This window comes from Hyperoodon ampullatus, assembly GCF_949752795.1.
Source record: "Hyperoodon ampullatus genome assembly, chromosome: 18".
NCBI lineage: Eukaryota > Metazoa > Chordata > Mammalia > Artiodactyla > Ziphiidae > Hyperoodon > Hyperoodon ampullatus.
Genome location: NC_136931.1, coordinates 56,273,422 through 56,395,317, shown reverse-complemented (window position 1 = coordinate 56,395,317; position 121,896 = coordinate 56,273,422). Strand labels below are relative to the sequence as shown.

The following is a 121,896-nucleotide window of genomic DNA, read 5'->3' as shown; positions in this document are numbered from 1 at the left end:
GGGCTCTGGGGGCAGACAGAAGAGCAGGGTCGTGTGAAGACGGCAAGGGTCCACTTTGGGGGTCCAGACACCCCCCTTCATCGGCGGCTCTCACCCTGTGACTGTGGCGGGGGCAAGTACCTGCTTCAGTTTCCCTGATGGTAAAAATGGGGATCCGCACCCCTAACTGGAAAGTCTGGGAGGGCTCCTGGGTCATGTGAGCTCCTGGGTCATGTGCCGGTGACTAGTCCCCAGAAAAGGAGTGTGGGCTGGGGAGTTACCCACTCTGAAGCCAGACTGGGTTCAATTTCTTCGTAGCTGTGTGTCCTTGGGCAAGTCTCTCAACTTCTCTGGGCTTGTTTCCACCACTCTAAAAGGGCGAGCGGGGGGTGATCTATTGATTCAGCAAACATACTGAGGCCAACTACGTGCCAGGCACTGTCCTAGACGCTGGACGGCAATGAAATCCCTGCCTCTAAGGGTTGTGCTGAGGGTTGAGATTCATGTCCCAAGTTGAGCTCCGCTAAACAAAGAGTACTCAGCAAACAGCTCAACAGTCACTACTAACACTGCTTTGCAAAGACTTGAGGGTCAACTAGAGTGCAGCACCCCTTCTGCCACTCGCTGACGGAGAGGCTTGGAGCAAGGGACCCTGGAGCACTAAGCCTCAGTTTCCCATCGGTATACTGCAGGGGATACTTCGGAGGAAGGCTGGGTGAGGGGAAAATGCTGGGTACACGTGAGGTCCCCCAACACCGGCCAGCTGGACTAGAACCAGCAGGCTGCCCCCCTCCACTCGCTGCCCGTTGCCCATCCTGTCCCCCTACCCCTGCAGGAACACATACAGCCCCCGAGGGGTCCAGTCGGGGTTGGAGTTTATTTCTGCCAGAGTCTGGAGTCTGGGAGGGTATGGGGGCCTCCTCCGACTCCCATGGGAAACTCCACATGAACTGTGACCACACAAGGGCAACCAGAAGGGAGCGTGGGGGGAGGGGAGTGAGTGAGGTCCCCTTGTCTTGCCCCTCTGCAAGGGTCAAAGGCTGGTGGTGGCCTGGGGCTCAGGGTGCTATTGCTCAGAAGTTCTGGGGTCAGTGGCTAAGTGGAGAAAGACACGGAGAGAGGGGGAAAGAGGGAGCCGGAGGGGGAAGGGGGAGACTTAAGGGGGAGGGGGAGGGGGCGTGGGACACCCTGGCTGAGGAGGGCAGGGGAGCCATGCCCCCTTCCTAATACAGATCATTCATAACTGAAGGAAGGATCTGGAGCTGGATGGGACCCCAGCTTGCCAACCACACCCGGATTTCTCCCAAGCGAGAGCACCCCAGTCCTTTTCTCCCTGCTTGCCCACTCCTCTGTGTTTAGGGGTTCACGGGAAGTCTCAGGTGACCCCCTGCCCCCCACCCCGTGGGGTTGATAAGTGCTGTCATGCCAGAGGGTGGCACCATTTCCAAAGTGCAAGAAGCCAGAGGGTTGTTCGTGGGACAGGCACCAAGGGGGCCAGGGAGGGAGGGCCCAGTGGCTGCAGGCAGGGTAGGGTCACTGTGGTGGGGCCACAGGGGACCCTTCGGGCTCCGCGGGCAGTGGCCCAGACCCCGGCTCCGCCTCCTCCGCCGCTGCCTCCTCGTCGGACACCACGCCCTCCTCCAGTCGGAAGACCTGGCGCACTGAGCGAGTGGTGAAGGTGAGGGGGCCGCGTCTGCGGGGAGGAGAGACCAGGGGGCAGAGAGAAAAGTGAGAGATAGGGAGATATCGAGAGACAGAATAAAATGGGGAGGGGGGCACAGAGAGATGAGGGGACAGCGAGATCCTGGGGTTTATGGAGCGAGGGTGCGCATGTGCGGGGTGGTGGCCTTACCGAAGCCGGTTCCTCAGCGTGTTCAACTCCCGGTTCATGGACTCGGAGGCCTCTGTGACATCCTCCAGCTCGTGTTGCAGCCTCCGGCGGACCGTCTGAGCCCGGGACGCCTCCTCCTCGGCCTCCTCCAGCTGCCGCTTCAGCTGCTTCACTCGAAGGTTCCCCTTCTCCAGCTTGGTGTGAGCAGGGGGGCCGGGTCATTTCTCTGGGTGCTACCCTCACCCAGAGCTCCCCACAGCTCATCCCTCCTACATCCTGACTCTGTCCTGTGCCCTGCCATCTATTCATGCTTTGTTCTTTTCTCCTAGATCCTCTCACCAGCCTCCACCTCAGATTCAAATGTGAGGTCATCCCCCACTCGGCCTCAGAGGGATCTTTCTATGCTCAGGGCTGACCCTGCCCCTTCCCTGCTCAAAGTCCTCCGTGATTCCCCAGTACCCCTGGGACAAGGTCTCAGCCCCTCAGCCTGGCATTCCAGGCCCTGCAGGGTCTTCTTCCCATAAACACACTGATCAGACCATCTTCACTGAGACCCTCCCTAGACCCTGCCATCTCTCTCTCCATGGAGGGGACATACATAATCTGCCTCCTGCCAACTCCTCTGACCACATTTCTTATCATTCAACCCCCCAACCCCATTCTTCTCTCAAGCAATACTGGTCTGCTTTTTTGCTTGGAACTCACCAAGGTCATTTCCATACCCCAGGGTCTTTGCACCTGCTGTTCCCTCTTCCTGGCTCTTTCTCACCCTTCAGTATCAATTCAAATGTCACTTCTTTAGAGAGGGCTTGCTGACACCCCACCCCCAATCTAGGGGGGATTCCCCAGTCCTCTGTATCTCCCTCTCTCTTCATTCTCTTTTTTCTTCATAGCCCCTGTCACAATCTGTAATTATCTTTACCTGTTTATAGGTTTATGGTATCTTTCTTTTCCTATGTTGAAAATGTGAGCTCTTTGAGAGCACAGTCCTTCTCTGTGTCATTCACAGTCACATCTCCAATGCCCTGCACAGTGCCTGGCACATAGAGGGTGCTCAACAATTGTTTTGTGAGATGAATGCTGAATAAAACACAGCTGAGCTTTTAAGGACACAGCAACTAGACTCAGTCACATTTGAGCCTGGGGTGGAAGCTGGCAAGAGGATCTGATCCAGGCTCTCTCTGTTGACTGTGTGACTCTGGGGAAAATTATATCCCCTTTTAAAGTTTCCATTTTCTTGCCTGTGAAATGGAGCTGATGAGAGAACATAAGCATGTATTTTTTAAAAAGCAGGTAGCATAGTACTTGGGACACAGTAACTACTCAATAAATAATGAAGAAAACAGACTCTGCAGCCAGAGTGCTGGAGTGTGAACTCTGGCTCTATTTCTTACTAAATAAATAATTGTGAGCAAGTTAATTCACCTTTCTGTCTCAGTTTTCTCACCAAAATTAGAGGGAAAATAATAGTTTAACCTACCTCATAGAGTTTGGATAAGAATCAAGTGTATTATATGTTATGTCTTTAGCATAGTGCCTGGCTCGTAGAAAGCAGTCAGTAAACAGCAGGTGTTGTTATTTTAGCTGTGGCCTAGCCTCTGGGTAGGGTTTAACTTCTTCCCTCTCCCTGGCTGTCTAAGGTCCCCACCAGGGCCTTTCCTGGATTCCAGAATTTATGGATCACAAAGTCACTGATTCCAGCTCTCTGCTGATGCACCAAGCCCCAGGATGGTGTCTGCACTCAGTTCCAGTCCAGCACCCACACGTTCTCTTGTGATGGGAACTCACTGCCTCCAGAGATGGCATGTGCTACTTCTCTGTCAGTGGTCCCCCCACCACTCCCACTGCACCTCAATGACATCAGCTGCTCACCTGGTCCCGGAGCTGGTCAGCCACCCTCCGCTCCTCCTCCACCTGGAGCACCACCTCTTTAAGCCTCTTCTCAGCCCTGCGCACCAGCTTGCCAGAGAGGATGCGCTCCCTATGGAGAGGTATGAATGGGAGAATCAGGAGAGCTGCTCACCTGGGGCTCAGTCCCCCAAGCCTCATCCAGTGGCTACCTGTTCTCAGAGTGGCCTCTGCCCTCTTTTCCACCCACAACTGGCTCCCACAGTCTACTCAGGCCAGACACTGGCACCCAGGCTCCCACCAGGGAATCTAGGAACTTAGCTTCTAGTAAGATGCCTGAAGGTCCTAAAAGTGTCTCCGTGTCTATACCAGTTTTCCATATCCCACTCAGTCTCTCATATTCAACTGTATTCCCCCACCACCCCGCCCCCAGTCTTCCTCCTCTCAGGGGACTGACCCACTGACCACCAGTCCCTAAGTCAGACCACCAGGCATTGTCCTCACCCCTTCTCTCTCCTTTGCCCCACCCCCAGCCTGTTAGTAACCAAACCCTGTCCCATTGCCCCCTGGACTCTCTGTCTTGTCCCCTCCTCAGCCTCACAGCCCTAGCCCTCAGTTCAGGACTCATCATCTCCCACCTGGCCTTCCCTCTACCTGGCCTGGAATTCTCTCTCAATTTCTTTCTCTAGCTTTCTGTGTTTGTGGAACAGTCTGGAAGCCCAAAGCTCCATCTCCAACCATCTGTTATCTTCTCCCCTTCTCACTCACACACTTTCCCTGGACAAGCTCAGCTGTGCCCCAGGTTTCTACAACCATCAACAGCCTGGTGTCTGCTAAATCTGTCTCCTGAGCTCCAGCCTGGTTCAGCCCCCAGCATCAGCTATCCCCAGACCCTGCACACCCTGCATTGGGCTCAATGCCTTCTCCCAAACCTGCTCCTCCTCCTAATCCCCCATGATCCACCTAGATATGCAGGTCAGACACCTGAGGCCATCCTTACCTCCTCTCTCCCCTCCAATCCTTTCCCTCCCGTCTCCTTAATTTCCCCCATCCCCACGGTCCCTGCTCATCCACACCTGGGTGAAGTCCATGTGATGGGGCCCCTAGCAATGGGCAGTGCTTGGCAGCCATGACTGGACATTCCCTTAAATCTGAGCCAGCCACATGACTTGCTTTTTTTTTTTTTGGCCGTGCCATGTGTGGCATGCAGGATCTTAGTTCCCAGAACAGGGATCAAACCCATGCCCCCTGCAGTGGAGGTGCGGAGGAGCCCTAACCACTGGACCACCGGGGGATTCCCTACATGACTTGCTTTAGTAACAGGATGTGACAGAAGTGACATTGTACCAGTTCCAAATCTAGACCCCAAGAAGCCCTCACTCTTGGAACCTTCACTTTGTCATGTGAACAATCCTGGGCCAGCCTGGAGCAGAGACAAGTTAGCCTTGTTGTCCCAGGCCAGGATGGAGACGTACGAGAGCCCAGCCAAGATCAGCAAATCCATCTAGCTGACTTTCAGCTGAGCAAAGATGCATGAGTGAGTCCCACCAAGCTCAGATCAGCAGAACCTACCAGCCATCCCAAAGACTCATGAGCAATAATAAAAAATTTTTGTTTTAAGCCACTTAAATTGTAAGGTGGTTTGTTATGCAGCTATAGCTAACTGCTACATTACTGTTTAAATTATAAAGTGGGAATGCAGTTACTTGCAGCACAAAGCATCCTAAATGACATAGGAAATCATCAACCATTAATATTATGATGCCTTTTGGATGTTTCTAAACCATGTGCTTGTAACACAGCTCCCCTTCATCTCATTGGCCAGAATGTGAGGACTGCCCTCCCGCTGTGCCCTCCTCTCCCACCTACCTGCTCTCCTGTTCCAGCTGCTCCTCAGCCTGGGCCAGCTTAGACTCGAGAGCAGCGATGATCATCTTCTGGCGGGCCCTGGCCCCAGCGTCTTCCTCACCCAGCCGTCCCCGGAGCTCCTGGACCTGCCGCTCCAACTGCTGCCGCCCACTCTCTGCCTTGGCTGAGAAGCTGCGCTCAGCTGACAACTCTGTGGCCAGTGATTCCACCTGCAGCAGTAGGAAAGGCAGGACTGTCATGGTGGAGTCTCAGAGGGAAGGTGGGAGGTAAATGCAGGCACCTCCCACAACTAAGTGAGTTGATGATTGTTAAATAAATAGCACAGAACCTGGTATATACTAAATACTCAACAAATGGTAGCATGTATTTTTCTCCAATTGGCTCATCAGCCAACAGCAGTGCCAGCCCTGGGTTTTAACCTTTTAGATAGGTTTTTGCTATTTTGATAAGGCCACAAGACTATCACAAACTTGTTTAAACGCTATAACTTCTACCTTTGACTGTGATTGAGTCTATTCCAAGGGTTATCACACTTTTGTTTGTACCAGGCTCATCTGGGGAGCTTGTTAAAAAATTGTGGACTGCAGGGTCCCCCCACTCCAGAGATTCTGATTCAGCAGGTCTGGAATGGGGTCCACGAATCCGCATTTTCAACAAGCATCTCAGGTGGTTTTGAAACAAATGATATGCAGGACGGTTTTGAGAAATGCTGGCTCAGGAGCTACTACACTGGGAATGTGTAAACATACCTCTAATAATAGTGCCTGTTTATTTATTCAGCTCGTACTCTGAGTGAGGTCCTATGCCGGGGACACCGAAATTAGTCAGATCCAGTCTGATTCATACTTTACTTCATTTCACCCTCAAAGGAAGACATCGATGTGGTGATTAGCATATGCTTTTTTTTTTTAAACCTTTTTTGGAAAATAAAACCGTGATATAGAAAAAGTAAAAAGCAGATCAAATATATGGCTTAATGGGTTTATAAAAGGCAGACACCATTGTCGCCCCTGCCCAGGTCAAGAAACAGAACTTTATGCACCTATCCTAATAACAACCTCTTCCTTTTCCCCCAAATAGTATGTCATCCTGACTTTGGGGGTGATCACTTCCTTGCTCTTTTTTCGAGGTTTATTACTCAAAGATGCATCCCTAGATCCTATAGTTGAATCCTGCCCATTAAAAAAAAAAAAAGAAACTTGTATGGACTTCCCTAGTGGTCAAGTGGTTAAGACTTCACCTTCCAATGCAGGGTGTGTGGGTTCGCTCCCTGGTCAGGGAGCTAAGACCCCACATGCCTCACAGCCAAAAAACCAAAATATAAAACATAAAGCAGAAGCAATATTGTAACAAATTCAATAAAGACTTTAAAAATGGTCCACATCAAAAAACTATTGAAGGGACTTCCCTGGTGGTCCAGTGGTAAAGAATCCGCCTTCCAATGCAGGGGACATGGGTTCGATCCCTCGTTGGGGAACTAAGATCTCACATGCCGCAGGGCAATTAAGCCCATGCACCACAACTACTGAGCTCGAGTGCCTCAACTAGAGAGCCTGCGTACCACAAACTACAGAGCCCACGCACCCTGGAGCCTGTGCACCACAACTAGAGAAGAGAAAACCCACATGCCGCAACTAGAGAGAAGCCCACACGCCACAACGGAAGATCCCACATGCCTCAACTAAGACCTGACGCAGCCAAATAAAAATAAAAATAAATAAAAATTTAAAAAATAAAAATAAAAAAATCTTAAAAAATATTTGTATATGACTTTTAAGTCTCTTTTAATCTACAGTTCCCTACTCCATCCCTTTTATTTCCTTACAATTTATCTGCTGAAGAATCTGGGCTGTCTGACCTACAAAGTTTCTCTGCATCTGTATTTTCCTGATTACACATTCACGGTCTAATTCAGCATGCTTCTCTGTTCGGTTTCCTTCAAATAGGCAGCTTGGTCCAGGGAATTAATTCTTTTTCTCTCTGAGTTTTCAAGGTAATGAAATGGTTCCATATCATTTTGTGAAGGTGGCTCTACCGTGTTGAACAGTCGTCCACCAAGAACTCATGCCCATCTAGAACCTCAGAATGTGACCTTATTTGGAAAGACAGCCTTTGGAGGTGTAATTTGTTAAATGAAGATGAGGTCATACTGGATTGGGGTGGGCCCAAAATCCAATATGACTGGTGTCTTTACAAGAAGAGAAGGAGGCACAGACACATAAAGTAGACACAGGGAAGGCCGTGTGAAGATAGAGGCAGAGATTAGGCTGATGCATCTACAAGCCAAGGATTGCTGGCAACCACCAGCAGCTGGAAGAGAGGCCTGGAACAGATGCTCCCTCAGAAGGAATCAATCTGATGACACCTTGATTTTGGACTTCTAGCCTCCAAACTGTGAGAGAATAAGTTACTGTTGCTTTAAGCCACCCAGTTTGTGGCAATTTGTTACAGTAGCCTCAGGAAATTAATACAGTGACTAATTAGTATTTTTAGAAATATCATTGTGAACTCGTGTATTTAAACAGATTTGATGGATTTAAAGCAGTGCGATTCTGACCCTTGTTGAAGCTCAAGTTGCTCCATTTGGGGCCAGTGGGAGCCTTTCCAGGTTGACTTCTAAGTGCTTTTGAGATAACCAGGGTGTGTTATGGACTGAATGTTTGTGTCCCCTCCAGATTCATACATTGAAGCCCTAATCCCCATGTGATGGTACCTGGAGATGATGCCTTTGGTAGGTAATTAGGATTAGATGAGAAATGTGAGGGTGGGGCACCTACGACGGCATTAGTGCCCTTGTAAGGAGATACCAGAGAGCTTGCTCTCTCTCTACCCCCACATGCACAAAAAGTCTAGGCCAGTGAGTGCACAATGAGATGATAGCTGCATACAAGCCAAGAGAAGAGGCCTCAGAATGAAACCTATCTTACTGGCACCATGATCTTGGACTTCACAGTCTCTAGAACTGTGAGAAATAAATTTCTCTTATTGAAGCTGCCCAGTTTATAGTATTTTGTTATAGCAGCCTGAGCAGACTAAGGCATGGTATGACAAGATGGTCCAGGCTACTCTGATTCATTTCCTGATTCAGATCTGGAATGAGCCATTTCTTTTGAAAAACAAAAAAAGCCCCATTTTCTTTTAGTGGGGGAAATGGTATTTCTAGAACACGATTTATATACTAGGGATGTTCATTGCTATTGGATTAGTTATTGTTTAGAGGCCTTTTCGGTGGACAGAGATAGGATGGATCTATATAAATCACCCCATAAGTTCATATGAATACATCCAAGTCAAATTTGGGACTACAGGGTTTTTGTGTGGTATTTTTTTGTTTTGTTTTGGCCATGCCACACAGCTGTGGGATCTTAATTCCTCAACCAGGGACTGAACTCGGGCCACAGCAGTGAAAGCCCGGAATCCTAACTACTAGGCCACCAGGGAACTCCCTATTTGTTTGTTTTTAACTTAGACTGTTCTCCATGACATCTATATCTTGGTTCTCATGTGCTGATGATCCTCAGATTATGAACACAGGTAGAGATGATAGAATTAGAATATTCCATCCTTAATCATTTACTTTATCCCACATTATACACATAATATTACTATTACCAATATAATTACTGAATACAGTAATAAATTTTTTTTTGCATATTTGCCCATTCTCTCCATTTAAAAAATAGTTGTGTTATAAATAACTGAGCATTTAGCCAATTATCCTTCATACTCCTTTTCAGCCTTCACTTAGTTGTAGAGCTACGGGCAAACTGTATGCTCGTTACTCTCTTGAGCTGATGTCTCTCTAGTGACCCTGATCATCTGAACCTGGATCTCCAGGGCAGTGGTTCTGACTCCTCATGCCTCAGAACCACTTGGAGAGCTTGTTAAAACACAGATTCCTGGGTTTCCCCACCTCCAGCATTCCTCATTCATTCGTTCCTCATTCGCTTGGTTGGGGCCCCAGAACTTGCATTTCCAACAAGTTTCCAGGTGAGGCTGATACTGCTGGTCTCGGGGCCACACTTTCAGGACTGCTGCTCTGCTAGATTCTTCAGGAAGGGCTCCTGGGAATAACAGTCCCTGAGTTCTTGCACGCTCACAACTTGTTTATGTCCTTTATACATGAAGGTAAGTCTTATATCTTATAGATAACCAACAAGGACCTACGGTATTGCACATGGAACTATACTCAATATCCTGTAGTGGAAAATAATCTTAAAAAGAATATATATGCATATATATAACTGAATCACTTTGCTGTACACCTGAAACTAACACATTGTAAATCAACTATATTAAAAAAAAAACACCAAATATCTGCACATAAAAAAAAAAGAAAAGAAAGTAAGTCTTGCTTGATACAAAATCCTTGGCTCACATTTTCTTTCTTTGAGTATCGTAACTATATCCCTCCATTTTCTCTCAGCATAAAGTCTAGCTGTTAAAAATCTGATGACAATCTAATTTTCTTTTTCTTATATATCACTTGTTCATTTTTTCCTGGATGGCTAAAGAATTTTTCCCCCTCTTAGTCCAAGAGTTTTTATTAGAATCTGTCATGGTATGAGTTAGTATGGGTCAAAATCTTCAGGTACACAGTGGCTACAAACTTTTCTGCTTCAGGAGTTTTCTTGCATTATGGTTTTTGGTTATTTGCTCTGACCCCTTGCTTTGATTTTCTTCTTTGGGGGCTCCTATCATCCATATGTTGGATCTTCTCTGCCTGTCTTCAATATTTGCCATTTTCTTATGAATTCCTTTTGTGTCTTTTAAAAGTTTTATTTTGGGGACTTTGCTGCTGCCGCAGTGGTTAAGAATCTGCCTGCTGGGCTTCCCTGGTGGCACAGTGGTTGAGAGTCCACCTGCCGATGCAGGGGATACGGGTTCGTGCCCCGGTCTGGGAAGATCCCACATGCCACGGAGCGGTTGGGCCCGTGAGCCATGGCCACTGAGCCTGCGCGTCCGGAGCCTGTGCTCCACAATGGGAGAGGCCACAACAGTGAGAGGCCCACGTACTGGAAAAAAAAAAAAAAAAAGTATCCGCCTGCCAATGCAGGGGACACAGGTTCGATCCCTGGTCCAGGAAGATCCCACATGCCGCAGAGCAACTAAGCCCGTGTGCCACAACTACTGAGCCCGCGCGCCACAGCTACTGAAGCCTGCGCACCTAGAGCCCGTGCTCCACAACAAGAGAAGCCACTGCAATGAGAAGCCCGCACACCACGACAAAGAGTAGCCCCCACTCGATGCAACTAGAGAAAGCCCGTGTGCAGCAGCGAAGACCCAATGCAGCCAAAAGTAAATAAATAAAATAAATAAACAGGAAATAGGTTTTAAAAAAAAGTTTTATTTTGATTTTTTTAAAAGGTTCTCCTTTTCACCAACAGCCAAAGATGTGGGCTGGGCTAAGTCACATCATTCTTTATATGACTGTAGTATCCTACGGGCTCTCCACTAGGCATGTACTGGCTTATTTATTTCATTTATAATGAGCACTCAGTACTGTTTTAGGTAAAAACTAAGAACTAAAACTAAGACAGAGGCCCTATGCTCAAGGTGCTTACACTCTGTTGGGAAGAGGGATCACAGACAAGTAAGTAAATATATAATAGAATGCCAGGCAGTGGTAAGTGATACGAAGAGATTAAAGCAGAGAGAATGGAGAGAAATTATGGGAGGGAGGGTGGCTGTTTCACACAGGGTGGTCAGGGAAGGCTGTTTTGAGGGAGTGAGATGTGTGATGGTTTGGGAGAAGGGCTTTCCAAGAGGAGGAAACAGCAAGTGCAAAGGCCCTGAGGTAGTAATAAACTAGGCATAGTCAAGGAATAGTGAGGAGGCTGGTGTGGCTGAAGCAGAGTGAACTAGGGGAAAAAGGGTTAGAGATAACTAAGGTCTGAATTAGCCAGGGTCTAGAGTGTGGGGCCTTGTTGGTGACTGAGATTTTACTCTGAGTGAGATGGGAGTGCATCATCATGGTGTATGACTGCTTCTCCTACTGGTCTAGGGGCTCCCCAAGGGCTGAGCTGGGTTCTTACTCTTCTCTGAGTCCCCAGCATGAGAGGTCTCAAAATGTATCTTTTAGGGGCTTCCCTGGTGGCGCAGTGGTTGAGAGTCTGCCTGCTAATGCAGGGGATGCAGGTTCGGGCCCTGCTCTGGGAGGATCCCACATGCCGCGGAGTGACTAGGCCCGTGAGCCACAACTACTGAGCCTGCGCGTCTGGAGCCTGTGCTCCGCAATAGGAGAGGCCACGATAGTGAGAGGCCCGCGCACCGCGATGAAGAGTGGCTCCGGCTTGCCACAACTAGAGAAAGCCCTCGCACAGAAACAAAGACCCAACACAGCAAAAATAAATAAATAAATAAATAAAACTCCTACCCCCCCCCCAAAAAAGAATAAAAAAAAAAAAAATGTATCTTTTAAAATGTATGAAATAATATAGATGTAGTTCGCTCTTTGGAAATCTCACCCCTCTATTGTCTGCTTGGCAAACTCTTAACTTCCTACAAGACCTCTTAAGGAATCACCTCTATCAGGAAGTCTTCCCTGATAACCCCCAGCCTCCAGGCTGGATAATGATCCAGTCTCCTCTACATTCTCACAGTGTCCTGTGCTTCCTCCATTTTCATTTGAATTTCTGTATTGGGATAGGCAGTTTCCTCCATCAGACTAGGATGTCCTTAAGGGCGGAGACCTGGAATGATCCATCTCTAGGTCCCTAGCACCACCCAGAATAGGATATGGACCTCCAGAAGCCTCATAAAATATTTATAAATAAATAAACAAATGAAATATGCTTTTGTCCGTCTGCCTAGCTCCTATGTATGCTTTAAAACCCAGCCAAATGCCCCTTCTTGCAAATCCCTCTCTCTTGCAGAGAGTTCTCTCCCTCTCACTCCTGGGCCCTGGATACTTATATTATCACACATGTCACTCTGTCATGTCATGGAGTAACTCCCTGTCTGTTTCCCCAGGGAACTCTGCAGGATAGAGACCCCACATAATTTATCCCTGAATCCAGCCTTTGAGAAGCTTCAGAAATACAAGTGAATGAATGCATCAATGTCTCCCCCCACCTTGAGAACTCCTATTCAACCTTCAAAACCCAACTCAAATATTCCCTTTTCCTATGTCTGTTGAATAAGAGAACTGAAGGTGTTCTGGTCCCAGGTCAGCAGGGACTCAGGCTGGCAGTGGGTGGCCCAGCTGTGCTCACCTGCAGAAGCAGCTTGCGGTAGCGGTCATTGAGCAGCTCTGCATTGCTCAGCTCCTCCTCCAGCTCCTCTTCCATTTGCCCCAGGCGCCCCTCCAGCTGACGCTTCTCATCCAGAATGGCAGCCCTAGGGAGAACGGGCACGGGGGCGGTGAGAGGGCAGGATGGCCAGAGGCGGGCGCCCTGCCCCACATTACCAGGGACCACTCACTTGCTAAGGCTGCCGTTGGCCACCTCGTCTGCCATTTCGTCCCGCTCCTGCTGGGCCTGCCGCCGGGCACGGTCTGAGGCGGCCAGTTCCTGTGATGGGCGAGAGAGGGGGTGGTCCGCTGTGGTGAGGGGAGGCTGTCTGGGCACTGGTCTCCCTGCCCCTCACACCTCAAGTCTCTTGGCCTTTTTTTCACTGCACTTGAACATGCTGCCCCTGGATAACCTTGGAATGAACTTCAGTCCACAGGCAGGTGTCTCCTAAATCCGTCTCCGGAGCCCCTGGTCCGTGTCCACCTCTTGCTGCCCCTCAAGGCCCCTCACCCTCGTGGCCTCCTCACTGAGCACACTATCTCCTTTCAAGCCAGTTCCTCCTCCAGTTTACCCCTGTCATCGGGCCCCCTGACCACCCGTAGCCCTGTCTGTCCTGCCCTTTTACTCTGCCCTGGTCCCTCCTCTGCGTCCCACAGCCCTGGCTCAGGCTTCATCCTCCCTCCCCAGCCTCCCTGCCTCCTTTCTCCCCCTAGTCCATGCCCCACACCGCCCCAGAGAGGACCTTGCGGCTGCGCCTCAGGACCCTCTCTGGGCTCCCAAGCTTCCCCCAGGCCCCGCCCACCCTCCCTTCCCCCACCGCCCCGCTCATCCTGGCATCACCTCCTGCAGCCGCAGCACTTCCGCCTCCAGCCCCTTGAGGCGCTTCTCACTCTCCCGGTTCTGGGCAAAGATCTCCTCCCGGGAGCTGCGCGACTCCTCCACCTCCCGCCACAGCTCCTTCATCTGGGCCTGGGAGGAACTGAGTGAGTGAGCGGACCCAGCCTGATCGTGACTCACGGGGACGCCCCCTACCCTCGCATCAGCCCTGTGGGGACTCCCCGTGAGCAAGCGGAGCCCTGCGGACCCGGGCTTCTGCACCCCGCCCCCAGCCGCTGGCTGTGTGACCTTGGGCCAGCCCCTTCCCATATCGGGGCCTCACCTCTTTAAAAAAGAAGCACATCAAAATTAAAGTAAGCCTAAAATGGGGATAATATTTGGGCTCTGCAGTAATAACAGGGATGGGGAACACCGATCACTTACCTTGGGCCAGGCTCTATTCTACAGACACACTGACTCCTTTAATCCTCACAACTCCAGCTGGTGGGGACTATTTTCCTCCCCAGTTTTACAGATGGAGAAACTGAAGCACAGCGAGATCAGCAACGTGCTCAGGGTGGTAAGTGGCAGAGCCAGGACCTGAACCCAGGCTGTCTGGCCCTGGAGTTCACCCTTTTAGCCACTTTGATACCTGGCCACGTTATTGATGATTGATTGGCCGCTCCAGGTGGCATGCGGAATCTTAGTTCGAAGACAAGGGATCGAACCCGCGCCCCCTGACGTGGAAGCGCAGAGTCGAAACCACTGGACAGCTAGGAAAGTCCCAAGCTACCTGGTCACATTATTAAGAGTGTGTAGGGATGCCGGTAAAAGGGTTTTTCTCCTCAACGGTGCTTAAAGTAAAGAAAAATAGGGCTTCCCTGGTGGCGCAGTGGTTGGGAGTCCGCCTGCCGATGCAGGGGACACAGGTTCGTGCCCCGGTCTGGGAGGATCCCACATGCCGCAGAGCGGCTGGGCCCGTGAGCCATGGCCGCTGAGGCTGCGCGTCCGGAGCCTGTGCTCCGCAACGGGAGAGGCCACAACAGTGAGAGGCCCGCATACCGCAAAAAAAAAAAAAAAAAAAAAAAAAGTTAAAAAGTAAATAAAGAAAAATAAAACACAAACGAAATGTCCATCGCCGTTAAAAAAAAATCCCCACTCTGTATCTTTACAATGGTGTAGCGAGTGACTGCGGATATAGTGAGGACAGCGGGCAGGCTTGGTAGTAGAAGGACAACTACCATCACTGTTACTAATATTATTATTATCTGCTTGATAATAATAGGTTTTCAGTGTAGGGGGTTTTGCTCAGTGATGACATGGTTTATAATTTTTACTTTTGGGGAGGAATCTTCATATACCAGTGCTGCCCAACAGAAATACATGGCAAGGGCATATGTTCTTTAATATTTTCTAGTAACTACATTAAAAAGGTAAAAGGAAATAGGTAAAACTAGTTTGAATACTATATTTTATGTAGCCTAATATATCCAAAATATTATTATTTTCATTTATAATCAATGTAAAAATTATTGAGATATTTTACTTTATGAAGTCTTCTGCATGTAGCATGTAACTTGGATTTTGGACCCACCCACCTTTTTTTTTGGCCTCACCAGGTAGCTTGTGGGATCTTAGTTCTCCAACCAGAGATGGAACCTGGGCCCGCAGCAGTGAGAGCAGAGTCCTAACTGCTGGACTGCCAGGGAATTCCCTTTTCTTTTTCCCCCTGCCACATTTTAGATGCCCAGTAGCCACATGGGGCTGGTACCCTCTGTATTGGACAGGCCAGGTCTATACTTAAAAAAAACAAAAATAGAGACTTCCCTGGTGGTGCAGTGATAAGAATCTGCCTGCCAATGCAGGGGACACGGGTTCGAGCCCTGGTCCGGGAAGATCCCACACGCTGAGGAGCAACTAAGCCCATGAGCCACAGCTACTGAGCCTGTGCTCTAGAGCCCGTGCTCCCCAACGAGAGAAGCCACCGCAATAAGAAGCCCACGTACCACAATGAAGAGCAGCCCCCACTTGCGGCAACTAGAGAAAGCCCGGGCGCAGCAACTAAGACCCAATGCAGCCAAATAAATAAATAAATTTGTATTTAAAAAATAGACTTTACTTTTTAGAGCAGTTTTAGGTTCCTAGCAGTTTTGGGCAGAAGGTACAGAGATTTCCCACACAGCCCCTACCCTCACACATGCACAGTCTCCCCATTAACATTCCCCACCAGAGTGGGACCTACCTTGATGGTAGGTATCAATGATGAACCTACCTTGACACATCATCATCCAAAAAAAATTCTTTTTAAACAACCATGTATAAGTTTCATAATGGGGTTGGGGGGGAACCCTAAGGTATTTCCACTTCAAAAATGAAATACAATGAGGAAATTGCACTTAAACATTATGCATTTTAAATAAAGGAAGTAAAAAACAGAAAAAGAACCCAATGAGCCTTTGGGGCATGGATGTTTATAAAGCTGTTGCCTACACTGGGTGCAGCTCCTGGGATCGAGAGGGCGGGGCCCCAGCTGGTTTTGGAGCCGGAGGGAGGTGGGGCCCTCCCTGGTCCGAAGCTTAAGCTCCACCCCTTACCTGCATCTTGCGAAGCTGCTTCACCGCCTCCTCCTTGCCCTGTCCGCTGGCCACGGTCTGGGCCTTCAGCTCCTCCAGCTCGGCCTCCAGCTTCTTGCGGGCGGCCATGGCCAGAGCACGCTGCTTGCGTTCCTCATCGCGTTCCACCTCTGCATCCCTCAGCTGGGACGGGGGAGGCCGGGAGGGGCGGGCTCAGGGGACGGGAGGCCCAGGCTCCCTCTACATGCTAGTGACGTAGATGTCTACCTTCCAGCCCTGGCCCAGGCCTCCAGCTCCGCTCCTCCTGCCCCTTGCCTCTCTCCACCACCGAACCCCAACATCCTCTCCAACCCCAGAGCCCCAGCTCAGGCCTCATCCTCCCGCCTTGACCCAGCTTCCTCTCTGCTCCCATCTTTCCTCGCCAGCCCATTCCCGATGGCTCCAGAAGGGTCCTTCTACAATCAGAGCTGACGCTGCCCCTCCCCTGCTCATGGCCTTCCTGCGGCTCCCCAGTGCCCCCAGGACAAAGTTTTGGATGAGCCCATGGCTGGATCAGTGGAGCCAGGCAAGATCACAAAAACACCCAGAGACGCCCCCGCCTCCCAGCCTTGGATCACGTCTTCATCTCTCTCTCGGGGCCTCCCAGCTCCAGTCTCCCCCGCTTCAGTCTGCTGCCCACATGGCCCCAGAGGGGTCTTTCTGACACTCAGAGCTGACCCGCCCCTCCCAGGCTCAGGACACATCACCTAGTGGAGAGCCTTGCCCACTGCAGACCATAGGAAATTCCTCCACTGAATGAATACTGAATGAATGGTGCAGAGAGGGAGAGAGAGAGAGCTGGAATGAATGAGGAAGCAGGTGAAGGAGTAAATGAATAGGGAGGAAGGTCGTGGATGAAGCGGGGTGCAGACTAGCTGGTCAGTGAATGAGCAGATGAGTGCCTGGGTAGGCTGTGGGTGTGGAGGGCTCGAGAGTGGGGTGACTGCGCTGGGGACAGGAGGTTGACTGGAAGTGGGTATTGGGTGCATGGAGGGGAAGTCAGATGCAGAAGTGCTGGTTGCTGGGGAGGCTGTGTATGGGTGGCTGGGTGGCTCAGTAGATGGGGTGGTAGCTGGGTGGAGGGTTTTGGCGGATAGAGGGTGTCTGAATGGGTCAACAGGATGTGCGTGTGGGTTCGTGGGTCATGATAGGTGAGTGGGTTGGGGAACAGGAGGCTGGCTGGCTAGCAGGAGGGACTTGGGTAGAAACACCGAGTAGCAGGTGGGTGGGTGGGTGAGACTTCCGGCCTCTCTTGCTGCCTGCAAGCACCAGGGCATCCCCCGCTGGACGGGCACCCTGCTTGTACCTGCTTGGCCAGCTGCCGCCGCCTCTCCTCACCAGCCTCGTCTCGGCCCTGTAGGTCCCGCTCGTGCTGCGCCTTGAGGGCCTGCACGGTCACTTCCAGGCGCAGCTTGGCATCCTCAGCCGCGGTCAGCTCATCCTCCAGCTCCGTCACTTGTGTTCGCAGGTCATTGGCTGCCTGTTCGGCCACCCGGCGGGCTCGCTCCAGCTCGTGCACCTGTAGGGGAGGGAGAGTGAGCACTGGGGCACCTGGGGCACCGAGGAGTGGGGAGGCCAGGACCCGAGATCTATCCTAGGCTAGAGGGGAGGGAAGCTTTGACAGACGAGAGGGAGGCAGCAAGCTGACGTGCCCATCCTAGTTCATTCATTCATTCACACGTTCAACATTTCCTGAGCACCTACTTACTATGTGTCTCATTCTGGATCATCCTAGAACATATTTTATTAATAACCTATGCACCGTAATTTTATTATCTGAAGCTCCTGATAATCCAATTCCAGGGTTTGTTAGGTCGGCTGACTCTCACTCATGGTGGATTATTTCCTCATAGGTTTTGTGATCTTTTTTTTTTTTTTCTGGGCCGGGACCTGCGCAGCTTACATGATCTTAGTTCCCCGACCGGGTATTGAACCGGGGCCCTGACAGTGAAAGCTCAGAGTCCTAACCACTGGACCCCCAGGGAATTCCTGGTCTTGTGATTGGTTTGTGAGCTCACTTCGTTGTGGTTTCATCTTCAGGAATCCCGTGGGGAAATGGGTTGAAGGCACGTAGCTCCAGAGTTAGCAGTGTTGGTTTCTGCCAGACTCCCCAGGATATTACGAACCCACTAGCGACTACTATTTTTTTTCTCAGCGTGGGGCTTTCCAGACCTTTCAGGGAGGTGTAAATGAAAACCCCAAATATCCTGTGAAAGCAGACCTGGGCTTATGAATTCTCAAAGACACGTTCTGCGTGTGTGCATGAACACGTACATCTGGTACGTGAATGTGGGGCTTTGACGCTGGCTCCCTTCACCCCCCGTGTGGGAGAGCACACACGTGTGTACGTGCGCCCCAGCGTCACGGGTGCGTGCTGTTGCCACCTGCGTGTCCCCAGACGGGTTGCTCACGCTCTTGCCGACGTCATCCTTGCTGCTGAGCAGCGCCTCCAGCTCGGCCCGCAGCGCCCGGTTCTGCCGCTCCAGCTCCTCCCGCGCCTCCTGCTCCTCCTCCAGCGCCCGCGTCAGGGACAGCGCCCGGGCCTCGCGCTCCCGGCCCTCCGCCTCGACCCGCTCGCGCTCCTCCACCGCCCGAAGGACGGCTGCCTTCTCCTCCGCCAGGAGCTTCCGGGGTGAGGGAGATGGGGTGGGGGAGACAGGTTAGCTGAAAGGAATGTACAGGGGGATGGGGAAGACAGAGCAGCCAAGGGCAGAGACAGACAGACAGACAGACAGAGGCAGAGACACAAGAGGGAGGTAGAGGGATTAAAGTCGCAACCATGTCCCAAAGCAGCCCAACTCTTCAATGGATCACACTGTTGGAGGGAATGTAAACTGGTGCGGCCACTATGGAGAACAGTATGGAGGGTCCTTAAAAAACTACAGAGTCACCATATGATCCTGCAATCCCACTCCTGGGCACGTATCCAGAGAAAACTACTATATGAAAAGATACATGCACCCCTATGTTCATAGCAGCACTGTTCACCACAGCCAAGACATGGAAGCAACCTAAATGTCCATCGACAGATGAAAGGATAAAGAAGAGGTGGTACATAGATACAATGGAATATTACTCAGCCATAAAAAAGAATGAAATAATGCCATCGGCAGCAACACGGATGGACCTAGAGATGATCGCACTAAGTGAAACAAGTCAGACAACGACAAATATCATATGATATTGTTTATATGCGGAATCTAAAAAAATGATACAAATGAACTTATTTACAAAACAGAAACAGGTCCACAGACACAGAAAACAAACTTACAGTTACTAAAGGTGAAAAGGGGGGAGGGATAAATTTGGAATTTGGGATTAACAGATACATATGCTGTTATGTATAAGATAGGTAACCAACAAGGACCTACTGTACAGCACAGGGAACTATACTCAATACCTTGTGATAACCTAAATGGAAAATTATCTGAAAAAGAATGTGTATATGTGCGTATATATATATATATATATATACACACACACACACATATACACACACACATACATATATATATACACACACACACATATACACACACACATACATATATATATACACACACACACATATACACACACACATACATATATATATACACACATATATCTAAATCACTTTGCTGTACACCTGAAACTAACACAACATTGTAAGTCAGCTATACCTCAATTTTTAAAAATTAAATGAAAGGAAATTTTGAGTTGAAAAAAAAAATCTCTTAAATGGATCAACTGATCAGCCCCTCATTCTAGATAAACGACTGAGGAAATGATGTCCCTTTCTTCCTCTTGGGGTAATGACAGGAAAACAATACATAAATTTTTAAAATGTACTTCAACCTTCACTGTTTTTTAAGACACAGCAATTGACAAACAATGAAACTTACAAGACATGCAAAAAAGGAAGAGAATGGGACTCTCAGTCAAGAGAAAAATCAGTCCATGGAAACAGACCCACAGATGACCTAGATACTGGGATTGTCACACAAGCACTTTGACTGTGTTAAGTAAGTTTCAGGACAAGATGGATACGATGGGTGAAGAGGCAGGGTTATTGCAGGAGGGATTTGAAACTGTAAAACAGAACCAAAGAAAAATGCCAGAACTTCAAAATACAATATCTGAAATAAAAAAGTCACTGGATGAAACTGAGAGCAGAATGGACACATATCAGAAGAATCAGTAAACTTGAAAACAGGTCAATAGAGATGATCTAAACAAAGAAAAAATATTGTATTACAACCTGTGAGACAGTATCAAGCAATCAAACATACATGTATTTGGAGTCCCAGAGGAAAGGTTAAAAAAAAAAAGGAGAGGAAGAAGTAAAATTGTCTTTAATCACAGAAAACATAATCGTAGAAAATCCAATGGAATCTATAAAACACCTACTAGCACCAAAATGTGAGTTTAGCTAGATCGTAGGATACAAGATCAATATACAAAATTGATTACACTTCCATATTCTAGCAATCAGAAATTAAATAAAAATAATATTTAAAATAGCATCAAAAATGAAATACGTGGAAATAAATCTGACAAAGATGTGAAAGATGGGCACTGAAAAGTATAAAACATTTCTGAGATTAAATTAAAGAAGATCTAAATAAATGGATATACATATCATGTTCCTGGGCCAGAAAACTCAACATCATGAAGATGTCAATTTTTCCCAAACTGATCTATAGATTCAAAACAATCTCAAACCAAGGAGATTTTTTTTGCTATAGAAATTGACAAATTGATTGTAAAATATTGAATACACATGGGAATGCAAAGGACCAAGAAGAGGTAAAATAACTTCGAAAAAGAAGAAAAAATTGGAGAACTAATGCTATCTGATTTTCAATATCTATGCAAAGCAAGTCAGTGGAGAGAGTCTTTTCAACAAATAGTGTTTGAACAACTGGATATCCAGATACATATAAAATTAACTTGGAGCTATGATAGCACCATATATAAAAATTAGCTCAAGGGCTTCCCTGGTGGCACAGTGGTTGAGTCCGCCTGCCGATGCAGGGGACGCGGGTTCGTGCCCCGGTCCGGGAAGATCCCACATGCCATGCAGCGGCTGGGCCCGTGAGCCATGGCTGCTGAGCCTGCGCGTCCGGAGCCTGTGCTCCGCAACGGGACAGGCCACAACAGTGAGAGGCCCGCGTACCGCAAAAACAAAAACAAACAAACAAAAAACTCAAAATGGATCATAGAAAATTAAAAGAAAAATGGATCATAGACCTAAAGGTAAAACCTATAACTAGACAACTTTTAGAAAAAAACTCATAGAAGGAAACCATTGTGAACCTAAGTTAGACAAAGATTTCTCAGACACAACACCAAAAGCACAATCCACAGAATAAAAAATTAAAACATTGGACTTCATCAAAACAAAAACTTCTGCTCTTTGAAAGTCTCTACTAAGAGAATGAAAAGACAAGCCACAGACTGGATGAAAATATTTGCCAAGCATTATATCTGATAAAGAACTCATATTCAGAATATATAAAGAACTTTTGAAATTCAATGATAAGAAAAGAAACAATCCTTTTTTTTTTTTTTTAAAAGGCAAAAGATTTGAACAGGGACTTCACCAAAGAAGATGTATGGATGGTAAATAAGCACATAAAAAGATGCTCAACATCATTGTTTATTAGGGAAATGTGAATTAAAACCACTACATCTATTGGAAAGGTTAAAGTTTTATTCATGACAGTCAAAAACTAGAAACAGCAACTCAAATTTCATCAACAGTATAGTACTTTTCAAAATGTGGTCTATAAAGGAATAATAATCAGCAGTTCAAAAAAAAAGGAATGAATTATTGATGCATGCAAAAACATGGATGAGGGACTTCCCTGGTGGCACAGTGGTTAAGAACCCGCCTGCCAATGCAGGGGACATGGATTCGAGCCCTGGTCCAGGAAGATCCCACATGACGTGGAGCAATTAAGCCCGTGTGCCACAACTACTGAGCCTGCGCTCTAGAGCCTGCGAGCCACAGCTACTGAGCCCACGTGCCACAACTACTGAAGCCCATGCGCCTAGAGCCCGTGCTCTGCAACAAGAAAAGCCACTGCACCGCAACAAAGAGTAGCCCCCGCTCGCCGCACTAGAGAAAGCCCAACGCGCAGCAATGAACAAACACAGCCAAAAATAATAAATAAATAAAATAAATAAATTTATTTAAAAAATGGATGAATCTCAAAGTAATTTTTCCAAGTGAAAGAAGCCAGTCAAAAATGAGATTTATATAAAAATAATTTATATAGAACTCTAGGAGATACACAAAAATTAATTCTTTAAAAAATTTTTCATGACCTATGGAATGGTATTAAGCAGTCAAACACACATGTATTTGGAGTCTGAGAAGAAGAGGAAACAGAGAGAATGGGGCAGAAAAATATTTGAAGAAATAATGGCTGAAGATTTCCACATCTGATCAAAAACACCACCCCAAAGCTGTAGGAAGCTTGGCAAGGATAAATACAAAAACCCACAGCTGGATATCATAGTCAAACTGCTAAAAACCAAAGAGAAAGAGAAAAAATTTAAACCAGCTAGAAAACCACATCACACTACCTGCAGGGAAACAATGCTTTGAATGACCACTAACTTTTCATCTGAAACAATGGAGGCCACAGATCATGGAATGATCTCTTTGAAGTGTGGAAAGAATAAAACTGTTTACCTGGAATTCAACAGTCAGTGAAAATACCTTTCAAAAATGAAGGCAAAATAAGGACTCTCACATTTTGCAGATGAAGAAATTGAGGCACAGAGAGGTCGGGCAATTTGCCCAAGCCACACAGCCAGAAAGGGCCTCAGCTGAGATTTGAACCTCAGGGTTGCCTGATCTTAATGCTCTGGGGTTTTGAGAATTTTATTCCATCCTCAGATTGCCAGCTGCTTAATATTATCCCCATCTCCTAGATGGGCAAACTGAGGCTGAAATGGGACAAGCAGTTTGCCTGAGGTCCACAGGGAGTCAGCAGAAGCAAGATGTGTTATTTCACTTCATCTTCTTAGTACCTTCTGGTGTACCTTCAGGACTCTTTTGGGAGTAAAAGTGGGTACCACCAATAATTATTTTGGGGCAAGAGACATAAGCCAGGATGGATGGTTGTCCTATTTTACAGAGGCTCAGAGGGAAGAGGCATCTGGCCCTAAGGTCCTCCCAAGTTCATAGCTGAGCTGTGACATCACATGTTACTGATTGCTCACAATGACCATGGGCAGCATGGATCAGCATCCCGATTTCCCAGGTGGGTAACCCGAGGTGCCTCACCTGGTCGAACTTGCGCTGCTTCTTCTCCAGCGTGCTCACGAGCTGCCGCTGCTGCTCCAGGTCCACCGTGGCATCGTCCAGCTCTTGCTGCAGCCGCCGGCGGCCCCGCTCCAGCCTCTCCACCACTTCCGTCTTTTCTGCCAGGCGCTGGGTCAGGGCCTCAACCTCTCGGGTGGCCCGGCGCCGTGCCTCCTCCCCTGCCTCCAGTGCCCCTGCCTCCTCTTCCTGGCGCCGCCGCCACTCTGAGAGCTGGGGTGGGGGAGGAGAGAGAGGGAGGGTGTCACTCATGACTGCGATCCAGGTGTGAGTTGGTGGGGCCCCATTTCCCAGATGAGGAGACTGAGGCCTGAAGGGGGAAATAATTCACTCCATTGGGCACTTCTGCCTCATGAGTAGGGATGAGGTTGTGAGTTCTATGAGCCCCAGCTCCTCCAGGAGATTAAAATGGTTCCCACCAGGGCCCAGAAGATGGATCAGACCTGGGCTCTGTCCTGGGGAACCCCCAGTCTGGTGGGGGAGACTGAACATCACAGCCATGGTGATGGAGGCTAAGGTAAAAGAAGTATGAGACCCATGGGAGTCCACAGGAGGGGTTCAAAAATCTATTTTAGAACATTCAAGAGAGAATTCCTGGAGGAGGGGGCATTTGTGATGGATCCTGAAGTATGCATAGGAGTTTTCCAGTTAAAGAGGATATTTGCAAGCATACATTCATCACTCATTCATTCAACAGGCATTTCTCAAGGTCTCCTATATGTCAGGCTCTATGTGGGCCTATGCTGGGGATCCAGATCTAACTCTGATGGGGTCCCACTTTCAAGGTGCTCCCAGTCTGATGGGGGGACCCATGGGCAAAGACAGTTCCAGCCAGGGTGATTGGAGTGGGGACAAAGGAGAAAGAAGGGTTGTGGGAGCCCAGAGCCAAATGGTCAGGGTTTTCCCAGAACAGGAGAGGCTGATGCTAAGTCCTGAAAAATGAAAAGGGTGTTCCCAAGAGAAGTGAAAAAAGAGATGAGAGATGAATACAGCTAAACATGAAGGAAGGACCAGAGAGTGCAGGGCCTCTGACACCCAGCTGAGAGGCATGGGTTTTGTCCGGGGGGAGCTGGGGAGCCATGGGAGGTCTGTGAGCTAGGGAAGGGCAGGGTCAACTCAGGGTGTAGAAAGACCATGTGAAGTATGAGCTGGAAGGGGAGAGACTAGGGGCAGGGAGGTTTGAAGGGAGGCTGAGCTGAGGATCCGGGTGGCTGGGGCTGTGGGACAGAGAGTCGGGAATGAAACAGAGAGCTGGGGACAGGAGGGATGGGGGTCTGCACCTACAGGCTCTGGGGCTGAGGGAGAGACAGAGGCAAGTATGGCTTGCAGGGGTCTGGCCTATGACATGCTGGACAATGGGGCCACCCCGGAGCGGGGGAACCCAGGAGGAACAGGTTGGGAGACTGGGCATCCCTTTGAGATCTCCCTGTGGGGCTGTTCACCTGGGTCTGCGCAGCCTGCAGCTCGCGGCCCGCCCGCTCCCTGGCGGCTGCCTCCTCATCCAGCTGCTCCCGCAGCCCTGCCGCCTCCGCCTCCAGGGCTCGTGCCCGGGACCCCAGGGTCAGCTTCGCTCTGGTCTCCTCCTGCAGCAGCTCCTGAAGATGGATGGGAGAATGGATGTTACATGTGGGCGGGAGCGTGGGGAGGCCTGGGGGGGCCCGGTGGTGAGGGGTGGGCTGGGGTCACCTGGGCATCGTGGAGCTGGGCCTCCATGCTGGTCAGCTCCTTGCTCAGCCTGATGGCTCTGGACTCGGCCTCGCTCAGTGACCCAGACACAATCTCGAGTTCAGCCTGCAGGGAAGGGACACCTTCTAATGGCGGCTTCCAACCAGCCAACCCCTCTGCTCCTCGGCCTCCAATCCCCACCATTGCTGGTGAGGATGTAAAAAGGTGCAGCTGGGCTTCCCTGGTGGCGCAGTGGTTGAGAGTCCGCCTGCCGATGCAGGGGACATGGGTTCGTGCCCTGGTCCGGGAGGATCCCACGTGCCGCGGAGCGGCTGGGCCCGTGAGCCATGGCCGCTGAGCCTGTGCCTCCGGAGCCTGTGCTCCACAACGGGAGAGGCCACAAGAGTGAGAGGCCCGCGTACCGCAAAAAAAAAAAAAAAAAAAAGTGCAGCTGCCATGGAAACCAGTCTAGCAGCTCCTTAAAATGGTTCAATGCAGAGTTTCCATACAGCCCAGCAATTCCACTCCTAGGTGTGTACCCAGGAGAAATGAAAAGAAGTCTAGGCAAAAACTTGTACAGGGGTGTTCACGACAGCATTATTCACAATTGCTGAAAGGCAGAAACAACCCAAATGTCCATCCACGGATGACTGGATAAACAAAATGTGGTCTATCCAGACAATGGAATATTATTTGGCCATAAAAAGGAATGAAGTACTGACACCTGCTACAACATGGATGAACCTTGAAAACATTATGCCAGACACAAAAGGACAGATATTGTATGATTCCATTTCTATGAAATGTCCAGAATAGGAAGTCTAGAGAGACAAAAGAGGATTAGTGGTTGCCGGGGCATGGGATGGGACTGGGGGATGATGGCTGGACAGTACAGGATTTCTTTCTGGGCTGAAGAAAATGTCCTAACATTAGGTTACGGTGATGACTGTACAACTCTATGAATATACTAAAAACCACTGAATTGTACATTTTATTTTATTATTTTTTAAAATATTCATTTATTTATTTTGGCTGTGCTGGGTCTTAGTTGTGGCATGTGGGCTCTTACTTGTGGCATGTGGGATCTAGTTCCCTGACCAGGGATCAAACCCAGGCCCCCTGCATTGGGAGCACGGAGTCTTACCCACTGGACCACCAGGGAAATCTCGAATTGTACATTTTAAATGGGTAAATTATATGGTATGTGAGTTATATTACAATAAAGCTGTTCCCCCGGCATGCAAATCACCACCACAATGATCCTGGGTGCAGCTCCTGGTCTCACGTTCCTTCACTGTAGGAATCGGGCAGCAGTTTACCACTTTCTCCCCCCTGGACTGTTGCCTCCATAGGGTAGGACCTCATCTGCTTTGTTCCCTGCTGTGTCCTCAGGGCTCAAAACAGGGCCTGGCACACAGTAGGTGCTCAGGAAATGTTTGTTGGGTGAGTGCCTCCAGCACATGTGTGTTATTACCCTGAACTTTCTTCTCTCCCTTCTTGAGGTTCACTTAACCAACAAGGTTGGGTTCAAATTCTGGCTGCTAAGAAAATTTATCTGAAAACTTGGAAATAAGAAAAGGCAGTGGTCAGGCATCCTTTAGAAAAGACAGGACTGGAACTTCCCTGGTGGCGCAGTGGTTAAGAATCCACCTGCCAATGCAGGGGACACGGGTTCGAGCCCTGGTCCGGGAAGATCCCACATGCCGCAGTGCAACTAAGCCCGTGCACTACAACTACTGAGCCTGTGCTCTAGAGCCCGCGAGCCACAACTACTGCCCGTACGCCACAACTACTGAAGCCTGTGTGCCCAGAGCCCGTGCTCCGCAACAAGAGAAGCCACCGCAGTGAGAAGCCCACGCACCACAACGAAGAGTAGCCCCCGCTCGCCGCAACTAGAGAAAGCCTGTGTGCAGCAACGAAGACCCAACACAGCCAAAAATAAATAAATAAATCACTTTGTTGTACACTTGAAACTAACACATTGTAAATCAACTACACTTCTATAAAGCTTACATTTGATTGCCTTTTGGGACATTAACCGGTTTTGTCTCTGCGCTATTTCGTTCTGGCATTCTCTCTTTTGCTGACTACACACACACCAATTTGTTGTTGTTTCTCTCCTTGAACATCTTGGACATTCTGCTGGATCCCTCATTAATGCATTTTTTTAATACTTATGTTTTTATTGAAGTATAATTGATTTACAATGTTGTGTTAGTTTCAGGTGTACAGCTAAGTGATTCAGTTATACATACATTATACACATATTCTTTTTCAGATTCTTTTCCCATATAGGTTATTACAAAATATTGAGTACAGTTCCCTGTATTATACAGTAGGTCCTTGGAGTTCATCTATTTTATATATATTAGTGTGTATATGTTACCCCCAAACTCCTAATTCACCCCTCCCCTGCAACTTTCCCCTTTGGTAACCATAAGTTTGTTTTCTATGCCTGTGAGTCTGTTTCTGTTTTGTAAATAAGTTCACTTGTATCATTTTTTTAGATTCCATATATAAACGATATCATATGATATTTGTCTTTGTCTGACTTACTTCACTTAGTATGATCATCTCTAGGTCCATCCATGTTGCTGGAAATGGCATTATTTCATTCTTTTTTATGGTTCATTAATGCTTTAAATAAATCTTTGACATGGGCTTACTATGTCTTTGTATGACAGTCATGCTTTGAACTTGTGAAAGTGATATTTTGAGCTGACCTTGGTAGCTCCTGGCTGTGTGACCTGGGCAAGTGATTCCTATCTTTTTTTTTTTTTTTGGCTGCGCCAGGTCTTAGTTGTGGCACGCAGGATCTTCGTTGTGGCATGAGGGATCTTTTAGTTGAGGAATGCATGCGGGATCTAGTTCCCTGACCAGGGATGGAACCCGGGCCCCCTGCATTGGGAGCGCCGAGTCTTAACCACTGGACCACCAGGGAAGTGCCTGATTCCTATCTTTTCGGTCCTCAGTTTTTCTCATCTGTGAAATGGGGATGTAGCAGGACCTACCTCCCAGGGCTGCTTTGAAGAGTCAATGAAATAATGAACGTAAAGTGACTAGCTCAGTGCCTGGCATATACCTGTGCTCAATATATAGGTACATCTGACAATTTTTGAGAGCCTACTGAGAGGTCAGGAACTAGTCTAAAAGCTTTCCAAGTTTAGGCTCGCTTGGTTCACACACTGACCCTATGAGGTAGGTACTATTATTAGTCCAAGTTTACATAAAGGGAAGCCGAGGCACAGAGAGGTTAGGCAATTTGCCTAAGATCCCACAGCTACAAGTGGTGGAACTGAGACTTTAGTCCAGGCAGAATGGCTCTAGAGCCACCCTGTCCAATATGGTAGCCACTAGCCTTAGGTGGCTATTTAACTTTAAAGTCATTAAAATTAAATAAAATGAAAATCCAGCTCCTCAGTTGTACTCCTCACATGCCAGGTGGATAGAGCAATTACAGAACATTTCCATCACTGAAGAAAGTTCTACTGACCAGTGCAACCTAGAACTCCTGCTATCGGCCACCAGACTCTACTCTTGGTGTCACTTTTATTTCTGTAGTATGTAAAGTGCTTAGGACAATGAGCACTACATAGCATAATCCCATGGGGGCAGACCCTAGCTGTCCCCCCAGATCCCTTCTTCCCCGGTCCCACTGTGACAGGCTGTTAGGTAGGCCCATGGCTTCCAGCCAGAAACTATATTTCCCAGTCTCCTTTGCAGCTAGCTGTGGTCGTGTGATTATGTTATGGCCAATGGAATGCAAGCAAAGTGATATATGCAAATTCCATCCCATCCTCTTTTCCCCTTCCTAAGCTGGAGCACACAGGTGCCCACAATCCAGATTTCACTCTGAAGATGAGGTCAATGCCCTCAGGGATAATGGAGTGACCTCATGGAGCATAAGTGTCCTGCCAGCCTCCACTGTTTACTCTGAGCCTATTTCCTGAGACAGAAGACACATGTCTTTTATTCAAGCTGATGAATTCTGGAGTCTCTTGGTTATATCGACTTAACTTTCACCTTAACTATACACTCTTTTAATCTTGAAATTAAAAACGGTAACAGTGTTTTCCCCCCCTTGGGGTTGGGGAATTAAAAGTCATTCTTACCCTCTTTCTGCTTGTTTGTATTCTCAGTAATAAACAGGTATTGGTCGTTTAGTTAAAAAACATAATAAAATTAAAATTAAAAAAACCTACATTTCTTCTAACAGTCATAGTATGATATTGTCCTCACACAGGTCCAAGTATTCACGCTGGGTTTTTCTAATCAGACCATGGATTATTTAAGACCAGAAGATAAGAGGGTGGAGGGTGGGCGCTGTGGCAGGGTTAAGAGCTACAGGATCAGTCATGCCTGGGTTCACGCTTTGGCTCTGAGGGACCTAAGACAATCACTTCACCTCCCTGGGCCTTAGTTTCCTTGTGTGTAAAATGGGAACAATATTAGCACTTCCCTCAAAGTAGCATTAGGAGGAGCCTTTGGCAAAATACACAGGATGTTTGCTGCATAGTAATCACTCACCAAATACTAGCTATTAATGTGTGATTATATTGGAAAAGTTGGAAAGGACAGTAGGGTTGATGTGGACCAAACTGAAGTCCAGAGAGGGCAGGCATCTCACCCAAAGTCACACAGCAGAGACCACCCCTGAACTAGCCGCCCCACTCACCTGGGCTCGCTGCAGCTTCTCAGTAGCCTCTGCTCGTGCCCGCTCCCCATCGCCAGCCCGGCCCTGCACCTCCTGCAACTGTGACTCCAGGCGACGCCTCCGTTGCTCACCCTCCTGACGCGTGGTCTGCAGGTTGCTTAGCTCCGTCCGTAGCTCAGACACTTCGGCCTCCAGAGTCAACCGGGTCTTCTCCCATGTACCTTTGCTCTGGTGGGGGACAGAGACAGCAATGATTTATGATTCCCTTTCTCTACCAGACCAGGCACATGAATGCCCCAAGTCCTTTGTACTGTCTATTCCCTCTGGAACTCCTCACTGTTCCTTAAAGACCCAGGCACATTCCTGCCTCAGGGCCTTTGCACTGGCTATTCCCTCTGCCTGGAACATGTTTCCCTGTGATGCCAGGATGGCTCACCCATCACCTCCCTCAGTTTTTTACTCAGATGTCATCTTTTCACTGAATCTCTCCAAGGCCTATTTCAACTCACAACACGTCCCCACCTGGCCATTAGCACTGTGAAACCCCTTTCCTGTTCATCATCTTCCCATAGCACTTATGACCCCGCTATGTATTATGAAAGTGTTTAGATTGTTTACTCTCTGCCTTGCCTGCTAAAACGTGAGCTCCATGACGGAAGTGGGTGTTGGTTGCTTGGCTCACAGCTGGGGCCCCCCGTACCAACCCGGGAATATACTACATATTAATTAACACCTGCTGAATGCAAGATGGATCAGGGACATGAATATGTGAGGAGAAAAATGGGCTGGCCTAGAACCAGCCAGAGGTACCTCCTCCAACCCAGCATCCTGTTTCCCCTCCCCATGGCTCCCCAGACACCCCTCCCCCATCTCAACCCACCCTCCGGGCCTGCTCCAGCTGCTCTGCCAGCTCTCCCAGTGCCTGGCCATGGCGCTGCCGCAGCTCCTGCACCGCCACCTCATGAACGCGCGTCTCTTCCTCCAGAGCCTTCTTCAACTCTGTCACCTCCTGTTCTCTCTTGGACCTTTTATTGGGGAAGGGGAAGGGAACAGAATTTCAGAATAGAGGAAGGCTGGAACTTTGAGGGAGCCCCTGACTGCTGGTTGTGCCTCCTTTTATTCTTTCCCTCCAAGGACGGGGACCTCACTCTACATTCCCCAAGGGATCTGGGCAGTGATGCTGTAGAAGAAGGGTGGCTTTAAGGGTGAGCTCCTATGCATCTTTCGAAACCCTATTCAAAAGTCCCCTTCTCAAAGAAGTCTTTTTGGACTCCCTCCCATAGAGTGATACAAGGGCCTTCTCTGATCATCCACGATGCCCTGTCGTACTCCATTAAAGCTCACTTTGTTCTGGACTGTGTCTGTCTTTGCCCGAATCTGCCTACCCCTGGACTGGGAGTTCCTGAGGGCAATGCCTGAGTCTTGACTCATCTCTGTCCGCAGCGTGGCCCACGCTGGGCACAGAGCCAGTGTCCAATAAACAACTGTTGAACGACTAAACAACTGTGTAGGTAGAGAGCTTGGACCCACATCCTTTTCCCTGCCCCGCCCTCAGACCCCCACGTGCCCAGCCTGTGCCAGCTGCAGGCCACCCAGCCTCACCGGAGCTCCTGCTGCGCGTTGGTGGAGTCCAGCGTGTCCTCCAGCTCGCTCCGCAGCGCCTCCAGCTCCTCACCCAGGTCCCGGCGCTGCTTCTCTGCCTTGGCCCTGGCTGCGCGCTCAGCCTCCAGGTCCTCCTGGGCCTCGGCCAGCCCCGCTTGTGCTTCCCGCAGGGATTTGAGCAGCTGGGCCCGGGCCCCGCCCTCCTCCTCTGCCCTGGGGGTGGATGAGGACCAGGGGGTTGGTATAGGGGCAGGCGGGGGGTGGGGATGATTTCTAGGGGTTGGAGGGGTCAGACACGGCCAGTCCCGGGTTAAAAGCCCAGCTCTGCCCTTGGGCATGTGTCTCCAGTACTCAGAGCCTCAGCCTTCTTAACTGTAAAGTGGGGATGACACCACCAGTAATCACAGGGACACTTATTAAGTTCCTGCCACTTGAGAGCACTTCATCATTTTGTGTAACGTTCACGAGGAAACTGGGGCCCAGAGCGGGAAAGTGCTTGCCCTGGTCACATGGTCAGTGGGTGGCTGACCCCAGAGTTCCTCCTCCTGACCCCTATGGGATCGACCTCTTGCAAAGAGAAGCTGAATGGAGCGGCAGCGTGGACTCTGGGTTAAATGGCTCAGGGAGGTGGTCCAGTGGTTAGGACTCTCCACTTCCACTGCAGGGGGCGTGGGTTCGATCCCTGGTCTGGGAACTAAGATTTCACAAGCCGTGCAGTGGCGGCCAAAAAAAAAAAAAGAAAGGAAAAGAAAAGAAAAAACAAACAAACAAAAAAACCCTGTAAGAATGGTTCAGGGAGATGCACTGACCATGGTCTGTATCCCCTGCTCGGCCACCTGCCCTGGCAAGTGACAGCTTCTCTGAACTGCAGGCTCCTGGTCTGTGAGAAAGCGTGACGGCCCCCCTTCACAGGGCTGCCGTGAGGATGGCAATGTAGCGCCAAAGGCTACACGTTATATGATTCCACTGACGTGAAAGAGTAAGAATCGGCAAATCCCATGTGAACAGAGAGCAAATTGGTGGTTGCCAGGGGTTGAGGGGAGGGGAAGTGATTGCTTAATAGGATTTTTCTTTTGAGGTGATGAAAATGTTCTGGATAGAGGTAGTGGCTGCACAACATCGCAAACGTACCAAATGCCCCTGAACTGTATGCTTTAAAATGGTTAATTTGTTTTTCCTTTTGGCTGTGCCACGCATCTTGCAGGATCTCAGTGAAAGCACGGAGTCCTAATCGCTAGACCACCAGGGAACTCCCTAAAATGGTTAATTTTGTTATGTGAATTTCACCTCAATACAAAAGAAAACGGAAAAAAATAACAACGGCAATAACGGAAGGTAGGAACAGACACACGCAGCATCTAATGAGGGCTTAGGGTGTGCCAAGCATGTCCTCAGCCCTTTCTCATTTAATCCCTACACTAATCCTAGGAGAGTTTCTATAATCATGCCCTTTTTCCAGATAGAGAAACTGAGGCTCGAGAGGTGATGTCACCCAGGTGAGGTCACATGGCCAAAAAGGGGAGGAGCCAGGATTTGAACCCAGAAGTCAGGCTGGAGGGTGCATGTTCTTAACCCCCCTCCACCAACCCCGTGTCCCATCGATTCTCAGATGCACGTTTTCCCCACATTGTAACCTCTCTGAAATCAAGCTGCACCCATACACAAGGGCACCTCAGGTCGCATGGAGCGCCGTGGGTGAAAAGCATTTGAAACACTGCGCATCATATCTGGCACACAATAAGTGCTCAATAATTGTGAATGACTGTAATTATGATGATTATGATTCCTAAGATGGCCAGACCACCTATCCAATCACAGCGGATTCTGGGCTGTTTGGTTTTGAGAGGCTGGGGTTGTGGGAGAAGAAGAAATAGCATTTCCTTGCCTCTGTGCAAGAAACTGTGTAAGTTACCAGACACGTAGGGCCCGGTTTCAATTTTCCCTTAACCAGGTGGGCTTGGAACTCTGTGTCCATCTTACAGAAGGGGACACTGAGGCTCAGAGTGGGTGTGCACGGCTGGTGAGCGGCTCGGCCGAGCTCTGTATCTGCGGGAGGGTCTCGCCGGGCGCCCCCAACGCTGGCGGGTGGCGCCCCCGTGCTGTGCACCCCACCCGGCCCACACCGCACCTGGCCAAGGCGACCTGCAGCTCCTCCTCCTTACGGCCCAGCTGGGCCCGCAGCTCCTCCCCCCGCTGCTGCTGTTCCACCATCTGCTCCTGCAGCTCTGAGCCCTCCACGTCCAGCCGCCGCTTCAGCTTCTCCAGCTCCTGGCGGCTCTTCTCCTCCTTCCGGAGGCGATCTGGAGGCGGGAGGTGGGGGGGTGGGGCATGCACAAGGGAGCCAGACCCACACACCCAGGGAGACCCACGGCCCCGCAGTCAGGCTGAGCTCAGCATCTCTTTCCACCCCTCCCGCTCTTTCCCAGCTTCCCCATCCCTGGGATCGCCCACTGGTCCCCAGACCCCCAGATGCCTTCTCCCCTCCGCCCCCCAGGGACAGCCCCTGCTCCTGCTCGCTGGCTCTCTCTGCCCTGTCCTCTCCTCCCTGCCTCCCCGGCCTCCTCCTGTGCTCTCTCCCTTCTGTTTCTGCTTCTGAGTCCACAGCAAGGGACAGAGATAAAAAAGTGTCTGAAACAGCTAGTGGGACCGTCAGATTGAGAGAGTGACCCAGGACACTTAGGAGAGAGTAAGAGAATTGGATGGAGAGAGACAGAAACAACTTAAGAGCTGGGAGGACACCTAACCTGTCCCGAGTCTTCTTTCCTGCCCCCATTTAACAGATATGACCACTGAGGCCCCACAGCACATGAGGGTCACCCAAGGTACCCCCTGACCCCGCTGGAGTGTGCACTGGCCCCCATTGAGGGGCAGGTGCTCACCCTCCATGTCTGCAATCGTGGCCTCGTATTTGAGTCGAAGCTTATTGAGGCTCTTGACTTTCTCCTCCTCCTCAGCCGCCTGGGATGAGAACTCAGCCAGACGCTCCTCCAGCAGCTTCCGCTCCTGAGGGTGGTAGGAGGTGGGGGTGGGGTGTCAGGGGCCCGACCCTCATCTTTGATATCGTTCTCATCTGCATTTCTGCTCATCTCCATCCTTCCCTGACCTTTCCTGCTCCCACCCCCTTCCCTCCTTTTGCATTCTTTAGGGTCTAGGGACCCGTCCTACCCCCACCGGGTTCACGCCTGTTAACTGTGGAGACTCCCACTATTTGAAGGACACTCCCATTCATTAAGCCATTGGTCCACAGCTGGATACTGAGGTTGATTCAAATCAATTGCTATTATAAACAACACTGCAGTGAACATCTTTGCACATGTGCTGCACTTATGGGTGAGTTCTGGAGCCTTGTGACTACTACAGGTCCAACTCATGGACCAGCAGCATCAGCACCAAATGGCAGCTTGCTAGGAATGGAATCTCGGGTTCCACCCCAGATGCACTGAATCAGAATCTGCATTTTAACAAGTTCTCCATATAATTCCTGGGCACACTGGAGTCTGAGAAGCACTGGCCTGGAGCAGCTCTTTTCTTTTTTCTTTCTGTTTATTATTTTTATTTATTATTTTATTTTTTAATTTATTTTTGAGCAGCACTTTTCAAACTGTGAGTGGTTTTGGAAATCAAGGCAGTGGGGCGGCACTACCTCAAAAAGGAACAAATAGAACAGAGTAGAAGAGAAGAGCCACTGCATCCAAGGAATGTTGCAGAAAACTGTGCATCCTTGAGCTCTCAACTCAGGCACCATTGCCTCCAGGAAGCCTGCCCTGGCTACCCCTAGCACAAGTCAGGCCACCCCACTTCCATGGTTTCCTGTTCTTTTCTGACAGTTTATAATTAGTTCATGATGCGTGGTTCTGTTGATTTCCTGGGGTGACTCATCTAGCTTCCCTCTCCCCCCATGCCCTTGTGAGGACAGAAATGGTTTTCTAGTTAGTTAAATGCCATATCCCCTGTGCCTAGTCCAGTCCTGGCTGTCCCAGGTTAAAGATGGTGGCAGACTCTTCACCATGTCCCCAGCCAGAGGCAGAGTCTAACTCCCCAACCCTTGAATCTAGACTGAGTCTGCTTTAAGCTCAGTGGTCTGCAGACCACAGCCTGCAGGCCAAATATGGCCCACTGCTTGTGTTTATAAATAAAGTTTTATTGGGACACAGCCACACCCATTTGATCACAGACCATCTTTCATGCTACAATGGCAGAATGGCTGCTTTCATGCTACAATGGCAGAGTTGAGTGGTTGTCACAGAAACAGAGTGGCCTGCCAAGGCCCGAATATTTACTATCTGGCCTTCTAGAGAAAACGTTTGCCAACACCTATCTATAGAATTCAAGGGAAGTGATGCTGTGTCAGTTCCAGCCTTAAGCCTTTCAGAGACCTGCCCACTTCCACTTCTTTTTCTGGGAGCCCTGAGCTGCCAGGTGAGAAACCCAGGCTCTCCCGTGGGCAGAGAGGTCACGCAAAATAGCACCCAGACACCAGCCCTCCAGCGCCCGCCACTACGTCACCGCGACTGCCTAAGGGGACCACAGCCCAGCCCACCCACACAACGATGGGATGTAATGAAACGGGGGTTGTTTTTAGCGATGCGGCTTTGGGGTGTCGGATGATCCAGAGATAGATAATGACACATAAATAGCTGCTCAATAAATACCAGCTTGAGTGAAGCTGTGACAGAGACGCAAGGAGATGGAAAGGGTTCAAAGGAGACACAGCCAAGACCGAGAGTTCGAAGACCCCTAGAGGTGGGGCCAGCTGGGGGGGGATGCAGAGAAGGACCCGTGCTCACCAGTGAGCCCGCTCCCCCTGCCCTTGGGGCTCACAGCCCACCCACCTTGCTCAGCTTGGCATTCTGATCTTCCAAGAGTAACAGATCCTCCCCCAACTTTTTCAGCTTTGCCTCCGTCGTCACTTTCTCCAGCTGCAGCTTCTGCCGGGCCCCTTCCTCAGCCTCGAGGTGGGTCTCCAGCTCCTGTAGTGGGGAGAAGGCAGGGTTGACGACTCAGCGGCTGGGGACTGGCGTGTGATGGGAAGGATGGGTGGAGGGGATGGTTCACGGGGGTTCGTGGCTCAGACAGGTCCACAATATGGGTGGGGCTGGGAAGGATCCAACGTTTGTTTACTTTTCATTCATTGGGTCAATAAACACTGATTGAGTACCTGGTGGGGGTCAGGCACTGTTTGAGGTATTAGGATAGATAAAAATCTTTGTCTATCACATTGAAATCACATTCTGATGTGTGTGTGTGAAGATTATAAACAATAAACATCATAAATAAACATATCACAGAGATGGGCATTGTCCACTACGGCAGTCACCAGGCAAGTGTGGCAATCTGTGGTGTGAGACTGGAAATTAAGATTCAGTATTTGCAATGACATGGACGGACCTCAAGGTTATTATGTTAAGGGAAATAAGTCAGACAGAGAAAGACAAATACCCGACAATCTCACTTATGAGTGGAATCAAGAAACAAAACTAAAACAAGAAAAAAACACAAGCTCAGGGCTTTCCTGGTGGCGCAGTGGTTGGGAATCTGCCTGCCAATGCAGGGGACACGGGTTCGATCCCTGGTCCGGGAAGATCCCACATGCCGCGGAACAGCTAAGCCCGTGTGCCACAACTACTGTGCCCAACTGCTGCAACTACTGAAGCCTGCGTGCCTAGAGCCCGTGCTCCACAGCAGGGGGGAGCCACCTCAATGAGAAGCCCACGCACTGCAAGGAAGAGTAGCCCCCGCTCGCCACAACTAGAGAAAGTCCACACGCAGCAACGAAGACCCACCACAGCCAAAAATAAATAAATAATTTTAAAAAATCAAAAAAACAAAAAAACGCAAGCTCGGGGAATTCCCTGGTGGTCCAATGGTTAGGACTTGGCACTCTCACTGCCGAGGGCCTGGGTTCAATCCCTGATGGGGAAACTAAGATCCCGCAAGCTGAGTGGCACAACAAAACAAAACAAAACCCACAGGCTCATAGATGCAGAGAACAGATCGGTGGTTGCCAGAGGTGTGCGGGTAGGGAGGTGGGAGAAATGGGTGAAGGGGCTCACACTTCCAGTTCTGAAATAAGTCATGGGGATGTAATGTACAGCATGGCGGCTGTAGCTAATAATACTGTATTGTGTATTTGAAAATTGCTAAGGGAGTAGATCTTAAAAATTCTCATCACAAGAAAAATTTTTTTCTAACTACTTAAGGTGCTGGATGTAAATTAGACTTTTTTTTTTTTTTTTTTTTTTTTTTTTGCGGTACGCGGGCCTCTCACTGTTGTGGCCCCTCACGCCGCAGAGCACAGGCTCCGGACGCGCAGGCTCAGCGGCCATGGCCCACGCGCCCAGCCGCTCCGCGGCATGTGGGATCTTCCCGGACCGGAGCACGAACCCGCGTCCCCTGCATCGGCAGGCGGACTCCCAACCACTGCGCCACCAGGGAAGCCCCAAATTAGACTTATTGCGGTGATCACTTTGCAATGTATATAGATATCGAATCATTATGTGTACACCTGAAACTAATATAATGTTATATGTCAATTACACTTCAATTTTAAAAAATTCAGTACTACATGTGGCCTTGATGGCTGGTAACATGGGGAGTCCCTATAATGGCCTAATCACAAGTCCTTCTACCTGCCCTGCTACCAAAGATAAGGTCCCCTAACCAATAACCCTCTGTATCCTGGGGACCAGACAGGGTACCTGCTTATCCCTATCTAGTAGGCTTCAGTTACCGCTAGTCCTTGGAATTATTTAAAACAAACCAATCGGGAATTCCCTGGTGGTCCAGTGGTTAGGACTCTGTGCTTCCACTGTAGGGGGCATGGGTTCGATCCCTGGTCGGGGAACTAAGATCCCGCATGCCGTGTGGCACAGCCAAAAAATAAATAAATAAATAAAATAAACAAACCAATCACATCTTCCTGTAGGAACCAGGGGTCACCTCATCCTCGTGTTACTACTAAGCTTGCCTCTCACAGCTGCAGCTTGTTCATGCCATTCCTGAATGCAACCCCACTGTGACTCTCTGTGCCATGGTGTCTGCCTCCCTCAGCCTGTGAATATTTGTGACTAATAACGTGCTTTCTATCTCATCTGTCCAGGATCAGGTGTGGTGTGTTAGGCCATCTCCATAACCACAGGGCAGGATCCCCACCCCCCTCACCAATGGGGTCAAGAGGAGGTGATTAAAACACTACCGAGTTCTTAAAATGTGACCCGTCTGAGGAGCTGAATTTTCAATTTAATTCGATTTCTTTTAAATTTAAAACCAGTCACTCAAATTAATTATTGAGGAACTTTTAAGTATGTTTGGATCAACGTGGGGATGTTAATCAACTTTTTTTCACTGAAGAAGTTATGAAACACAAATGCAGATGAAGTCCTGCCAATGAAAATTTAGCAGCTGAATTGAGACGTGCCTTAAGGGTAAACTACACAATGGATTTTGAAGGGGAACCATGGCAGGGCAGCCTGCCTTGGAATGCAGCAGCACAGAGGCAAATGGAGGCAGGAGATGGAGAGAGGCGGAGTACTGAAGCTACTGCTTGAGCACCCAGATCCAGCCATGCCTGAAGCTTACATATTCTAGAGTCTCCCATTAATTTGAAAGCAAAAAAGAAAGTATTCTTTTTGCTTAAGACACTTTGAGCTGAGTTTTGTTTTGTTTCAGTTTTTCAAATTCATGGCCAAAAGAAGCCGGGTTTGCTGAAGCAAAGGTGTGGGGGGTAAACAGAAGGGGTGGGGGGAGGTGGCCTCGGGCACACGGGGGCCAGACCTGTATATGTTGCTGCAGCCTCCTCTTCTCGGTTTGCAGCTGGCGGCTGCACTCCTCCTCCTCGCCCACACGGGCCTCTAGCTCCGACACCACCAGTTCGAGCTCCTGCTTTCGGGCTGCCAGCCGCCCCCGGGTCTCCTCAGTCTCAGCACACAATTCTGCCTCTGCTCGCAGTTGCTCTGCCAGGCGGGTACGCTCCTCTTCCAGCTGGGGATAGGGTGGGAGGTCAGCATCCGTTAGGTAGTGCTCCCAGGATGGCCCTCAGTGGAGCACCAGGTCCCTCCTGCCCCCTGAGTTACTTTGCCCTTTGAGGCCTGGGGGGCAGGAGGGAGAGATGGAAGACAGTCCCCCACCCTGCTCCTCATCTCAGGATGACCACTAGTCACCAAGTCAGACCCCTGGGTGCCTCCCTCTCCCTCACCCCCCTACAGCCCATCAGTCCCCAGCTCCATCCCTCCTGCCCCCCTCCTCTCTCCCATAACCCTAACAGGCTTGAGCCTCATCCTCTCCCAATGGACTCTCTTCCTGGTCTCCCAGCCTCCAGTCTCTCCATCTCCAATCCATCCTCCAAATAGCCCCAGGGAGGACTTTCTATCAGCTCACAGTGCATTTAATACTCCTACGCCTAGAAATTTAACCAAAGGAAATAATTCTGAAAGAGCAAACAGAAAAATGCTCAAGAAGGGGTTTGCTTCAGCGTTATTTTAAGATTCCAGAAATACTGGCAACAGTTAAAAGTCCGCCGCCTGTGTAGGACAGCCCAGCCCCTGCCCTGCCCCGATGCTGGACCAGCCTCCTGATCATCTTGGCTCTGCAGCAACCAGCCCCACCCCCACTCAATACCCTGGCTACATCCCCAGGGCCCCCGCTCCCAGCATCTCGCCGCTCAGCCACACCAGTTTCCGCCCCCTTTCGGCCCCAGTAAACCTCGGTTCTCCGCCAGCCCGCAACCTACCCCTGCCCCCGACCCAGCTCAGCTTGAAGCCCCGCCCACCATCGGCTCCTCCCACCGCCACGCCCTCACCCGGGGACCTCGCCCCTTACCTGCGCCAACCGGCCCTGGAGCTCGCCCAGCTCGCGGGCACTCTGCTGCTGCAGCTCCTGCACTTTCTGTAGTTCCTGCGCCCGTGCCTGCAGCACCTCGTCCTGCCGCGTTACCTGCAGCAGTGGCTTCACCTAGGGGGACAGGAGGGATGGTGGGTGACTGGCTCCCACCGTGGGAGGCCGCTGGGCTCAGGAGCTAAGAACTCACGCTCTGAGCAGGACCGCGTTCCTGGGTTCGCATGCCAGCTCCTCCACTACTGGCCTTGTGACCTCATCAGTCGGAATGAGTGAATGACTTCACATGTGCCAACAGCCTAGAACAGTCTGGGGTACATTACAAGCAGCACTAAATGTGTCCCTTTTTTGCTACAGGGTCCCTTTGCCTACAGGAGACACTGTGCCTCAAAGTTCTTAGTCCAAGGTCCATAGTGAGAGATGCACTTTACACTGTGTGATTCCAGGCTGGAGTGACAGGCCAGCCCCTCACACACATGAATAACCGAAATGAAAGTTTCACCAAACCACCCTCCGCTTTGCTAAGCGGGGATATACTCTGCTCATGTCTGTTCTATTGCTTTTTCTTTGGTCCTCCTCAACTCCGATTCTTCTCAACTTCTCTACTGTATTTGATTCTTTTTCTATTTTATTATCTTCCTTTCTGAGCTAATTCCTAGCATTTATCACAGATATAACTTTCTGTTTATTTGTGGGATTCATTCACTGATGCCTGTGTGGACAAAGAATGTTGCGGGACATCGCCTGACATATCAGTAAACAGAGGACGTTGAGGCCATCAAGCCGTGAGCCACTGCAGCTGCCCCCAACGGTGCACCCTCAGGGGGTTCAGGATGGAGGAAAACAGGATACTGGCCCCACGTCATTAAGGTGCACATCAAAGGAATAAGTTCATTCAGCCCAGACTCTAGCATCTTCCCAGTCAGAGAAAAGCGCTAAATTCATTAACTCAAGATGGCTGGTTTTTCTTTAATTAGCAGTAATCTTGATGTTTGACTACCTGGTTTTGTTTGTTTGTTTGTTTGTTTCAAAACTCCTATATATCCTGGCTCTTCCCTTACCTCTTTGGAAGTCCCTCAGAGCTATCTGAGGGCCGTATCTGGGCTAAAGTCCTCAGTAAAGCCCCAAACAAAACATAATTCTCAACTTGTAGGTTGTGTATTTTTTTTCAGTCGACACCTGGCAAAACACACCTCCTGTCCCCAGACCTAGGATAGGCAAACTTTTTCTTAAAGGGCCAGCTAGGAAATATTTGAGGCTTTGCAGGCTATCCTGTCTCTGTTTTAACTACTCCATTCAGCTGCTGTAACTCAAACACAGGCACAGACAATACAGTAACCAAACCAATGGGCATTTACAAAATCACGTGTCTGGCCCATGAGCCATAGCTTACCAACCCCTGCCCTAAACTGTGGGCTCCACGGGGCAGGGCACTGTATTTTTTTTTTTAATTGAAGTATATAGTTGATTTACAATGTTGTGTTAGTTTAAGGTGCACAGCATAGTGATTCAGTTATATATAACTATATATATTCTTATATATTCTAATATATATATATATATATATTCTTTTTTAGATTCTTTTCCATTATAGGTTATTACAAGATATTGGGTATAGTTCCCTGTGCTATACAGTAGGTCCTTGTTGGTGGGGCATTGTCTGTTTTTATTTACCATTTTATTATTGTACCCTCAAAAGTTACTGGCACATAGTAGGTGCTCAGTTAACATGGGCTGACAGTTCAGACGTCCTATTCAGAATTACACGGAACAGCTGTGTTTTTGCCTCCAGATCTCCATCCTCCTTCCTGCTCTCCCACTTCCCACTGGGAGAGCACCCTGCCTCGAAGCTCACACACTTGGCTCTGCGCCTCTGCACTGGGCAGGCATGTGATGCCAGCCTGGCTCATCTGATGTGTACTGACTGGTTCTGGGATGGTCATATGACTCCAGCCAGGCCAGTGAGAGTGAAACCTGGGACTCTGGCTGGAGCTCTGTGATAAGGAAAGACCACACTGGCCTAGTTGGTGGCCGCCATGTGGGAAAAGTCTGCAGGGATCATCATGGAGGAAAGTCACATGGGAGGCACAGAATGTCAGATAACTAACATTGTTTAGGCCCTTGTGCAATAAAGGGTTAACTCAGCAGGTCTGGGGTGTTCAAACCCTTCACGTTTCAAGGAAAGGACTGGCCCTTGGCTGGTTCCTGGAAGATTATCTCTAAACCTCTGGATTATCCTGCCTGGTAAGAGTCCTTTGTTTACCTTGACCTCTGGAGGGGCTGGAGTAACTAAGGTCAACCATGTGGACAGTCAAGGGGGTCAATCACATGCCTATGAAAACCCTAGACACTAAGGCTTGGGTAAGCTTCCTGGGTTGGCAATATTCCATATGTGCTGTCATACAGCATTTCTACAAGAATTAAGCCCTATCTGTACAATTCTACTGGGGGTGGACAATTGGAAGCTCGTGTCTGGTCTCTCCTGGACTCTGCCCTGTGTGCCTTTTACCTTTTCTGATTTTAATGTCTATCCTTTCACTGTAATAAACCGTAACCACGAGCGTAACAGCTTTTCTAAGTTCTGTGAGTCCTTCCAGGGAATCACTGAATCCTAGGGGGTCTGAGGGACCTCAACTCAACCCTAGATCCAGCTGTACCTAAAGCTGTCCCATATCTTTTATCCATGTTGGTCTGAGTCAGATTTTTTGTCGCTTGTTACCTCAAGAATCCTGATGAACAAAAGGTGGGCTGATTAGTCCCATTTTACAGGTGCACAAAACTGAGGTCCAAACCAAGAAAGTCACTTGCCCAAGCAGACCTGGCCCCAAGGATCTGTCTCCTTGCCACTTGGGCCACCTCTCCAGGTGCCCTCACCTTGATGAAGAGCCGCCACCACTGCCAGTGTCTCAGCTTGAGGTAAGCTGCACAGTTCCGCTGCATCACCCTCAGAGCACTCTGCTGCTGCTGGCGCTTCTGGAAGGCCCTGGGTGGGGAGATGGGCGGGTGGGACAATGGAGACTCAGCCCCTTCAGGCCCTGTCCCCTTAGCAAGGGAGCAAAGCTCTCTTCAATTAGTCAACCATTATTAAATGCCTACTGTGTGCAAGCACTGCTCTATTATCAGTAAATCTTGTTGGGCTCCGTCTATCAGTCTCTCTGCCCTTGACTCTCTCTGCCCTGTTCCCTCCTCTCTGTTCCCACAGCCCCAGCCCCAGTTCAGCCCCAGCCTCATCTTCCACCCACTGGACCCTCACCCCAGCCTCCTCCCCAGCTTCCCAGCCCCCAGAGAGGGCTTTCTATGTCCACAGCTGACCCACCCCTCCCCTGCTCCTCAGTGCCCCTGGATACGGTTCCTGCCCCTCTGCCTGGCGTTTGAGGAGTCCTTTATTCTCTGATCCTTCCTCTGGGCCAGTTCCAAGGGAGAAGGAGATTCTCCTGAAAACTCCCTGCATTCCTGAAAGGTACCAGGCTCTCACGTCACTGGGCCTTGGCACAAGCTGTCACTCCCGCCTGGAACACCTTTCCCATCCTCCTTCATCTACCTGGTCTGAAGGGCTTCTTGCTGTACCTGTATGACCCCCATCAAAGCACATCTTGCCCTGGACTGTGACACTTTGTGCCCGTGTATGTCTCCCCCCCAAGATTGGAGTCCCTTGAGGGACTGGCCACTAAGGTGATCACACGGACCTGGTTTGCCTGGGACTTTTTCTGTTTTAGCACAGAAGATCATGCATCCTGGGAAACCTCCAGTCCCAGGCAAACCGGGATGGTTGGTCACCCTATGGATGAGTCTAGCTCTTCTCTGTGTCCCCAGCATTGCTCAGGAGCTTCAGGGACTGTAGAACCAAGAAGCCTGGGCATCATACAGTGGCTCCATCCTTTTGTTCTCAGCCCTTCTACCATCCTGGAGGCCCTGACATCTGGAGCCAACTGATCTTCTACCATCCTGGAGCCTCCCCGACCCAGCCTCTGGGGCCATCTGGTCAACCTCCTTCCTGACCCAGCCCCTGGGGCCATCTGGTCAACCCCTCCCTGAACCAGCCTTGGCGAACGTGACCCCAAGAGATAGTGTGGAGCCGCACCTGCGAGCCAGGTATCCCCGGGCAGCTGCCTGGAAGGACACAATGATGTCTGTGACCTTCAGGTCCCGCTCTTCTTCTAGCTGGGCCAGAACCCCTGCCCGGAAGAAGATCTTGCTTTGTCCCACGCGGTAGAGGTTGGGGTCCAATTCCAGGGCCTGGATCTGTGAGAGTCGGGGAGGGGTCATGAGGAGGAAGGGTGATGAAACGGGAGGCTCCAGTTCAACCTCCTCCACCACCTGAGACTGTGCACACACGTTCACACTCATGCACACACCCTCAGCCTCCACCCCACACTCACCATCTTCTCACAGGCCTGCTTCCCATCCATAAAGCCCTTGGGGATGGCATTGGGTGTCAGGATCTCATACCTGAAGTGGGTGGGGAGGGGTGGGGGAAGGGTGAAGAGTAACAGCAAACTGTCACCATGGCCAGGCACTGGTTCAAAGTGACAAATAGCAGTAATAACAATAACAATAGGAACAGTAAGAAAAACAAATATTTAAGTATTACCTAGGGCCACACACAAGGCTGAGAGCATTAATACCACCACCAATGGCAACATCATCAATATGTCCTAGGTGTGTCCACTCCTAGGACACACCACAGTGCTAATTACGAGTGTTTAATTACACCAACACCATAGGTCATTGAGACGTAAAAGAAAGGTGTGTCTCGGAAGTGTGAGAATAACAACAAATAGGGGCTGATGTTCTTGAACTTATTACGTGTCAGGTCCTGAGCTAAGTGCTTTACAGCTGTTTCTTTCACATTTCTCAGTGCAACTCCAAAGTTTAAAAGTACGTTTCATAAGCACACATGCGTCTGTCCTCAGAGCCTTTCTCCTGCTGTGCCCTCTCCCTGGATCCTGACATTTCATTAAAAATAATGCATATTAGATATACAACATATGTACACACATATATACACAAACACATATATCATATACATAATATTATATATTAATGTCATATATTAATATGTGATATTTTTTGACTGGTGATTGAGAAACGTGTGTGTGTGTGTATATCAGAGTTTCTCAGTCACCAGGGATCTTGTTAAAATGCAGATACTAGGGCTTCCCTGGTGGCGCAGTGGTTGAGAGTTGCCTGCCGATGCAGGGGACAGGGGTTCATGCCCCAGTCCGGGAAGATCCCACATGCCACAGGGCGCCTGGGCCCGTGAGCCATGGCCGCTGAGCCTACGCATCCGGAGCCTGTGCTCCGCAACGGGAGAGGCCACAACAGTGAGAGGCCTGCGTACCGCAAAAAAAAAAAAAAAAAAAATGCAGATACTAATTCAGTAAGTCTGGGGTGGGGCCTGAAAATGTGCATACCTAACAAGCTGTCAGGTGATACTTATGCTGCTGGTCTGGGGACCACACTTTGAGTATGAAACTTCAGAACTGCACTGTCCAGTGCAGCAGCTACTGGCCACAACGCAACTACTGAGCCCCTGAAACATGGCTGGGGCAATTGGGCAACTGGATTTTTAACTGCGTTTCATTTTAACTAAGTGAAATTTAAATTTAAAAACTGAAGCAGGGGGGACTTCCCTTCCCTGGTGGGCCAGTGGTTAATACTCTGCGCTCCCAATGCAGGGGGCCCAGGTTCGATCCCTGGTCAGGGAACTAGATCCTGCATGCTGCAACTAAGACCCAGCACAGCCAAATAAATAAATAAGTATTAAAAAAAAAAAAAACTGAAGCAGTGTAAAATATTTTTCTGTTCAACACAATTTCTTTTCTTTTTTTTTTGGCCGTTCGTCTTGTGGGGATGTTAGTTCCCCAACCAGGGACTGAACATGTGCCCTCAGCAGTAAAAGCAGGGAGTCCTCACCACTGGACCGCCAGGGAATTCCCACAATTTCATTGTTTAGATAGGACTACATTTCACTTTGACCACTGGAAATTTAGTGTCTGAATTGAGATGTGCTACAGGTGTAAGACATACACCAAATTTCGAAGTCTCAGTAGGAACAGAAGAATGCACAATGTCTCACTACTGATTTTTTATACTGATTACATGTTAAAATGATATAATATCTTGGGTGTACTGGGTTAAATAAACTCTTGTTATCATTAATTTCACCTGTTTCTTTCTACTTTTAAAAATATGGCTACTAGAAAATTTTAAATTGTATATGGGGCTCACATTCTCTTTCTATTGCATGGTGCTGCTATATACAGCTTGCATGAAGCATAATTTTTGTTATAATATTCACCATATTACTGACTTATTATATGTTGATATTTTTTTCTTTTCTCCTATTCGACTTTTTTTAAAAATAAACTTTTAATTAATTAATTAATTTATTTATTTATTTATTTATGGCTGCATTGGGTCTTTGTTGCTGCGTGCAGGCTTCTACTCTTTGTTGCGGTGTGCAGGCTTCACATTGCAGTGGCTTTTGTTGTGGAGCACGGGCTCTAGGTGCACGAGCTTCAGTAGTTGTGGCACGTGGACTCAGTAGTTGTGGCTCACAGGCTCTAGAGCACAGGCTCAGTAGTTGTGGTGCACGGGCTTAGTTGCTCCGTGGCATGTGGAAATTTCCCAGACCAGGGCTCGAACCTGTGTCCCCTGCTTTGGCAGGTAGATTCTTAACCACTGCGCCACCAGGGAAGTCCTCGACTGCATTTTTATAAGAAATGCCGACTGCAATACCCAGATCGCAACATAGTACGCTATGCCCTTTCTCTTGGGGAATCCAGTGAATGGGGCATTGCTCTCCCATTTCACAGAAGAGAAGGCTGAGACTCAGTAACCAAAGGAACTTGCCCGGAGGCCCCGCCCCTCCACTCACGCTGAGGTCCCACCCCTGACCCCTCCCAGAAGTAGCAGTTGGGGTGCTTTGGATGCAGGCGTGGTGGCTTCCAAACCCGAGCCCTACCCCATCCCATGCCGCTCACCTCTGCCGGAATTCCTGGAAGAGGATGCGGTTGGGAAAGCCCTGGCGACAGATGCGGATGCCCTCCAGGACGCCGTTACAGCGCAGCTGGTCCAGCACCAGCCGAGGCTCCAGCTTCCCAGCCTGCAAAGAGCAGTCACAGACATGCGAGGTCAGTGGCTGCCACACGGAGGCGCCACTCATTGGATGGCAGCCGTCAGGGGAACTCGGGTGGATGGCAGTTTGGGCAGGTCAAAAATGGTTGGCAATTTCATCTGGTTCAACCTATAATTTACTGAGCACCTACTACGTGCCAGGCAGAAATGCCTGCCCCAGGGAGCTCACTGTCCACTGGGAGAGGTCGACAATAAATGAGGTCAAGACATCACAAACGTCAGACGTAAATGAGTACTAAGTGCTAAGGGGCAAAGAGCAGAGGGGAGGGAGGACGGAGAGTGCTGAATTTCATAGGATAGTCTGGGAAGGTGACGTGTGAACAAAGCACGTACATCATTATTTTTGGTAGTTAACTTTCATTGCCTTTTCTTTCTTTTACCTGCTTTTTTTTCCCCAAAGTAATACACAAATGGTAAAAATCTAAACGCTACAAAAAAATTCAAATTATACATTCTGAAAAACAACTCTTGCCTTGCCCAGGGCCCCAGAGTGGTCAACACAATACCCAGGTTTTTATGGAGCCTTCTAGATCAGTTGTTCTCAACCCAGACTACACACTGGAGTCCCCTCACATGCTTAAAAAAAGCAAAAACAAACAACAAACAAAACCAAAACCAAAAAAAGCCCTGGCCCCGGGCTAGGGCAGAATATAAATATCTGGTGGGGAGGAGGGTTAAAAAATGAGAACCACCATTCTGTATCTTCTTCAAGGGCTATCTAAGCATATATGTATTTATTCATCCATCAAATGTTTATTGAATATTCACTGTATGCCACACAATGTGTTCTAGGCAATGGGGACTCAGCAGTAAAAAGGGAGATAAAAGCCCCTGCCCTCAGAATGTTTATGTCCCAGCAAAAAGGGAGTTTCTGTTTATTTATTATTATATATGTCCCCTATTCCTTGGTAATAACGCTTCCATTCTGTGGGAGGGAGGGCGCTATTCCTCCCCCTATGCTCTCAGTCCATGAGTGGCTAGGACTGACCTCATCCTGGCTCCAGGCATGGTCATGTGACTCAGGCCAGGCCAATCAGGCTGGTTCAAGGGTGGGCACAAGAGCCATCCTAGGCCAGTGAAAGCCAGCCCTGAGACTTCTGCTACATCCATGCTGCCAGAGGCTCTCTCTTTCCTTTAGGGTTGCTGAACTGAAAGAATGAAAGTCTGGAGCCACTGGTGGCTGCCGTGCCACCCTGAGAATGGAGACAGAGGTTCATCAGAGAGGAGGCAACACACAGAAAAGCAGAGCCAAGCAAAGGAAAAAGACTCCTGACATCACCGTTTGAGCACCTGGATCCAACTGTGCCTGAACCTGATCATGGAATCTTCAATTACGTGAATCTATACATTCTCACTTTTTTTGGGGGGGGCGTGCCCTGTGGCTTGTGGTATCTTAGTTCCTCAACCAGGGATGGAACCCGGGCCCTCGGCAGTGAAAGCGTGGAGTCCTAACCACTGGACCACCGGGGAATTCCTGACACATTCTCACATTTGCTTAAGCCACCTTAGTGGCTCTCTCAAAAGAGCCCCAAGGAAATGGCTGAAAATAGCTGGAAATTGGAAATAATATATAGGATGGTCTCACAGTAACATTTTGGTTTTTTCCCTCCCTCCCTCCCTCCATTCCTTCCTTCCTTCTATCCTTCCTTTCCTCCTTCCTTCCTCCATTCCACCCTGCAACAAGACATGTGGCAGGCTTGAGTGGGGAGGTGCCCAGCAAGGTCAGGAGACTGATTACATAAAAGGGGACTGAGAGAACTAGTAAATGTGTGCTATACTACAGGATCTCACTGTTGCTAAAAAGAGATGTTGGACTGGAACTTGACAAACTGGTGGGAACTCACGGTTTTCAATATATAAAGATAGTTATAGAAATAAACATAGATGTAAGTGTGTGTACACATATATGTGTGTACATGTATATTCATATGTGTATGCATGCATGTACATTAGTGTGTACGTACATAGCTCTATTTACTGAGAGGTCCTGGGAGTGACACCTTGATACCATGGAGCACACCTAGCACCCAGATCATAGACTGTAAGCACCATTCTCCACTTAAAAGGACCAAGGCTCCTTGGAGAAGTGGCTGAGTCCATGTATGCCACATTTCATCAAATAAAAGCCACTATCAATTGTAAAACACACTGTTATCTTATATACCACCAAGAAAGAAAAACTCTTGTCAATTAAACTCTGACAGGCCTTTGATTGTAAGCCACATCCCAACTTCAGAGATGCTAAAATGTCACAATAAATGTGTCTTAGATTTGATAAAATATGGTATTTACAGCTATGAGAAACACACAGATCTACCTACTCAATAACCACAGCTCCTACTTTCTGAGGACAGTATAAGCCCCAGGCACCTTTCACCTTCTACTATGCTGACCCTTCTCTACAGGGCCTATTCTCTGATTTTCCCAACAAGAAAACTTATTGGTGGCCTGGAAGAGCAGGATTGGTCTCCCCACACTTACATGACACTCCCGGCTCCAATGGTCTTTTTTCCATCCCTTGTACCTTTCATGCTCCAACCAACCACTGGGCTTTTGCACAAGCTGTTCTCTGCTTAGAATACCACTTATCCTTCCAAGCTCAGACCTCACCTTCTCCAGGGAGCCCTCCCTGACTTCACTGTATTCCCACTACCTGGCACTTAGTAGGTGCTCAGTAAAACTTAAGTCCCATGAATGAATGAATTTTCCTAACAGGGCATTGAGCCTGGGAGGGAAAACAACTTGCTCGAGGTCACACAGCCAGTCAGAAGTAAGCCTGGGGCCAGACATGGTTCCAGCCACATCCAGCGACTGGGACTTTACCCACTGCCAGAGCTGCCTTCCCTCCCCGGGCTGGGTCACTCACCCTCTTCTCGTGGTTGGGGATGATACAGCGGACGAAGCTGGGGTTGGTGTTGCTGAGTGTGGCCATGAGGCGGCTCAGGGACTCCTTGTAGAGCTGTCCCACCGTCCGGAACATGCCCCGGCGTGGGCGGCCACCAGGCGGGCCATCCCCAAGGCTGTTCACCTGCTCCAGCCCCACGATGCCCTCCACTGTGGGAGGAGGAAACAGATGTAGAGAGAGAGTAAAGTCAAAGGTCAGTTTTAGGGAGCTGGGTTGGCCAAAGGTCAAGAATCTTATTATTTATAGGACCTGGCACTTTACATATGAAACACCTCTCACAGCCTAGTAAGGTAGGTGTTATCAGCCCATTGGACTGACCAGCAAACTGAGGCTCAGAAAGATGGAAGACTGTGCCCAAGGCCACAAAGCTTAGGATCTGAAGACACAGGATCTGAACCCAGGCAGTATGAATCTTCTCGAACCCTGGTCTCTGACCCTTCTTTTCCATTTTCCTTATCAGCAAATGATGATGATGAAGATAGCAAATGCTTCCTTAGCACTTATTCTCTGCCAGGCACTGCTCAAAGCACTTGACATACATCGGCTTATTTATAAGCCTATAAATTTTATAGATTTTTATAGATGAGGAAACTGAGGCACAGAGAGGGAAAAGGGTAATAACCACAGCTGCATTTTCAGGAACTTGAAACAGTGTCACATTAAAAATGTACTGAAGTCTGGCTTTATTACGATATTTGAAATAAGGCAATATTTGAAATAAGGCAAAAAATTAAAAATACAAAAATAAAAAGAAATGAAAAACAAAATAAAATAAGGCAAACTGCCTCCATAGTCACCATTTTCCCAGAAAGGCCTGATTTCATGATAATTTTTTTTCCCTATTATCATTTGATGCAGTCACTTCAACTAGTGAGAAATATGCACTCCTTTGTCTCAAATTCTATGTACTGAATCATTCCCAGTTTCTCAAGAACCTGCAGCTGGGGCAGAATCTGATGGCCTGCAATCCCCAATCATGAGGGTTATCAGGGTCAACTAGATAACTCGCTCTGACGGCAGTGCTTGGCACACAGTGGGGGCTCAGATATGGCATTTTTCCTCCCCAGGTTCAAGTCTCCCTCCTACCGCCATGCTCCTAGTTATTGTCAAAAGGATAATTATCATTTATTAAGTTCTTATAGCACAGGTAAGAGCAGAGGCTCTGGGTTCAAATCCCAGCTCCGTCCCTTACTGGCTGTGTGACCACAGGCAGGTGACTTAACCTCTCTGTGCTTCCATGTCCTCATCTGTATAACAGGGGTAAGAGTACTAACAGCTGCCTGATTAGGTTGTTTGGAGGATTCCATGTGTTAATAATGGTAAAAGGGCTTTGCACAGTGCACAGCACACAGTATGGGTTCAATTAATGCCAGTGGATACTATCACAGTTGTTTGCACTTTTACATGCGGTTTAGTTAGAAGAAGGCCTTGTGCTGCTACAAAGAGTCTGGAAACTGCTAAGGGAGCCAACAAGGGGTGGGGACGGGAAAGAAGAGGGAAAGATCTCTGTATGGTAAGGAAAGGGGATAGACGTTCAGAACCAGGTTCCCGGTCCAAAGGGCCCACCCTCCTTGTCTGGCAAATCTCACCCGTTGATGCACAGCAACACCCACCCCCTGACGGAGAAATGGCAGAGCCGTGCCTCCCTGAAGATCCTGGGGGCGACGGTGGGAAGGAGTCAAGGAAAGAGAACTGCTGCAAGCCCCCGTGTTCTGGGTGGGGGTGAGGACAGATGGGGGGAGAGGCAGGGAGATGGGATGGGAGATGCAAAGGGAGCAGCATGAGAAAAGGCAGGAAGAAAAAAGAAGAAAGGGTTATTAGTCAACAGCACAGAGCAAAGCAGGAGGAGAAACCTGATCCTGGACATGAACTTTTAAAGCCAGGGAGACTGTCCTGTTCAGCTTTATGTTGACTAGTGAGGGCATCGATGTTTGTTGAAAGGGCGAATGTCCTCTGCGAATTTAATACCCGGGGGGAAAAACCTCTCTCCCTAGAGGATGAGTCTGTATCTGTTTTATTAGGTATCCCCTTTTGCCCTGGCCGCCAGGAAGCTCAAGGACTAACTCAAGGCTCCCACCCAGCTTATTGTGTTTGCCTCTCTGAAGAGAGCTTGTCTCATTTGCCTTTTCCCCTGGGCTGCCAGGATGTTGGGTACCCAACCCTGGGCTGTCAGGATGCCCGAAAGCAAAGCCAACTCTGGGCTCAGGGCAGCTGTAGTAGAGATTGATGCAGAAATGGCCCCAATCCCCCACCCCTCTCTGTGACTTGCAGCTCCTTGAATCTGAGCTGGCCTTGTGACTTGCTTTGTTCAGAAGAACTGTGGAGGAAATAATACTGTGCGGGGTTCCAGTCTAGGACTCAAGAGGCTTTGCCACTTCTACTTTCTCTCTTGGAACACTTTGAGAGCCGAGCATATATAGGGTGGAGCATGTGAAGGATTAGGGGGAACATCATGTGCCCATGAACGTGGCACAAATTTTGAAGAAGTTGATGGGGGAGATTTTCAGTCTGAAGGAGATGATTCTTGGCAGAATCTGGTTCTGTTAGTGAACATCAAACAATGCTTTTCAATCCCTCTTGTATAAACTATATGAGATGCTAACATCAAATTTCTCTAAAATCAGCTCACCATATCAAGGTGTGCTATGCCCTTTCACTCTGTGAGTTTGTTTTGGGAATGACTCATCTTGCTTATTTTGTTCTCTTATCCAATTGCATGGGCTGGCGCTTCTACCACTATGCTTTTCACTTCAATAAAAGATTAAGGCAAACTGACAGATTCTGGAAACCCAGAATCAGGAAACCAAGATGCTGGTTCTGTCCATTTTATAAAATCATCTCTCAAACCTCCTCTAAGGATGGATGGCAAGGATGGACAGGGCTTGCTGGTCTGAAAGTGTCAGTCTGAAAAGACTGATGGCCAAACTCACATGGGCCTTGTTGGAGCAGGAAAACTCCAAAACTATACCTCGGTTTTTGCTCCTTTTTTCTTCCCTGAATCCCTGAAGGGAACTTAGGGACAGATCAATGAAAGCAAAGCCTAAACATTGACTAACCTGTAAATACTGCCCTTCCAAGTTCTCTTGTTGTTATTAATTCTTCTTCAGTCGAATCTCTTGATTTTTTTTTTTTTAGGGATCATCTGCCATCTACAATTAATAACTTAATTGCTTCCTTTTGAATATTCATATACTTATTTCTTTTTCTGGCCTGACTGCATAAATTATTATCGCCAAAACAATGTTTCACAGCAGTGTTGACAGTGGGCATCCTTGTCTTGTTTCTGATTAAGGAGGCATGTTTAATCATTGAGTGTGATGCTGGTTTGAGAGATCAATCAATCACTAATTGCAATCACTACTGTAAGGCTGTCTGGCCTACTGGCACCAGTTCTGCCTCCGAGCAGACAACTCAGGCTCAGAACTCAGACTCTGGAACAAAAGTGTTCACACTGTGAGTTGGGAAAAGGGATGCACCGAGCTCCAGGGACAGGGCCTGGGGAAGCTGGTCCTTACCGTCTTTCCAGATCTCTGCCGTTAGCCGGTCTGTGCTCTGGTGAAGCAAGGCTGCGACATTGTCATTCAGAGGGTCCATGTTTTTCATCAGCCACTCATTGGCCTTGTAGTCAACCTGAATGAAATTGGGCACAGGAGGCTGGTGGGATGGTGGGTTCACCAGCACTGATGATTTCCCAAGGAGCATCCCAGAAGCTCTGAGATTCCCAGCTCTGGGGCTCACCACTCAGGAGAGAGCACTGGTGGGCACCTTGTGCCCATATCCTGAACTGCACCCACCCGCTGCATGGTCCCTCTCCCTTTCTGTATTTCCCTTAAGAGGACTTTGTCCCTCTGGGACCTCATCCACCAACACTTCTTTCCTTATTCATTTAGCCACTCTGGTCCTCAAACGTGCAAGCTCATTTCCACCTCAGGATTTTGACCCCTGCCGTTTCCGCCACCTGTGATTCCCTCTCTGTGGATTTTCACATGGCCAGCTCCCTTCCACGGAGTCACAGTCTTGACCACCACGATTCCCTGCACGCGTTCCCCCCCACCAGATGGTGGCTTCCAGAGGCCAGGGTCTGAGTCTGACTCACAGCCAGCAGAGGACTGGGCACACAGGAAATCTCAGCAGATGTCTGGAAAACAACTGAGTTCTAGAACAGAACACATGGGTCTCCTACCCCTCAGCCTTTCTGTATGCTGTTCCCTCCACCCATTCTTTTCTGGCTATGGGTTACTCATCATTTATTTTATTATTTTTTTTAAAAATATTATTTATTTATTTGGCTGCACCAGATCTTAGTAGTGGCATGCAGGATCTAGTTCCCTGAGCGGGGATCGAACCCGGGCCCCCTGCATTACCCACTGGACCACCAGGGAAGTCCCTGCTCATCATTTAGACCAGGGATTGGCAAACAATGGCCTCCTGGCCAAATCCACCTCCTTTTATAAATAAAGTTTTAGGGACCTCCCTGGTGGTCCAGTGATTAAGAATCCGCCTTCCAATGCAGGGGACGCAGGCTCAATCCCTGGTTGGGGAACTAGGATCCCACGTGTTGCGGGACAAGTAAGCCTGCCCGCCACAACAAACAGGCCGCACAGGGTGCGGCAACTGAGACCCGATGCAGCCAAAAATAAATAAATAGGACTCCCCTGGTGGCGCAGTGGTTAAGACTTCACCTGCCAATGCAGGGGGACACGGGTTTGAGTCCTGGTCCGGGAAGATCCCACATGCCGTGGAGCAACTAAGCCCGTGTGCCACAACTACTGAGCCTGCAAGCCACAACTACTGAGCCCGCACACCATGACGCCTGTGTGCTTAGAGCCCGTGCTCTGCAACAAGAGAGGCCATTGCAATGAGAAGCCCACGCACGACAACGAAAAGCAGACCCCACTTGCCGCAACTAGAGAAAGCCCGCACGCAACAAAGACCCAACGCAGCCAAAAATAAATAAATTTCAATAAATAAATAAATAAATATTTTAAAAAATAATAAAATAAATAAAGTTTTATTGGAATACGGCCTTCATTTATGTGTGAACTTGTGGCTTCTTTCATGCTCTCATGGCAGAATTGAGTAGTTGTGCCAGAGACTGGCCCACAGAACTGAAACTATTCACAGAAAATGTTTGCTGACCCTTGATTTAGAGTTCAGATCAAGCATCACTCTCCTCTGTGTAGACCTTCCCTGGGATTCCTCTTCTGGACTTTGACACTATCCATAGCTGGCCCCATTAAAGCACTTATCGGCCTTATATCCCGATGGTCTGTTTTTGTCTCCCTCCCAGATAAGGAACTTTGTGAGGACAGAATCTTATCTGACGTGGGTCCCCAGCTTTGCTCAGCACAGGGCTGAGCCCACAAAAGGCATATGTTGGCCAAGTGAGTGAATAAAATGCACCTAATTCTCCACCTGGTGAACTCCTATCCATCTCTCGAAACCCACTGCAGATATCCCCTCCCTGAGGAAGCCTTTGCTGACTTCATCAGACAGAGTCCTCGCTCCTCCCTGGGCTTTCCTGCCCCTGGCCTGGCTGTGACTTGTCCCGTGGACGCCAGGCGGCCCCTGCTTTCCCTCTGCACCCTCCCTTCATCCTCACTCCCACCCACAGCCCCCAAGGCTGGCCCCTGCTCCCTACCTTGCCCGCATAATGCAGGACGCTGAAGTCGGCCTGATCCCGCAGAGTCCTTGGCCGCTGGAATTTGGGGTGACCACCCTGCTCTTGGGCCACCTTCTCCACAAAGGACTTGTCTGTGGCCTTTGGGAACCAGCACTCCTCATCCAGCAGAGCCAGGAGCCCAGGGGGGTTGGCCTGACCATTAACAGAAGAGGGCAGAAGAGTTAAGTCAGATCCCCAAATACTGGACACTTAGGTTGCTGCTAATTTTTAGTTCTTGTGCCACTTGGGACCTACGAGCAAACACGAGAACAACCGTTAGAGCCATCGATTAGCCCTTTGCTTTGAGCCACGCCCTGTGGCAGGCATGTTCTGGGTTCTAACCATCCAGCAGCCACACAGATCTATGCCGTTTTCCCCATTTAACCAATGGAGAGGCCTGAGGCCGGGTGGGGTGAGGAGGTGGACCAAGGTCACACGGAGGGTGGAGCAGCCGTGGGCTCACCGGCCGCTCGATGAGGTCGATGCAGGGCTGCAGGTCGAGGCCGAAGTCGAGGAAGGTCCAGGGGATGCCCTCGCGCTGGTATTCCTCCTGCTCCAGGACAAACATGGTGTGGTTGAAGAGCTGCTGCAGCTTCTCGTTGGTGTAGTTGATGCAGAGCTGCTCGAAGGAGTTCAGCTGCGGAGGGGAGGGACACATGAAAGAGGGGAACAGGGATCCGGAGGGGGCAGGGACCCGGAGGGGGCAGGGACCCACAGAGAGGGGGGCAGAGACCCAGGGAGGGGCGGACAGGGCCAGCGTGATGGAGCCCTCTCAGCCCCCAGCCAGGCACAAAGCGCAGACCTGGAAGATCTCAAAGCCGGCGATGTCCAGGATGCCCAGGAAGGAGGCGCCTTGGCGGGGGCTACGGTCCAGGGCTCGGTTGAGGCGCAGGACCAGCCAGCGGAAGAGGCGCTCGTAGGTGGCCTTGGCCAGGGCCTCCAGTGCAAAGTCAGCCTGCAGGTCAGGGCACACAGTGAGGACCCAGCCTGCACATCAGTGCCCCCCGACCCCGCCCTGCCGGCACTGGGTGTGGACGGAGCCCCATCATGTTTCATCAAGAGCAGTGACATTAAAAAAAAAAAAAAAAGAGCAGTGACATTAACAAGAGCAGATCATTAGTGATGCCCTACTGTGCGTGGGGCACTGTGTGAAGTGCTTGGGGAAACATTAGTTCATGAATATTCCACCCAACCCTTGAACCAATTTCCACGGCAGAACAGGTAAGAGGGTGGAATCTGGAGACCAACATCTAGATTGGGATCCTAGCTCTGCTACTTAGAGGCTGTGTGACCTCAGGCATGTGAATAAACCTCTCTGTGCCTCAGTGTCTTCATCTGTAAAATGGATCCTATCAATAGTACCTTGACTGAGAGCAGAACCCAGGTCAGTGTGATCCCCAATCTCATATCCCTCACTGTGCCTTCTCTGTCCTAGCACCTCGAGAGCCCAGCCTGGGGTCAGGCAGAGGCCTCTGCCCCAAAACTGGAATTCTGAAAACATCTAGTCTGTGTTCACCTCTCCCCACCCCCACTGCCACCACCCTTATCTGTGCTGCTGTCATCGCTTGCCTGGACTATGACAGTGGCCTCCTTGTGTCTCATTGCTTCCACTGGGGCCCCCTGGACCCAATTCTCCACACACTAGACAAGGGAATCTTTATAAAGACAAACTGAACCAAGTTATTCCCTGGCTTAAATCCTCACTGGCCTCCTGCTGCACTCTGCATAAAACTCACCTCCTTATCGTGGCTCCTAAGACCTCGTGTGATCTGTCCCCTTCCAACCTCTCTGACTGCAGCTTCTACCACCCTCTCCCCCACTGTCTAGTCTCACTGATCTCCTTAATGTTCCCAACTTGCCAAGCTTGTTCCAGCCCCAGGGCCTTTACACATGCTATATTCCCTTTGTCTTGAACCATCCAAATCTCAACTCAAATGTCACCTCTTCCGAGAAGACTTTCCCGGGCACCTCAATCCTCTCCTTTGAAGAAAGCACCCATTTCTTCCTTTATTATCTGATTCCCTACTACAGCCTGAGCTCCCTGAAGGCGTGGTCTTTGTTTCCATGGCTGTCTTTATTCTAGCACCTAGACCAGAGTGGGTAACTGAACAGACACTCAGCAAAAGTTTGTTGAGTGAGCGAGAAAAAACTGGCATAAGATGCTTAAAAATCCAGGGCCCTCCCTGCGCCCACCTGCCGCCAGCCTTGCCCACCTGTTCCTTGGTCTGTGCTTTCTGCACGTAGTCCCGGCCAACTTTGATGCGGGGGGTGAGCAGGGCGCGGGAGAAATCTGTCACCCCCAGGCCCAGGAGGCGGCAGAGCTTCTGAGCAGCTGAGGGCGAGAGACACCAAGATGCGATCAGCACTGGGAGGTGGGGACAGTGCAGAGTGGGGAAGGGGGGAGAGGGTGCCACCCCCCACTGCTGGTGGAACACCAGCCTTTCCCGCTAGAGGCATTACGGGTCCTAAAGGTGTGTGCATTCTCCAGCCCAGTAATTCTCCTCCTGGAACCCTAAGTTGGCAAAAATAATTCTGGATGTGGGCAAAAGCTGGACTAGGAGGATGTTCACCACAGCACTGTTTACAATGGAGAAAACCAGGAAGCAACCTGAATGTCCAACAGCTAGGGATTGGTTAGAGAGTCAGGGTGTATCCATTTGAACAAACGTTCTGCAGTCACTAAATATTATTATTATAAATAATTATTATTTATAACATTAGTATTACTAATTAATAATATAAGCATTATAAATAATTATTTAATAAATAAATTGTTATTATTATAAATTATTACACGGTACACTTAAGATGTGTACATTTCATGATTTGTATGTTTCACTTCAAGTCCATGAAAGAACTGTAAACAAATATTGGATGCCAGTAAATGATATACAGGCTGAAGGGTCTATACCAATATCTGCGATTTTGAAATGCGCCAGGAAAGCAGATGCATGAACAGAGGATGGAAAGATACTCGATAAAGCAAGTGTGGTAAGATGTCAGTGGTAGAATCTTGGTGGTGGATCTGGGTGTTCGGTATAAAATTTTTTGAACTTTTCTGTATGTTGGAAAATGTCTCAATAAAATGCTGGGGGAAAACTCTTGGAATAAGAGTTCAGTGAGGTGGCCACAACTAAAAAAAATACTTAAAAATTCATTGCTCTTCCCTATTTTTGCAGGAAAAAAAATTGCCAAAATGTTAATAGCTGTTTTGGCAGAAGATGGAGGAAGGACTGTGTGGGCAGGTGTATTTCTTCTTTCGCCTGTGAATTAAAATGATCATTAAGAAGTGTTTTTGAGCCTCTATCACTTGTGTCACAGGAAGATAGTTACTACAAATACTCAGCTCCAGCAAAAGAGAAAAACACTGAGGAGGAGACACATTAAAATGTCAACAGTGGTTACTTCTGAGAGGTGATGAGGATTTAAATCAATCTCTCTCTCTCTCTCCCTCCCTCTGATGCAACTGCAATTTCTAATTCTTCTACAGTGATTTTGCATTATATGGGAATATTTAAAAACTGAAAAAACAGCATGGAGTACTATGCTGCCAGTAATAGGGTGACTTAACAGGGTTCTAAGCCCTTGGTGTGTACTTTGCCAGCCGGTGGAGCCTGGGGGCTGCTTCTCCAATTAATGTCTGCAAATGCAGAAAATGAAATACAAGGGATTCCAAAGGAGATTAATTATACTGACATACAGTTCTCCTCACAGAACCCAGGTGAAGAAACCAGTAGAGTTCTAGTTAATAACCTTGAAAAGTTACCCCCATTGCATTAAGTGGGGGGAAAAGCAGGTTTCAAAACAGTTTATAAGGTCTGACCCCAATTTTGTAAATCAAATGAATGAGTATGTATGGCACACCTGCTGGGTGTGTGAACCTGGCCCCCAGATGTCACAGGGATAGTTCAGATCAGTGACATCGTGAGAGATGCCCCTTCCTTCATATGTTCTGTGTTGTACAGCTTTTGAAAATAGCCCATGGGGTTTCATAGTCAGGACAGAAAGCTCTTCCCGTCTCGAGGGGAAGGCGGTGTAAAGCAAGATTCCATTTCTGTGGTAATTATTTCCACATTGATACAGACGTAGAACAAAGCCCAGAGAGAAATGCCCCCCAAAATGTTAGCAGTAATTATGGGTAATTTCCCTGCCTTTGTACTTCCCTGTCTTGCCATATTTTCTTCTCCATTCAGATTGTATTATTTTATAATAATAAAGAAGCAGAGCTATTTCCATTTCGACAAAAAAAGGAGTATCAACTATACTTCTACTGGAAGGAAAACTTTAAAAATATATATATATGCAGAGCACAGAGGCCAGGAGGAGATACGCCCAGTGCTAATGGTGGTTTTCCGGGAGGGGCTGGGATGATGGAGGACCCTGCTGTCTGCACGCCCTTCCACCTTGGCACACTGCTGTTGTTCAAATTTTCAGCAGAGCTTACACTTTTTATAATCAAGGAAAGAGTGGACGGTGTTACTTTGGTAAAGATTCAGCAAAGGGCAGGAAATCAGGGTGGTCCTGGGTGGGAGGCGGGTCTGGCTGGGGAGGGAGGATGCTCTGTACGTGGGTGGGTAGCAGGCCATGTGGTGGTACCTGTGTTGTCAGGCATGGAGGCTTGATCGGTGTTCCGCTCTCTCTTCAGGACAATGTTGCCAAACTGGAGAACGGCCGAGACCATCCGCAGCATGGCTAAGGGGCAGCAGAGACACAGATCAGCGAGGCTCAGGGTCCTGACATGTGGTCTGAACTAGCCCCTTAGCAATCTAGCTTAAACAAGGACCTACTGTATAGCACAGGGAACTATACTCAATATCTTGTAATAACCTATAATGGAAAAGAATCAGAAAAAGAATAGATATATGTATATATATGTATAACTGAATCACTTTGCTGTACACCTGAAACTAACACAACATTGCACATTAACTATACTTAAATTAAAAACTAAAATAATAAAAAAAAGAAATCTAGCTTAAAAACCTTATGTCAAATTATACCACCTCCTGACACCAAGCAGGTCTTAAATACATGAATGGATAAGTGAATTCTGTATTTTATTTTATTTTTTGGCCACACTGTGTGGCATGAGAGATCTCAGTTCCCAGACCAGGGATTGAACCCGCACCCCCTGCAGTGGAAGAGTGGAGTTGTAACCACTGGACCTCCAGGGAAGTCCCTGAATTCTGTATTTTATATTCAAAGTTTGCTTTATCGCCATTTGGTATCTGCTCATGTCCATTTTATAGAGCAATGCATAGAATATTTAAAAGGACTTAGAGAAATGAATGAAGATCTTTAGCAATATGGAAAGATTTCTAAAATATCGAGTAAAAAATTCGAGGTGCAGAATGGTATATATGGCAACCACTATCTGTGCAAAAAAAAAAGGCAGAAAATGTCAAGGTCAGTCAATTTGCCTTATTCTTGGTAATTATGTTCTACAGGGTCATCTGAAACACTGAATTATCAAATGTGAACAAATGCTCCTATGGGGGAATACAGGTTTGGTTCCTGGGAGGCTCTGGTCACATTTTCATCAACTGATCAATGCATCACCTTGGTTTATGTGTGTTTCTGTTTAAAGATACCTTATCTGATGGGAATGTAAACTGGTGCTTCACTACCTAAAACAATATGGAGGTTCCTCAAAAAACTAAAAATAGAATTGCAGCAATCCCACTCCTGGGCATATACCCAGACAAAATTCTAATTTGAAAAGATACAAGCACCCCTATGTTCACAGCAGCACTATTTACAACAGCCAAGACATGGAAGCAACCTAAATGTCCACTGACAGATGACTGGATAAAGAAAATGTGGTACATATATACAATGGAATACTACTCAGCCATAAAAAAGAATGAAATAATGCCATTTGCAGCAACATGGATGGACCTAGAGGTTATCATACTAAGCGAAGTAGGTCAGAAAGAGAAAGACCAATATCATATGATATCACTTATATGTGGAATCTAAACTACGACACAAATGAGCATATCAATGAAATTGAAACAGACTCACAGACACGGAGAACAGACTTGTGGTTGCCAAGGGGTAGGGGGGTAGGCGAGGGAAGGAGTGGGAGTTTGGGATTAGCAGATGCAAACTAGTGTATATAGGATGGATAAACAACAAGGTCCTACTGTAGAGCACAGGGAACACTCTTCAATATCCTGTGATAAACCATAATGGAAAGGAATATGAAGAAGAATACACACACACACACACACACACACACACACACACATATATAACCGAGTCACTTTGGTATACAGCAGAAATTAACACAACATTGTAAATCAACTATACTTCAATAAAAAATTTTTAAAAGACATCTTATCTGATATATAGCATTGATTCACATTGAACTCACAACCAACATTCACTATAACTGGAGTCTGAAGGAAGCTCTTCTCACACACGTATTTTCTCTGTAAAGCACATCACAGCCTTCCTGCTCTTAGGGACACCGGACAGCATTAAGTACTACATTTAGGGGACATTTCAGACAGTGAAATCACCAACCAAAAAGCACCCCAAACGTGAAAAGCGTGGCACTCAACAGACTGTAGAAAGGACAGTGGTTTACAGTATGGGCTGGAACAAGAAGGCAGAATGTCACCCCGTGAGACTTCAGTTGGGTGCACACTTTCACTCCTCTATGAATGACCGCAATGACCACGAAAGCACCAGGATTGCTGGTTTGGGGGTTACGAATAAATGTCGTGTGTAGGTGAATTCTCCAACTCAGACACCGTAAAAGAAGATCGATTGTATTAATATCTGCACGTCTGCGCAAAGCGGCTAGAAATCTCGCCGTGAGTGGGCAATGCTGCCCCCTAGAGGACGTCTCGGGAACGTGCAGGGGTTGGTTAGCATAGGGATGGGGGCCACCCTGGCAACGTTTCTGGATGCCACAGAGACTGGGCAGGTGGGGACCAGAGGAGATGCCCTTCTGTATCACAAAGAGTTGCCCACATTCCGTTTGACTGCGAAACTTCCCAGTGGACATTCACGTCTGTGAAATCATGGTTTGGAATGCACTGAGACTAATCCCAGCTGTTTTATGCATACACACAAAAGTGTTTTGTGCTTGGTTTTAATACACAGTGCATTTTCCAGGTGGGTAGTCACTGAGGAATCCGAGGGAAGGCTGGTCTTGGTTTTGTTCAGAACTTTATCAAGATTTGGTCATCGTGTCAAAGCCTCCTTGTCTCCACCTGCAAAGCTGCCCTCGGCTTGGAGTGGACCCTATAACACGCCTACATCAGGCTGGGCTTGTGTCTGCTGCTTTCGTGGTGATGCTTCAGACCAGCGCCAACACCCAGCTACCTCATCCACGTTCCTCCTAGAATAGTCTTCACGATTTACGGATTGAAAAGGACACTGACCTATTTTCACTTACTCCGTGCCAGGTCCTGTTCCAAACGCTCACAAATGACCTCATGTCACCTTTGGAACAACTCACTGAGCCAAATCCTGCAATAGCATCTTGCGATGGGAAACAGTAAAACCCCCATTTGACAGACAGGGAAACCGAGGCACATCCGGGTAATCAACTTACCCAAGATCATCCAGCTCCTAAGCGGCATGGCTGAGACACCCCCGGCGGTCTGACCCTGGGGTCCGTATTCTTAACAGCCGTGCAGCCCTTTTCGTCCAACTTTTAGCATAAAATTCGCATGTTCGTACGAACGTAGAGCACACACACAGAAGAGCACACAGGTCACCTCCATCCAGCTCGGTGAGATTTTACAAAATGAACACACCAGTGGGCCAGCCCCTCAGAAGCCCCCTTCCGGCCACTCACTGAACTCGGACAGATTTCACACTCACAGGATTGCAAGGAAGAAGCCTGGTTCAAAAGTGCATGGACTGTATGGGTCTGCTTGTTCCAAATTCAAGAGCGGGCGAAACAACTCCATGTTGTTAGATGCCAACATAATGGTGATGGGGGTTGCGGTGAGGGGAAGGGGCTTCGAGGTGCTGGTGATATGGGGTGTCACTTGCAGAAATTCCCCTGAGCTGGGTGCTTTGGCGCCACACTCATTTTCTGGTGTCTATGCTACTACGCATAAGCTTCTGCACAAAGTTTACTTAGGAAAAGGGAGTGGCGGAAGGTGGAGGGGGAGCCCTTCTGGGAGACCCATGCCAAAAATGCGTAACCCGAATCTAATCACGAGGAAACACACGCACGTTGACAAAACAACTGGTCTGTAATCTCCCCAAGTGTCAAGGTCACGAACGATAAAGACTCAGGACCGGTTCCAGATGGATGGAGAGTAAAGTGTGATGACTAGATGCAATCCTGGACTGGGGAAGTGTGTGTGTGTGTGTGTGTGTGTGTGTGTTTAACTTAAAAAAAATTTTTTTTTTGCTATAAAGGACATTATTGGGACAGTTGGCATAAGGTCTGTGGATTAGATAATAGTACTAATAGTGCCAATGTTAATTTCCTAATGATGATACTGTACTGTGTTTGTGTCATAGAATGTTCTTAGGAAATAAGCACAGGCAGATTCGGGGGGGTGGGCGGTAAGATGAGTAATGCCCCCTCTCCGCAAAATGTCCACGGCCTGAATCCTGTGAATGTTACCTTACAGGGAAAAATAGACTTTACCTATGTGATGAAATTAAGGATCTTAAAACGGGAGATTAATCTTGCATTATCCAGGTGGGTCCAAAACGTAATCATAAGCGTCCTTATAAGAGGGAGGCAGAGGGGGAAGGCCACATGAGCAGAGGTTAGAGTGATGCATTTTGGGGTTTTTTTCAATTTTTTTGGCCGCGTCCCATACCTTTCGGGATCTTAGTTCCCCAATCAGGGATCGAACCCAGGCCCTGGCAGTGAAAGCGCAGAGTCCTAACCACTGGACCTCCAGGGGAGTCCCTAGAGTGATGCATTTTGAAGATGGAGAAAAGGGCCATGAGCTAAGGCATACGGTGGCCTCTGGAAGCTGAAAAAGGCAAGGAAACGAATTCTTCCCGGAGCCTCCAGAAGGGACCAGCTCTGCTGACACCCTGACTTTAACCAGACTGATTTTTGACTTCTGACCTCCAGAACTGTGAAGGAATAAATGTGTGTTGTCATAAGCCACTACATTTGTGGTCATTTGTGACAGTGGTCATCGGAAATACAAAGGGTGAACACCCTGGGCTACACCCCTACTCTCGAACAGCTCAGAACAAGTAATTAGAAAGACAGACAAGGATAAAGCAGATGTGGCAAGATGGTAACGCTTGAGGAATCTGGGAGAAGGTATGCAGCGATTTTGTGTACTCTACAACTTTTCTGTAGATCTGAAATTATTCAAAATAAAGGGGTTAGGGACTTCCCTGGTGGTCCAGTGGTTGAGACTCGGGCTCCTAATGCAGGGGGCCCAGGTTCAACCCCTGGTCAGGGAACTGGATCCCACATGCTGCAACTAAGAGTTTGCATGCCGCAACTAAAGATTCCCCATGCCACAACTAAAAGATCCTGCATGCCACAACTAAAAAATCTCACATGCTGCAACGAAGATCCCGCGTGCCACAACTAAGACCCAGCACAGCCAAATAAATATTTTTTTTTAAAAAAAAGAGGTTAAAAAAATCCCTGAAAACAGGAGGGGGAGGGTGTTGGTCACTGGCCTGACAGCTTCAAGAAGCCTTACTCTGAAGGACACATAAGAAACAGCTAACAGGGCTTCCCTGGTGGTGCAGTGGTTGGGAGTCTGCCTGCCGATGCATGGGGCGCGGGTTCGTGCCCCGGTCCGGGGGGATCCCGCATGCCGCGGAGCGGCTGGGCCTGTGAGCCATGGCCGCTGGGCCTGCGCGTCCGGAGCCTGTGCTCCGCGATGGGGGAGGCCACAGCAGTGAGAGGCCCGCGTACCGCAAAAAAAAAAAAAAAAAGAAACAGCTAACAGAGGTGGCCTCCTGGGAGCCCGGGACACTGGAATGATCGTAGACTTTTAGTTCTTTTTGAATTTCATACCCTTTGAAATGTAGTCAAAAAAAAAGACCACTGCTGAAAAAGACTCAGTTTCTGGAATTAGACAGTGAAACTGCAGTGATGATTCATACCACCTTGTGACTATATTACAAATACTGAACTGTATACTTGACAATGGCGAATTTTACAGTCCATGAATTCTAGTCCCCCAGAGAAAAAAGGTTTTGGTCTAGTTTTCGGGGCACGCCGGGGTGTGCAACAAATCTGAATTTTTCTTCTCCATCTCCATCAGGATCGTAACTCCTTGTGGAAGGTATCTGTTCCTTATTCACCTTCTAACTGTATCCTCTGCATACAGTAAGCACTCCATAAATGTGTTCATGAATGAACTTCAGCTTGCCTCTTTGGGGGGAAGAATTCCTTCCACAGTCCCCACTACTTTTGGGATTCAATCTTATCCCTTATCAAGGTCTTTGGCACCCTGTCCCCAATCCTCCCACCTGCTCCAGCCCCGGGGCCCCTCAGTTACTCCAACCAGCCAGGCCAACCTCTTTCATCCCCGCCAACACCTGACACTCTCTCTTGCCCCCAGGCTTTTGCCCTGGGAATTCCCTCCCCATAGAGGCGGTCCAGGACCACCTACACCTGCTTAATTCCTGCCTGACCTTCAGGGCTCAGCCAAGCGCCGCCTCCTCCAGGGGCTGCCCCGCCCCTTCCGAGACCCCACCCCCCACCCCCGTGACCCACAGTCACTGCTCCATGCACCTTCCAGCCATCACTCTTCCAGGGGATCAACTTTAATCCACTTGTGTGATTTGATGCTTCCTGGGTCTCAGCGCTCCAGGGGGCAGGGGCTTGTTCTGTCTTGGTCACGGTTCATTTCTCCCAGCGTCTGCAGGGGTGTGGCCCGCAGACTCCATCATGTGTTGAATGAACCCATATACGAATGAACAAATGGCCAAGAGTTAACTAGTGGGGGGTGCATTACTGAGGCGTGACCTGGGGCAAGCCAGTGGCCTCCTGGGCCTGGGTTTCCCCTGCTGGGCAGTGGGAGGGGCTGGGCGGGAGGTCAGGGGGCTGGGGTGTCGGGAACAGCCCTGAGTCCCAGAAACGCTGGGAGGTTTTGCGGCAGGGCAGCGAGGCACCTCCCAAAAGATAAATAAATGAGCACATTTCCTGATAGACTCACAAGGGCATCATCACCCCTAACAAACTGGATGATTATTCATCCTTAACATCAGCTCAGACCTGACCCAGACTCGAGTTCCCCCGGTGGCCTTTAAAATGGCCTATTATGGTTGGCTTCGGAACCTGCGTGGGTTCCAAGCACCCGGTGAACCTGACGCCTGAGGGGCTGGCAGTCAGCTCTGGCTGGTGACTTCGACTAGCAAGCCCCGACCTGCATGGGTGGAGGCGTGGGGCTGGAGAGGCTACGACGGCCTCACGTGAGCAGGAGCTCACCTCCCTGCGTGCTAGGCTGCCTGTTCCACCTCCCTGGTGGCATTTACGGCGCCAACGTGGATGGAAAGCGAGGAGGGGGGTGGAGGTCCTGCTTCCACGGGCCCCGAACGCTCTCTGCCCTGGGCTTCCCATGGGCGACCCAGAGGCGCCCACCTGCCTCTCTGGAAATGGATCACAGGCTGACTTTGGAGTCAGACCCTGGTTCCACCACCACCTCATCAAAGGCAGTGAGTCCTATAGGGCAGACACCCCACCTCCCTGGACCTCTGTGTCCTTTTTCTTTTTGGCCGCGCCATGAGGCTTGTGGGAGCTTAGTTTCCCAACCAGGGATCAAACCCAGGGCCATCCCTAACCTACGAGTCCTAACCACTGGACCTCCAGGGAACTCCCCATCTCTGTCTCCTCTTTCTTCCAAAGGAGAGTCTAGAAAAAAGGTGACCGGCTGGCTCCACTCCTTAGAAGTGAGACACAAAATCACACTGTTATGAGACCCCATCCACCTGCCACACCAGCAAAAGCAAAAAAGCTGACAACAGTGGGTGCTGGCAACCACGTCGTCGGGGGAACAGGTGCTCCAGAGACAGGGTGGAAGAAACTGGAAACTAGCGCCACCTTCTGGACAGCGGTGAGGTCGATTCAGTACAATTTAAAAAAACAGAGTGGGGTTGGGGCAAGGGAAAGGGGCTGGGGGTTAAGAGCTGAAAGCCAAGAAGTCATGAGCCCGTAACTGCTGGATCTGGTGCCAGGTTCCTGGGGGAGGGGTGGGGGTTCACGACCCTCTGCTCTCTACTTGCATACCTGTTTGAAAGGTTCCGTAAGAAAAAGGTAAAAAGCAAAATTATTCAGTAGTAAAAAGGAAGGAAGCACGGATACATACAACCACATGGATGAAACTTCAAACCATCATGCCGAGGGAAGGAAGCCAGCCACAAAGGATATATTGTATGAGTCCATCTATATGAAAGGTCCCGGATAAGAAAATCCATAGACACAGGAAGCAGATCTGTGGTTGCCAGGGGCTGGCATTGGAAAACCGGCAGACGACCGCAAAGGGGCGCAAGTTATTTTCTTGGGTCACTGAAAATGTTCTAAAATTGATTGTGGGGATGGCTGCACAGCTCTGAAGGTACTAAAAGCCACTGGCTTGTATTTGGCCACGCCACACGGCCTGCGGGATCTTAGTTCCCCGACCAGGGATCGAACCTGGGCCCTTGGCAGTGAAAGTGCGGAGTCCTAACCACTGGACCGCCAGGGAATTCCCTGACATATACTTTAAATAGGTAAATGTTTTGGTATGTGAATGATATCTCAATAAAGCTGTTAAATTTCCGTTAAAGCTGGATAAAACCAAAAATTGCACCTCTCCTTGGACTCAGCATTTTGTGGCTTAAGAACTGATCCTGCAGTTCTGTTCACCCATGAGCACAAAGATCTACTTATAAGGATATTCTTGGCACTTTTTGATTCCAACAGCAATAGGATGCAGTCACCCGAAGGGTGTGTCTGCAAGGGACTGACAGGTTACAAGAATCACAGTTCATCTAAACAGTGAAACCTTCTGCAACCACAAAAAACCCTGAAATTCACCTATACCTACAAAACCAGAATAACTGTCAAAACATGCTGTTCGGTGGGAAAAGCAGGGGACAAAGCACATGCTAGCACGGGGGCGATGAGCTGAGTGCTTTACCCCAGTGCCGCCCAGGACCCAGGCCAGGGTGTGGGGCCTGATATGCCAGGTGTTTTCATTGTTATTTGGTGCCTCTGAGCCGGTCCTGGGAGGAAGGTCAGGGAGGTGAGGCCCATCTGGATCAACCACTACGCAGGAACTTTTAAATCAGGAGAGAAATACAGTAACATTTTTTGGGGGGGGGGGGGGGGCGGCATGCAGGATCTCAGTTCTCCCACCAGGGATTGAACCCATGCCCCCTGCAGTGGAAGCGCAGAGTCTTAACCACTGGACCGCCAGGGAAGTCCCAGAAATACGGTAACATTTTGATCAACATTACAGTTGAACATCAGCCCTGGGGCTGGAGAATAATGTGTGTCTTTTCTTACATGTCTGAAATATTTCTGGCAGGAGATGCAGGAAGCTTAACAGTGGAAAACTGGGCTCAGAGGGGCCTGGGGCGACTCAGTTTTCACATGATGACCTTTGATCATATTCAGATTATGTCACTACATGCCAACGGTGCTGCAAAATTTTTGTTTCGGGACTGGAAAAACCGGAGCTGCTACCCTCGCCCACCATGCGGCAGGAGGGTTACTTGAGGTGACCTGTGTCAGGAGGGCAGGTGGTACCTGAGGGGCTCAGGCCCCCACTGTGGCCTCCATCTGAATTTGTTTGTCAGCTGCCCAGGGAGGAACAGGGCAGTTACGCAACCCGTGGTTGGGAAATCTAGCAGGGAGGCCTGGGTCCCTGTGTCAATATGCCTGAGGACGCTGGCCTGTTCGCTGCCTGGGTGGACAGCCAACCTGGCACTGGGTCTCCAGCCCTCCCCATTGGCCCTGGAGCCCACAGTGGCTCCCGAGGCCTTCCACAGCCCTGGAGACCAGAGGAGAATGAGACCCAGCCCCGGCCCCGCTCAGAACTGGAAATCAGGGTCTCCACGGGACTGGTGAAAGGAATCACAATTCATCCAGACAATGAAATGCCAGGTAGCCAGAAAAAAGACTGAGGTTTCCCCTCTATGTGCGTGTAAAGGGGTTGAATCGTGTCCCCCTCCTCCCTCCAAAAATACATTAAAATCATAATGCCTGGGACCTCTCAGAATGTGACCTGATTTGGGTATTGGGTTGTTGCAGCTGTAATTATTTAACTTAAGGTGAGATCACACAGGAGTGCGGTGGCCCCTAATCCGAAATGACGGGTGTCCCATAAAAGGGGAGATTTGCATACAGATGCTTGGGCAGGGAGGCGGGCACACCCCATGAAGCTGAAGGCAGAGATCAGGTGATGTTTCTAACAAGGAAACCACCAGAAGTTATGGGAGGGGAAGGGAACAGATTCTCCCAGGACCAACCAACCCCACCAACACCTTGATCTCAGACTTCTGGCCTCCAGACCTGGGAGATGATCAATTCACTTGTTTAAGGCACTCGGTTTATGGTGCTTTGTGATGGCAGCCCTGGCAAACGAATACAGTACTGCAACGGAACTACTGTCAAAATGTACTGTTTGGTGAGAAAGGTGGGGGGCAAAGCAGCAGAACACGGATAATGAGCTGAGTATTTCATCCCAGTGACCCCAAGCCCAGACCAACCAAGGAAGACCCTGGGCCAGGGGCAGGGTCTTCCCTGCACCCTTGCTTCAGCCTCCTCCTGCCCTCCAGTCCATCCTCCACACAGCCCAGAGCTGCTCCTCCACGGCTCCCAGCCCTCCCATGGCTCCCCAGTGCCCTCAGGACAAATCCCAGCCCCTCAGGCTGGCATTTGAGACCCCACCTGCCTCTGTGGCTCCATCTCCCCACTCCCCTGGGTCACCCACTAATTGAATCCATTTGAGAAGTTTTAATTCCTCAAACATGCCACGCCTTTCCTGCCTCAGGGCTTTTGCACACGCTGTTTCCCCCTGCCTAGACCGCTCTTCCCAGATAGCACCAAGGCTCACACCTTTGGCTCTCCAGGCCTTTCCGCAAACATCACCATCTCAGTGTGTCCTTCCCGATCCCCTATTTAAAGCTTCCTCCTTCCTCCATTCCCTGTTTTAGTTTTCAAACCAAGCAATGAATGGCCAGGTGTCCACCCCCATCCTTCATGGGGGGCTCTGGGCTCATGGCTCACTCACAGGTGATTTCCTCATGGGTGAATCCCAGGACCCGCAGGGACTCCAGTGTCTCCTGGAAGAGCTCGCGCTCCTGGCCCGGAGAGGATGATGGCCCGTTGGTCAGGAAGCGGTAGTGGGAGAATGGCTCCAGGAGGAGGTCGGCTGTAGGAATAACGGGCGGAGGCCAAGGTCAAGAATGAGCTGTAGAGTCAGACTCAAGTCCCAGCTTCCTCAGTAGCCACCCCAGGAAGAGCATCACTTCCCCACTAGGAACCTCGGTCTCCTTCTCTGTCAAACGAGTGGGGATCCATTCTTCAAGGGTTTGGTGGGAAGGGCCGGGCGTGAAGTGGGTACTTAGCACATACTAGACCTTTCCTCTTCCCTCCTTCCATAATGATTCTCAAGTCGCAGAGTTGCCCAGAGAAGGCAGGAGCCGCCCACTGGCAGAAGCAACAGGGCTGCAGGTGCCTGAGTTAGCAGAAGCCATGGGACAGGAGGGGTCGGTGGCAGAGGGTTCGGAAGCCACCGTGAGCAGGAGGCTGGGTGCGGAGGGGCCAGGAGGCGGCCCAAGCTACGGGGTGGAAGAAGCCAGAATGACAGGGAGCCACAGGGCAGTGGGGCCACTGTAGAGGAGACAGCCTTGGGGGCGTTTCCACAGCCAGAGGGCTGGAGGAGTGCAGAGCAGGAGACAGAAGGAGTCTCAGGCAGGAGCCATGAAGCAGTAGGAACCTACAAGCCACGCAAACCACAATCTTCAGGAACCACGAGATGGCAAAGCTGGAGTTGTTACAGCACCCGCTGGAGTAAGCAGAGCCCCGGAGTTTCAGGAGAGAAGTGAGTGTGGGCAGGAGACACGTGGCCACGTAGCTGGCATGAGCAAGACCCGGGAGACAGCGGGAACCAGAAGGCAGCAGAGTCTGGGGGTGGCAGGAGTCGAGAGGCGGCAGAAACCAGGGGCGGTGGGATCCGGGAGGTGAGAGAATCCACCACCCAGCAGGAGCCTGACACAAAGCAGGTGCTTGACAAAGGTTAGTGCCTCCCATGTCCTCTGCCCCAGGGGGTCCACACACGGCTACCACCCAGACCCCGGGGAGGGGTTGGGAGCCATTGGACACTAACCCTTGAGCTGCTCCCCGGCGCCTCCCAGCAGCTGGTAGAAGATGTGGAAGCTGCATTCGTCCTTGGCCTGGCGGATGGCCCTCGACTTCTCCAGCAGGTCTGGGTGGGGGGGTGAGTCAAGGTGCTACATGGAGAGGACGCCCCTGCTATCCCGTGGAGCAGTGGAGTCACTCATAGCCCCGGCCGGCGACCTGGTCGCTAACTGGACCAATGGCTTTGGACATGTGTCACTTAAGCCTCAAGCCTTAGTTTCCTCATCTGTGCAAGGGGCCAGATACTAACACCCGTCCATGAGTCTATGAGGTGCTGTCGGGGTAAATGAGTTATTATGTGTCAAACACTGGAGCTGTGCCTGGTTTTTCATTACCAAGGATAAGAATACCTCCTGCTGTCATGACCCTCTCAGCCTCAGTTTCCCCGTATGACTACTGGGGCTCTCAGCTTCTCCCTCTGGGAAAGCCACATGGCACGTTTACATACTGAAAATTGGTGAGACGCCTTAAAGGAAAATAAAACACCTGATAATTGGTGTAGCCGTCTGTGTCCTACACTCATGGACCACCGAGCACATATTTTGCACAACTGCCATAATGCAGGACCTGCCTTGGGGAGCCTCGTCCAAGATGGACTGCAAACCATTGACCCAAAACCCTGGGGCGCTAACCTGCTTGGGTGAGACAGGGAGGACCCATGGGAAGAGGTCCCACAGGGCAAGGTGGGGTGAAGGGAGCATGCACGACCTGTGAGACTCTGGGTGATGACAGCCCCGAGCCTCATTTTCCTCTTCTGTGAAATGGGATGATAACAGCATCTGCCTCACAGGGTTACAGAGACGAGGAACTGAGTTAACATATGGAGAGTTCTCAAGACACTGCCAGGCACGCAGTAAACCCTCAGGAAATGTTGGACATGCTGATGCTGGTGTGAGGGGTCAGACCAAGCCCGGGATCCATCTGTTTGACCCCGGGGGTGGCACCTGCCCCGCGAGCACCAATGACTACAGGCTGGTCATTGGCCCCAAGGCAGAGACAGCCAGGCAGGAGAGCCGTGCCTGGTGGGGGCAGCCCCAACTGGATGGGAAGTGTGGATGGGAGAAAGTTAGCGTTTGGAAGCAGGCAAAGAAGATGCCGGGGCACGTGGAGGCCTGGGATGGCAGGATGGATGGGGCAGGGAGAGCCGTGAGCTCTAAGAAGTTGTGTGAGCAGGAACGGTGATGCAGAGGGGTGATGGGCCGCAGGAACTGTGAGGACCAGAAGCTGGTGGCAGAAGGGGACATGAGGCCTTGAGCCCAAGGAAGAAGTTACCAGGTGGCAGCAGAGTCCATGGGGCCCAGCCGCTTGACAGCAAGATCCCCGTTTCCTTGCTCCCTAAGCCCTCTTAGGAAAAACCTTCACCAACACACTGCTTCTTTCAACCCTCCCCCAGATTACCGGGGGTGGGGTGGGGCGTGGACTGAGCTTAGATACCGCGGGGATGGGGATATAATTTGTTATGAATATCAACCACATTGCAATGAATAATTATTAAAAATATTAACATTATAAGGACACTGCTAATTTAATCATTTCTAATGATAGCTCATTCTTTTTTTTTTTTTTTTTTGACCGTGCCACACGGCTTGTGGGATCTCAGTTCCCCGACCAGGCAGGGATTGAACCCGGGCCCTCGGCAGTGAAAGCCCTGAGTCCTAACCACTGGACTGCCAGGGAATTCCCAGACAGCTCATGCTTGAGTGCTTACGATGTGGCAGGGGTCATGCTAAGAACCTGCCTCACTTCAGACCCTTCCAGGGTAGGTTCAATGATCCGTCTCCTTCCATAGAGGGGGAAAATGAAGCCCGGAGAGGTCAAATCACGTGCTCAAGAGCCTCAAAGTGTCAGAGCTGGGATTCGAACGCGGGTGGGTGTGATTTCTTCGCTCTGTTCTCTTAAGCTCTGCACTCCTGGAGCTTCTGGGTTTTATCTTTTAAATTCCTACCGAAAGGTTTACACGGGAAAGGTTTGACACAGCTGGCCTGAGTCAGCCGGCTTGCAAGGCCCGCCTCTGGCTGGTGTCTGGGAATCTGGATTTAGGGAGGGTTCCCAGCCTTCCTTGGCTGATAGGAGGGGCTCCCTGCACCTAAACTGTTTGTGCAAAACGACATGGTTTCTTCTGAACACCCGCTTTCCTTCGGGGACTCTGGAATTTGGGTATGTGCGAGGGAGAGGGTGCCTATGTGATCAGCCCCCAGTAAAAACCCTGGGTGCGGAGTCTCTGATGAGTGTGCCTGGTAGGAAACATTTCACACGTGTTGGCATACCTGGGAATTAAGCACGGCCCGTGTGCCTCCACGGGGCAAGGCTCTGGAAGCTGGCGCTGCCCGCTCCCCCCACTCAGCCCCACACGCCTTCCCCTGTTGCTGCCTGCGCTCGCGACGTTTCTCTATGGTTAAGTCATAGCCGACCCCCGCCCCATAGCGAGGCTGGGCTGGCCTCCTCCTAAACGCTCCGGGAGGCCCCGCCCTCCCCCCTTGGTGTGGAGATGCCGCCTCTGCCCCTTCCTGAGGTTCTAGGATCCTTCCCCTTCTGCAGAGGGGGAAACTGAGGCACAGTTTCTGAGCTGCAGGGAGCCAGGTTTCCCAGCGAGTGTGGACGCCTGTTTTCCATACGCGGTGAGATCCCAAGAGCCACCCTCCTTGGCTGCCACCCCTCGTCCCCCCACCAGGTACCCCTCCGGGCGGTGAGAGGATACAAGTCTCGATGTTGGCGCCCACGATGTACCCGGCAACGTCGAAGTTGATGCGGATGAATTTGCCCTGCGAGGGAAGCGGGTGGAGGGACTTAGCCAAGGATCCCGTGGGCCTAGAGAGCACCGCCAACCCACACTCACCCCTCCCAGAGCCAGGGCTGCCTCTTGCTTTCTCCCTCCACTGAACCCCACTCCAATCGTGAGGTTCCAGTTCGGGGGACGGTTCCCAGGGGAATTCAAGGTCCAGGCCCCTTTGACTTCTTTCCTCGGGACCCAGGTCCCCAGCTCCTTCATCCCTCAGCCCTAGGAGCCACGGGCCCCAGGCCCCTCCTCCTTCAACAGACCCACACATCCTGCCTCCCCTCCACCATCCTCCTAAACTCCCAGCTCCTGTTTCACTGACTCAGGCCCAGGCACCGCCCTCCCCCAGCACTCACAAATCGGGAGGAGTTGTCATTCTTTACTGTCTTGGCGTTGCCAAAGGCCTCCAGGATGGGGTTCGCCTGAAGAAGCTGCCGCTCCAGCTCACCCTGCAGGGGCGCGGGGGATGACCCGTCAGTGGGGGGACGGGGGTTGGCCCAGCTGTAAGGGGGGTGGGTCTGTGTCACAGCTGGCTGAGTGTCTGTGTGTGAGGGGCCTTTGTGTGTCCGGGTGTGTGCCCTCTTTCCCGCATCTGGGTCTTGCCCTTCAGTCTACTGTGAAGGGAACAAGGAAACATCTCCAGGATACATTGTTAGTGGAAACAAAACAAAACAAAAAGCAAGTTGCAGGAAAATACCTACAGTGTGATCCCATTAATAAAAAATAAATTGAGGGAAAAGCACACCACAAAACAGGACTCCTATTTCTATAAGGATAGACACATGTCTGTAAACATTTAGAGAAAGGTCTGCAAGGATACACACCAAACTGTCAACAGCATAAGACACTCCAAGGAAGGAGGACTGAGAGAAGGAAAGGGGAATTTCACTTTATCTGATTTTTGTTGCTGTTGTTGTTGTTACAGTGAATATGTACTCATGTATCACTTGTAGAATTAAAGAAAAATCTATACCATCTATGTAAAGTGCTTCAAACTGTTTGGCAGTTTGGTAGTTTCCTCCCCCAGTCAGGCTGATCCATGAGTAGGGATTTTTTATTTTTTATTTTTTTTAAGACAGGAACCTTTTTTTAAAATTGGAGTATAGTTGATTTATAATATTGTGTTAGTTTCAGGTATACAGCAAAATGATATGGTTTACATATATATGTATATACCTATATTCTTTTTCCGATTCTTATCCATTATAGTTCATTACAAGATATTCAATATAGTTCCCTGTTCTATACAGTAAATCCTTGTTGTTTATCTTTTTCTTTTTTTTTTTTTTGCTGTACGCGGGCCTGTCACTGTTGTGGCCTCTCCCGTTGCGGAGCACAGGCTCCGGATGCGCAGGCTCAATGGCCATGGCTCACGGGCCCAACCGCTCCGTGGCATGTGGGATCTTCCCAGACCGCGGCACGAACCCGCGTCCCCTGCATCGGCAGGCGGACTCTCAACCACTGCGCCACCAGGGAAGCCCTGTTTCTCTATTTTATATATGGTAATGTGCATCTATTCATCCCCTACTCCCAATTTATCCCTACCCCCACCCCCATGGGTAGGGATCTTATTCTGAACTTCCCTACAGCCACCTCAGTGTCAGAGCCAGGAACATAGTAGGTGCTCAGTCAACAGCAATCCCCTTCCCCTCTTTCCTAGCCAGGCTCTCAAAGACACCAACTATTTCTTTAAATGCCCTGTGAGCCCTCAGACACTAGCCTGAGCTGGGTGTACACATTAAGCCTACCATAACTGTCAGTGTGGGTCTGTGGGTTGTGTGAACTCGTGGTGTCTGTGGGCTCTGTCTGCATATATTTAGCAGATCAACAATAAATGGTAGTTTTGGCCTCTGGGTTGTTTCACATTGGGATCTGTGGCCAGTCTGCCCAGACACAGTAGGGCTAACAGAAACGGCTGTGTGGTTGGGGTCTGCACATGTGCGGTAGGACCACACTAAATGGCAGCATGGGCCCTAGGTGTGTGCATGCAGTAGGGCTGCCATAAGCAACAGCGGGGTGGGGAGGGCCTGTGTGCACACAGTAGGGTTGTGTGAAATGACAGTGTGGGGCTGGGCATGCACACAGCAGGACTGTCATAAGTGGTAACGTGGTTTCCTGGCAGGGGTGACCATCAGTGCCTGAGGGGGCCCTGTCTGCCAGGAAGACTGTGGTTTGGGGTGACCCAGGTGGTATTAGGGGTGACAGGACTCGAGGTAATTCCCCACTACTCACATAAGACACGGTGCTGGTGGAGGCCTGAGGAAGTCACAGGACACGAGACACGGACCAGGACACGGACCAGGACACAGCACATGGAACGTGGACAGACACACAGGTGAACTGGTGGTCTCAGGTGGTGGGTGGGGTGAGGCGGAGAGACGAGGGGCTGGGGAAACTGGCCATGTGGAGTGGGGTGGCATCGGGGGGGTACCCACAGCACCTGGGGTTTGAATCCAGGCTGGCCCTTCCTGGGTGTGCGGCCTCGGACAACCAATTCACCCCAGCTGTGACTTTGGTTTCCTGTCTTTAACGCAGGAAGACCACACCCACCTCACTGGAGTGTTACAGTAATAGCAGCAAAGGGACCAGCACTATATAAATGCTTACTTATAGAGCAAACCTGGGCATTGCCGGAACCTAAACAGGCCTGACACATAGTGGATGCTCTGGAATGTTAGCACCTACTGTGGGCCAGGTGCTGTTCCAAGGGCCAATGAGGCCAAGGACTGGCCTTCACATTTTTGTGTCTACCCTGCCTCTGCTCCCAGCACTATATCAGGCACACAGTAGGGACACAGGGGGCATGGGCAGCCAGAAGAAGACCCACAACTGTGTCCCTCCATGAGGGAGGCAGGGAGTTAGTTATGGGGGGAAGCAGAACCTGAGATGGAGGGGGCCTTGCTGGTGGCAGGGTCCAGAGTATGTCCCAAGGCAGGTCACTTACCGGGACACCCGGCTCCTTCCTGCCCTTTGGTGATGATGCCACGTGGGCGAGGTACTGGATGACTTTCTTCGTGTTTTCTGTCTTCCCAGCCCCAGACTCCCCGCTAAGGGGGGGCACAAAGGGAAACAAAAAGGGTCAGCAATGTTCCGAGGTAAGCCCCGCCCATTCCAAGCAGAGCCACGCCCAGCCGGGACCCCACTTCCTCCAGAAAGTCCTTCAGGATTACTCACGTGCAGAGAATGGATTGATCCTCGCGATCTGTAGGGGACAGAGGGGGATGTGTCACCTGGGAGGATTTCTCCAGCGAGACACTGGCCACCCTCTTTTCAAAATCCTTCCCAAGGGCTAAGGAAAAGCTTGGATTTTGACATGTGACCCTCCTGGATTCTAATACCTAACCCTAACTCAACCTCTTATTTGCTGTGTGACCCTGGGAAAGCAGCTACCCCTCTCTGAGCCTGTGTCCTCACCTGTAAAATGGAGACAACAAACTCCAACTAACAGAATGTGATTCATTCAACAAACTTCAATTTGAGTCCCTACCATGTGCTGCCTTGTGCTGAGTGTGTGAAATTCAAAGACATGAGAGTGAGATCCTGGACCCCAGGCTCAGCCTCTAATAGAAAGCAGGCCACAGAATCGTAGTTATGGTGACTGGTGGCCCATTGGTGGGTCATCTGCCCAACTTGAGGGCAGAGAGCACAGCTCAGTCCCCACCATCTCCTCCTGCGCTCACCCTGGGCTTGATACAACCCTTCAACAAATGCACACTCACCACCTACTAAGTGTCAGACACTGAGGGCAGTGGGAATTTGCAAGGTCCCTGCCCTCATGGAGCATCTGCTTGAGTGGGGGATAAAAGCACATAAACTAGGGGAGCTCCCTGGTGGCCTAGTGATTAGGACTCTGGGCTTTCACTGCCGTGGCCTGGGTTCACTCCCTGGTCTGGGAACTGAGATCCCCGCAAACTGCACCACGTGGCCAGAAAAGAAAAGAATCTCGGAGATGAAAAATGGGCCTCAAAACAGCCCCTACCTCACAGGGCCATAGTCAGAACTCAGAGAGAATCTTCAAAAACAATTTTTTTTTAATATACCAGCTAGTATATAATACAGTTTTGTGGCCTGTTTTGTATCCAGGGCTGAACCTGGGATCCAGAATCTTGCTCTCACGTCTTTGAATTTCACATGCTCAGCAAAAGGAGGAACATGGTAGGGGTTCAAATTGAAGTTTCTTGAATCACATTCTGTTCAGTTGGAGTTTATTGTCTCCATTTTACAGGTCAAGGAAACTGAAGCTTTGGGGGAATTCCTTGGTGGTCCAGTGGTTAGGACTCGGCACTTTCACTGCTGGGGCCCACGTTCAATCCCTGGTCGGGGAACTAAGATCCTGCAAAGCCTCATGGTGTGGCCAAAAAAAAAGAAAAAAAAGACACTGAGGCTCAGAGAGGGATAGCCACTTTCCCAGGGTTACACAGCAAGCAAGAGGCTGAGTCGGGGTCAGGTATTAGAATCCAGGAGGGTCACATGTCAAAACTCAACAGTGCCCAGCCCAGGACGAGGACATGATACACAGTACAACCTACATGCAAGCAGCAGCTGGGGGCCTTGGGTTTGAATCCTACCTCAGCCACTGACCCACCAGTGGGATGGTGGGCAGTGACTGTGCTGCTCTATGCCTCAGTTTCCCCATCTAGCAACCAGGGATAACGAGCACACCTCCTTCATAGGGTGGCTGTGACGTTAAATGTGTTCATCCCTGAAAAGTGCTTGACCCAGAGTAGGCGCTCACTCTTATTTTCTTGAACATTTATTCCTAAGTTATATTAACTAGTATAAAAAATATGTAACAAATTAGATTATATAACCAAATAAAATGTTACCTCTGACTAAATACAAATTTATAATGTGACTATAAAAACATTATATATAAATATTTTTGAGTGCATAATGCAGGTATTTGCAGGTATTTTATATATATATATATGTATGTATGTATACATAATAAATACCTAATGAGTATAGTATGAATACTACACGGGAATTATGGAATTTTGCCAGAACTGATCGACATTGTCATGGGGTGAATGGCAGCCCCTCTGACGAACATCTTTGCGCAGTGCTCAGCCTGCCCAGCTGTACACAGCGACCCCACGCTGCCCATCGTCTAAGGGGCAGCCATTCACCCATGACAATGTAGATCGTGTCAACAATATAAATGCTGAATGAATCAACAGTCTTAAGAATCACTGTTTCAAGAGGAATTCTGCAAGAGCTGGCAACAGTGAGGTCCCAAATGAGACTTGTTGAGGGAAGGGGCGAACAGAGAGACAGATAAAAAGGGGCCTGTCCAGTAGGACCCAGAGCCTTGCCCACTCAGCCTTCCACTTGTGTTACCTCCTGCCCCAAAAAGTAGCCTCACAGTGTCTGAAATCCTTGACCTGTCATCCGATCCTGACCCCCCAGCCCAGTCCCCACTGAAGAGGCACCTCCAGCAGCCCAAGCCCCACACTCACCCTGGAGCATGCTTCGGTAGGCCCCCTCAGTCACTGCGTACACGTGGGGCGGCACTTCGTGGCGCTTTTTGCCCCGGTACATCTCCACAATTGCCTCCGTATAGATGGGAAGCTGCTTGTACGGGTTGATGACCACACAGAAAAGGCCGGAGTAGGTCTGCAGTGGGCAAGAAGGAGAGGGCCTCAGCTAGCTGCCTGCCTGTGGCCCAGAGGGCAGCATGGGGCTGCCGTGTACAGCTGGGCAGGTTGTGCACTGCACAAGGACATCTGACAAAGGGGCTGCCATTCACACCATGACAATGTAGATTTGAACATTTGTTACAGTTTCAGGCTGATGGTTGAAAAGAAGCTTTCCAAATTGCACAAAGGTGCTGTACAGATGAGGATTCACACACAGAGAGAGAATGTAGGCTCTGTAGCCCTGTCACTGCTTGGACTCGCACATGCGTGAAAGGACCATGTGCAAGTTCATCTGTAGCATCATTTTTAAAACAGCGAAAGACTGGAGACAAGCTGGATGCACAGTCATACCATGGATTCCTATGATGTTTCTGGTGTACCGTATACAGGTGGAGAACAATCTCCAAAACATTATCACGGAAAGGAGACAAGGTAAGAACTGTTTGCATTGAAAGGGGTGCAAGAAGAATATTTTTATGAATTTGCTTGAATACACACAGAATATTTCTGGAAGGGTGCTCCCAGTATCTGTAGCAGCTGAAACACAAGAGCTTGTCTGCAGTTTCTGTTCATAACAGACTCACAGGACCTGCTTCCACAACCGTCTTGGTGGTTCCTTCTTATTGGAGGAAATGCTAAACAGGTTCTCAAGGTGAGTGAAAATAAAGATGTAATTTTTTTTTTTTGCATCCAAGTTCATGGACACCCTGAATTTGTCCACACAGCTGTTGGGCCTGAGTGCAGGACCCTGTAACGGTTTAAGAACTGTTCCAGCTCGGACAGAGCCTCGGGTAGACAAGATGCACTTAGGATGGATAGAGGCACTTAGACAGCTAGAGAGCTAACTGATCACCTAGCTAAACCAACCCAGAGAGCTAACGAGCTAAGTTAGCTGAACTAAGCTAGCTAACCCAGCAGAGAGTTAGCTGCTTAGGGGCTTAGCTAGTTAACTATGAAACCAGTTAGCTACTTAGCCAGCTAGTTAGCTACTTAGCTAGTTAAATGGCTAGCCGGTTACTTGTTGGTTGGTAGCAGAACTGCTTTAAGCTCCCAGATGGCTAGAGTTTCTCAAGCAGAGCGAGGGTGTGGCCACCACAGGCTGCCTGGTTCCCAGGTGCCAAGCTTTTAAGGATGGGAGGGTGGGTGGCCAGTCCGGAGCAGAACAACCGGTTTGCTGGGTGTCTGCCCTCCCTGCCAGCAGCTCCCAGGAGCTCTCGAGGGCAGGGCGGCCGGACCACATTCCCAGGGAGGGTATCTCATGGCTGCTGGCGCCCAGGCCCCCACTCCTGGCTGACAGAGGAGCCTCCCCGACCCGTGCCACTTCCCATCTCAGCCCCCTCCTGCCAACCACACTTTGTGGCCAGGGCGACACCCCAGATGGAACCTGAGCTGGCTGCCAAGGCCAGGGGGCAAAGGGCAGAGGCTGGTGTGCCTAGAGAGGGTCGGGGACACCTGAGTGGCCAGGGCACAGCTGCGGAAAACCTGGCTGGAAGGGTCTGGGGTGGCTGCTCCAGCTCTCGGGGCTCTGAAGGCAGACCCACCGGGTGCAACTCCCTGCCTCCCCATCTCCTCAGCCCCGTGACTCTCCCCACAGTCTCGGTTTTCTCCCTGAGAAACCCTCCCCATCTCATTACAGAGGCTGTGGGGATTAAGGATGATAATGAATAAAAGCCAGCCAGCCCAAGGCGGGGCCCCATAAAAGGCACTCCAGTCATGGGTCCCAAGACGCTCACGTTCCCATCCCACCTGAAAGCTAAGAGTTCAATCAGACTCGGACGCCACGTCATCCTGGGTTTCGAGCCCTGTGTGACTTATAGCACGAGGGGCCCGCCCTCTCTGAGCCTCAGTTGCCAGTCCTGGTAAAACGGAGCTGTAACCCCCCCACAGTCTAGAAGGATTCTGAGAGTGACATGCCACCATGCATCTTCCAGTGCCTCACGGAGCAGAGAACATGGCCAGTGTCCGGCAGATGGGTTCCCTTCCTGCCCTGAGCATCCCAGTGAAGGGACCGAGACCTTGAGCCACTCAAGGCCAAATAGCCTATTAGCGACAGAAACTGGGTTTCTAGAACCCTGGATGCCCCCCACTCCTTTCACTGGGAAGCGCTGTCTTCCCCATCACCAGTTGGCCAGTTAGTATTTATTAAGCAGGGCCCGAGGATGAACAAGGTGGAGCTTGAATCTTCTAGCTGCGTGGCCTGAGCAAGCACCTTAACTTTTCTGGGTCCCATTTTCTCATCACACAGGGACAGGAACAGCGCTTCCACAGAGGGCTGCTGGGAGCCATCTACAAGTTCCCGTTGCAAGTACAGGGCTCAGCGTGGGCCCTGGAGCCCTGTGCATGCTATCTATCTATTTATTTATTTACGCGCAGCATGCGAGGATCTTACTTCTCCGACCAGGGATCAAACCTGCGCTGCCACTGCAGTCTTAACCACTGGACCTCCAGGGAGCTCCCTGTGTGTGTTTGATATGTTAGCTGTTAGCTACTCCTGGGCTAATGGCTTCTCCTCTCCAAGCCGTGGACAAAGGAGGTGATAACCCCTACCTCACAGCCTTATGTGGAGAGGGAGTCAACAGATCATATTGGAAAGAAGTTTAGAACAGCTCCTGATGGAGAAAGCAGGCCCTCACTAATTGCTAATGATTATTGTTAAGGCCCTATTTGCTTCCTGTCTGGGCTTCTGGAATCTTCCATCTCGCTTTCATTTGTCAGGTCCCAATTCTCTGGCTCTCGGGCCATAGCCTTAGCTCAGGCCTTACCATTTCTTCCCCTGAACTTTCCCAATAATCTTCCTAATGCAGTGGATAGGATGTAGGGTCTGGAGTCAGATGGCCTGGGTTCAAATCCCAGTTAGGCTGTTTGTAGCTGGTGGGGCTTTGTCCAAATCCTGGTCCTTCTCTGAGGCTCAGTGTCCCCAGCTGCACAATGGGGATGACAGGAAATACCTTACAAAGTTGCCGTGAGGGTTCAGAGTGTTTATTAACAGGAAAAGGGTGGCTCAGTGTTTTGGGTGCCCCTCTGATCCCCTGTCTTTGGTGAGGTCCAGGGGAGTGGCCTGGATAGAGGTCTCTTTCCCAGGACTTGCAAAGGTTAGTGAGGAATCATAAGGGCCCAGTACAGCCTGGAGAAGCTGCCACCTCCATCCAGGGCCAGACAGTCCTCAGTTCAAATCCCACCCCTGCCACCAAAAGCTAAGGGTCCCTGAGCCAGCCACTGGCCCTCTCACAACCTCAGTCTCCTCCCCAAACAGGAATCAGATTTCATAAAAAATATTCTAATCTTGTGCTTGTGACCCTTAATGGGGTGGATATTGGGGCCAGTTTATTTATCTTTATTTTTTGATACATCTCATCATTTATTGAAATATTCTTTTATTACTCTCATTAAAGTTTTGTGGTTTTTAAAAATATATAAAACCAGCACTTTTCCTTTTAGGGTTTTAGCGAGGTATTTTGTAGTTTTTCTTGTGGGGTCAGTTGAAATGAGTAAGGTAGTGAGACCCCAGCACTCTAAGCTGGTGTTCGGAGCGTGACTCTGGGGTCAGCTGCCTGGGTTCAAATCCTCATGTCCATGTGACCTGGGACCCAAGTCACTTAACATTCCTGAAACATCAGGTGATAAGAACAAGCTCCGCCCCAGAAGTGAGCTGATAACCCACACTTAGAACAGTATTTGGCACATCACAAGTGCTTGAAAAATATTTGCTAGCCACCCATGATCATTATTTCTCATGATTATTGTCCATATTCCTTGTCACTCTCTCTAATCTTGTATGCTCTGAAATAAGCTTTGGCTGTTCCTTAGAACCACCCTGGAAGCTTATTAAAAAGACCAGTCACACCCTCAGAGAGCCTGATTTAAATGAGGTGAGGCGGGGCTTGAGTGTTGGTATTCTTTTTAAATTCCTAACATGATTCTAACCTGAAGGCAGAGTTAAGACCTGCTACCCTACTCCACCTGTTTGCTTTTAATGTGAGACAGTGAATGCTTAACAGAGACTAGACCATAGTCGACCTCACTATCGTCAATCCCGTCTTAATCCCAAGAGGCATCATAGCAAAGTGGTGGGGCCTGGAGCCAGACTACCCACGTCTGCCAAGTCCAACTGGGTGAACTTGGTCAAGGAACTTGACCTTTCTGTGCCTCAGTTTCTTTATCTGTAAAATGGGGACAAAATGCTTTATAATTGTGCAAATGTATTGAAACAATATATTTTAGAGTGCCTAGTATATGCTTAATAAATGTTAGTTTTTATTGTTATTAAATCTCTCTGGGCCTCAGTTTCCTTTTAGGTATAAAACACTCTACTATTTGTAAGATGAAAGGAAACAAATGCACAGAGCCAGGCATGAAGTTTTCCATACTCAGTGGCTCCCATTAATTATCACTACAGATCCATATCCCTTTCTCAAAACCTTAGGATGTGTTATATTTGAGGATTCAGAATTTTTTTAACTTAAGGAAAATAATAAGGAGCATCTACCCTATAATATTACAGGACGCCCCCAATGGGGTCTGCGGCACTCTTGATATGCAACAGTTTATCATTTGGCAAGTAAGCGTAGGCAGAGTCATACGACATGGGATAAAGATTATAAATAGCCTCAGGTTGGTTCAAGTTGTGGTGCTGACACCCAGACCCGCACCCCAGGCAATGCCCTCCCAGGGAAGGAGGCCACTCACATAGATGAGGCCGGAGTAGTATCGCTCGCGGAGGTTGTGCAGCACGGAGGCCTCATTGAGGCAGGTCAGCTCAGCCATGTCCTCGGCCTTGCTGAACTTGGGTGGGTTCATGCGCTGGATCTGGTCCCGCGGCAGCCGCAGCCGCCGCCCGCTCTCCGCCAGCTCCACCTCGGCTTCCTCCTCGCCCTCGTCCCGCAGGGCTGCCGCCTCGAAGCCGTGCAACTCCGAAGGCACCCACACCAGGCGCCGTGCTGTCCACTCCACCTGCGGGGACATGGCCGAGCCCCCGGGCACACTCCCCACGCCCGGCCCACGGGGCGCGAACAGGAACGGCTGGGCCGCCTCGGGCACTGGGCCCGGCCTGGGGGGTGCCTTCCGCCCGGGCACCGACACGGTCACTGCTGCCATGGTCTGCAGGGAAAGAGCAGAGGGCGAGGGTCAGGGAGGGGGGGCTCCATCCCCACCCCAGATCCCCCAGGCAGTGGCCACTGCCTTTCTCCACCATACCTCGATTTACACGTCTGCAAAACGGATCCACAGATCTTTCTTTACTCATTCCATCCATTCACCTCTCTATCCATTCATTCATTAAATAATTCTGTTTGTGTGTGTGTGTGTGTGTGCGGCCACACTATGTGGCTTGTTGGATATTAATTCCCTGACCAAGGATTGAACCCTGGCCACAGCAGTGAAAGCTCCGAGTCGTAACCACTGGACCCCCAGGGAATCCCTGATTCAATAATTCTTTAATAACAACCTAAATGTCCATCAACAGATGAATGGACAAAGATGTGGTACATATATACAGTGGAATGCTCCTCAGCCATTAAAAAAGGAATGAAATAATGCCACTGGCAGCAATATGGATGGACCTAGAGATTATCATACTAAGTGAAGTAAGTCAGACAAAGACAAATATCATATGATATCACTTATATGTGGAATCTAAAATATGACACAAACGAACTTATCTACAAAACTGAAACAGACTCACAGACATAGAGAACAGATTTGTGGTTGCCAAGGGGTGGGGGATGAGGGAGGGAAGGATTGGGAGTTTGGGATGAGCAGATGCCAACTATTATATATAGAATGGATAAACCACAAGGTCCTCCTGTATAGCACAGGGACCTATATTCAATATCCTGTGATAAACCATAATGGAAAAGAATATGAAAAAGAATATATATATATGTATAACTGAATCACTTTGCTGTACAGCAGAAATTGACACCACATCGTAAACCAACTATACTTCAATAAAATAAATTTTTAAGAATTAATTCTTTAGGGCTTCCCTGGTGGCGCAGTGGTTGAGAGTCCGCCTGCTGATGCAGGGGACACGGGTTCGTGCCCCGGTCCGGGAGGATCCCACATGCCGCGGAGCGGCTGGGCCCGTAAGCCATGGCCGCTGGACCTGCGCGTCCGGAGCCTGTGTTCCGCAACGGGAGAGGTCACAAGAGTGAGAGGCCCGCGTACAGCAAAAAATGAAAAAAAGAGAATTAATTCTTTAATAAGCCAAGCTGTAAGCCAGGCACTATTCAACGTATCAGCCATATAGCCAAAAACAAGCCAGAAAAAGATCCCTGCCTTCCTAAGGTGTTTACATTCTAGCCCTGCTCTGGCTATTTCGGGAGCCATGGCCCTGTGTGGCTACTGGAAAGTTGAAATGGAGAATCCAAACTGAGGTGGGTTCTGAGCATAAGACACACACCCAGTTTCAAAGACAGTACAGCAAAAAGCTCATTCGTGTTTTTTACATTTGATGACATATTGCACTGATAATATTTTGGATATATTGGGTTAAATAAAATATATCATTAACATTCATGTCACTTGTTCCTTTTTACTTTTTTATTTTTAAAGTGGCTAGAAATTTTTAAATGACACATTTGGCTTGCATTGTATTTGTATGAGTTCGCACTGCTCTAATCCCAGGAGATGGATTCAAAGATAAAGAAGTAAATTATATAGTATGTTAAATGATGATACGTGCCAAGGAGAAAAATGAAGCAGGGAACAGGAGATGTTAGAGTTGAGGGGAGCTGAAGTTTTAATTGGGGTGGCCAGGGAAAGCCTCTTTGATGTGGCATCAGAATAAAGATCTATGCTTTGTGACCGCCTGGAGGGGTGGGATGGGGAGGGTGGGAGGGAGGGAGATGCATGAGGGAAGGGATGTGGGAACAGATGTATATGTATGACTGATTCACTTTGTTATAAAGCAGAAACTAATAAAAAAAAAAAAAGAATAAAGATCTGAGGGACATGAAGGAAGCAGGCCATGGGAACGTCAGGAGGAAAAGCATTCCAGGCTGGGAAAATAGCTCCGTGCGAAGGCCCTGGGGCAGGTGTGTGCCTGTATGTCTGTGGCACTGTGAGAGGCCAGTGTGGCTGGTGCCAGGTGATCCAGGCGGAGAGGGTGGTAGGTAAGGCAAGATTAGGGACCAAAGGGGTCAGATTGTGTTGTGATGAGGACCTTGATCTCATCGATGTGAGCCCTAGGAGGGTGTCAATCTGATTCCTGTAACTCAGGTTCCCTGACCGCCTCTGGTGTACCCCGGAACAGACCTGAATCTCATCCCTCCGTTAGTGGCTTCCTTCCCTGTGACCTGACTTCCTGCTCTTTATAATGGGGAGACTGGCCCCATTCATTCACGTCTGCATTCACTCAACATTCCCTGAGGCTGCTCAAGCACCAGGCTCTGCCCAGAGTGAGTCTGGGGACCCAGAGATGAGTCAGACAGGGCCCTGCTTTGAGGAGCTCCTGGTCTGGGGGTGATCTAGTCTTGGACAGTTCTAGTCTCAGACAGTCAGAACCCAAGATGAGCTGTGAGCTGATAGCGGAGGCACTGGGGGAGCCAGCCTGTGCTAGACCCCTCCCCGCCCTTAAAGGGGCTGCAGACCAGTAGTGAAGAGAGCACGGCAATTCTACAGCAGTCTAAGCACAGGTCAGGAAAAAAGTCGGCCTCTATTCTCTCCTCAAACGGCCACATCACTGCCTGGCCTCCGCCACCCCTGTCACAGGAACCCCCCGATGTTCTGTCTCTCCCACCTCGGTGCTCCTGCCTCTGCCCTCCAGGCCCCCCCACCTCCGACATATCCCTGGAGAAGTCCCTCCACACACCCAGCTCCTCTTGGGGCCTCCTGAAATCTGGTCCCATCAGGCTCTTGTCTTTCCCTCACCCAGAAACTCAGCTCCAGGCCACATGTCCCTCTTCCCCCCAGACCCTCTCCTCACCACCAGCAGTCCCAGGCCCCCAGCCCACCCCGTGACGTTTGGTCCTGATGCTCTCGGGCCTCAAACCCAAGGCCCCTGCAGTCAAACAGCAGGCTTCTCCCACCGTTGGATACCATTTCTCCACTTCCCAGGCCCCAAGTTGCCCAGGCTCACCCCAGGCCTCCCGTGCGGCCCTGATCCATTCACAGCCAAGTCCCATCCCTGGGACTTTACCCCCACCCTCACCCCACCCACTTCCTCTCCAGCCTTCGGCCTTTGATCAGGAAGAGTTTGGGAGTTTTTTTTGCAATCACCCAGCCCTATGGTTCCCCTCCCTAGAGCCAGGAATCTGGGCCCCCAGTCCCTCCTCCCTTGGACCCATGAGTCCGAGCCCCCTCACCTTACTGCAGGCGGGCTAGAGCTGAGGACGCCTGGGACATCCAGATTCTGAGGGCTGATAACAGCTCTGATGAGGTGGGCCTGCCCCTTTGGCAGCCCCACCCTCCTTAGCCTGCAGGAACACCTTTGCCAGGGCTCATTTCTGTCACCAGCGCAGGTGAAAGCACCTGCCCTGGGAGGGGCAGAGACTGCTGAGCTGGAAAGGAAAAGGAGCCAGGGATCCGCCCCTGGGGCAGGGGTTGGGGCCCTTGGCATCTGGCCCTCTGACCTAAGTCTAGTGCTAGGATTCAGGGGTCCGCTCTGCCCCCAGACTCGGAAATATGGGCCCCCAGACCCAGGAGTCCAGGTTCCCAGCCCCTTCCTCCTTCAAGACCCACAAATTCAGGCTCCCAGACACAGAGTCCTGGCGCCAGTGCCTTCCTCACTCCAGATCTAGGAGCCCAGACTCCCAGAGCAGTCCTTAATCAGACCTGCGATTCCTGGCCCCCAGCCCCTCTCCTCAGATCTCGGAATCCCAGCACCCAACTCCCATCTCCCTGAGACCCAAGTGTAGCTGTCCCCTCAACCCGCGGATCCTCGGGGCTACCTTGGGGGCGCCGGCTTGGTACAGGAAGCGGGAAGATGGGGAGGGGGCACGGGAATCCCCCGTCCTCTTCCGAGCTCTCAGGTGCGGCTACCTCCGCGGTCCAGCGCGGGGCGGGGCCACGTCACGTCACCGGGAGGGAGCCCGGCTCTGATGTCACCCAGCACCTGCCCGGCTTGGGAAGGGGGCGGGTCCTGGAGCTGCAAGGTTCTAGACAGGGGGATGGCGGGAGGCGGGGATAAGCCTGTTGCCAGGTGGGCGGCAGCGGCGGCAGCAGCAGCGCCAGGGACCCCTCCTTCTTCTGGCGAGCAAAGATCAAGGACCCGCGTCAGAGAGGGCTGAGGACTCCGGGGGTTCAAATCCCGCTCAAGCTTTCTGGGCATCGGCTTTCCTCTCCGCGAATTGAGGCCAATGAAATGAATAAGCCGATGTGGGAGAAAGTGCCCAGCCCAGCGCTTAAACAAGTAATGCCTCACGACACCATTTAATCTCGCTGAACTTCAGTTTCCCGACCCTGGAAATGGGACCACACAATCCACAGAGAGCACTAGGAGTACCAAAGAAGACGACAAAATGTTCTTCTAGGCTCTGGAGCTTCAGTTCAGTTCTCTCAGGAGTGAACTGAGGACTAAATAGTGGTAAGCGCACCTACTATGTGCCGGGTGTTTCCCTGCTTTTAGAACAGCTGTCCAAATTCATAGAATGATCTCAAAAACCAGTAAGATAGGGACAGTCAGCATCTCCACTTCTCTGATGGGGAAACTGAGGCATGGAGAGGTGAACGAAGTAAACTGCTCAAGGTCTTACAGTCAGTAAAAGGGAGAAATGGGATTCAAGCCCAGACCATTTTCTGTCATTCTAAAGAGGGGATTTGAGGGGCTTCCCTGGTGGCGCAGTGGTTGAGAATCCGCCTGCCGATGCAGGGGACATGGGTTCGTGCCCCGGTCTGGGAAGATCCCACATGCCGCGGAGTGGCTAGGCCCGTGAGCCATGGCCACTGAGCCTGCGCGTCCGGAGCCTGTGCTCCGCAACGGGAGAGGCCACAACAGTGAGAGGCCCGCGTACCGCAAAAAAAAAAAAAAAAAAAAAAAAAAAAAAAGAGGGGATTTGAGAGCAACGTGTAGTAGGTCCTCAAAGATGTCAATTTCCTCCTCCCAACTGGTAATTCTCTCAGCCTGCTTCCCCATCTATTAGAGACTACAGCCTTCCTTGGGGGACTACGGTGGGATTAAAAAGGTTAAGGAACCCAGCACACAGTTGGTCTCTGAAGTGTTGTTCTCAACCCTGTCCCCCTGCAGTCTCCGCCTCTGTCTAGCCTGTTTTACCCTCCCTGTAAAATGGGTACAATATAACCCATCTCGAGTTAATATAATTAAAGGTAATTATTTAGTTATAAAAATAAAAGCGCCCAAGAACACCGTGGGGGCTCAAAGATGTCTTTCCCCACCCCTCTGTTCCGCCAGTCATGATGATCCCTGTCTCTGGTCCGCAATTTTTACCCGTGAAAATAGAAACACTGTCATCTGGGAGTGGGGGACTGAAGGCAATGACTCAGGTATTAAAGCGTCCAAGGTCCCAAAGCGAGTCTCAGCTTCCCCATCTGCGGAGTAGGCTTGGGGCTCCGGCGAGGACCCCGACCCGGCCTCGCACATAGTAGGAGCTCAAGTTGGGGGAGTGTAGGCGCCCCGCCCCACCCCACCCCCCTCCCTTCGACCCCCGCTGCCGTCCGGCTGCTCGCCCGAGGTGTGTCCGCGTCACCGCCCCTCCCCCACAGCTCGCGCCGGCCTCCGGAGCCCCGACCGGAGCCCCGAAGCTCCAGCCTCCCCGGGCCCAGTCCCACTTCGCCGCCTCAGGCGGGCATTGGGCCCCGGGCACTCACCGGCTTCCAGGGCCGTCCAGAGGCTTCGGCCTGAGGAGAAAGAGAGGCGGGTCAGTCAGGAAAGCCCCGCCCACACAAGCGCAGCAGGGGCCAATCGGCGCCCTCTGCGACAAGCTATGGACCCGCCCACGAGGGACGCGCCCGCCAATCAAGAGGAGCGGCTGGCGGGCGGGGCCAATCAGAAGTTGCCGGAGTGTGCCAGCCGTGGGAAAAGAACGGCGCCGGAGCGTGGAGCTAGGCGGTGCGGTCATAGGCAGGACCCGAAGTCTGACAGGCAAGGGGTGAGACCAATGGCGAGACTCGGGGGGCGGCCAGGGGCGGGAGGCCCAAGGGACCCGGGTGAATGGGCCGCTTTGTGCGCGAGGCATGAATGAGGGCCTTTGTAAGGGTCGGCGTGGGGGGGCGGCCGGAGGCCGGAATGCCTGGGTCCCCCGGGAGCCGGCGGGCATGAGGGAAGGGAGAGAGAATTCACTTTTGTCGAACGCCGACCGCGTACCACCAGGCACTCTCCCAGGCTCTCACCCACCCAGAGGTGTGGGCATTACTGTCAGTAATAATGATCATTTACTGAGTGCCCGATGTATGCCAGGAGCTATGCTAAGCGCTTTACCTGCATGATCTCATTTAATCCTTACAACTACTCCTTGGAATTGGTGCTGTTAAGAGCTTCATCTTCCAGGTGAGATAAACCGAAGCTTAGAAAGAAGGTGTTTAATTGCGGAAAGTCATGGAGCTGGCAAGTGGCAGAGCAAGGACTCAGGTCCCGCCAAATCTGACGCTAGAACTTGCGCTCTTAACCACCAGGCTACACCCAGACGTTAGTTAATGCTTCCCAAATTGCAGGTGGAAAAACTGAAGCTCAGGAGAGGTAGGCACCTTCCCAAGGTCACAGAGTGAAGGCTCCACTGAACCCCGAGGTGGTGTCCACGTCCGAAGCTAGCATGTTGCCGGAGAGCCCTGCACCACTGAGCTGTGCCCCCATTTTACAGGTGTACATTGAGGCTCCAGGAGGAGTGAGCAGCTGGGCTGGCAGTGGGGGTGGCTGCTTGGGACTCAAGTCCCAGCCAGCCTGCCAGCCTGGCTCTGATGCTCAACAGCTGTGTGGGCTTGAGCCCGCTTTGCTGGACTTTTGTGAGGGTCCATTTATTTCTGCATCTGTAAAATGGGGAGGATGGTCTCTCTGCCTCTACCTTCACCTCCCTCTTCCCCTCCCCCCACAGCCTATTGCCCATGGGATCCTGTCAAACTTTATTCAGACTGTGCCCCTCCTCTGCTTCAAACCTTTCATGGCTCCTTCTCAGAGTAAAAGCGAAAGTTCTCACCATGGCCCACAAAGCCCTGCATGATGTGGTCCCCAGGGGCCCTGTGTGATACTGTTTCCCCTTCATTCAGCTCCAGTGATACAGGCCTTCTGGCTGTTCCTCAATTCCTCAAACACTCCCCAGGCATGGTGCTGCCTCAGAGCCTTTGCACTGGCTGTTCCTTTCACCAGGAATCTTTCTTCCCCCAGGTTTTGCATGACTGCCTCCCTCTCACGTCATCAGGTCAGATCCAATGTCACCTCCTTCAGGAGGTGTTTCCTAACCAGTCTGTAGAAAACATTTCCCCTCATCACTCTCTCTCCCTTTGACTTTGCTTTGTTTTTTTTCCTCATAGCACTAGTAGAGGTTTGTTTGGTTGTTTTTTTTTTTCTACTTGTTTACCTGTTTATCTTCTGTCTCCCCACTAGAACGTAAGCCCCACAAGGGTGAGGATCTTTGTTTTGCTCCATGCTGGCTCCTCTGGGCCTGGCACACAGTAGGCGCTCAATAAGTGTTTGTTGAATCAATAGTAACAAGTCCTTGTATTGTGTGAATTAAATGAGTTAATATATGCAAAGCACTTAAAGCAGTCCTGGCCTTGGGGAAAGGCTAAATAAACAGATTATGATTATGATTACTGTTGTTATTTATTGCTCTACAAATGGCCTTCTGATAGCATGCAGGAGAGAAACAAGAGAGAGAAAGTCCAGAACAAGGGAAAGATGCCAGGGAAAGGGGAAAATAGACAGGTAAGAGATGGGAAATGAAAAGACCGAAGGAGAGTGCTGGAGTTGGGCTGAGAGCAGACACAAGTGAGAGCATCCAACTCCCAACGCATTTGCTCAGCAATGGCAAAGGTGAGTCCTTGTAGGCAAGAAGCTTGGAGATTGCCATGGCCACTGCCCATTTCTTTGCAGACAGGGAAACTGAGTTCCAAGGAGGGGAGGACCTTTCCAAGGACATCCTCAGTGATAACACAGCTCACGGGTATGAAGCTTGACTGTGTGCTGGGAACATGACCGTCATGTCAATGCCTCCTCATGCCGGTCCTATGAGTTGGCACTGTCATTACCTCACTTTACAGTCCCGCAATGTGCCCAGGGTCTCCCACCTGCCCCTGATGGCAGATCTGGGCTCAGACTGCAGTAGGTCAGGCTCCTGAGTCTGTGATGTTAACCAAGACAGAGAGGAGAGCACCTGTTACTCTGGCCAGAGTGTCCACCATGGAAGCCTCCTGCCGTGAGGCTAACAGGAGCTGCTGTTTACTGAGTGCCGACTGTGTGCTTGACATTGTGCCCTTCGTATGTATTTCACTCATTGGATTCTCTCAACAATCCTACGAGATTGATACTTTTATTATCCGCATTTGACTGATAGAAAACTGAGGCTCAAATAGATGAAAATCTCATGTGCCCCAGGGATGAGTGTGGCCTGGGACACAACAGAAGTTCAAACAGGAAGGAAGCCTCTGGCATGCACATTCTAACCATTTTCTGCCTTGTAACTGGTGATGTCATCAACACCCTCTGGGATTAAATCTACCTGGCAACTAGTGATGTCATCATTCCCACCGAGGGTCTAAACTGGAGATGTTATTCATTCTGCTCAATCTATATGGGTAACTGATGACATCATCAAAGGATAATATTGAGCTTCCTTTTGCTGAGGGTTTTCTATGAGCTGGATGCCTGTACTAAGCACATTAACAGTTGCTGATATTTACCGAGTGCCTACTGTGTGCCAGGCACCGTTCTCAGCTCTTTATATGTATTAAGTCCCATAATCCTCCCAATAACTCTAAATGGTAGGTACTAGTGTCATACTCATTTTATAGGTGAGGACACTGAGGGAAAACTGCCCAAGACTGCACAGCTAGAAAGCATGAGAGCCTGGATTTGAACCCAAGCAGACTGGCCCCAGAGCTTGGGCTGTGGATCCCTATGTGAAACCACCAGAATGTAGCCGAGACCCAGGAAACCAGGTCAGAAGGAGACACTCTGCTGCCTCAGAGCCCTCCATCTGGCCTCCATCCAAGTCTGCCAGAGAGGGTCCTCAGGATAAAACTTCAAACTCATTCCCTTGACGGTCAAGGCATCCCCACCATGCATCCATCTCTTCACCCCAGGCACTGGGATTGTCTCCACTAAATTGTGAGTCCTTGGCTATGAGGGCCCAGGTCTGATTCCTCTCTGGGTCCCGAGGGTGCAGGATAAACTGCAGTAGAGAGGGATCTCGGAAAATGGGGATGGATAGAATACTGGGATAAATGTGTATAAGAAGAAAAGGAAATAGGAGTGTGGGAGCTTTCTCAGTTCCCAGCGGGATTCCTGCCAGCTGGAACAGCCCCATTATTCGTAACTCATAACTACCTCATAACTATGCAGAATCTTAGTAATGGGCAGCACAAGTGTGGGGAAAAACCCAGCAGGGAGCTAAGTTCATGTACAGAAATGAAACGTTGGAGCTGAGAAGGGAGGAGACATGAGAGTCAGGGAGGGGGCTTCTCTATGGAAGAGGGTTAGGGGATTTTTTAAGTGAGAAAAAAATGGGGGAGCAGTTTCCATGCCTGGCAGGGGTTAAGGAGCCCCAAGTCTTAATAGAGAAAAAGAAAGAGACAAAGAGTGTATTAAATTTCTCTGTGGGTCCTGACTGTATTCCTGCCTGGGCAATTCCTCTGTGGCAAAGATGTGATTGGTTCCAGTATTTTATTTTTGGTCCCTGGGTTGTTGTTTTCCTTCATGTGACTGGAACTGGCTTTGAGACAAGAGTAATCTGGCAGCCTTGTGTGGATCACAGATGAGTGACAGGCTCAGTTATGCTACAACAAATATTTATTGAATGCCTACTATGTGCCAGGGCTTGTTCCGGACCAGGGGTCTGCACACTTTTTCTGTAAAAGCCAAACAGTAAATATTTTCAGCTTTGAGAGCCAGATGGTCTCTGCTATAACTACTCTACTTAGTGGCAGAGAAGGAAAGCAGCCATAGATAATATGTAAATGAATGGGTGTGGGTTTGTTTCAATAAAACTTTATTTATACAAACAGGAAGTGGGAGCACTTAGCCTGTGGGCTGTAGTTTGCAGACCCCTGTTCTGGAAGCCGAGGAGATGGAGTGAACAATGATGTAGTCTCAGCCCTCAGAGAATTCAGATATTAATCTACTCCTGTATGACAGGCAGAGGAAAGCTGTTCACATCTAAGTGAGATCTTGTCCCTCCTCTGCACAGGGTCCACCCCTGGGTCCAGTCTCAAAGTTAAAGCAAAGTCCTCAGCAGGTCCCACAGGCCCTATACCAACAGGACCTCTTTGTCCCCTCTCTACCCACAGCTCCCACCCTCTCGCCCTTGATTACTTTGCTCCAGCCATGCTGACCTCCTCAATGCTTCTCAAACACACAGGGCTCAGCCCTGCCTCAGGACTTTTGCACACGCCATTCCCTCTCTACTGGAATGCACTTCCCTTGGCCCCTTCATCTCCTTCCAGTTTTTACTCAAATACCACCTCCTCCATGAGGACTTCTCTGAGCAACCTCTCCTTTGGACCCCTGACACCCCTCACCTGTTTTGCATTTTCTTTGACCACAGCACTCAGCATTCTCCAACCTGCCAGTAATTTACTTATTACACTTATTGTTTATTGTCTGAAGCCCCCGACTAGACTGTCAGCTCTGTGTGGGTGGGGATTTTTGTCTGTCTTGTCCCCTGCTGTGTTCCCAGTGCCTACAACAGAGCCTGGCACTCAGTAGATCCTCAACAAATACTTTCTGGGTGGTGGACACAGACACCAAACAAAGTGAACACATAATTACAGAGCACAGTGACAAGTCAGGGTAAGTGCTACAAAGAAATAGCAATGGAAGGTAAGAGAGGGAAGGGGTTGGGTATGTTCTTTCAGAAAGGGGGTCTGGAAAGGCTCCCTGAGGAGGTGACGTTTGGAGTGGAAAGATCATATGACCGTGGATACTGATGAATAAACACATGAATGGATGGATGTGTAACTGGGGGAATAAATGAAAGAATGAAGGCATAGATGTTTGTTTGAGTGGATGGATTAATAAATGAATGCATGGAGGTATACACAATGAATAAATAAGTGGGCAGATGGATGGAAGAATCAATTAATGCATAAATGATGGCACAGCTGGACAAATGGACGGAAGGACTGACTGATGGGTGGATGGATGGATGGACGGATGGACGGATGAATGGTTGGATGGATAAGTGATCTTTCATGCCTCCGTACATTTGCACATGCTGTGCCTTCTGCTCATTTCTCCTTCTCTCCATCTCTTCACCCCAGGAAACTCCAGGTCAACTTCTCAAGGCCCCCCTCTGTGCTCAGAGTGTGTAGAGAGCTTCCTGGTCTCACTCCACCCTATGCCCCACAAGAGGTTGCTCACTCTCTTGTTGATGCTCTGATCACACTGGATTGGAATAACGTCTGCAGGTACCTTTATAGACCAGCATCCTCCATCTCATTTCCCTAGCCAGATGTACCCCTGGTAATATTTTGGTCTGTATTCACAAAAAGTCTACTGTGTAATTTTATGAGTTTTCTGACCCACAGAAACTATGAAATGATAAATATGTGTTATTTGAAGTCACTAACTTTTTTTGTTATGCAGCAAGATAAAACTGTCTTGGGTATTAGGCTCAGAGAGGTGAAGCAACTTGCCCCAGATCAAGGGGCAATTCCTGCTCTGTCATCCAGCGCCTGGGGTCCTTCCAGTGTAGCCTCTTCCCCAGGTGAGGGCACTCACCTTTCTATCTCCCCCGCCGGGCTGGAAACTCCTCAAGGACAGGGACCAGGGTCGGTTCCCCTTGGGTTCCTCAGAGCCCGACATAGCGGCCGGTGTCCCTCGGGCCTCCAGAACCGTCTGCCAACCTGAATGAAATGCAGGCTGGGAGGGCAGATAAGGCAGGTGTATCATTAACGAATATATAGCAGGCTGTATATGATAATAGCCTGGTGACAGGGTGGAAACCATATATGCCAAGAGTCCCCATCTGGTTTCAACTTGCCTCCTGCCTCCTCGTCTCCCCCTCCCCTGCATTCCAGCCTCCTGGGGGCCCACCTGTCCCAGGACCCACCTCTGAGCCCCAGCCTGAGCCCATGCAAGGACCTCTCCTTGGAATGTCTTTCTTTTCCCTTCTTCCATTCCCACTGTGACAGGTGATTCAGGCAATGCCCACACCTCACCCACGTGAGCTCACCTTTGCACACCAGACAAGCCTTCCTTTGTCGTGGATCCCTTCAGCATCTGATAAAACCTACGGACTCTTACTCAGAATAATTAAGTTGGGTTTATAAGGTATAATTTATAGACAAATGTATAATCATATCATAGATATATGTATAATTTTCCTAGGTAAAATTCATTCTTTCTAGTGTACAGTCTGTGAAGTTTTTTGTTTGTTTGTTTTGTTTTTTTGCGGTATGCGGGCCTCTCACTGTTGGGGCCTCTCCCGTTGCGGAACACAGGCTCCGGACGCGCAGGCTCAGCGGCCATGACTCACGGGCCAAGCCGCTCCGCGGCATGTGGGATCTTCCCGGACCGGGGCACGAACCCGTGTCCCCTGCATCGCAGGCGGACGTTCAACCACTGCGTCATCAGGGAAGCCCGTCTGTGAAGTTTTGACAAATGCTGACAGTGGTGTAACCACTGCCGCGATCAAAATACAGGGCAGATCCAACACCCCTGAAATTCCCTTGACCCCTTTGTAGTTTCTGTTGCCTAGTTCTACAGGCAGCGCTACATTTGATCATAGGTCCTAAAAATTTCTCTGTGTCAGTCCATTCATGTCTTTCTCATTCAAAAAAAAAAAAAGCAGCACAGAATTCCATAACACAAACGCATCACGGCTTATTTTACACAACCCCCAGTTGATGGGGTTGATGGACATTTACATTGATAGACATCCTTAGATCGTTCCCAGCGTTTTGCTATCATAAATAAGGAAATGGGGGAATGGTGAATGTTCTCATATATGTCTCCTTATGAATACAGAGCAATTGTTTCTCCCTAGTGGATACTAGTACTAGTACTACTACTGGTAGATCGTAGGGCACGTGCATTGTTCCCTAATTTTTATTATGAAACATTTCAAGCACATAGAAACATTGAAAACAAGTATGCAATGAACACACAGTTAGATCCCACAGTTGTACCATTTTACTGTATGTGCTTTATCACAAATGTATCCCTTTTTCCTTCGCTCTATCTCAGTGGTTCTGAACCAGGAACAAATTTGCTCCTGGGGGGACATCTGGCATTGTCTGGAAGCCTTTTTTTTATTGTCGCAACCTGTGTGTGTGGGAGAGAATCTTATTAGCATCCTTCAACCTACAGGACGGTCCCCCACAACAAAGCATTCTCTGGCCCCAAATGTTAATAATGCTGAAGTTGAGAAACATGGCAGTCTGCCCACTGGCTAAAATAATTTGCAGACATCAGTCCAGTTCATCCTACACACTTCATCACACACATTATCAGCTAGAGTTTGTTATTTCTTCAATGGTTCTTTCTTTGAGGTAAAATGTATATACAGCAAAATGCACAAGTCCTAAGGATACCGTTTGATACGTTTTGACAAATATATACCCAACTATGAAAATATAGAGAACCTTTTCATGCCCAGAAAGTTACCTCATGCTCCTTCCCTGTCAATCCCTGACTCCACCCCACCCCTCACCCAACCCCAGGCAACTACTGTTCTGATTTTTATCACCATAGATTAAGTTTTATCTGTTCTAGACCTTTTCATAAACAGAAACCTACAGTTGGTAATACTTTGTGTCTGGTTTCCTTCACTCCGCAAAGTGCTTTTGATATTCATCCATGTTGTTGTATGAATCCGTAGTCTCTTCCTTTTTATCACTGGGTGGTATCCCATTGTATGGACGTACACATTTGTTGATCCCTTCTCCTGCTATTGGACACATATTTCCAGTTTGGGGTTATTATGAATAAAGCTACTATCAATACAGCTGCATAGCACAGGGAGATCAGCTCAGTGCTTTGTGACCACCTAGAGGGGTGGGATAGGGAGGGTGGGAGGGAGACGCAAGAGGGTATATGTATAGCTGATTCACTTTGTAATAAAGCAGAAACTAACACATCATTGTAAAGCAATTATACGCCAATAAAGATGTTAAAAAAATACCCATAAAAAAATAAATAAAATTATTATAGAATTTACCCGCAAAAAATATTCTTTTACCAGTCTTTTCTGTGGGTACATGTTTTTATTTCTCTAGAGTGGAATTTCTTAGTCACAGAGTGGATGTGGGTTTAATGTCTAAGAAAATGCCACACATTTTCCTGAGGTGGCTGTATTAGCTTCCTATTGCTGCTATAACAAATTGCCACAATCTTAGTAGCTTAAAACCGCACAAATTATATAGTTCTGGAGGTCAGATGTCTGAAATGGGTCTTACAGGTCTAAAATCAAGGTGTCAGCGGAAATGTGTCTCTTCTGGAGGCTCTAATCCATCCCTTAGACTGAGTTTTAGGATCATACCGCCCAGTATGGTGGCCCACTAGTCACATGAGCCTGTTTAAGTTTAAATGAATTAAAATTAAATAAGATTGAAAATTCAGTTCCTTAGTGTCGCTAACCATATTGCAAATGCTCAATGGCCACACAAGGCTTGTGGCTACCATGTCAGCAGCACAGATCTGGAACTTTAATTTCCAACGCTTCTCAAGGCTGCCTTTATTTCTTGGCTCCTGGCCTCATCACTCCAACCTCTGCTTCCATCTTCCTCTCTGACCCTGACGCTCCTGCCTCCCTCTTACTAAGACCCTTGTGATGACATTCAGGACCCACCTGGATAATCCAGGATAATCCCCCCAACTCAAGATCCTGAATTTAACCATATCTGCCAAGTCCCTTTTGCCACGTAAGGTAACGTTCACAGGTTCTGGGGATTAGGATGTGGACATCTTTGGGGGATATTACTCTGCCTGCCATTTACATTTCCACCATCAGTGAATGAGCACTCTGGCTGCTCCACCTCCTCATCAACATTTAACACTGTCAGTTATTTTAATATCAACCATCATGGCAGATGGGTTGTGTCTCATTACAGTTTCAATTTGCACTTCCCTGATGACAAATGATGTTGACCATTTTTCCATGAGCTTATTGGCCATTTGTATTTTCTCCTTCATGAAGTGTCTGTTCAGATCTTTTGCCCATATTTGAATTGGGTTTTTTTGTCTTTTTCTTTCTGAGTTCCAGGAGGGATGTGTGCCTTTTTTATTTGACTGATTCAATTCACACTCCTGTCATCCACATAGAAAGTTCCCAATTTGTCCCTCTTTTTTATTCTTCTATCTCTCTTATCTCCCCTCCACTGCCACCTCAGAAGTCCTTGAGGCTTTCTGTGTCTTTGCGGAAAGCAGGGTATGTTTTTACACTTCCTGGGGAGTAGGTTTAGTTCTAGGACCACTTTGCCCAACATGGTCGCCACTAGTCACATAAGTCTGTTTAAGTTTAAATGAATTAAAATTAAATAAGTTTGAAAATTCAGTTCCTCAGTCCTGCTAGCCATATTTCAAATGCTCAGCAGCCACATGAGGCTGGTTGCTACCATGTTGGCACGGACGTGCAACATTTCCCTTTCGTGGAAAGTTCTAGAAGTATCTACAGGGAAATCAACCTGTCTCTTGCAGAAGTGACTGCCTTTCTTAAGATTACACAAATGTGTTATTATGCCAGACAACTGCCTTCCCACTGCGGGTGAAGAGAAGAAGAAATAAAGAAGTGGCAAGAATGAGAAGAAAATCCAACCATGATAATCATTGTCTGGCACTTTATAAGCACTCATTACATTAAAAAAAATACACACTTAATTACCATCTAATGATTATTTACTGAGTGCCAGGTGCTTTCTTGACTAGGTTACCTGACATGCTTATTCCCAGAGACATAAAGGAGGGGCAAGAGAGAAAGACACTCCAGCCAAGCCCTTTCTTTTCCAAATAGCAGAGGGATTAACTCTTTAAATTCCACACCTCTTGATGCCAGACATTCTGGAAGGAAGTCTCTTATAAATGTTCTGTGCACTTACCCTAAAACAAGACTCATTATCTTTCCTGCCAAACCTGCTCTAATACCTGTGTTTTCTCTCTTGGTAAATGGCTTCTCCATACATCCAGTTGTCTAGGTTAGATAAGAGAGGCACCATCATCACTGCCTCTCTCCTCCTTGCACCTCTCCCACAGCTGGGCCCTCTGGCCCCATCTCTGCCCAAGCCTTTCTCTCCATCCCCATGGCTACAGCCTCAGTTCAGGCTCTTACCCCATCCTCCTCCCAGGCCTCCAGATTTCCCCTCTGGCCTGTCCCCCATGTGGTCCCAGGTCTTTCTACACCCAGAACTCATCCTCTGCTCAGTCCTCCCAGGGCTCCCCAGTGCTTCTAGGACAACATCCCAGCCCTTCAATTTTCATCTCTGCACGAGCACTGCTCCCTTTACCCAGAATTCCCTCCCCCTCTCTCCCTGGTGAACTCCTATTCATCCTTTAACACCTAACTCAAATATCCCCTCTTCCAGGAGAAGAGATATGTGTCTGGAACTGAGAAGGAGGTTAAGTGTCCTCGAGATGCAAGGTTAAGGTGTCTGGGTTAGGTGTCCTAGAGATGCAGCACCCTATAATGCTGCATGCCACAACCCCATAAAACTAACTTGTGCTTTCTTCTCTGTGTAAGCCCAGTGGTTTCCTGCCTCCTTACCTTTCTCCAGTCTGCTCCCTCACCTTGAATGCCCAAACTCTCTCTTCCACATACCTGAATTTCACCCATCTGTAGTAGTTTGCTAGGGCTGACTAGAACCAAGTTCTACAAACTGAGTGGCTTAAACAACAGATGTATTGTCCCACAGTTCTGGAATGTAAGAGTTCAAAATCAAGGTGTAGGTTGGGTTGGTTCCTTGTGAGGGCTATGAGGATCTGTCCCAGGCCTCTCTCCTAGCTTCTTGTAGTCTCATGCATTCCTTGCCTTGTAGATGATGTTCTCCATGTCTTTACATCATCTGCCCTCTGTATGTGTCTGTGTCCAAGTTTCCCTTTTTTTAATAAAGACATCAGTCATATTGGATTAGTGTCCACTCTAATGATCACAACTTAACTTGAGCGTCTGCAAAGATCCTATTTCCAAATAAGATCACATTTACAGGTCCCTGGAGTCAGGACTCCAACATCTTTGGTGGGGCGGGGACATAATTCAACCTGTCAAGGCTCAGCTGAAATCCAGATTCCTCCTTAAAGTGTTCCCTCATCGCCTAACCCTCACTACTCTATCTCCTAAATCTCCAGAGCCTTGTCCTCCAGACTCATTTCATGCAGACTTGTCTAGTTATTTTTGTCTGTATGTTGTAATTGTCCTCTTAGGATGGGAGCTCACCAAGGGCAGCATCAATGCCTTAGACACCCGCTCTGTCCACGCAGTGCATTGATATAAAGAAAGTGCTCACTCTACGTTTTCAAAGTTAATGAATTAATTGATTCAACAAATATTTATTGAGCACCTACTAATGACAATCTCTGTGCTAGTCCATGGTGATGCAGGAGTGGACAAGACAAACAAAAATCCTTACCTTCATGGATTTTACATCCCAGTGGGGAGAGAATAAACAAGGTAAATAAGTCAGATGGTAATGCACACTCTTTGTTTTCTGGTGTGGCCATTAAAAAAAAGGACCACAGGGACTTCCCTGGTGGTCCAGTGGTTAAGACTCTGTGCTTCCACTGCAGGGGGCATGAGTTTGATCCCTGGTTGGGGAACTAAGATCTCACATGCCATGTGTGTGGCCAAAAAATAAATAAATAAATATTAAAAAATAAATAAAAGTACCACAAACTGGATGGCTTAGAACAATAGAAATTTACTGTCTCAGGACTTCACCGGTAGTCCAGTGAGTAAGACTTTGCAGGGGGCCCGGGTTCGATCCCTGGTCAGGGAACTAGATCCCTCACGCATGCCGCAACTAAGACTTCACATGCCACAACCAAGGCCTGATGCAGCCTAAATAAATATTTTTTTTTTAAAAGAAGAAATTTACTGTCTCATGGTTATGGAGGCTAGAAGCCTGAGATCAAATTGTCAGCAGGGCCATGTTCCCTCTGAAACTTGTAGGAAAGAATTCTTCCTTGTCTCTCCCTAGCCTCTGATGGCTGTCAGCAATCTTTGGCACTCCTTGGCTTGCAGTTGCGCCCCTCCAGTCTCTAATTTTGTTGTCACATGGCATTATCCCTGTGCAGCTCTGTCTATACATGGTGTTCTCTTCATAAGGACACCGATCACATTGGATCAGGGGTCCACCCTGATCCAGTATGAGCTCATTTTAACTAATTACATCTGCAATGACCCTATTTCCAAATAAGGTCGCATTCTGACCTACTGGAAGCTAGGACTACAACATACCCTTTTGAGGGTCACACAATTCAACTCCTCACACACACTAAGGCAAAACACAAACAGAGAAGGGGGACAGGAAGTGGTGGGGTGAGGGGCTGCTCCCTTAGATAGAGTGGTCTGGGAAGGTCTCTCTGTCACTCGAGTCATAGCCTGAAGGAGAGGAGTTGACTGTGTTCTCCTATGAGTAACAAATATAAATTTCACCGCGTGGTGTTTATGACATTTCCCTTGGTATCTTGGAGGTGTTTAATTTGTTTTTTTCCTGCTCATTTCCTGGTCTGAAACTGGTGAGATTAAGAGGGAGTAGACACATGGGGGTGTGGTTCTCGTAAGAATCTGAGAATTTTTACACCCTGTCGAGTTCACTCTGTCAGCGGTTCTGAGAAGCCCCAACAGCTGTGAGGCTGCGAAGCTGTCAGATTCCCATTCCACCGAGAGGTCAGGGGGCCTCTAGTGAGTCCCAGCTTCTGTATCCCAGCCAACGCCCCTGCCAGCTTTATTTACAATAATATGCACACAAAAGGGGGGCTCATTCCATAGGTGTACAGCTCAATGAATTATCACAAAGCGAGCATGTCCAGGAAGCCAGATTAAAAAGTCAGGATAGGGCTTCCCTGGTGGCGCAGTGGTTGAGGGTCCGCCTGCTGATGCAGGGGACACGGGTTCGTGCCCCAGTCCGGGAAGATCCCACATGCCGTGGAGCGGCTAGGTCCGTGAGCCATGGCTGCTGAGCCTGCGCGTCCGGAGCCTGGGCTCCACAACGGGAGAGGCCACAACAGTGAGAGGCCTGTGTACCGAAAAAGTAAAAAAAAAAAAAAGTCAGGATAGCCCTCCTTGTGCTCCTTCTCTCAAGGGTCACCTTTGTCCTCACTTCTATTGCCATAGATTAGTTCCTCCTGTTCTTTTTCTCTTTTCATCTCTCTCTCTTTGTTTTTTCTTTCAGTTCTTCCTGTTCTTGAATTTTATATAAATGGAATTGGACAGCCTGTACCCCTTTCATTTAACATAATGTATCAAGGTTCTATCTATGTTGTGGATTGTTTATTCTCATTGCTGTATGGTGGGTGTTGGCAAACTACAGCTTGGGGATCAGAGCCAGCTTGCTGACTGTTTGTATAAATAAAGTTTTATTGGAACACAGTCACTCCCATTCATCTACTGTTGTCAATAGCTGCTTGCATGCCTCAATGGCTGTGCCAGAGCCCATATGGCCCAGAAAGCTGAAAATATTTACTATTTGGTCCTCAACAGAAAAAGTTTGTCAGCCCCTGCTGGATGACATTCCATTGTACGAATACAACACTGTCTATTTATTCATCCAACTGTGAATGGGTATTTGTGTAATTTCCAGTTGGGGGTATTACAATAAGGCTGCTAAGAACATTCTAGAACAAGAGTTGTCAACCTTTTTCTGATCTTTTTCTAATTAGATCAGTGATTCTCCACAGGGAGCAATTGTGTCACTCAGGAGACACTTGACAATGTCTGAAGACCATTTTGTTTGTTGCTAAGGTCTGAATGTTTGTGTACCTCCAAAATTCATATGTTGAAATCCTAATCCCCAAGGGATGGTATCTGGAGGTGGGACTTTGGGGCGGTGATTAAGTCATGAAGATGGAGCCTTCACGATCGAGATTGGTGCCCTTCTAAAAGGGACCCTGAGAACGCCCTTAGCCTTACAACCATGTTTGGATACAATGAGAAGTCTGTGACCCTCACCCAACCATGTTGATACTCTGGTCTTCAACTTTAAGCCTCCAGAACTGTGATAAATAAATATCTGCTGTTTATAAGCTAGCTGTCTATGGTATTGTGTTATAGCAGCCCGAACAGACTAAGACAATTGTCATGACTGGTAAGGAGAGCTGCTGGGTAGAGCCCAGGGATGCTGCTACATCCTACAATGCACAGGGCTGCCCCACAACGAAGAATCATTGGCCCCAAATGTCAGTAGTGCAGAGGCTGAGAAACCCCACCCCAGAACCTTACTCTGGAAGTGCAATCCATGGACCGGCCGCATAACAAATCTCAGAAGCTTGCTAAAAATGTAGACTCTCCAGCCCCATCCCAGACCTTGTAAATCAGAATCTGCCTTTGAACAACCTCCCCGCAGAGGAGTTATATGTTCATTAAAGTTTGAGACCCAGCCTACATAAAGAAATAGCCAGGGCTTGCATGGATAACAATGTACGGATAACAATCAACATGAAAGCAACATGAAAGCAACAGCTATAAACCCAGCCTGACATGGGGATAGGTATGAAGTCAAAAACCAGGAGATACTTTCCTGTCAGACGTGGGATTTTTTCCAAAATGACGGTCAACTCTTCTGATGATCCCAGTAGAATGGAGCAAAATCTCTCAATTTACATGCCAGCCACACCCCTGGAACAGTTGGTATAACTCAAACTGAGCAAGAAGTATTTTGTGTTTATGGGCAAAACAGAGTTGAGTTCCAGGGTCAGATCATTATAAACAGGTTTTCCATCTACCCAAATTCTCTTCCCCTTGGCTACCAGGACCCAAGAAGCTGATGTTCCCTGACTGAAGCCACACAGCCAGGATTCTAACCCTCCATTCCTATCTTTAGAAGACAAGCACATGTCCTGGTTACTCCATTCCTGCACTTACTCATTCTTTCATGCATTCATTCATCATTCATCCAATAAATATATATACTGGGTATCTATTGTGTGCCAGGCACTGGGGATACAGCACTGAACAAAACAGAAGTCCCTGTGATCCCAGGTGGCCTCAGCCTGCAGTGGCTTGAAGCAGGATTTTGGTTCCCCAGCCAGAGACTGAAGTCAAGCCATGGCGGTGAGAATGCTGAATCCTAGCCACTAAACCACCAGGGACCAGTGGCCAGTGGCCAGTGACAAGGCCCTGGCCCATCAGCTTTGTAGAAATGAATTCCCACAAAGAGATGGAAAGTAGTGAAACAAGTAAATTGTTTATTAGGAGGAAAAAGGGTACAGTGTGAATAGACTCAAATGTGTGGGCTCAGAGAGGGAGTCACGCCCTCGTGGTAGTTTTGAATCACTTATATGGGGCAATTCCTCTGGGTTTCCTTGGTCAATCATCTTGCTTTGCCTGGCTCTGAGTCCGTATTTCGTACATCTCAGGGTCCTCCCCTGCGTGCATGCACATCTCTTAGCCAAGATGGATTCTAGCAAAGAGGCCTATGGGTAGGTTGACATCACCTACTATGGGAAGGCGCCCCCTCCCTTTTTGACCTCTGAGGAGCCTTTCTGTACATGTATAGTTGGGAAGGTCTCCTTGACCTTGAGAATGAGAAAGATGCAGTCTCCTTATCTCTTATCTGGGCAGGGCTCAGCTCCGCTCTCCTGTTATTGTCTTCATCTTGGAGTATCTGTCCACAGGGGACAAATTCCAGCGGCTCAGCCTGCAGCCCGTCTATCTATCTCCCGCCTCACCTGCATGGTGTGCCTTTCCTTATCTTGCCCCTGCCTTTGCCTAGAGCTGCAGCGTCCGGAAGATACAGAATGCAAGCCCCATATATGATTTCAAATTTTCTAGTAGCCACACTAAAAAATAAGTAAAAGGAAACAAGTGCCATTCATTTCAATAATATATTTTATTTAACCAGATAGATCCAAAGCATTCCCATTACAACCTGTGATCAGTATAACCAATTATAATGAGATATTTGACACTTTTTTTTTCATGCTAAGTCTTCGAAATCTGGCGTGTTCCTTACACTCACAATCCACCTCAACTCAGACCAGCTGCGTTTCAAGTGCTCAAGAGTGACAGGTAGCAGGACTTCCCTGGTGGCGCAGTGGTTAAGAATCCACCTGCCAATGCAGAGGACATGGGTTCGAGCCCTGGTCTGGGAAGATCCCGCATGCCGCGGAGCAACTAAGCCCCAGTGCCACAACTATTGAAGCCCTCAAGCCACAACTACTGAAGCCCGCACACCTAGAGCCCGTGCTCTGCAACAAGAGAAGCCACCGCAGTAAGAAGCCCGCACACCGCAATGAAGAGCAGCCCCTGCTCGCTGCAACTAGAGAAAGCCTGCTCACAGCAACGAAGACCCAACACAGCCAAAAGTAAATAAATAAAAAATAATAAATTAAAAAAAAAAAGAAGAGTGAGAGGTAGCAACTGGCTGCCACATTGGACAATGCAGCTTAAAAGTGGAGTCCTGGGGCTTCCCTCGTGGCGCAGTGGTTGAGAATCTGCCTGCTAATGCAGGGGACACAGGTTCGAGCCCTGGTCTGGGAGGATCCCACATGCCGCGGAGCAACTAGGCCCATGAGCCACAACTACTGAGCCTGCGCGTCTGGAGCCTGTGCTCCGCAACAAGAGAGGCCACGATAGTGAGAGGCCCGCGCACCGCGATGAAGAGTGGCCCCTGCTTGCCACAACTAGAGAAAGCCCTCGCACAGAAACGAAGATCCAACACAGCAAAAATAAATTAATAAATTAATAAACCCCTACCCCCAACATCTTCTTTAAAAAAAAAAAAAAAGTGGAGTCCTTTTAGGTCTGGACTAAGCTTCCACGCTCTTGGCTGGATTTCCTTCTCTCAGCCAAGGTTATCATTCTTTCTCTCCAAATCCGTCTCCTTCTCTCCCCTCACACCATCCCCAACCCATACTTCCTTTGCCAAAGAGTTTACATTTATCCCTGCCTCTCTGAGTCCGTGGCTGTCAGTATGCATCCTTGTTATTTTTGTCATTCATACATTTGCTCATTCATTCATTCATCCAACAAATATTTATTGAGCACCTACTGTGTACCAGGTGCTGGTCTAGATGCTGGGGGTACAGCAGGCAGGAAGTTCTTGTCCTCTTAGGGCTTCCTTCTTATGTAAAATCCCCTCCCTGCCGAGGGCTTCCATGGAAAAATGCATGATGCTCTGAGAATATGTAACAGAGGGATCTGACCTTGTTGGGACCATCCAGAGTGCTTCCCTGAGGAGGTGTCCTGACTTAGCTTTGACTTGAAGAGTGAGTAGGAGTTGTTAGGTAGAATGGGAGGGAAAGGCGGTCCAGGCAGAAGGAACAGCATAGGCAACGGTCCTGTAGCAGGAAGATACAAGGTTCACGCAGAAAACAGAAAGGTCAGTGCAGCTGGAGAGAAGCAAGCAGGACGGAGTGTGAGGTGAGGCTGGAGATGTGGGCACGGCTCAGGGGTGAGGAATGTGGACTAAATCCTGGGATCACAGGGAGCCTCCGGACACTTTAAGCAGAGAGGCCAGGATGGGATTTTGTATCACAAGGGTCCCTACGACAAAGAATGGAGAATGGACTGGCGGGGGCAGGGTAGGGAGAGCAGATAGGGAGCCGTTGATCACTCTGGAGTGACCGAGATGACTTCATTCATTCATTTGTTCACAACAAGACCTCTCCTCTAAACCCCAGGCTCACTTACCCCCCTGTCCAACTGACATTTCCCCATGGGTGTCAAACAGACATTTCATCCTGTCCCGAACCAAACTCCTAACCTCTCCCCCTCTGTCTTCGTTCCCTGTTGCCGCTGTAACCGATTCTCACACATTTCGTGGCTTCAAACAACACAAATTTATTTTCTTCCAGTTCTGGAGGCCAGAAGTCTGTCATCAGTCTCACTGGGCTAAAATCAAGGTGTCGACAGGGCTTGTTGGCTGGTTCCTCTGAAGGCTCTGAGGGGAGAATCTGTCTCCTGGCCTTTTCCCAGCTTCTAGAGGCTGCCTGTGTACCTTGGCTCACGGCCCATTGCAACCTCTGTTTCCATGGTTACATCTCATACTACTGTCTTTGGTCCTCCTGTGTCCCTCTTATAAGAACGCTTGTGATGATACTGGGACCATTCAGGTCATCCAGAATCATCTTCCCGCCTCAAGATCCTTCATGTAATTCACCACTGCAAAGTCCCTTTTACCATGTAAAGTCACATACTCACAGATTCTGGGGATTAGGCCCTGGCCTAATGGGGGGGGCGTGTCATTATTCAGCCTACCCCACCATCCTTAGACCTCCTCCTCTCTGTCTCCCTGTCTCAGGGGGAGGAAGGTCCATCCTTCCAGGCCAAAAGCTCTGGAGTCATCCTGGATTCCTCACTTTCTCTCACATCTCATAACCAACTTGTCAATAGATTCTGTAGCCTGTACCTTCAAAAATATGTTCCAGTTTCCACCACTCCCCATTACCCATCTGCCACCACCCTGGTCCAGCCCAGCATCACCTCCTGATTTATCTATTACCTCCTTGCTGGGCTCTCCGCTTCCATCCACAGCCTATTCCCCACCTGGCAGCCGGAAGAATCCTGTTAAGACCTCAGACAGATCTCATCCCTCCTCTGCTCAAAATTCTCCCAATATGGACTGAATGTTTGTGTCCCTCCAAAACACATCTGTTGAAGCCCAAAACCCCCAGTGTGACAACATTAGGAGGTGGGGTCTTTGGAGATAATTAGGTTTAGCTGAGTTCATGAGGCTGCAGCCCCCAGGATGGGATTAGTGTTGTGGCCCTATAAGGAGAGGAAGAGAAACCAGAGCTCGTGTTCTCTCTGCCGTAGGACAGAGGGAGAAGCCACCGTCTGCAAGCCAGGGAGACAGCTCTTACTGGGGAAAGTATCTGCTGACACCTTGATCTTGGACTTCCCAGCCTCCAGACTGTGAGAAATAAATTCCTGTTGTTGGAGCCACCCAGTCTATGGTATTTTTTATGGCGGACTGAGCAGACTAAGATACCACCCGGCTCCTACCTCACTCAGAGTAAAAGCAAACTTCTCACCATAAGGCTTGTACAACCCACCCCATCTCCCCTCTGACGCTGTCTCAGATCTTCCCCTCTTTTCATCATGCACTCAGTTGCTAACACACTGGTTTCTTTACTGTTCATTGAAAATGCTGGGCACGTTCGCACCCCAGGGCCTTTGCACTTGCTGTTCCCGCTGCCCAGAAAGCTTTCTCCTGGGATATCCCCATGACTCACTCCCTCATCTCCATCCAGACTTCACCTTCATCAATGAGGGCTCCCCTGGCAGAACTATGGAAATTATCAACACCCCCCACACTCTCATTCTTTTTTCCTGCTTTATTTACTTCTCTGTGGTGCATAAGAGCATCTAATAGGTTATATGTTTTAAGTGTTTATTTTATTTATGGTGTGTTTCCCCCTTTAGAACATAAGCTCCAGGGTTTTGTGTCTGTGTTGGTCACTGTTATAGCCTCAGTGTCTAGAACAGTGCCTGGCATGCTCTGTCTCTATGAACGAATGAATGAATGGATGAATTCAACAAATATTTCTGCTGTGCTCCTAGCAAAGGGGTGGAGGCTGGTTCTGGAGACCCACAGAGGTCAGATAAGGCTCCTGAGTTCAAGGAGTTCAAGGTCTGGGCGTGGGGAGGGCTGACCCCTAAAGGGAAAGAGAAACCAATACCACAATATTGTCTGATAAAGACTGTGAGGGAAATGAGTTTGGAGGCTGGAGGGGCATACAAAGCCTGCAAAAATAAACAGTTGCCTCTTCTTCAATGCTAATACGCGGGTCAACTATGACCCATGGGCCAGCTGTCTGTTATATTAAATAAAGTTTTATTGGAACACAGCCTCGTCCATTCTTTGACGTATGGTGCTTTTGCACAATGATAACAGAGTTGAGTCATTGCAAGAGAGACCATATAGTCTGCAAAGCAAAAAATATTTACTAACTGACCCTTTACAGAAAAAGTTGGCCAACCTCTGCCCTAACGTTAAAAGTTCACGTTTTCTGAATATTTATATTTATATATATGGTTCTCCCCCTCACGTTTTGTTATTAATCTTCACCTCAACCTTTGAGATTATGAATATCCCATTTTATAGACGAGGAAATGGAGGTCCAGAGAGGTGAGGTGATTTTCCCAAGCCCACACAGCGAGCGAGGGAGCGGCAGAGCACAGAGTACGCTTGATTTTGCACCTTGTGTTTTTCCCTTAGTAACGTATTTGAAGAGGATTCTGTTCGTAATTGTGGGCAGCTATCAAATTTGTTTATTTTACAGCCTCCTCCTGGGATCTATCTGAAGTCCCCTCCTGATGAACATTTAGGTTATTTCCCCTCTAATCTGCTAGGATTAGCAGTGCTGAGGTGAATATCCATGTGCTTGGTTCTTCAAGTTCATGTGTGACTGTTATCTGAAGGCTGAACTCCTAGACTGGAGTAGCTGGTCAAAGGGCACATGCCAGGCTGTGACTCGGGCATGGAGTTGAGTCCACTGGGCAGGTGGGGAAGGAGAGAATGGGGAGGGCATTCTGGGCAGAGGGACCTGCCTGGACAAAGTCTGGAGATGTGAGTCAGACTATCCCTGAGTGCCCGCATCTCGTGGGCATAGGTGATGTAGACGTGCAAGAGAGGGTGATGCCAGGTGTCTCCAATGAAGGCTGGGCGCTGTCCTGTGGCCACTGGGGAGTTATGAGAGGGCTGTGAGCAAAGGAGGGGCAGGATCAGCTCTGGGGTCCTGGAGGGAATGGGCTGGTTGGGGAGATTGGAGGCAGGGAGGCCAGGAAGGAGGCTAGGGGAGTGGACAGAGTCTGAGTCCTCCCCAATCAGAATTTCTGAATAGATCAGTGGAATACCTCGTCTGCTGCTTTCAGCTTATGTCTATGGGGGTGATACTTGCATCTCGTGGATGGAACCCAGAGATGCAGCTGAACATCCTACAGTGCACGGACGGCCCCCACAAGATGAATCATACAGCCCCAAATGTCAGTAGTACCTCAGAAATTCTGATATTTATTGATAAACCTAACAGTTAATACTATAGAAGTCTCAGCTCAGGGTTGGGGGTCGGGCCAGGTGACCTGCATTCAAATTCTGGCCCCACCACTTACTCACTGTTTGATTTTGGGCAAGTCTAGCCTGTAAAGCTCAGTCTCCTCATCTGTAAAGTGGGGGCAATACCTTACCTCCTTTATAGGGATACTGTGAGGGGTAAATGAGTCATTATGTCTTAGATCTTAGCCCAGGGCTTGGAGCAGAGTTGCCAGTGTTGGCTGTGATCTTGACTGAGCACCAGCTATATACCAGATGCCCTTGGGACACGTGGAAACTCTCTCCAGCTTCACATCAGCCCTGCAAGTGCATGGTACAGATGAGAAACTGAGGCACAGAGAGGCAAAGGCACTTGCTCAAGGTCACACAGCAAGTGGGTGGCTCCCTGAACAGAGGTTAAAGGATGGCAGGAAGGAAAGAAAAGAAAAAGTAAGCCAAGAAAAAGGAGAGACACAGGAAGATGGCGATCCAGAGATGGAGGACAGGGAAAGACAAAAAGAGAGAAAAACAGTGAAGGACAGAGCTTGAAGAACAGGAAGGACCTGGGGAGGGTGTGGGGCGCTCTGGCCCCAGGAGCAGCCTCGGAGCCAAAGTCCGAACAGGAATGTCATAGCCCCTCACCCAGCCTGGGTGACAAGAGTTGAGAGGAACCTGGACAGTGGGTGTGACAGTATTTGGAGCCTGGAGCTTGTGGGTGTAACAGTAGCTTGTGGGTGTAACAGTGCCCCACCCCGTGGGTGTGAGACTCACTGAACAAGGGCAGAAGTGCCCCCAGAGATGCCCCAGGTGATGGGCCCCAGCTCTGCCTCGGGGCAACACCAAGGCACAGGCCAGGGTGTGTGTGTGTGTGTGTGTGTGTGTGCGTATGTGCGTGCGTGTGTGAGAGAGACAGTGTGTGCACTATTAATTCAGCAAATAGCACTGCACATTAATTTTAATTTTAAAATTGCAGATCAGTTGATTTATAATGTGTTAATTTCTACTGTACAACAAAGTAATTCAGTTTTACATATACATGTATACACTCTTTTTCATATTCTTTTCCACTATAGTTTATCACAGGATATTGAGCAGTGCTCCCTGTGCTATACAGTAGGACCTTGTTGTTTATCCCTTGTGTATACGATGGCTTGCATCCGCTAGTCCTCAACTCCCAATCCTTCCTTCCCCCACCGCCCTCCGCCTTGCCAACCACAAGTCTGTTCTCTATGTCTGTGAGTCTGCTTCTGTTTCATAGATAAGTTCATTTGTGTCATATTTTAGATTCCACATATAAGTGATATCATATGATATTTGTCTTTCTCTGTCTGACATACTTCACTTAGTGTGATAATCTCTAGGTCCATCCATGTTGCTGCAAATGGCATCGTTTCATTCTTTTTTATGGTTCAGTTATATCCATATATATATGCCACATCTTCTTTATCCATTCATCTGCTGATGGACATTTAGGTTGTTTCCATGTCTTGGCTACTGTGAACAATGCTGCTATGAACATAGGGGTGCGTGTATTTTTTTCATTGTACGTTTGTCTGGATATATGTCCAGGAGTGGGATTGCTGGATCATATGGCAACTCTACTTTTAGTTTTATGATGCACATTATTTATTTATGAAGTTTTTTTATTGTGAAATACAACACACATCCAGAAAAGGACACAACACATAACGTCAAAGCAATCCACATGTTTGCTGATGGATGACTGGATACACAAAATGTGGTCTACCCAACCAATGTAATATTAATCAGCCTTAAAAAGGAAGAAGGGACTTCCCTGGCGGTCCAGTGGTTAAGACTCCACGCTTCCACTGCAGGGGACATGGGTTTGATCCCCGGTCGGGGAACTAAGATCCCACATGCTGCTGGGCACAGCCACAAAAGAAAAAAGAAAAAAAAGGAAGGAAATTCTGACACATACTACAACGTGGATGAACCTTGAGGGCGTTAGTGAAATAAGCCCGTCCCAGAAATGCAAGTATTGCATGATTCCACTTATCTTAGATACTTAGAGTAGTTAAATTCATAGAGACAGAAAGTAGAATATTGGATACCAGCGGCTGAGGGGAGGGGTAAAATGGAGTTAGTGTTTAATGGGTACTGAGTTTCAGTTTTGCAAGATGAAAAAAGTTCTGGAGACAGATGGTGGTGATGACTGCATAACAACGTGAATGTACTAGATGCCACCACATTGTACACTTAAAAATGGTGAAAATGGGACTTCCCTGGTGGCGCAGTGGTTGAGAGTCCGTCTGCCGATGCAGGAGACACGGGTTCGTGCCCCGGTCCAGGAGGGTCCCACATGCCGCGGAGCAGCTGGGCCCGTGAGCCATGGCCGAGCCCGCGCGTCCGGAGCCTGTGCTCCGCACCGGGAGGGGCCACAGCAGTGAGAGGCCCGCATACTGCAAAAAAAAAAAAAAAAAAAAAGAGTACGGTATCTAAAATATTTTATAAAGACAATGTCAATGAAAAAATAATAAAATTAAAATTTTTCAATTAAAAAAATTAAAAAAAAATTTTTTTTAAACCGTAAAGCTGCAACACCTGATTTTTACACCTAGTTACTAGAAAACGAAGGGAAGCACTTATTAGTTTTAAAAGGAAAAAAACCCCATGAAAACAGGAATGCACTTTAATCTATCCATACAAAAAAACACAGTGGGTTTATCTAGTGAGTCTCCTGTTGACGGACATTTGGGAGGTTTCCGGCTTGGGATCCTCACAGAGTGGGGACTGTGGGCATTCGTGTCCCCTGGCGGCCGCGTGCACCCATTTCTCACCGCTACACACAGAGGGGACACGCGGACGGCCAGCTCTTGTAGATCCTGCCAGGTTTCCAAAGAGCTTGTCCCAATTTCTCCTCCCGCGGCAGCGCTAGGCAACAGACCACTCTTTCTGCAGCCACGCGATGTGGACTGGGGAGGGGGCTGGGCACGGACAGTGGATGGTGGGAAACAGCCCCCCTCCCCCATCCCCACCCCAGGCGCTGGCACCGCCTCTTCTAATTCCACCTCCTCCTCCACCGGGCTCAAAGCCAAATCCCTCCAACCGTTTTCCTGGCATTCTTTTCTGCCTGCCTCAGCCAACGCCAAACAGGGTCATTAGTGTTGCCCAGCGGGGCTCATGGTCAGGACCCCATCCTGGTTGCCCGGTCCGACTCCTGCTTCTGTCTCTACCTGCGTGACCCAGCACAAGTGGCTTGATCCTGCTAAGCCTCAGTTTCCACATCTGTCAAATGGTGATTTTTTTAAAAAAAGAGGCATGCCCATTAAATGTGCTAAGTCATGCCTTCATTGGGGCAATACACTATTTTATGTCAATTACTTTACAAGGTTCATGGAGCACAGTAAAACCTCTGAAAATATCTGAGCAGCAGGCACCACTTTTTACAATCACAGTGTGAGCATAAAGCATAAAGTCTTTTCTTTATAATACAGAGTTGTGTTCTAGAGCCTGGACTCTGGAACCGGACTGCCGAGGTTCAAAGCCCAGCCCTCCCACTAACTAGCTGTGCCCCCTTAGAATAGTTACTTAACCTCTCTGATCCAGTTTCCTATTTATGAATGGGAGTCAAAACAGTACCTGTCTCACTGAGTCATGAGATTAAATGAGTTGATACATGTAAAGCACTTAGGACTGTGCCTGACACTTAGTAAGGGCTCAATAAATGTAAGGTATTGTTCTATGACCTCGTGTGGCTGTCATGAGAATGACTTGAATTAACATATATGAGTAGCTAGGAAGATGTGTGGTACTTAACGCATGCTCAAGGGGAGATCAGATTTTGGTGGCAACCAGCAGTCTCTACCCCATTTCCTTTGTGCCCCTGAGCCTATAGGACATTTATGGAGCCTTCTGATGGCCAAATGCATACACCACTATTCCACCATACGGCTGCCAGCGGTCATTTTAGAATATATCCACAAATTCTTTGACCCTCATCCCTTCAAAGGGTGGAGACTGATTCCCCTTCCTTTGAATGTGAGCCAGACTCAATGGCTTGCTTCTAACAGAATATACTAGAAGTAATGGTGTGTGACTTCAGAGGCTAGGTCACAAAAGACATGACTACTTCCTCCTGGCTTTCTCTTGGAATGTTCACTCTGGGGGAAGCCAGATACTATACTGCGGACCTTTGAGAAGCCTGTGGGGAGGCCCACATAACAAGGGCACAAGGCTTTCTGCCAAGAGCCAGGGCCAACTTGCCAGTAAGCCATCTTCGAAGCAGATTCTCCAGCCTCAGTCTTGCCTTCTGATGGATGACTGCAGCCCAAGCTGACGTCATGAGACACTGAGCCAGAACAGTCCAGCTAAGCCACTTCCTAATTCCTGACCCACAGAAACTGTGAGATAACAAATGCTTATTGTTGTTTTTAGGCAGTGTTTTTTTCTTTGGGGGGGGCGGTACTTTTTTACAGCAGTAGGTGACTATTACGCTACCCCACCCTGATGGCATGAGGGAACTTCTCTGACAGGTTTGTCTTCTTTCTGAGCAAGCCCCAGACTTTCAGGATGAGTCTTCTCAGCTCTCAGGTCCCTAAGTTTAAAGAGGGTTTTGAGCTGGTCATTCAAGCTGCTCACAAATATTCCAACTCTCAATCCTTCTGGGCCCATAAAAGATCATTCTTCCTCACTCTTGTGAAGTGTGATGTGGCCTTGTGACTCAATTTGGCCAACAAGCAGGTGTCATTTGAGGGTGGAAGCATTTAAGAACAGCTGTGGGTTCTCTTTTTTCCCCGCCCCAGAGTTCTGACCAGCCGACCGTAATGACACAGCAAAAAAATAAGTTTGTTGTCTTAAGCCACTGAGATATTTGTGCTATTTGTTACAGCAGCATAACCCAGCCCACAGTGACTAACACAGCATGCATCTTTCATGTCGTCTCACCTCTGCCAGACTCAGAAGGCATTCACATCCAAATTTTTTATTTTCTCTTTCTCGCATCTCTCTCCCCTCCAGCTCAGAGGGCCTCCCTTTTCCCTTACATTTCTAACAACCTCAGGTGCAGAAAATTAAGTAAATAATCTTCAGTTCATAAAATGTATAAAAAATAGCCAGCAGTTAATAGCACTTGCTATGTACTATGTAAACTCTTTATACATTTTATGTTATTTCATTCTTGTCGGGACGACCCCGTCATGTAACGTCAGGACTCCTGTTATCCCATTTTATGGATGAGGCAGCTGAGGCACAGAGAAATTACCTAATTTCACTGAGGGCCCCCAGTAATTAAGAGGCAGAGCTTAATTTTAATTAATTAATTAAAGTGGGCAGGCTGACCTCAGAGGCACACTTAACCACCTGGTTCACACAAAAGCCAGTGTTAGTTTTATTTATTTCTTATTCATTTACTCCATTTTGCCCTCACCACCTGCTTCCTTTTCCTTCCCAGCCAGAGTCACTATTTTATCATGTTTATTGTGGTTCTTTCGTTTGTAGGTGCTCTTACACATTGTGTATTTTTGTTTGGGACATATGAATTTTACATTTATATCAACAGTATTGGCTTGTTTCTTACTATTTTCACTCAGATGCATTCTTGCTGTGTGCACAGCCTGGTCTGTTGCTTTGCACCCACAGACTCCTCCGTCCTGGACCCCCACCCTCCCCCGCACCTCCTCCTCCCCAGTGATGGACACCAGCTTGCCTTTCACCCTCTCCCCCCGCCCCCACTATAAACAGCACTGGGATAAACATCTTTGCCCCTGATGGGCGAGTGTGAGGACTTCTTCAGCCTCTTCACCAAAGACAGTGGAATTGCCAGGTTGTGAAATCCGCAGGTAATCAAGTTAATGAAGTTTTACCAAATGGCCCTGTAGCGTGGCTACATCATCAGAGAAACAAAACCGGTTCTGCTTCCAGATTCTTCCTGCCTCCCACCTGGACCTGAGGCTTTGGGGCTTAGAAGCGGAGGAATTTGCAGCCTTTGTTCCCCCACATTTATTTTCGGTCCCATTCTGACAACTCCTTACCTTAGGGCAAATAGCCCCTTGACTCACTGCCTGCCTGAGGCATGGTAATGGGGGAAGGGGAGGGGACGGGCAAGTTCATATCTCGGTTCGAATCTCAGAGTATCATCTGCAGCGCATTAGCTATTATTAAAAGTGGCTAATCCTGGGAAAGGTAGACGCGAGGGCAGCAGGAAGCCAAGAGTGAGATTTCTCAAGTGGGAAAAAGAGAATTTCACTGTGGTGTGAGCACCCCCTTGTGGTCTAATCTCCCCATTACAACTTGAGTGATTCTCCCCATTAACCCGTTACTTTAATCACACCTAATTCAATTCAAATGATACCTATTAGGCACCATCTATGTGCTAGACCAGCGATGTCCAATTTAAATATAATTCGAGCCCCACATGTGATTTCAAGCTTTCTGCCAAATTAAAAAGGTAAAAAGAAACAGGTGACACTAATTATAATATTTTTCTTTAACTCAATAGGCCCAAAAAACTATCACTTCAATGTGCAACCAATATAAAAATTATTGAGATTTTTTACCTTTTATTGTACTAAGCCTTCAAAATGTTCTCAGGACAGCCCAGGTCAATGCGGACACTAATTTTTTCACTAAAAACATTTGATCTCTACTTAGATTTCACAACATTTACAGTAGAAGAGGTAGATTCTCATAAGTCAGTTGTTCCAAGCATGTTTAAAGGGTTCCCAGTAACTGAACTGAGCTCCATTTTTTAAAATCTAAGTTTAAATCTATTACAAATTCCCTCCTAGGCGTTGGGGACATACTGGTGAACAAGGTACATGGGGTTCCTTGCCTCAAGGGGTTTATTGGATGACATAGGAGAAAGAAAAAAAAAGATTATAAATTGTAATTAAAGCTACGGCAGAAACTAACAGGATAATTAGTGTTAATGGCAAACCATGACTCCTCAGCTGAAAATGGCTTTTACATCTCTAAAGGGTTGAAAAAAGTCAAAAGAAGAATATTTTGTGACACGTGAAAATTATATGCAATTAGAATTTCAGTGTCTATAAATAAAGTTTTATTGGGACACAGCTGCATCTATTCATTTCCATATTGTCGGTGGCTGCTTTCCTGTTACAGTAGCAAGAGAACTATGGACCACAAAGCCGAAAATATTTACAACCTGGCTCCTTACAGAAAGTGTTTGCTGATCCCTAAACTAGAGAATAAAGAGGCAGGCATGATTTACAGGGAGGGGGTAATCTGGGAGGACTTCTCAGAGGAGGTGATATTGAAGCAGAGAAGAGTCAGGAGGCATTTACGAAAGTCTGAATATGGTTGAACCGATCAAGCCAATGTTAAATATCCTGAATGTGAATTTAACTACTCTAGGTACTCTCAATACCTCATATAAGTGGAATCATACAGTATTTACCTTTTGTGACTGGCTTTATTCCACTTAGCATAATGACCTCAAGGTTCATCCATGTTGTCGCATATGTCAGAATTTCCTTCCTTTTTAAGACTGAATAATATCCCATTGCATGTATATACCACATTTTGTTTACCAATTTGTTAATTGATAGGTTGCTTCCACATTTCAGTTTTTGTGAATAACGCTGCTAAGAACATGGGTGTGCAAAGATCTCTTCCAGTCCCTGCTTTCAGTTCTTTTGGATGTATATCCAGAAGTGGAATTGCTTCATCATATAGTAATTCTACTTTTAATTATTTGAGGAATGTCCATATTGTTTTCCATAACAGCGGTACCATTTTACATTTCCACCAACAGTGCACAAGGTTTCCAATTTCTCCATATCTTTGCCAACACATTATTTTCTGTTTTTTAGGTAGTAGCCATCTTCATGGGTGTGAGGTGGTAGCTCATTGTAGTTTTGACTTGCATTCCCCTAATGCTCAGTGATGTTTAACATCTTTTCACGTACTTATTAGCCATTCTTATATCTTCTTTGGAGAAATATCTATTCAAATCCTTTGCCCATTTTTAATAGAAATTAACAATCTCTATATAATATATACATAGAGAGAGAGAGAGAGAGAGAGTGGATGCAAGTGTTAATAAGGCATATTCAAGTGTTTATTGTACTGTTCCTGAAGCTTTTCTCTAGGTTTGAAGATTTTTCCAAAAAAAAAAAAAAAAAATCCAGGGAAAAACAGGGTGCGTTTTCCTCTTCTGTGGATTCATTGAATTCAATAAATATTTACTGAGCACCTAGGACATGTCAGGCATTGGACAAAGGCAGGGAACACAAACCCTGACCTCCGGGCACTAGCATACAGGGAACTCATGATATATCACATGGTTTATTTACTTCCCAGCACTTAATGCGTTTTGTCATGATCTTATTTACTAATCTGTTTACTAGGTTTTACATTTCTCTCCAGTGCACATCCTTCCACTCCTGCTAGAAGGAACCCCATGAGCAGGAACTGTGTCCATCTTATTCAGTCTATCTCCAGCGCTCCGCTGGAGATAGTGGGTGCTCCATTGACAGTTCTTGAACTGTAAACTCCACGTGAGCAGAGACTGTGTCTGTTTGCCTCAGTGCTCCATCAGGCGCCTAGGACAGGGCCCGGTACACGGTAGGTGTTCAATAAATATTTGTTGAATTAAAAAATGTAAGTTCTGAAAAGAGCAGGGATCTCCTGTTTTTCTCAGCTCTAACCCTAGCTCCTGGAGCAGACCTGGCACATAGTAGGTGCTCAATACACATAAGTTTAAAGAATGAATGTAACATCCAAGAAGGCAGGGCAGACCTCTGGTTTTAGAGATTCTCTCCTTAGCTCCCAGCTCCACGCCTGGCACAAAGTAGGTGCTCAGCAAACACGCGCCTGCGCACTCACGCACTCAGGGAGTGTTTCTCCCCGAGCCTCCCTGACTCCGCCCCTGGCTGGGGGGCGGGGCCGACCGGGTTCTCTGTGAGGTCACAAAGGCCGTGCCATGCCTCTGACCTTGGCCCTTCTGCTGCTCTTGGACCTGAGCGCCCGACTAGGCTGGGGCTGCCTGCAGTGTGACC

At 48.9% G+C, this 121,896-nt stretch overlaps 2 protein-coding genes across 6 annotated transcripts in view; one reads left to right on the top strand and one right to left on the bottom strand.

Moving 5' to 3' along the window:
- Positions 1-837: 837 nt before the first annotated feature.
- MYH14 (myosin heavy chain 14) lies at positions 838-85,786 on the bottom strand (the record flags this gene model as incomplete). 4 transcript variants are annotated; one of them, XM_079723041.1, is made up of 42 exons in its annotated part: positions 838-1,672; positions 1,832-2,004; positions 3,683-3,791; positions 5,528-5,736; positions 12,742-12,865; positions 12,950-13,038; positions 13,600-13,728; positions 16,170-16,331; positions 17,494-17,706; positions 18,599-18,811; positions 23,467-23,715; positions 24,945-25,097; positions 25,189-25,293; positions 29,843-30,049; positions 30,702-30,846; positions 31,424-31,636; positions 33,552-33,723; positions 34,303-34,426; positions 36,256-36,393; positions 39,197-39,403; positions 40,241-40,372; positions 43,130-43,238; positions 44,337-44,497; positions 44,635-44,704; positions 47,242-47,363; positions 50,262-50,449; positions 51,914-52,012; positions 53,816-53,930; positions 55,942-56,115; positions 56,426-56,599; positions 56,765-56,917; positions 58,176-58,294; positions 60,559-60,654; positions 71,145-71,285; positions 72,243-72,341; positions 74,973-75,036; positions 75,407-75,499; positions 77,283-77,306; positions 77,995-78,097; positions 78,225-78,252; positions 80,510-80,666; positions 85,376-85,783. In XM_079723041.1, 42 exons carry the CDS (start codon positions 85,781-85,783, stop codon positions 1,513-1,515), a joined length of 6,123 nt encoding a protein of 2,040 aa, XP_079579167.1. In that variant the 3' UTR covers positions 838-1,512. The 4 variants fall into 4 exon arrangements, with proteins under 4 accessions (XP_079579167.1, XP_079579165.1, XP_079579166.1 ...); XM_079723039.1 differs by lacking the exon at positions 51,914-52,012 and having other exon boundaries at positions 85,376-85,786; XM_079723040.1 differs by lacking the exon at positions 77,283-77,306 and having other exon boundaries at positions 51,890-52,012.
- Positions 85,787-121,820: 36,034 nt separating this feature from the next.
- Positions 121,821-121,896, top strand: part of IZUMO2 (IZUMO family member 2) — a gene marked incomplete at both ends in the record, with an annotated part of 10,867 nt that continues 10,791 nt past the window's right edge. For both annotated transcript variants that reach the window (XM_079723084.1, XM_079723083.1), the window contains one exon: positions 121,821-121,896. This exon is cut by the window's right edge and continues 156 nt beyond it. In XM_079723084.1, the coding sequence (XP_079579210.1) occupies positions 121,821-121,896 (76 nt within the window).